The sequence below is a fragment of the Mastigoproctus giganteus genome, chromosome 5 (genome assembly GCF_048544385.1).
Source record: "Mastigoproctus giganteus isolate SK-2022 chromosome 5, ASM4854438v1, whole genome shotgun sequence".
Lineage (NCBI taxonomy): Eukaryota > Metazoa > Arthropoda > Arachnida > Uropygi > Thelyphonidae > Mastigoproctus > Mastigoproctus giganteus.
In genome coordinates, this window is record NC_143579.1 from 178,496,583 (window position 1) to 178,640,761 (window position 144,179).

The window sequence follows — 144,179 nt, forward strand, 5'->3', positions numbered from 1 at the left end:
TCTCCATCTGAATCATCTGTCTGACAAAGTTAGAAAATTTGTCTTTCAAACTGTTTGCATTTCCTGTCAGAACCATAAGATTTTGCATACACTATACAAAGCTGTTGTTTTACCAATTACCACATACTGCTGCTGCAGCTTGGTTTAGATGCACTAAATTGCTTGCAGTTCAATCCAAGACTTGGTTCGATCTAGTGCAGTTTCCTTCTTGTACTTGTTAGGGCATATAGAACTGTTTCTACCTTTGCCATATAAGTTCTATCCAGATGGAACTTATACATTCTATCCAGATAGAACTTATACGGCAGATTGTCTTACCAAGGGCCGCGTGTGTGCCGCAGTAATGTCAATCTGCATTTTGATTAGGACTCTTTGGTCACATCCTGTCAGCTTCAGAGGTTTTCAGGTCATTTTGTACACCAGTTCACTTCTATTTGCAAGTCACCACAAATTGTTGACCCAGAGGCCTTCAGTGCTGTAGAAATGTCACATACAGACAAACTGCTTACATAGCACCCTATTATCATTCTCTACTGGAATGTCTTAACTCCATGATCATGGTATTTTGCATTCAAAATCCTACTACTGTCTCTGCATAGGTCTATAATCTTATTTACAGTTGTGTCTAGCACATGGTGCTTGGGTAGATGTGACCAACTAACAACAGATGGATATCTGGATATTCATGTGTAGGGTAGTATTTATACATTAGGGACTTGTAATGCTGAATGAAATGATAAACAGTAACAGTACAGATGTTGGAAGAAGACAAAATATGGATGGAAGTAAGTAAGTATATTTTATTTCCCCCCACAGTAAAAAGAGTATAATATTTTAATCATTTAAAAGACTCAGATTAGTATAAGAATTTAATTTTATAAGAGTTTGCCAAGATGGTTGGGGGAAGTGTATCAGAGTTCATAAAAGAATTGAATTTGTACATACTTAGCAAAATAGAGAAATTTTATTATTAAAATAATAAGTCACATTCAAAATCTCCAAAAAATTTCTTAACTGAAATACACAATTGGCACATAATAGGTTTCAAGAAATGTTTCCCCAATAATTAAAATACTACATATTATTACATTTCTATTCAATTTTGATTCCTTGTGCAAGTGGAAGATTTTTTGCTGTAGTTAATAGTACAGAGGAACGCCTCATATACTGTTCCAAGAGTCACTTCCTGATCTCTGCCTCCACCAGTATGCTACAAATATGTTAAAACAATATAAAAGTTAATAGCTGCTTATGTATATAAGTACAAACAGTTAAATTTACAATGTATACAATCATTAAAATGTATATCGTAAATTAATATTTATATCAATATACTATTAATATATAGTAATATTACTCTAAATTGCAATTGAGTTATTTTTTTTTCATTTATTTATAAAGGGCAAATGGAACAAAAAGACTGAGGAACTTTAACTTGCAATTATTACACCTCTAATAGTTAAAAAACATAAGGTGAATATTTCACTGTTATAAATATACCGGAACTAGGAGGCCCATAAATTCAAAATACAGGGAAGAGGTTTAAACTAGATTCTAGAACTAGGTTTAAACTAGATGGTAGCAAGCTGTCTTCATAGATGGTTGAAGCTGATAGTTTAAAGAAATTCAAAGGACTGCTGGATAGATACCTATGTGAGAAAGGAAGCGCATAATGTTGTATTCTCTTCTTAATTTTTATTTTTTTTGGCCAGTGCAGTAAAAGCTATGCCTTTCTTGCATTATATGGCTAATACTGATACTAATACAGCTATTTGCATTAATCATAAGGTACTTATGTGAACTGTTGACTTGTGTTACTTTATTTACTTGTGTTAGCTGCCAAGCAAGATTAAGATCACGGATGAATAGATAGAGCTTTAAAACCATACATTTGGTTACAGCCTTGGTTGTATGATAATTAAATCTTTTTTTTTTTTATTTGTAAACTATTAACTACACAATTACATAAATTATGCTGTTATTTATGGAAAATATTAACCACAAACTGCTTCGGAGCTTTTCTTTTGTTTTCTCTTTGCTGTGGCCAAGTTTAAAAATAAAAGAAAGAAAGCCTTCACACATTTGCACTGATCTGAAAAATTGTTTTTTATTATTATTATTATTATTTATTTATTTTTTTTTTGTGTTATTTATTTTACTATACAGTTACATGTAATCTTTTCCTTTCACATGGCTTCCACGGTTAATCTTTTCAGTAAACAGCAACTCATTTATGCACACAAATGCATAAATGAGTTGCTGTTTACTGTAAAATGGGAGAGAAAAATGAACAGATTTAATTCCATAAGCATGGTAAAATTTTGCAATTGTAATTAAACATTTTTAAGCTATACTCAGACAATGGGCACATTTCTGTTTACCACTCACAGCTTCTCTGTAGTGAGAGCAAACTGATCACTGGCTTGCATAATAAGAGCCATTTACACTTAAGAAAAAGTTTACTGAAAGTGATAATTAGATTTTGGGTTTTATGCAATTGCATATTGTGGCCACTGTACTCATTAGTGCATATAAATGCACTAACACAAATATTACAAGCAATACTGCATATTCCTTAATTGATCTCAGAACTACGTAACAAGTTATTGTATTTCAATTAAATTACCAAGGGATAATATTTCGCTGAGCGTGGAAAATTTCTCAAATAGGCACAGGAAATATTCTGTAAGAACTAAACCTTGCATAAGTTTTAAGATCATTGCCACCACTAGGTGGCAGTGATCACAGTGTGCTGAAGTGGGATTTACTCAAAGAGCTACCATCAGGGGTAAAGGGAAGAGTTTTTGCTTTCGTAAAGGCGACTACGGTGGTCTGAGAGAGTATTTAAATTATATACGGTGGGACCAACTGATGATGTTACCAACAGAAAATTCAAAATGGGAGGCATTCAAAGAATTTATCTTGGAAGCTACTAGGCTTTACATACAGACTAAGAAATATTGTTCAAGGTTTAGACCTAAATGGATGTCAAATGAACTAATGAGACATATGGCAGAGAAGAAAAATGCATGGGATACATATAAATTAATGGGTGACATGGAAACCTATGATAGATATAAGTTGATCTGTAACCAAGTCACAAGGGAGATTAGGCAAAGGCAGATTATGAGAAATATTTGGCAAAGGATGCAAAGAAAAACAACAAAGAGTTCTTTACCTATGTAAAATCTAGAAGGAAAGGGATGAATCAGATTGGCACACTGGATATTGATGGTTCAACTGTTGATGATTCTGCTCAGGTGGCTAACAAACTAAATGAGTATTTTGCATCTACATTCACACATGAGGAGTTATTCAGGGAAGGGAATACCAGAGGTGAACTAAACTCTGGCAGTGAGCTAGACAATTTTGTAATAACTGAGAGTAAAGTGGAGGAGAAATTGTTGAAGAAAAACATAAGAAAGGCACCTGGGGTGGATGGGATCTATCCAGTTATATTAAAGGAGGCAGCAAAGGAAGTAAGCAAACCCTTAGCCATAATTATGAGAGCTTCTTTGGACACAGGGGAGGTACCCATGGACTGGAGATGTGCAATTGTGACCACAATTCACATAGGAGGATCAAAGGGTGAGAAGTAATTATAGACCTGTTAGTTTAACTTCTGTTCCGGGGAATTAATGGAGGCACTGCAGGATCATCTAGACAAGACTTCAATTATAGCTCGGAAACAGCATGGTTTTGTTAAGGGGAGGTCTTGTCTGATCAATTTGATTGGATACTATGATTTGGTCACAAAGCAACTGGATGCAGGGAATAACTTTGATATCATATATTTGGATCTTAGAAAGGCTTTTGATACTGTTGCACATGGAAGACTGCTGCACAAATTGGAGTAGTGCTGCATTGCAGGCAAATTGCTGCTATGAATAAAGGGATGATTGAGTGGGGGAAGACAGAGTGGTAATCAATGGACACTGCTCTTCGTGGATTAATGTTATTAGTGGAGTACCACAGGGTTCACTGTTGGTTCCATTGTTGTTTTCTGTATTTATAGGCGCCTCCGTAGTCAGGTGAGCAGGAGCAGCAGTACGTAGTACACGCTTCTTGATTAGACCGGGGTTCGAGCCCGTGACCACCAAATACGGAGGATGTGGAAAGGTCAGGGAATGACCACCGCATATCCCCGGAGCAATATGGCCTTAGTCACTAATGCTCCTAAAAAACCAAATAACAAACAAACAAACAATTGTATTTATAAATTATATTGACGATGGTATATCAGGCTTAATGTCCAAGTTTACAGACGATACAAAGGTTGGCAGGGTTGTTAATGACACTAATGACAGTTATTTGGGTTTTTTTTTTTTTTTTTTAGGAGCATTAGTAACTAAGGCCATATTGCTCCGGGAATATGTGGTGTTCATTCCCTTACCTTTTCACATCCTCCGTATTTGGTGGTCACGGGCTTGAACCCCGGTCTAATCAAGAAGCGTGTGCTACGCACTGCTGCTCCTACCCACCTGGCTACAGAGGCGCCACTAATGACAGTACACTGCTGCAACAGGATCTAGAAAAGGTGAGCAGATGGGCTGAGAGGTAGCAAATGAAGTTTAACATTGTCAAATGTAAAGTACTACATATGGGAAGCATTAACCCCAGAGTAACATTAACACTGTGGTACTACACTGACAGTGGTAGAGAATGAAAAGGACCAGGGGATAATTGTGCAGGCAGACATGGCTCCTCCGTAGCCAGGTGGGAAGGAGCAGCAGTGCATAGCATACACTTCTTTATTAGACCGGGGTTCGAGCCTGTGACCACCAAATACCTAAAGGTCAGGGAATGACCACCGCATATCCCCGGAGCAATATGGCCTTAGTTGCTAATGCTCCTAAAAAAAAAAAAAAAAACCCAATAACAATAAGCAGGCAGACATGAAGGTTTCTGAGCAGTGCAGACGGTCTGCAAGAGTACCTCATGGTGTCTTGTCAATGATATACAGGAATTTTTCTAGCAGGGATAAGGAGGTGATTATCCCCTTGTATAAGGCAATGGTAACCTTGAGTACTGTATACAGGTCTGGAGACATCATTTTAAGAAGGATGTAGAGCTGTTGGAATGAGTACAGAGAAGGGCAACAAGATTAGTGAATGGAACAAAGGGTTGCTCTTACGAAAAAAGGCTTAAGTTTTGCAGATTACAGTGTTATTATTATTAGCCATATGGTGCAAGGAAGCCTGAGGCTTATGCTGCACCAGCCAAAAAAATTCCCCGAGTTACCCTGTGTGAGAGAGAGAGAGAGAGAGAGAGAGAGAGAGAGAGAGAGAGAGAGAGAGAGAGAGAATTCAAATTGAGGAACGTTGTTGTTATTTTGGTTTTTAGGAGCATTAGCAACTAAGGCCATATTGCTCCGGGATATGCGGTGGTCATTCCCTGACCTTTCCGCATCCTCCGTATTTGGTGGTGATGGGCTTGAACTCTGGTCTAATCAAGAAGCGTGTGCTATGCACTGCTGCTCCTTCCCACCTGGCTATGGAGGCGCCCAATTGAGGAACGATAGTTGTTGGATAGATGGGGGGAAGTTTGCCTTTAGCCAGCGGGTAGTTGATTAGTGGAACAGACTTCCATCTTTTGTTGTGAAAGTTGATAGCCTAGATAAATTTAAGGCTGAGCCGGACAGGTATTTGGAACGAACAGAGGAGTGAAATTGGAGCGTTTTTTTTTTTTTTTTTTTTTGGCTGATGCTGCATAAGCTTGTTTTCTTGCATTGTAAGCCTTTATACCTCTGTGCTGCTAATGCTAACATTATTTGCAAAATTTGTGAAGATATTAGATAAAACTACAGTTGGATTTTCATTGATGGAATGACATGTATGTGACCACTATACCGAACATTTTAGCAGTCATATTTACATGATGCAAGAAAGCAAGCTCATACAGCATCAGCCAAAAAAAAAAAAAAAAAACAACACCCTTCCCATTTCACCCATCCATTCATTCCAACTGTTTGTCTAGTTCTGCCTTGAATTTATTTAAGTTATTAACTTGCATAACGAGAGATGGAAGTTTGTTCAACCACCTGCTGACTGAAGGCAAATTTCCTTCTTTATGTCCCCTCAAGTGAGTAATCTGAGCAAGAGGAAGAATCCTGTCAGCATTGAGTTTGCTGAAACCATTAAGTCCTTATACACCTCAATCAGATCACATTGCAGGTGCCTAGTCTCCAGACACTGCAATTTGCATAACTTAAGCTTTTCTTTCCCCTCACCAGTCTTGTTGCCCTTCTCTGTACTCGTTCTAACAATTCGACATCCTTCCTAAAATGAGGTCTCTAGACCTGTATGCAGTACTCAACGTTTGGCCTGACCCATTTACTTTATACAATGGGATAAAGCTCCTTGTCTCTACTAGCAAAATTCCTATATATATATATAATTGACAAAACTCCATGACCTGCTCTGGCAGCCCATCTGGGCTGCTCAGAGAACTTCATATCTGGCTGCACAATTACCCCCCAGTCATTTTCATTCTCCACTATCCTGAGTTTAGTACCACACAGTTTGTACTTTTCTCTTGGGTTACTGGTACCCATATACAGTACTTTGCATTTGTCAATGTTAAACTTTAGTTGCCACTTCTCAGCCCATGTGCTTAACTTTTCTAGATTTTGTTGCAGTAGCATACTGTCTATACTATCACTAAAAAACCCTGCCAACCTTTGTGTCCTCCGCAAACTTGGACATTAAGCCTGATATACCTTCATCGATATCATTGATAAATATACAAAACAACAATGGGCCCAGCACCGAACCCCAGAGACTCCACTAATAACATTAGTCCATGTAGAGCAGTGTCCATTTATTACCACTCTCTGCAGTGTCTCATTCAGGCATCCAGTTCCTTTGTGACCACATCATAGTTTGTTTGTTTGTTATTTGGTTTTTAGGAGCATTAGCAACTAAGGTCATATTGCTCCGGGATATGCGGTTGTCATTTCCTGACCTTTCTGCATCCTCCGTATTTGGTGGTGATGGGCTCGAACCCTGGTCTAATCAAGAAGCGTGTGCTACGTACTGCTGCTCCTTCCCACCTGGCTAGGGAGGCGCCACCACATCATAGTATCCAATCAAATTGGTCAGACAAGACTTCCCCTTAACAAACCCATGCTGTGTCTGAATTATTACTGCTGTCTTGTCTAGATGATCCTGAAATGCTTCTTTAACCAGTGACTCCATTATTTTTCCATGAGTAATTACAGAACTAACAGTTCTGTAATTACTCATGTCACCCTTTGTTCCCCCTTTGTGAATTGTAGATACATTTGCACACCTCCAATCCATGGGACTTCCCCCGAGTATAGGGATGCTCTCATAATTATGGCTAAGGGTTTGATTACTTCCTTTGCCTCCTCCTTTAATATCTCTGGATAACTCCCATCTAACCCCAGTTGCCTTTCTTATGTATAATATCAACAATTTCTCCTCCACTTTGCTCTCAGTTATTACAAAATCATTGAACACCCTGTTAGAGTTTGATAAACATTTGGCACTATTATCCTTGAATAGCTCCTCATCCGTCAATGTAGATGCAAAATACTCAGTTTGGCAGCTGTCTGAGAATGACCATCTATTTTACCATTGGCATAGGCATGTAAAAAAAAAAAAAAAAAAAAGAGAAACCATTTCACCCATCCACTCACTCCAAATGTTTCTCTAGTTCTGCCTTGAATCTATTTCAGCTATCAACTTCTACAACGACAGATGGAAGTTTGTTTCAGCAATCAACCACTTGCTGGCTAAAGGCAAACATCTGCACATCTATCTCAAAACTGTCAGCATTGAGCATGCCGAAACCATTCAAGGCCTTGCACTCCTCAAACAGATCACCTCTCAGGTGCCAAGTCTACAGAGACTGTAATTTGCAAAACTTAAGCCTTTCTTCATAAGAGCAACCCTTTAATTCCATTCACTACTTTTTTTGCTGCTCTTTGTACTTGTTCCAGCAGTTCGACATCCTTCTTAAAATGAGGCCTCCAGACCTGTATACAGTACTCAAGGTGTGGCCTGACCATTGGCTTACACAAGGGGAGTAAATTGATTACAGCACTCTGTCTTCTCCCACTCAACCATCCCTTTAACTATAGCAGCAATTTAGATCCAATGCCACACTGCTCCAACTTGTGCAGTCTTCCATGTGCAACAGTATCAAAAGCTTTTCTAAGATCAAAATATATGACATCTAAATTATTCTTGGAATCTAGTTCCTTTGTGACCACATTATAGTATCCAATAAAATTGGTCAGACAAGACTTCCTTTTAACAAACCCATGCTGTGTGTGTGAGCTATAACTGAAATCTTGTCTAGATGATCGTGCAATGCTTTTTTAACCAGTGCCTCCATTAATTTCCCTGGAACAGAAGTTAAACTAACAAGCCTGTAATTACTTGTGTTGACCTTTGATACTCCATTGTGAATTGGGGTCACATTTGCACATCTTCAATCCATGTGTACCTCCCCTGAGTCCAAGGAAGCTCTCATAATTATGGCTAAGATTTTGCTTACTTCCTTTGCTGCCTCCTTTAATAGAACTGGATAGATCCCATCCACCCCAGGTGCCGTTCTTATGTTTATCTTCAAAACATTTCTCCTCCACTTTGCTCTCTGTTATTACAAAATCATCTAGCTCACTCCAGAGTTTAATACACCACTGGCATTCCCCTCCCTGAATAACTCCTCATGTGCAAATGTAGAGGCAAAATACTCGTTTAGTTTGTTAGCTACCTGAGCAGGATCGTCAACAGTTGAAGCATCGATATTAAGTGGACCAATCTGATTAATCCCATTCCTTCTAGAGTTTACATAAGTAAAGAACCCTTTGCTGTTTTTCTTTGTCCTTTGCCAGCCTAACCTCCTTTGTGACTTGGTTACAGACCAGCCTATACCTATCATAGGTTTCTGTGTTACCTGTTAATTTATATGTATCTGATTCATATTTCTTCTCTGCCACATGTCTCATTAGTTCATCTGACTTCCATTTAGACCTAAACCTTGAAAAATATTTCTTAGTTGATATGAAAAGCTTAGTAGCGTCCAAGATTAATTCTTTGAATGCTTCCCATTTTGAATTTGCTCTTGGTAACATTATCAGTTGGTCCCACTGTGCAGAATTTAAAAAATGTCTCAGACCATTGTAGTCACCTTTACGAAGGTAAAAACGATTTCTTTTACCCCTGATGGTAGTTACCTCTGAGTAAATCCCACTTCAGCACGCTGTGATCACTGCCACCCAGTGGTTCCTGTATCTGCAGATACTTAATGCATGAAGATCAAGAGTATTACTCCCTATAGTTGCTTCCTAAACATGCTGCTGCTGTAGAAAACAATCATCCAATAAATCCACAAAAGCCTTGCTAGTGTGCGAGTGACCAACCCACAAATTCCAGTCAACATCTGGGAAATTAAAATCACCCCCCCCCATTATAAGACAATCTGATTTACTGGCCCACTGTATTTCTCCGTACAGTTGTTTATCATACTCAAAGTCATTAGGCCAATAACACACTCCTACTCTCAATTTTGCTTTCCCAGTGCTTATGTCACACCAAACACCTGACTCGACACTGCTGTCCACCCATATCAACTGGCTGTACTTCCTTGGATTTTGTGTTTCTTAATAGCATAACCCCTCCTCCCTTCCTATCCTTCCTGAACACATTGTACTCCCAAATTCCATTTCTGCATTCCTTATATCTGTGTGACAGCATATCTCTGATATCCCAACAATATTTGCCTGTGATGTTTTGACGAACACCTCAAATTTATCAAATTTATTTACCAAACTCCGACATGCACCTGTTTCTATTCTTCGCTACCCTAACACAGCCCATCTATTTACTTGTTCCTCAATGACTCCCAGCAGTCTCTGAAATCCTCTGCACCTTGTTTTCCAGGCTGTTGCTCATTCCAATAGAAGCAGTGCAAGAATCACTTTCACTTCGGCCAGTGGCTACTGTTAATCTATTATTTCATGTAGCCCCCCCAAAACTAGCATTTTTCCGACCCACTTAACACTGCCTCGATAGCATCAGCAAATATTCTTGCACCTTTTCTATTTATCCCATCCCTGTAGAGGCAGTCTCTCCTGTTAACAAACACAGACCAGGCTGAGAAAAATTCTAACCCTTGAGCCTTGCATAATCTCTCCAGGGCCAAATTGATCAATAAGGCTCTCATCATATACTCCCTTCTATTGTATTACTTTGAGTGTGAGAGAGAGAGAGAGAGAGAGAGAGAGAGAGAGAGAGAGAGAGAGAGAGAGAGAGAGAGAGAGAGAGAAGTAGAAGGAATCACTAAGAAAGCAAATTAGGACCCTGGGTTTGCCAAGCCCATACTCACCAGATGTGAGCACCTGGGGTAAGTAAAGAAGTCTTTGCATCCTTTGCCAGAGGTTTCTCAATCTGCCTTCACTTGCCTAACCTCCTTTGTGACTTGATTACGGACTAGCTTATATCTACCATAGGCTTCTGTGTCGCCTGATAATTTATATGAATCCCATGGATGTTTCTTCTTTGCCTCGAGCCTCATTAATTCATCTGATATCCACTTGGGCCTAAACCTAGAATATATTTCTTAGTTGGAACAAAAAGTCTAGTAGCTTCCAAGATTACTTCCTTGAATGCTTCCCATTTAGAATTTTCTGTTGGTATCATCATCAGTTGGCACCACTGTATAGAACTTAAATCTCTGACACCACTGTGGTCACCTTTGCAAAAGCAAAAACCCTTCCCTTTACCCCTGATGGTAGATACGTCTTTAAGTAAAACCCCAAAACAGTACACTGTGATCACTGCCACATAGTGGGTCCTTTATCTGTAAATTCTTAATGCATGAATAATCACTGCTGATAATCAGATCAAGAGTGTTACTCCTGGTTGCTTCTCTAACATGCTGCTATAGAAAACAATCATCCAGAAAATCGACAAAAGCCTTGCTAGTGTGTGTGTGAGTGACCAAACCACAAATTCCACAAGTTCCAGTCAATATTTGTGAAGTTAAAATCCCTCATTATGAGACTGTGATTTACTGGCCCACTATTTCTCTATATAATTGTTCATTGTACTCATCAGAGTCATTAGGCATATAACTAAACTTGTACCTTCATTTTTGCTTTCCCAATGCTTATGTCACACCAAACTGACTCAACATTGCACTGTCCATCTGTGTCAACTGGATGCACTTCCTTAGATTTTGTGTATTTCTTAACTAACATCATAACCTCTCCTCTCTTCCTATCCTGTTTATCCTTTCTGTACACATTGTATTCCCCAAATTCTGCATTCCTTATCACTCTGACACCACATCTGATATCCCAACAATATCTGCCTTTGATGTCTTGACCAGCACTTCAAATTTATTTACTGTACTCCTAGCATTGGTGTACATGCAAGTATACATGCACTTGTTCTTACTCTTGGTTGCTCTCACACAGCCCAACTTGTTTCATTACTCCCAGCAGTTCCTGAAATCCCATGTACCTTGTTTTCCAGGCTGCTGCTCATTCCAATAGAAGCAGTGCAAGAATCACCTTCACCTCTGTCAGTGGCTACTGTTAATCTATTAGTCTGTGAATTCCCCCAAGCTAGCAGTTTTCTGACCCACCTAACATTGCCTTGATAGCATCAGCAAATATTTTTGCACCCTTTATATTTAAGTGTACCCCATCCCTGTAGAAGCAATCTCACCTGTTAACAATCACATACCATGCTGAGAAAAATTCTACCCCATAAGTTACCATAAATTACGTTATAATAGCAAGATTTTATAATGATTCTTTTCAGTTATGGCCAGAATCAACCCATAGTGAAAGAGTGCATTTTTGTTAGTGAAGCTGCTTTGTATATGGTTAAAGCCACTTTTGGTTACAAGTTTTCTGTCCAAATCTGATTTGTGTTACTTGCTTAGCCCATGGCTTATATAGGTTGGCAGTGGCAATTTGGAAAAATTTTGGTGAAATCAACAAACTTATTTTGTCAAAAGCACCTTCGAGAATAGCAACTTATTTACTCCTCCTCTTCAACCTGATCCTGTTCTTACAAGGTGGGGAACATGGTTACAAGCAGCATCATTTTATGCTAAAAATTTTGATTCTATAAAAAAATCTGTTGATTCTTTGGATAGTATGCATTTGGTGGCTATTGGTAGTGCTAAGGCATTCTTTCTGATTCTTTGGCTAGAAAACATTTACTGTTCATCCAGACCTAGTTATATAACTGAACTTGAAACGTGGTGACTTTCTTTGAGCAGCACAATTGGAGAGAGATGGAAAAAGTTGAATTGCAAATTTTAACAATGCCTGGATGCAGAGAATAAGAAATAAGAAGGAAATACAATAATGTTTTAGAAAAGACCTCAGGATTTCACACTTTAAGGATAATAGATGAGAAAGGAAATGAACTTCTATTTCAAGTAGAAGCTTCAAAAGTTCAAATTTTTAAATATAGCCCAGTCACTTCTATAAAAGTAGAAAGTCATTCTCTGCATATAAAATGATCTTGGATGATAAATGCCACAAATTTACAATGTATCACTTTAAGAAATACATTATTGTGTATTGTAACAAAAATTATTCCAGATGAGAGTTTGAAAGAGAAAACTTTAAAGATGCTAAAACTTTTCATGAATGGTTTTATTATTTTAACGTGTTGAATTGTGGTTCAGTTAATTGTAATAAATGTAAAAATTGTAGTACATGTATTAGCTGTTATTTGGTTTTTAGGAGCATTGGCAACTAAGGCCATATTGCTCCGGAGATATGTGGTGGTCATTCCCTGACCTTTCCGCATCCTCCGTATTTGGTGGTCACAGGCTCGAACCCCGGTCTAATCAAGAAGCGTGTGCTATTTTGCACCAGAATGCTAATACATGTGGCGCCTCCGTAGCCAGATGGGCAGGAGCAGCAGTTTTTATTATATTTTAGCGCATATAATCCAATGTCTAGTGATAACCAAAAAAAGAGAAATGTCACTCTTTCTTTGCTTGGATTAAGAGTATTAAACAGCAGATAATATCCAAAAATATGGATATTATCTGCTGTTTTGATATACCCCCTTTATTAATTATAAATACAATGTCAAAATAATTTGTTCCTACTTTAAGTAATTTTTAAACAAGTATTAATAAGATGAAAAAAAGGAGTGCACCTACATTAGTGAGAAGGATGTAGCTGCATCTTGGAGCATAATTTCTCAAATTGTGGCTTGAATCCAGAAATGGCCATGCGAAGATGTTTTTCTATGTCCATCAGAGCATGATACTTTGTTTCTAGTGCTGCAACAGATGAAAATCCTTTCTCACATAAGTAAGATGTTGTAAAAGGTAAGAGAATTTATCACTTTCTTGCTGAGATCAGGTACTGTTTTTTCAACACTTATCCAGAAGTCTGCTACTGACTCCTTGCAAACTTTGCAAAGAAGTACCACAGATCATTTCGATATAACTTTCTTCCTCTTTGATATTAAACTGATTACATGGAGAGAAGCAACGTGAAAGGGGTCTCTTATTCAGCTGTATTTGTTGCTCCCAGTTTCTGGAAAGTACTTGGTGAACTGGATTGAAGATTATTTAAGTGTTGTTTCATACATTTTTAATTTCAGTGAAATCTGATTGTAGATCATTGTCCTCTACTATATTCTTTAAGTGGGGAAACATATCCAAACTGTTTTCTTCCAGTTCCTAAGCTACAGGCCAATCTTTCTGATGAAGGCATTGATCTTGTTATTCATTACTAGAACATTTGTGTTGTAGCTCTGCATACTTGCATTCAATGAACTGAACTTCTTTAAAATGCCACTTAAGTAGGCCAATTTCATTATGAAGCTTTCATTGCAGAAATATTCAGAATTTTCTTGATTTTCTTCTAAAAAGAGAGGCAATTCTTCTCATAAGAGGCAGACTCATGCCACAATATTCTCTTGACAGCTACCAAGAAATGCAGTAAAACATAAGTGACTTGTGTTGAGCTCCCACCTCTTCATAAAGCTGCACAAAAAGCCTGCTTTTAATCATAATGTTCAACACTTCATTTCAGTTATGGGCATAACTTTATAGCCAGTGATTCTCAATGTATCGTGCAGTGTGTCGAAACAGCTTCTGATGCCGGTTGTTTAATTAGCAACTGTACTCCTTCAGTATTTCCAGCCCTTAACTCGGACTCTGTCTGTGTACACTACAGTGCAGTCTGACCACTTTAAATGTTTTTCTTTCATGAAATCAACCGTTTTTAAGTTTTAATGCTGTTGCTCTAATTTTTATAGGCTTGTATAAAAGATCTTCTTTAATGTTTATATGTCAACATATCATCTATATGCTATTAAATGAGCTACACTGCTGCTGATACAGTTAGTCACTTCATCTAGCTGTACTGCAAAGGGTTTATTTCTCAGCTTTTTATTATTAGCCATATGGTGCAAGGAATGCCTGAGGCTTATACTACAACAGCCAATTACAGAGAGAGAGAGAGAGAGAGAGAGAGAGAGAGAGAGAGAGAGAGAGAGAGAGAGAGAGAGAGACACACACACACCCTGGATGTGCCAAGCCCATACATACTCACCTAGCTGATCCTCAAAATCTTCTGATATATCAGAAATCAACCACGAGACTCTTATTTGTGAGTGAGAGATATTACAAAGATGCTGAGTGCTATTGCCACCTAGCAATATTTGTACTATGTCAGCAGTCACTGCAGGAAGAATGAAACTTCCCCTGCTTGTGTGTGGTTTCTTATTTTGTGCTATCCTATATGCAACCTGATATGATGTCAAAAGAGCTTTGGATGAAGCAGTCACTTATGAAACATGTTTGCTACATGTGAACTTCACCTAGCTTTGTACAGAAATACTCCTTGGCTTGTTTTTCATTTCAGAATGTTTTGTTTCTAAGTGCTGTTTAAGTTTATTTGGCTTCAGACTGTCAGCTGCAAGGACACTGTGACACAAAACACACTGAGGTTGTTCTTTCCCATTTATCACAACACCTGTAAAACCAAATGATAACTATGATTCATCATATTTACAAGGTTTTAATCTGAATGCTGGAGTTTGACTGCTGCAAGGAATGGGTTCATCACTTAGTTTTCATTTTAAACCTGCCAAAAACCTCTCCATTATTTTATGGGTCTCAAACAGAATGCCTAATTCAAAACCAAACAATAACAAGGTTAACGAGATGCTGAATCACTATCAAAGGGGACACCAGACTTTGTCTGCATATCTACATGTTTACAATAATAATGTACATTGGAGGCTTTGATTATGTAGCTGAGCCATTATCTGTTTGGTATTGTCCTGCTAATTGATGTCTCTGTACTCAATGTGTCAGTAATGGAAGTGAATTTTGTTGTTATAAACTGACAATCTGTAAGAACTAACTGTTTTTGTCTGGTCAAAAAGATGAATAGATTCATCTGTTTTAATTAAAAGGTTTATCAAACAATGTGTATTTGTCAGAAATATATAGATAATAAATATATTTATCGCATAAATATTTTTTTAAGATATAATACAAATACTACAAATATTTTTTAAGATATAATACAAATACTAAATATATTGGTATTAATGGAATTATATGATAGTTCTGAAAATAAATGTCATAATGTTTCATATTGATAAGAAGAGAACTCATATAACAAAGAATTTTTTATTCCCATTGTACTTCCAGTGAAATACATTATTTTATATTCACATAAATTTTTACATTGGAAATTTTTAGAATAATAAGAATATTCCAGTCAGAGTCTCTATAAAAGCCTTCATTCACATGGTTTATATTTACAATAGAAGCATAAAAAAAAAAAAAAAAAAAACCCACATTTCACTTGCTGTTATCAATTTTCACTCTAGCTCGTGAGTAACTGTGTTAAAATAGCTTACTAGGTTAGTTAAACATTATTTTCACATAACTAAAATCATGTGCATCCTTTCAAAATGCAACTTCCATTTAAATTTCTGTGGACTGCAATCTTATTCATTGCCTCCAAGATTTTCCCTACCACTGAAGAAGTGAAGTCAGTATCTAACTGGTCTGTAGTTACTGGCTTTGCTTTTAGAACTACTTATGTACTGGTGATATGTTCGCACTTCTCCAATCCAAAGGAATCTCACCCAAGTCCAATGATGTACTTATAACTAACCTCAATAATTCAATGCACTCTCTGGTCACTGCTCACAAAATTACTAGGAATATGATATCAACTCCAGGAGCCTTACTTGCCTTCAGGTTCGATAGTTTTTCTATTAAATAATCTGAAATTTCAATATTAATTTTGTGCTTTCCAGCTTCACTCACACAGCTTCTCCTCACCATGAAGGATCTCTCATCAGTAGAGATTGATGTGGAGGATTTATTCATCAGCGACATCACATCAACTGGGTTATTTAAGACTTTCCCACATCCAAGGATCCAATCCAATTGGTTTTTTTCTTCTTTGTATTCACACACACATGAAAAACACCTTTTCCCCATTCTTTGCTCTCTCAGCCAGAGCTTTCTCATACTCAGTCTTGGCCACCCTAACCTTTTCTGTGGTACTATTAAAGATCAACTTGTGGCCATTCTAGACTTCAGTACTTTTCATTGCTTTATAACTTTTCCATGCCATCTTTTTCTACTCTATCAGACTGGACAGCTCTGCACTCATGTCTCAGCACGTGCCTAGTGCTATATTTTCTCAATGGTATATATGTGTTCACAGCTTCTGTGAGTATTGCTTCAAAGGTATTTCACAATTCCAATGTATTTGCCCTCTCTTTTCATTCCACCCAATTAATAAGTGCCATGTAAAGCCTTAAACTGTCACAGTCCCCTCTTCTGAAATTAAAACCCCTATATTTACCTTTAACTACTGCAACATCGTCCTACTAACAACTGCATGATCACTATCTGCCAGTGGTTCCTGTACTATAAACTCTGTTATGTTATCTGATTTGTGAGTAACAATAAAGTCTAGAATATTCTTACCCCTAGTATTTTCTCTAACATGCTGGTACAAATAATCATCTATTTTATTTGAAAATTTTCCCCACAGTGAGTTTCCTTTCCACATATTCTAGTCAATTAGGAGCATATAGAAATCACCATAATAAGGCATTCACACTTACTCGCCCGTTCCATCTGCATGTAGAGACTTTTGTCATACTCTTCACAATCTTGTAGTCTGTAGATTACTCCCACAACACAGATTGTATGCTGGCAAGTGTAACTTCTGACTCAGCCAAAGCTGTTTTTGCACTTGGGCTACATTTGATAAGAAGCACGACCCCACCACCCCTTCTATCTTTATCCTTCCTAAATACATTGTACATACCACAGTGAAACTCGTCATCCCCAACTACCAGGTAATACCAATGTTTCTGTTACCCTATTATGTCAGCATTAGTTGACCTAATCAGGAATTTGAATTCACTCATTTTATTCACAACACTCCTGGCATTACTATAGACAATTAAAACTAAGTAGTCTTCTATAGTTTATGACTTGACACATCTCTTGAAGTTATTTAGACTTGTTTTCCTTAGCTTTATCTTCCCATATGTTTGAAACATTGCTGCCCTCTAAACATCCTTCCTACAGTGCTGCTGTCACAGGAACAAACAACAATCCTTGAAATGTGTGCCAATATTACTTTGACCCATATCATCAGATAAATGAGTGTCTATATTACTCTTCTATCCCCAACTAGCAATTTCCTTGAACCCTTAAGGTATCCTCGATGATACTGGCAAAAACCCTTGCACCATCTTTGTTCAAATGAATACTGTCTCTAAAAAACAGATTCCTTTTATCTACAAGTGAGTGCCAGACTGATAAAAATTTTTCACTGAAAACTTTGCAGCATCTCTCAAGTACCGAGTTAATTCACAAGGCTTTCAAGCATATAATCCCTCTTATCACGTCTGGGCAGAATTGTAGACACATACACATTCTGACCTATCTCGTGGCATTTTTTAAGCATGGTCTTACATTTATTCAACAAATAATCAGGTTGTGTTCTTTTAATATCATTACTCACCACATGAATAATAGTGCTCTCTTAACCCCCCACCCTTAAAATCTGACAATCTGCTGGTAACATCAATTTTTTCTCACAGCAAAACACACCTTGGTTGTAGTCCAAGGTGTGTTTGCTGATAGACTGGTATATTTCAGATGCCCGTGTAGTTTGAAAGATAACAGATTTTCTGTTTACAGTACAAGTAGAAATGAAGTGCTGTACGTGTACATCCTTAATACCTTAAAACTTTTCACAAGTAGGTTTATCAAATGTATTTGGACTTGCAATGTGTTTGCTTCTACAGTTGGCTAGCTCCGTGGAGTAAGTTTTTTCACACAATTTTGAGAGAATTGTAAAAATGAAGACTATATATAACTGCCTTTAAATATTAGTTTTTTCTTATTTTGACTCGATTACTGAACATTAAACTGAACCTACTGCCTAAAATAATATTAGAATAAATAAATAAAATAAAATAAAAAAAAACAATGCAACAATATCATTTACATACATTATAAGTATCACTTGATTCAATATCATGAATTTCCATATCTGAACTGCAGAGAATTTAGATTTTTTAAGCTCACATTTGGACAATTAAGGCCCAGTTTAATCTCTTGATTTTCAAAGAGCTGCCATTTTGTGCTGCCATCTATTATAAACTGTCTGCTACTACTTGGAAACACAGATAAGGCATGGCAGCACTTCATGGATAAGATAATTTGTATATAAATGGATGCATTATGTAAAGCATAGTTGAAACAACCTATGTAAATATACATAATTTTGAATGGGTTAAATCTTTGAAAATACCTTAATCTGTAAAAATGAATGCCATGATAATTTTCCTAAGTGTTTTCACTAATAACATACATTCAGTAATAATTGAAATATGAACACTACCTGAGGTATGGCTTGCAAGCTACTTGGAAGCCCTATAACCAGTCTCATAGCCAGTCATTTTTATTCCATGCCATAAATATTTGAATAGGTTTAGATGTGGGAAGCTGCCTCACACTGTTTGCTCAACAGCATGGTACATTACTTTGTTGAAAAATGTCACCACTGCAAAACAACAATAGCATCAATGGGTATACCTAATCAGTAACAATGTTCAGGTAGTCCACAGATGTGCATCTGTTATAAATTAGGATTTCCTTCAAATATCCTCCAGACCTCAACAACTTCTCTGGTGGCCTGAAGAATCTACTGATTCAAATCTATGTTGTTTTTAATACACATAGTATATTGTTTGGAAGGTGCAAAAAGAACAATGCTGTTAAGCTACTAAATATTTTGCAATCTTTACTGGTTTATTCACAATATTCTTTAAAAATTAACCTAAAAAAAAAAAAACCTGCTCTATAATATAACCCTTCTTTTTTTTTTACAATGCTTAAATATGGGTAGCAAATGGATTTGTTAAGGCCAATAAATGTGGACTGATAAGGCCATGGGGAAGGGGGAGTGCACATCCATTGTTATAGCCCAAAGGCACAGGCAGCACTATTTCCCCTGACATTGAGTCAGAGATCTGCTTTTATAGTCTCTTATACTTTCAACCGATTCTGCATGAGTGTGATCCACTGCACTGCTGGAAATGGGCATGAGCATTGCTGTACAACTACAATGCATTTGAATTGTGTAGCAAGTTCTTCACACTATCACTCTTGTTATTACTGTTCTACACCTTATGGCCTTCCATCATGGCCTTCTTGTTATCCAATTCCATTGGTAAGCTAAAGATCTGTCTTTAGCTTACCAATGGGCTTTAGCATTAGTGGACATGACAGCTGCCTGTTTTACTATTTACTTTCAATTACAGTCATCTACACGGCTCTGCAAGATCAGCCCACCAGTGCTATGATAGTAAGTGACATCCATTTTCCTGGCCAATAGAGATAGAGTGGCAAGTGCAAACTACAAGGAACAGGTATAGCCCAAACACAGCAGTAATATCCCTTTCCAATCATGCTAAATCAAGATGCTTATTCACAGTTACTGCCTTCACACAATATGTATCCATTTCTACCTACTACTGAATGCTGCCTGCATTTGATAGTGGTCTTTTATAGTCCCCAATCAAGTATTTTTAGTGTGACCAGAATGTTCATATTTCAAAGATAGACAGGTGGGTGTTCCATATTTCTCAACACCATCACAACATTCATTTGTAATTATATAAATGCTGACAAGTGTAGTTACATTTTAAAAAATAATATATGAATTTGTGATGAACATTATTAAGAAACTAATAACAATGCTTATTGTACCTTTTCCCCACCAAAGGCTCCTCCAATTTCTGCACCACTTGTAGGAATGTTAACATTTACAATGCCACAGTCAGATCCCTTGGGACCAATCCACTAAAAACCAGAAAACATGTTTTATTACATCAGAACTTTATCAAAGATACACATTTTTTCAAACAATGACAAACTTGCACATGTAATTCTTTTATTTAGTGTAATAAGAGCTATTATATGCTCAATATCTCCTATATTCTTTGTAACCATTAATATTCAATAATACAGGGATTACCTCTATTTTATCCAGATAAAATTCTGTGTTGAGTCCACTAATGCTAAGACCCATTGGTAAGCCAAATTATGACTTGCTTTTTATGAGATTAAAAGACCGCAAAATTAAGAAAGATACCAAATTATACTCTCTAGATGTAACATCTTTATACACTAATGTAAACGTTCCGTACGCACTAGACATTATTTGGGACCTACTTAATGACAGCAATATCAATAATATTAGGCTCTCCAAAGATAAGATTTTCGAACTTACCAAGTTATTAGTTTCCACCAATTATATTTTATTTCAAAATAAAATATACATAAAATATACGATGCGTATGTATTTAAAAGAAATTTAGTCCTCATCACGCAAGTCACAGACAGATCTTTAGCTTACCAATGGGCTTTAGCATTAGTGGACTCATCACAGAATTATATCTGGATAAAATAAAGAATATATATTTGAATCCATTTATATTAGAAATCTCATATTACGGCAGATATTTAGACAATGTTCTCATTATAACCAATCAGACTACCATAAATTCTTAAATAATATTCATACGAGACTAAAATTCACACTAGAAATTGAGAAGGAAGACACTAAATCTATCAACTTTCTTAATTTCACATTACAGAGAGTAGGGGAAAAACTAAATTTTAGTATTTATAGGAAACCCACTAAAATTGGTACGTTATTACACTAAAATAGCTATCACCCATATACATACAAAAAATCAGTCATGCTTTTTAAATGCTTTTAAATATTCCACCACACAGAGTGGGTTACAGGCAGAAATTAATGAACTAACCAGGAGATTCCTCAATAGAGGTTATCCAACCATCTCTATTAATAAAGTTAAATTGACTGCCCAGGAAAAGAGAACTAATAACAATCAGAAAACAAATATTGATAAAAAGCATTTTATTAGTTCCATATGTAGAAAACTACAGCCTATAACAAACTGAATGATTTGTGTAAGGGCACGAATATGAAAGTAATAGCTAGACCCCACTAATAAATTACATACATTATTAAGGAAGTGTTTGATTAATTCTTCCTTTCAACAAACACATGATCTTGTTTATAGCATTTCTTGTAAAGACTGTGACTCAGCTTACATTGGATCTACTTGTGGGGGGGGGGTTGGATTTTCACGTTAAACAACATGAGGCTTCAGTACGCACGGCGAGAGCAAATGCTTCGGAGTTAGCATTTCATGCTGTGAATGAGGTTCATTCATTTCTTTTTAATAAGGCTAAAATTATTAATATTCAGCATAATTATAGTAAGTTACTTATTGCAGAAACTCTTGAAATAAAACTGTAAAAACTCAATCAACATCCACAGACCTTTTTTAATATCAGATGATTGGTCCTATAAACGCATGCATGACGAGGACTAAATTTCTTTTAAATACGTATGAATCGGTGCATTTTTTAGTTTCATTCTGTCCTGTGAACACGAAGTACCGAAAAGTTTTCGTCTAACTTAAGGAGGAAGAAATCTGTCTTCACGTATTTCTTGTTCATTTTTAAACTATTTATAATTTTGACATAATGTTTTCCTATGCTGATAGTTGCATCATGGTTGAGATTTCTGGAGTCTGGTTGGGGTCTCAACAGCGATTCTGGGTTATTAAATCGCTGTCGGTATGGAACACATTAAAACAAAGTGTATCAATTTTATTGTATTTTTAATTTTTTTTACGTGATGGACTAGGAGAGTTGGGAAAAAAGCCTTCCTATAAAGAGACCAAGGTAATCCCTGTAATATTTAATATTAATAGTAATTTTTTTATATATAAAAACGTTAACATATAAGGTTTATACTTAACTGACTCATTTACTCTGGTGATTTCTATTATTATATATATTTTTTTAACTCCAATTGTGCCTTAATTTTTAACACCCTTAAGTTAAAAATGCTTTATTATTTTTGTGTCCCTATACAGTAACTGCTATTAATCCAAATAGATTTTCCCATAATCTTGTAACCAATATCACAGAATCCTGTATAAGAATTGCTAGTTAATTCCCAAAAGTTAAAGTATTTTTATTTTAGAACTACTTACCTACTTTAACAGATGCCTTTCCAAAAGGGTCCCCCTCCAATATGGCTTAACTATTTAGTTTTTCCTATGTTGAAAACTAAAATACCAAAATTCAAGGACTGGAGGCCCATTGCTGTGTTGTTGGCATAATTGAAACTTCTACAAAAATCAAGTCTTCCAATTCTAACAGCTGAAATCTTACCAAATTCTGCCAGCACATTAATTATGAGAGAAAAGTTGTATCAACAACTTTGAACAAGAGAGAAGCTACATTTCTAGTGCTGACAATAATAATCAATTAGATCTAATTTATTTACCTTTCAATCTGTTTTCAACACTGACAAAACTTTTGTGCTTTTTCTTCTTCAGACATTCTACTCAATTAGTGGTGATTTGCTCCGCTTCTTTAAAGCATCCAGTCTAAAATTTTTTTTTTACCATAATAATTATGTTTCACAGGAGTTTCATTAATTTTACATTACAGCATACCCCAAAAGGGTGTGTTTTCAATACATAATTCCCCTACTTTGCTTGCTATGTGTTACTTGAAACTGTGGACACATTTTCATCACTCAATTTGATGCTATCAATAACAGCATTCACTAGAAAAAAGATTATTTTTCCGTTGTTGTTAAATATTTTATTCAGTTGGTCTAAAAATTAACTCGGCTAAGTCTAGACCAGGGTTTCTCAACCGGGGTTCGTGACTGAATAAAAAAGTAAACATTGTTTTTTGAACTTTGCATGCTAGTGCTTGCAGTGATGGACAGTGACAGAGCAGCCCTGCTAGCAATTTCGTTAGAGGTCTTTCAGCCTCGTATGGTAGTGCACAGTAGAACCGTGTTTATTGGCCGAGTCCATTCTCGGTTTTTGATGCGAGATAGAGGACAGTAGGCCGATGATGTCACCTCTCCCTCTCGAATTACACCCCTAACTGCTGTTATTGTAAATGTTGCAAAACATGAATTGTGTAGGTTAGAAGTGAAACTGAGAAAGAGAGAGAGAGAGAGAGAGAGAGAGAGAGAGAGAGAGAGAGAGAGAGAGAGAGAAAACTTAGTTTTTTTTTTTCTCAGAATTTATTCAAAACCTCACCTTAAATATGTCACCTAATTTCTGAGTAAAGATGCTGCTGGAAAGCCCTTGCTTCACTTCATTGTTCCATGATATAGCTTCATCTATTGAAGTAGTTTTCAAAATATAAACAACTGGAGCAAAGGTCTCTTTTAGGATAATATCAGCATCATGAGCTAAACCAGATATTATTGTTGGTTCAACATAATTTCCTGGTCCATCAATTATCTGGTAATAAACAAATGGTGTGTATTAAACTTGAATAACTACATATTTTAATTAATAAATATCTAATAACTACATATTTTAATTAATAAATATCTTAATATACAGATCAAAGGGATCGAGAGATGTGAAAGATTTATATATAAAATAACGAAAATTCTATTTTGACTATTTTTCAAAATAAAATTTTCATGAAGTTGAATATCATTCATCATTAAAAAACAATAAATATATAATTTAAAAGAGAAACTCCATTTTCTCTAGTCCAGTATTTCCCAACTGCCAGTCATTAGCAAAGTTTTGCTGGTGCAGCAGTTGAGAAATACCACTATAGGTTCAACTAAGTACCAGTACCTTCAAGACTCCAGGCTGTCTATTCTCTACGAATGCTCAGCATTTCAGCCCACTCAATCACAATACATTTTGGGTTAAGAATCACTGCTCTAGTGCATTACATGTCAAAAAGAAATCATAAAAATTTAACTGCTGAGTTTACTGTGATAATTCTCCAGTAAACACATTTAAGTGCTATCTATAGTCAAGTTTGCTTTCCAGCAGCAGCATTATAAGTAAATTGATTAAGATATACGTCATTATATTACTCAGGCCTCCGTAGCCGAGTGGTCACGAGCGGGAGTGCAGTAGCACACGCTCTTTGAGTAGACTGGGGTTCAAGCCCCTGACTGCTGAATACGGTCGATCTGCCAACCCGCACTGGACCAGTGTGGCAGATTATGGTCCATTTCCCTCATCATGAATTGTTGAGGGGGCTTCCATCCTGCAGTGGGTTGATAATGGCAGCACTTTACCTTTTTTTTTACCATTATATTACTCAAGGGTTAAATTTTTTTAGGGACCCTTTGAACACAAAGTGACTATAAGTTATATTTACCTCTTTAGAAATAACATTTACACTATATTGCAATAGCAAGGTGCTTTCTAGGGATAAATGAAGGCATGTTCTCAGTGTACTGCATGGAAAAGTTGAATTGAATATCATGTTCCTTTGTGCTTTTTTCAACTTTAAAAAAATTCTGTAAATGTCAATATTTTCTTAGATTGTTATTCAGAAAGCTGTATACCAGTATTATGTATTTAAATATTGGACAGAGCAGTATTCTATTGGGACTTAGCAGCGTCTTCTTCAGTAGTGGCATGTGATGCAAGCAATCAAGTGTATGAGCTTATGCAGCATCAGCAAAAAAAAAAAAAAAAAAAAATCACACCATTCCCTCCAAATGCCTGTCCAGTTCCTCCTTAAATTTATTCAACCTATCAACTTCCATAACGACAGATGGAAGTTTGTTCCAGCAATTAACCACCCGCTGGCTAAAGGCAAATTTCCGCACATCTATTCTACATCTGTCTTTTCTTAATTTGAATTTATGCCCCCTTAGGTTCATAATCTGAACAAGTGGAAGGATCCCATCAGAATTCAGCATGCTCAACCCATTCAAGGCCTTATACACCTCAATCAGATCACCGTGCAGGTGCCTAGTCTCCAGCCACTGCAATTTGCAGAACTTAAGCCTCTCTTGGTAAGAGGATCTCTTCATTCCCCTCACCAATCTTGTTGTCCTTCTCTGTACACGCTCAAGCAAATCGACATCCTTCCTAAAATGAGGCCCCCAGACCTGTACGCAGTACTCAAGGCATGGCCTGACCATTGCCTTATACAGAGGGACAATCACCTCCTTTTCCCTGCTAGCAAAATTCCTATATATCATTGACAAAACCCCATGACCTGCCCTGGCAGCCTGTCTGCATTGCTCAGAAAACTTCATATCTGACTGCACAATTACTCCCAGGTCTTTTTCGTTTTCTACCACTTTAAGTGTAGTACCACACAGTTGGTACGTTTCTCTGGGGTTACTTCTACCCATATGCAGTACTTTGCATTTGTCAAGGTTAAACTTCAGTTGCCACTTCTTAGCCCATCTGCTGAAATTATCTAGATCCTGTTGCAGTAGCACACTGCCATTACTGTCATTAACAACCCTGCCAACCTTTGTATCATCTGCAAACTTCGACACTAAGCCTGATATACCTTCATCAATATCATTGATAAATATACAAAACAGTATTTTACGTATAAATAGGCTTTGGGCCACATGATTGATTCAGTGCCCAGTTTTAGAAAAATATCACACAAACAATGAAGTCTAGAAGTATTATAGGATTGCAGGGGATAATTCAACACTATCAAATTTGAAATCAAATAAATTTGGGATGTATTACTATGTTAGATATTTGATCACAGGAAATGAATCTGTGTGTTTTTAAAAAAAAATTAGTGTTTTTCTTTTGAATGAATCTGTTCATTCAAAAGAAAAACACTAAGTATTTAGCATTTTGGCTTGGTCTTGTCCAAGTTAGACAGGATAATGGTATTTTCCTCTAAGTTATTAACTTTTCACATGAACAGGTGAATCAGATATATATATTTAAAAATCTGAGACACTGCCAAGACAATTGTTTCAAGGCTTACTGGCTTCTCATGAACCAGTCATGACCTTCTTTAGTAAACATAAGCTGAACTGTGTGACTGATGTATTTTGTTTAAGTAAACAGCCAAGTGGTATTTGGAAGAAAAATTGATTTAAAACAAATGTTATGTGAATTTTTTCTCACAACTCAGCTGCATTAACTTTATGAAGTTATACGGTTGCAGGGAGACAATTCAATGAGGAAGTGCACCAAGTACTTACATTAATCTTTTGCAAGAGCAGAATGTTTTCCATGCTTGAATACTCAGGGGCGGGCCGTCCCGAGGATGCAAGGGGTGCACTGCACACGGGTGCCTGAAACTTACATACACATCGAAGAAATTTTAAAGGGGGGCACCAGATTTCAATTGGCACCCGGGCACCACTTACCCTAAGAACACCCCTGTGAATACCTAATCTAGTAATGTGTCCCGAGTTTATTTAATTTCAACTTGTGTATTGAATTATCTTGCTGAAATCCCAGAACTGCAGCCCAGTGTTCTGTAATATATTCTATATATATATATATATATATATTTAAATAATAGCTTAAAGTTTAACATAAAAATAAGAAAATAAATAAATATTAAGCGGTCATTAGAGGCAGCAAAATGCACTTCCTCCACATGAAGCCCAGTTATATCTGATAATTCAAAATAAAAAACATAAGCCAGTAGTAGTATGGCAAAAATGTAGAGCGAAAATTAACATAAAAATAACGTAAAATAAAATAAACCAAACAGGAAAGGGAAAGTAAAGGTAATAAGACATAAACGGTAGCCGATTGTCCCCTATATAATTTAGCACTTTAAATCCAATTAATAAAACCACCATGCAAATCCTCTGCATTGGTGGATCGATCGGAGGAGGAATGGGTGGTTGGGTTCTTCGATCTTTTCGCCTTTACGACGATTTGTATGGCGATTGAAATGCAGCGATTCCATGACCATTATTGGCCTCGTGGTCCTCTGTTGAGGTGGTAGATGACTTTCATCAACCGGTGAAATACCACCACTTTGCTTATTGGAGGCTTGAAATGGTGAAAGCCATGTTTAATCTCTAGAGCAAAGTTTCCGGCATCTCCCTCTCCCCATACTTTTCCTTCAACCCATGCACGGTACTAAGTACTATAGGTTTTGATACCTTTCGTGTTTGGGGTTCTCATAAAAAAAAAAAAAAAAAAATATGGGGCATAATGGTCAGTCTATTATTTTGATATTTTGTTTTGCTTTTAGTAGTTCTTTTAACCCCTTTTTTGGTGATATTTCACGTTTTTCGGAACTGGTACCTTCGAGGGGGTACCTCTAAATCATATTATAACTGGCATTATTTTAAATTTGACATTTCTTTTATTAATTGGATTTAAAGTGCTAAATTATATAGGGGACAATCGGCTACCGTTTATGTCTTATTACCTTTACTTTCCCTTTCCTGTTTGGTTTATTTTATTTTACGTTATTTTTATGTTAATTTTCGCTCTACATTTTTGCCATACTACTGGCTTTGTTTTTTATTTTGAATTATCGGATATATATATATATATATATATATATATATATCGTATGTAGAAAGTGTGAAGAAGAAAATTTTTTGTTTAAGCCTATTGAAACTACGGCATACACCAGAAGTGAACTCGACTAAATGGATGAAGAATGTAGCGATATATGGTAGGTTGAGGCGACCATGTAAGATATGAAAAAGAAAGAGACAGATAGTTGTTGGCAAGAAATTAAAATAAAAATAAGAAATGAAAAGGTGACCAAAATAAGATTACATTGCAGTGTCTTCATCAGAGGCCATCCATCGAAATTATGAGAAAGACGGCAATGTTCTTCTTCTGTTTCCAACATGTTTTGTATGCTATGGTACACGTGTGCAGTAGACACATGTTGAGAACGAAATTTTAAAAATTTTGAAATTTTACGGCAAGAATAAGGTCTAATAAATTGTGCAGGTAAATGTAATAATATTACGTAGGGCATACAGATCATGGATGACCTTACAGAAGCAATTAAAAAGAATTGAAAAAAACTAAAGTAATGATATCGGAATGTAGGAATAGTCAAGAAGAAAGGGACTTACTGTTACCTTGTAAGACTTTCAGTCTTACAAGGTAACGGTAAGTCCATTTCTTCAGTATTTTACATATAAATAGGCTTTGGTCCACATGATTGATTCAGTGCCCAGTTTTAGAAAAATATCACACAAACAATGAAGTCTAGAAGTATTATAGGATTGCAGGGGATAATTCAACACCATCAAATTTGAAATCAAATAAATTTGGGATGTATTACTATGTTAGGTATTTGATAACAGGGAATGTTCTGCTCACTCAAAAGATCAACACTAAGTATTTAGCATTTTGGCTTGGTCTTGTCCAAGTTAGGTCTTACTTGGTCTTACAGGGTAACTTACTGTTACCTTGTAAGACTGGAAAAGGTACTTACCGTTACCTTGTAAGACTGAAAGTCTTACAAGATAACCTGGTCGCCTCATCCTACCATATATTGCTACATTCCTTATCCATTTTGTCGAGTTCATTTCTTGTGTATACTGTAGATTCAATAGGTTTAAACAAAAAATTTTCTTCTTCACACTTTCTACATATGATACACACACACACACACACACACACACACACACACACACACACACACACACACACACACACACACACACACACACTATGGCTGTAGGGTACATTCTGCTCTGGGACACTGCTGATCCATAATCAACATTATCTTTCTTTTCGTACTGTTACACTCTACCCTCCATGATTACTTAGTTTCCTAATACTATTATTCTTTTATATATATATAGTAAGACCCCTGTATCCACGGGGCATATGTTTGAAGATCTACTGTGGATGGCTGAAACTGCGGATATAAGCGAACACGTGCTGACCCCATATATAACGTGATTTTCTTGTACAAACATACGTATAATAAAGTTTAATTGATAAATTAAACACACAGTAAGACATTACCAACATTAAATACGGTAATAATAAGTACAGCAGACTCTCGATTTACCAGAACACTTCAAGACTCCAAATTAAAAAAAATAAATAAAAATAATAAAAAATCAACCAGAAATCATAAAATTCAAGTAATAACTAGAATAGGTATAAACAGATATTTTGCAAGTCGTTAATAAGCGATAAGAACCAGCGTTATAAGTTGTCATTGGGAGATTAGTGTGCCTATTATCTTGCAACCCCCGCTGTATTCGCACCTATCGCTCAAAACAAGAAAAAAAAAAAGGAGAGACCAAATGTTTAGTTTGATTTAGTGTGTCGTGTCAATTGTTGTGTTCCGTCGCACTGCAAAAGGACAAATTTTGTTTCGATATTTATGTCAGGGATGTCGGAATTTTTTTAATAGTAACTATTATTTTTTTTTTTTTTCCTTCTTTTTTCTTTATAAATCACGAAAATGGGTAAACGCAAGAGTTGTGCTTTCAAATTAAACAAAAACTTGAAATTATTCAAAAGTTTGACACTGGTGCATCCATTAAATCTCTAAAGAGCTATTATAATGTTGGTGACCAAAACCATACACAACATTGTAAAAAATAAAGGGAAGCATTGTATTTGACAAACAGGTAGTACGTGTTAAGTTGTTTTTTTTTTCGTGGTTAACCACGGGTAACTGAATCAGCAGATATGGGGGCACAACTGTTTTTTTTTTTTTTTTTTTTTTTTTTTTGGTAGTTGTTGGTGCATCGGCTTCTGTGGCCATAATGCACCTCCCAAGGTTTTTGTAGTACTTTGATCCAAGCCCAAGGCTGGATTTAGGGGAGGTAGGTAACATCTAAAGGAATGTGAATCGCATAGGAACCCATAACCGGAAACGTCACGGGAAAGTAGTAGCAGAGGCACAAGAAGCAGAAACGACACGAGACAGTAATTAGTGGCAAACATTTATTTGACATAATATTAACAATGGAGTACGAGATGGATGCATTTCATGATGTTACAACAGATGCTCAACGGTTCCACCACGAGATGCGATGCAAGCGTGACACTGACCCAGCATGGATTGGCGGAAACAGTCAAACACACCTGGAGTTTCTTTGACAGTAGCAGCAGAGCAGACAAGTCTCGCCACGAGATCCATTTCCATCTCCACAGGCGATTCATACACGATAGATTTGAGGGCCCCCCACAGAAAGAAATCAAGGCTCGATATATCAGGTGAGCGTGGGGGCCAGGCAACGGGTCCACCACGGCCAAAACGCCTGTTCAAATGGTCACGAACACACCTTCCATAATGGGTAGGCGTCCCGTCATGTTGAAACCAAATGTTGCGTCTCACATTTGCTGGAACATCGTCAAGTAACCCTGGTAGAACTTGTTCAAGAAAGATCCGATATTTAGCGAAGTTCATGTGGGATGGTAACAGGTATGGGCCTACCAAGCAGTCACCGACCATACCTGCCCCCACATTTACTGCGAAGCGATGTATCGCATGGGGGCGCACACCGTGTGGGTTGTCGTGAGCCCACACATGAGCATTGTGCTGATTGAATAAGCCTTCCCGAGTGAAATAAGCCTCATCCATGAACAAAACATAGGCTGGAAAATCAAGTCTTGAACACTTTCTTGGAGAAACCACTGCGCAAAAGCCACACGTGCAGGATGACCTTGGGAGAGCAGTAACTGAACCCTTTGGAGATGAAAGGGATGTAAGGAATCGTCGTGCCAGACACGCTGTACACTGCAATGAGACACTCCTAAGGCAGAGGCAACGGAACATGTACTGGTAGTAGGATTATTCTGGACAGCATTCAACACACTTTCTTCCATGGCAGACGGGAGTTCGCGTCGAATGTGGTCTGCCCACATTACTCCTGTTACCTCTAAATGACCCATAATCGCACAAATTTTGATGCACACACACAAAGAAATGGTGGTCCAGCACATGTCTGTCTGTCTGGGAAGAGTTCTCCATAAATTCGTTGAGCGGCTCGTCTATTGCCCTCTGCTAATCCATACACTAAGTGCATGTCTGCCAACTCACAGTTCATATATCGATGCATGCTCTTTGTGCGACGACTACCGACATCTACCGACTTACGGTGACATTTCCGGTTATGGGTTCCTATGCGAATCACATTCCTTTAGATGTTACCTACCTCCCCTAAACGGTTTTACCAATATTTTTGAGACACCCTGTATATATATATATTTATTTTTTATTTTGCCCGAAGTTTCAAATTTGATTTTTTTTATAACCAATGAAAAGGTTTTATTTTATAATGGTGTAAGGTACTATCATTATTTTGATAAATAGATTAAACTTTAATTATATTATTAAAAGTAAGTGGTATATTTATTTCTTGCTCAACTGTAACTCAAATGAAATCATTAATTTATTTGTGAATTACTTTAGAGCAGTGGTTCTCAAAGTGGGTGCCGCTTACTCTTTAGCATCAGTTTACATCATGGCTGTCGCTACAAAATGTTGTTGATTTTCACGCAACTGTGTAAATTAGAAGTTGCCATGAAATAATTGTTGACCACATTGCAATGTTTATGTACATACACCTACATATACGGAACAGCCCAGCTGTCTGTCACGTACGCTGTATTTGAAATAGCACAGCGCCACTGCGAACACTCATACTTGCTTAGCAGATCTTAGCCCTTAGCTTGCATTCCTCCTTTGCCGTATCAGTGTGCCTAGTTGTGCATATAGTCAAGCATGTTTTGCACATTAAAGTTTTAGTTAATATTTCTATTTCAAATACTTTAAAACAGTGTCCATGGAAAACTTTATTATTAAAAAGAGAAAAAAATCAAGATAGTAATGAACATTTGAATCAAGAAATAGTGGCATACAACGAAGATACTTCACAGAGCAGCAGAAAAACTGAAGTATGTACAAGTTCAACTATAAAAAAAAACCTCTTATATATCAAGACAGTTACTTAGAAATGGGGTTTACATGGTGTGGTGATAGTTTTGCACCTAATCCTATGTGTATTGTTTGTGGAGTAATATCAGCAAATGACACTATGAATTCAAGCAAATTATAGCGACATTTCACTATGAAACATAGTAACATTTCTAACCAGACACCAGATTACTTCAAAAGATTATTCAAATCGCAAGAAAAACAAAGTGCTAGTTTTATAAAAAAAATTTAAAGTTGCTGAGCGAGCACAAGAAGCCAGTTATTTAGTGGCAGAAATAATAGCCAAAGAAATTAAACCACATACTATTGCAGAGAAACTAATTCTTCCTGCCTGTGCATTGTTTAATTCTTCTTCTAACCCCAACAATGTTGTTGGGGTTAGAAGAAGAATTAAAGAAAATTCCTTTGTCTGATGATACGATTTGTAGATGTATTTGCGATATGTCAGATAATATTGAAAAAATTGTTTCTTCTAAAATTAAAGTCTCCTATATTTGCATTACAAGTAGATGAATCTACAGATATTGGAGGTAAAGCTGAACTACTAGCATTTGTTCATATTATTGAAAATGATAAAATAATAGAACAATTTTTATGTTGCAAAGAATTAGAACAAACCACGATAGAACAATTTTTATGTTGCAAAGAATTAGAACAAACCACGACAGGTAAAGATGTTTTTAACATTTTGAATGAATATTTAAAATCTATAGATGTATCATGGGAATCATGTGTGGGAATATGCAACACAGATGGGGGCACCATCCTTGGTTGGGTCATTAAAGGATTTTTTTCTATCACTAGCCAAACTAGAAAATAAGAATATCATATCTACTCATTGTTTTTTATATTGACAAGCTTAAATCGCAAAAACATTAGGAGAGGAATTACTAACTGTCCTGAATGAAATAATTAAGATGGTTAATTATATTAAGAGCAGGCCTCTCAAATCATGGTTGTTTGCAAAACTGTGTGAAGAACTCGGATCTGCGCATTTGAACCTTCTTCATACTGATGTCAGATGGCTGTCCAAAGGACGAGTATTGAGTCGTGTTTACGAATTAGAACTACTCACTTTTTTTGAACATGAATTTTGTCAATTGTTGAAAAATGATTTTTGGTGTACAAAATTCGTTTATATAACAGATATATTTGAACAACTGAATAATGTAAATTTCAGTATGCAAAGAAGCAGAAAAGCCAACATGGAAATGTTTTCAAAGCCAACTGCAACAAAAAATAAAAATATAAAGAAGTTAATTTCTGAACACTTAACATCATTGTTTTCCTGATATATCTATCGAAAGTTTTGACCGGATAAGAAGTCCGTTTGTTGAATTTACATCTAATAAAATTAAGCCTTAAAGAAGAAGAGCAATTAGTACAAAATTCGCAATGACCGTACGTTGCGATTAAAATACTCTGAAATTTCACTCAAATCCTATTAATTAAGAAGGAATATCCCAACATAGGAGCCAGAGCACTTCAAGTTTTGGTACAATTTTCTACCTCGTATTTGTGCGAACTCGGGTTTTCTACGCTCGTTAATATCAAAACTAAAAAGAGGGAAGGACTGAAGTCGGTTGAAAATGAAATGCATGTTTTGTCTACAATATGGCCAAATATAAACGAACTATAAATCGCATCAAGCAAATGATTCACATTAATTGTTTTATATTAAGAACAGAACATTACCACTCCCTACACACTTTTTAAATCTCTGACCTCCACAAAGTTCTGTATCACTCACAAAGAATACAACACAAAGATGGGGGAAACCCTGGTGCCATCAGACAACTAGCACACTTTACACGTTAATTGTTTTATATTTTGTTCTCTTTTTAAGAATATATTTTTATTGTAATAAGCACTTTTTCCTAAAATTAATAAAATTTCAATATAATTTTTTTTTTTTTTTTTTTTTTTTTAGTTTCTGGATATAAATTAGAAAATGCACATATTGTTCTAAAAACATTAAAATAAGTATGAAAAAACAATCAAATATTATTTCTTTAATTTAGATTTTTTTCATACAATTTATTATTCTTAGAGATATAGAAATTGTGCAAAACATGTGACATGAGGCCAATTTTTAAATTAAAAAATTTTAGTTTAAAAATCCTGTAACAAAAGCAAAATGTTTTTTTCATGCATTTTTCAAAAAAAAAAATTCCCCTCACTGCCTTTCCACATGCACCACTTTACAAAATATTCTGCCAGCAGTCATGCACCCGATGCTTGGGGTGCCGGGAATTTCTCATAATGGATTCAGGATGTCTTCACATTAAAAAGTTTGAGAACCACTATTGTAGAGAGTCATGGTATGGCAAAGCGGGAATCTCTGACTCAGACAAAGTATATTATTTACAGTCTGACATATATGCTAATAGAGGCCACCTGCTGGCCTCTATTAGTAAATGAGAAACAGCTGCTTGGTTGCATCTCAAATTGTTAAACGTTTAGCAGATAGCAGAAAAAGATAAGAGCAATGTTGGTAGAATCATGGACAATGGATGTAAGACCAAGCCTTACCATCAAGTACCTGGTGTCAATTTTTGGAGGGAACAGAATGTTCTCTGTGATCAAATACCTGATACAGTAACACATCTCACATTTATTTGAGCTTTAGAGGAACCTTGAATTAAAATTTGAAGTACTGATGAAAAAGATACAATGGTATTATTACTTTCACTAGGATGCAATTAACAAGTAGGAAGAAAATGGAAGCTGAAACTGTCTGCTTGCTACATTCCATTGCATGGCTTGAAATTAGAGTTAAGATACCCTACAAGCAACCATTATGGCATGTTACTAATTGAACAGGAAATATATAATTTAGCACATTTGCATTTCTTATTATACGTAAAACTGGGAGAAATTCTATGCTATTCTGCTGGCACCAAGGTAAACCCTCAAGTTTACAGATCTCAATTTCCTCAATTTTTAATGGATGAAAAAAAAAAAAAAAAAAAATTTGAGTGCACTCATGAGTCACAGCAGCTGACAGCAAGTATCCCAAGTCACTATCATATCGTTAAGTGCTCACCTGTACTCTGTTTATTACAACGTTTCTTGAGGATAATCTTACTTACAGTGTATCATCATGGGCCATAAGAAAACTGGTGAAAAAATCAAACTGGTGAGTATGGCAGAAATGAAAGCTGTTAGAAAAATTAGACTTTGGTGTGTCTGTTTCTTGCATCTGTGAAGCATATGACATTGAAAATAAAAAACTGTCAGATATTGTAAAAACCAATGCTAAGCTCAAAGATTAAGGAGCTTAAGAAATCTGACTCTGAAGATTTAGCATTGTTTCAACTTTAGCTTCTGTGTTCATTCTGAAGAGATTTTTTCCAGGCACAACTGGATGGTCATAGTAAGTTACCTTCTACTAACTGTTTACTACATATCAACTGGTAAAGTCAAAATAAATAAAAGTTTTTTTTTTTTTTTTTTTTTTAATTGTTTGACTTTCTGAGTTTATAATAAATACATATACAGAGTAACTGTTTAAGTTTTCATTTATATGAGGTGCAAATGGTTTCAAATTTTTATTTATTTATTTTTATTTAGTGAACATTCAGCAATAACGGACACACCTTTTCCCCTGTTAGTCCACAAGATTAAGGTTTACTGTACTGGTTAAAATGAATGATCCAAAAATGCATCAAGCTACAAATATGTATTCATTAAGATATACACAGTTAAAGAAAGAATAAAATTTTAAAAGTACTTATCTGCTTGTAAAACACACACTACTTCAAAGCAATGATTCTTTAAAATACAAAAACATTCTTCTTATTAAACATTTGCTACTTTTCTTACCTTTCCACCACACTCAACTTTTCCTCCTTGATTTACAGCATCTTCAATAGCTCTCTTGTACTGTTCTACACCTTCTTTGCTATGCATTGGACCATAAAGTGTGCCAGATTCTAGAGGATCTCCAATACAAACTTGACCATATGCTTTTTTTAGTCTCTTCAGTACTTCATCATATATCTGAAAGTTAAAGTCATATGTATTTTTAATATAGTAAAGTCATGTACAGGTAATCCTCGTATAACACTGTAGTTGGGTTCCTATAAAATGTTGTGTTGTAGGAAACCGTGTTACACGGGACTAAGAAAAAAGTACAAAAAGGGGGTTTCCGTTCCAAAAGCCAACAAAAATACACTATTTCGTTAACAAAACTAACAAAAATACATTCATGTATCTTTTGCTATCTTTAAAAAAATCAGTAATCTGGTTTGTTTGATAAATCTTTGTGAATTTTATTGTATGGAACTAAGCAGTTTTGAAGCTCCCTTTTGAACTTTGGGCTCCTTTCATTCAAGAATCTGCATTCAAAAAATAAGATTCTAATTGCTCGGCTAACTTTATGGCTTCCCGTATGCTTTTTAGTGTAAAATTTAGAATTTTCATCTGCTCTATCATCCTCTGAATTGATTTGGTTTGACCTCCAATGCCATTTCCACCCAAATCCGCTTTGCATGCCGCTTTTTCTACCAATAATTTTTGATCGTCTTCACTAATCATATCTTTTTTTAAAATTTTTTTTTGGAGCATCGGCGACTAAGGCCATGTTACTGTGTATATTTTCTATAAATTGCATGTGTTCTGAAGTCAATTTTCTGTTTTGCTGAACGAATAACCCCAGTTTCTAGGAGGAAAAAACCATGCTGCACGAGCCTGACTAAGCCACGTTGTGAAAAAGATCCATAAAAATTCTTCCCGTCATTGACGGGATTCGAACTCAGATCTTTTCCACCGGTGTGGGGAAGAGGGTGATTCTATCAACTGTGCTACCCACGAGAGCTTCAGTAGTCATATCATCAAAACTGCCCCCTCCTACTGATGTAGCAAGTTCTACTATTGCACTGATTCCGTTTTCTGCTGGTTCGACCATATTTCCTGAATGAACTGACTCCGGCCATAGATTTTTCCACATGCATTTAATGTTAATGGTTTTACTTCTTTCAGCAATAAAGGTACGATTCTGATACAGTCCACAATTAGGAGCTTGAGAAATGTTTCCATGCCTCCATTACTTCAATAGATTCGGAATCAATTTTTTCCATTGTAACGATTTTCTGATGTAATGAGTTTTAAAGGTGGATATAATGCCTTGATCTAATGGCTGAATGAAGGAAGTTTTATTAACACAGTAAAACTGTGGTGGTAGGAACATAACTTCAACGGTTGGATGACTTGAATCTTGCAAGCTTATGTGCAAACCCCTCTGGGGTTTGCACATAAGCTTGCATATAAAAAGAGTAGTACAAGGGGCGATTGTAACTTGCAATCAATTCAATAAATAAATGGGAAGGAAATAAATAAGGTGTTCACACCAAAAGAGGGATTTGTGGTTGTTGTTCGGAGAGGTTGCAGACTTCCAGTGGGAGTGTCCAGTTATACAGTAAGGGTTCCGCCACTGGGCATGTTCCTGTGCTAGAAGTTAATCCGGAAGTTGAGTAACAAGCCAGTCAGATAGTGCCCTGGCTTCTACTACTGCTGTGGTAATTTCCTTCAGTATTAACAGAGAACTGTTCTCGAAATAAGACAGTACTGGAAGAGCTATACAGCAGAGATGCAGAGTTCGAGAGAGACATCACTGCACACTACGGAAGGAACCCGCACAAAGGAATCCCACCGTGAAAGGTAAGTCGTTTTGGAAATGGTACCTAGATAAAGTGGGAGATTATTTTGAGTAAGGCTAAAGTTGAAGAAACATGAGAAATAAGGAAATATTTAGCATTGAGTTGGTTTATTGGTTGAAGTTGCAATGAAAATTGATATTGCTAAATTAATAGATTACATGTAATTGTTAGCATTAAGTTAGCAACTTATGGATTGCTGTTGTGAAGAGAATTGATATTGGTGATTAAGATTGAATTAGTTTAGTATTTGAAGCTGTAGAGAGAGTTGAGATTGTTAATTGAGAGAAATTTTATGGAAATGATAGCATGTATTACCAGATTAAATGAGAAAAATGAATAGATTAGATATAAATGAACACCAGTTATGTATTGTAAGTAATTTGTATGATAAATGACTTTTGTTTTATATTTGTGTCATTGCTCTTGAGAAACTGACAACTCACATATAATATGTATATAATATAATATATATACTCTTGTGTGTGGGAGGAGAATATCCCTCAGCTCCTGGAAATTCTCATTTTTTAACGCAGTCAGGTAGCTTGTGGGGCTTAGTGCTTGAGGGTAGCTGCTGTACGAAAATCATAACAATGGCCACTGATGGCAATACTAAGGTACAGGGAAATAAAAAATAAATAACCCCCCCCCCCCACAACTTAGATTTGATTTCCTCACAAAGCTTAACCATCAGACTCTTTCTTTCGTTAATACGGATATAGTGTCATAAAAAGTCAAAAAGGAAATATTTTTTATTTTTGATAAAAAGGAAATAAGATTTTTTGAAGATGAGAGAATAAGTGGAGGGGGGATTAAACTGCAACTTGTCTACAACTATCTCAGTACAAAGCACCAACCAGCACAGAATCCAAAAGGACATTTTCTGCCGCTAATTAAATATGTACCAAAATTAGATCCAGTTTAAATGATAACACTATTGAGTTTAAGAGCTAACTTTATTCAGGCAGGTAGTGCGGATGCTTATTTTTTTGTTTTTAGAATAACTATGTTTAATAATTTTTGCTATAATATTTATTATTGTAATAAAATTTTGATTTAAAATACGAATTCAAGTAATTACTTGTTTTTTCCTTGCTTGATTGCACCTAATTGTCATCAATTTGTGAAAAATGTTTTTTTTTTTGAATACTGTATTAAGATTTTGACCGGTATTGTGAGCCCTACATCATAACACACGAACAAAGCTCCGTAACATATACAATATAATGCCTATCATGAAATCTTCAAATGTTTATTTATTTTAAATGTGTTGAGAGAAGGATATTGTAGTTGTTCATAATGCCTTAATGCATAATTAAACTATGTTAATATAAGCAAAAAAAACCCCATACACCTCATTTGTATGGTCCCCCTCTAACAATTTTTCTAATTAATCCTTTCTTACATTTTATTCAGACTACCCACTTACACAATACTGGACAGAATTTTTCAACAATCTATTAATCTGGGAAAGCAAATTTTCACACATTTATTTTGCAACCATCCATTTTTCAATTTAAATATGTTCCTTTAAGTGAATTGTCTGAGAAAGAATAAAGATGCTATCAACATTTAGTCTGCTTGATTCATTTAAAGCCTTAAAATTCAATCCAGTCTCCTTTGCAGGTACCAGGTTTCAAGATGCTCCAATTTGCAGAACTTAAGTCTTTCTTTGTAAGGGTGCTCTTGTGTCCCAGGCTAGTTTTGTCCCTCCACTCTGCACCCATTCCAACAAATCCACAACCTTCCTAAAATAGGGTCTCTGGACCGGTATGTAGTACTCAAGATGTGGCCTAACCAATGCCTTATACAATAGAATAACCACCTTATCCCCGCTGCCAAAATTCATGCATATTATTGACAGAACCGTAGAGCTGTTCAAAGAGCAAGTCTGCAATTACTCAGAGTGTCATGCTAGACTTCACAATTACCAATATTTTTTTTTTCCCCCACCACACTGAGTGCGGTATCACCCAACTGGTATGTTATTCTGAGATTACTGCCCTCTATATGCAGTACCTTGCATTTATCAATATTAAATCTCAATTATCATTTCTCAGTATCGCGAATCTATAGCTACTTGCATGGTCTGAAATGCGGTATTTATGAATGTTTCACATTCATTTTTTGCAATTAATGTTCATATTTTTGATTTTGTTGATACTTGATGAAAAAAAAAAAAAAAAAACCCGGGAACTCTTAAAACAAGAACTGCCTGTATATGATATCAGAATTATTTTTTGCATCCAGTTCCTTTGTAACCACATCATAATATCCAATCAAATTTGTCAGACAAGGCTTTCCCTTTACAAACCCATGCTGTGTCTGAATTATTGCTGCAGTCTTGTCTAGATGATCCCGCAATGCATCTTTAACCAGTGACCCGGAAGAGAAGTTAAACTAACTGGTCTGTAATTACTTGTCACCCTTTGATCCCCCTTTATGAATTGGCGATACATTTGCACATCTCCAGTCCGTGGGGAGTCCCCAAGTCCAAGGATGCTCTCATAATTATGGCTAAGGGTTTGCTTAGTTCCTTTGCCGCCTCCTGGATAGATCCCATCCACCCCAGGTGCCTTTCATATGTTTAACTTCAGCAATTTCTCCTCCACTTTGCTCTCAGTTATTACAAAATCATTAAGCACCCTGCTACAATTTGAAAACCTTCAGGCATTTTCAATCCTTAATTACTCCTCATGTGTGAATGTAGATGCAAAATACTCATTCAGTTTGTTTGCTATCTGAGTAGGATCATCAACAGTCGAACCATCAATATCAAGTGGACCAATCAGATTCATCCCCTTCCTTTTAGAGTTTATACAAGTAAAGAAATCCTTGCTGTTTTTCTTAGCATCTTTTGCCACAGATTTCTCGTAATCTGCCTTTGCCTGACTAACCTCCTTTGTGACCTGATTACAGACTAGCTTATATCTGCCATAGGCTTCTGAGTCGCTTGATAATTCATATGCATCCCATGTATTTTTCTTCCTGTCACGAGTCTCATTAGTTCATTTGATAACCATTTAGGCCTAAACCTTGAACAATATTTCTTAATAGGTATGAAACGTTTAGTAGCATCCATGATTAATTCCTTGAATGCTTCCCACTTAGAATTTACTGTTGGTAACAACGTCAGTTGATCCCATTGTACAGAATTTAAAAACTGTCTGAGACCACTGTACTCTCCTTTATGGAAGCAAAAAACCTTTCCTTTACCCCTGATGGTAATTATATCTTTAAGTAAATCCCACATCAGTACACTGTCATCACTGCCACCTAGTGGTTTCTTTATCTGTAAATTCTTAATACACGAATGATCACTACTGATAACCAAATCAAGAGTATTACCCTCTCTGGTTGCCTCTCGAACATGCTGCTGCAGAAAACAATAATCCAATAAATCCACAGTCTTACTAGTGTGCAAATGACCAACCCACAAATTTCAGTCAATATCTGGGAATTTAAAATCCCACATTATAAAACATTCTGATTTACTAGCCCACTATTTCTCTATACAATTGTTCATTGTACTCATTTGAGTCATTAGGTCTATAAAAACTCTTACTCTTATTTTTGCTTTTACAGTGCTTATGTCACACCAAACTGACTCAACAATGTTCATCTATATCGACTGGATGCACTTCTTTTGATTTTATGTTTTTCTTAATTAACAGCATAATCCCTCCTCCCTTCTTATACTGTCAATCCTTTCTGAACACACTGTACTCCCCAAATTCCAATTCTGCATTCCTAATATCTGTGTGACACCACATCTCTGATATCCCAACAATATCTGCCTTTGATGTCTTGACCAACACTTCAAATTCATCAAATTTATTTACTATACTTCTAGCATCGGTATACATGCAAGTATACCTGCACTTATTCTTAGTTACCTAACAACATCCCATATACCCACCTGTTTCAGGATAACTGCGATCAGTCCCTGAAACTCACAAATTCCAGATTGACTGGAATTTGTGGTTTGGTCACTCACACACACTAGCAAGGCTTTTGCGGATTTATTGGATGATTGTTTTCTACATCAGCATGTTTGGGAGGCAACTAGAGGGAGTAATACTCTTGATCTGATTATCAGTAGTGATTCTACATGCATTAAGAAGCTGCAGATAAAGGACCCACTAGGTGGCAGTGATCACACTGTGCTGATGTGGGATTTACTCAAAGATGCAACTACCATCAGGGGTTAAGGGTAGGGTTTTTGCTTTCGCAAAGGTGACTACGGAAATTTGACAGTTTTTAAATTCTATACTGTGGGACTGATTATGTTACCGACAGCAAATTCTAAATAGGAATCATTCAAAGAATTAATCTTGGAAGCTACTAGGCTTTTCATGCCAACTAAGAATATTGTTTGAGGTATAGGCCTAAATGAATGTCAGATGAACTAATGAGTCACGTGGCAGAAAGAGAAAAATGCACGGGATACATATAAATTATCAGGTGACATAGATGTCTATGGTAGATGTAAGCTGGTATGTAATCAGGTCACAAAGGAGGTTAGGCAGGCAAAGGCAGAATACGAGAAATGAAATGAAAGGGACCTGGGGTGGTTGTGCAGGCAGATATGAAGTTTTCTGAGCAGTGCAGACGGGCTGCAAGAGTAGCTCATGGTGTATTGTCGATGATATATAGGAATTTTTCTAGCAGGGATAAGGAGGTGATTATTCCCTTGTATAAGGCAATGGTCAGGCCACACCTAGAGTACTGTATACAGGTCTGGAGGCCTCATTTCAAGAAGGATGTAGAGATGCTGGAACGAGTACAGAGAAGGGCAACAAGATTAGTGAATGGAACAAAGGGGTGCTCTTACGAAGAAAGGCTTAAGTTTTGCAAATTACAGTGTCTGGGGACTAGGCACCAGCGAGGTGATCTGATAGAGGTGTATAAAGCATTGAATGGTTTGAGCATGCTCAATGCTGATGGGATTCTTCTTCTTGCTCAGAATAATCACCTGAGAGGGCATAAATTCAAATTGAGAAAAGACAGATGTAGGATAGATGTGAGGAAATTTGCCTTTAGCCAGCGGGTGGTTGGTTGGTGGAATAGACTTCCATCCCTTGTCGTGGAAGTTGATAGCCTAAATAAGTTTAAGGCTCAGCTGGACAGGTATTTCGAACGAACAGAGGGGTGAAGTGGAAGTGGTTATTTTTTATTTATTTATTTATTATTATTTTTTTATTTTTATTTTTTTTTTGGCTGATGCTGCATAAGCTTGCTTTCTTGCATCAAATGCCTCTACTAATGCTAATGCTAAAATCTTTCACTAAGGATGCAAAGAAAAACAGCAAAGAGTTCATTACCTATGTAAAATCCAGAAGGAAGGGGATGAATCTGATTGGTCCACTTGATATCAATGGTTCAACTATTGATGATATTGCTCAGGTAGCTGACAAACTAAATGAGTATTTTGCATCTACATCCACACATAAGGAGTTATTCAGGGAGGAGAATGCCAGAGGTTCATTAAACTCTAGCAGTGAATTAAATGATTTTGTAATAACAGAGAGCAAAGTGGATTAGAAATTTTTGAAGTTAAATATAAAAAAGGCATCTGGGGCGGATGGAATCTATCCAGTTATATTGAAGAACTAATGAGTTTTTGCTAACTTCCCTTGCTGCCTCAGCGAGAGAAGTTAGCAAACCCTTAGCCATAATTATGAGAGCATCCTTGGACTCTGTGGAAGTCCCCATGGACTGGAGATGTGCAAATGTATCTCCAATTCACAAAGGGGGATCAAAGGGTGACACAAGTAATTACAGACCTGTTAGTCTAACTTCTGTTCCGGGGAAATTAATGGAGGCATTGGATTAAAGAAGCACTGCAGGATCACCTAAACAAGACTTCAGTTGTAGTTCGCACACAGCATGGATTTGTTAAGGAGAAGTCTTGCCTGACCAATCTGATTGGATACTATGTGGCCACAAAGGAACTGGATGCAAAAAAATTTTTTTTTGATATCATATAATTGTATCTTATGAAAGCTTTTGATACTGTTGCACATAGAAGACTACTGTACAAATTGGAGCAGTATAACATAAATTGCTGCTATAGATAAAGCGATGGTTGAGTGGGAGAAGAGGGAGAGTGGTAATCAATGGACATTGCTCTTCGTGGACTAATGTTATTATTGGTGTCCCTTGGGGTTCAGTGTTGGTTTTTTTTTTTTTTTTTTTTTTTTGTATTTATTAATGATATTGATGAAGGTATATAAAGCTTAATGTCTAAGTTTGCAGATAATACGTAGGTTGGCAGGGTTGTTAATGATAGTACACAACAGGATCAAGAAAAGTTCAGCAGATGGGCTGACAGATGGCAACTTAAAATTAACATTGACAAATGTTAAGTACTGCATATGGGTAGCAGTAACCCCAGAGTAATGTATCAACTGTGTGGTACAACACTCAGGGTGGTAGAGAATGAAAAGGACCTGGGGGTAATTATGCAGTCAGATATGAAGTTTTCTGAGCAGTGCAGACAGTCTGCAAGAGCAGTTCAGTTCATGGTGTCTTGTCAATGATACACAGGAATTTTTCTAGCAGGGATAAGGAGGTGATCATCCCCTTGTATAAGGCAGTGGTCAGGCCACACCTTGAGTACTACAAATGTTAAGTACTGCATATGGGTAGCAATAACCCCAGAGTAATGTATCAACTTGCGTAATGTATCAGGATGTAAAGCTGCTGGAATGAGTACAGAGAAGGGCAACAAGATTAGTGAATGGAACAAAGGATTGCTCTTATGAAGAAAGGCTTAAATTCTGAAAATTAGTGTCTGAAGACTAAGCACTTGTGAGGTGATCTGATTGAGGTGTACAAGGCCTTTAATGGTTCGAGCAAGCTCAATACTGATAGGATTCTTCCTCTTGCCGAAATTAATCACCTGAGGGGGACATAAATTTAAATTGAGGAAAGACAGTTGTAGGATAGATGTGTGGAAATTTGCCTTTAGCCAGCGGGTGGTTTATTATTGTAACACACTTCCATCTGTCACTGAAGAAGCTGACAGCTTAAATAAATTCAAGGCAGAACTAGACAAACAACTGGAGTAAACAGCGAATAGATAGGTGAAATGGGAAGGTTTTTTTTTTTTTTTTGCTGATGCTGTATAAGCTTGCTTTTTTGCATCATATGCCTCTACTACTGATAATGCATGAACACGAGTGACTGAATCACTGTTTTTGAAGTTGAAAGGCAGCCAGAGCCAGGTTAATCTTTGCAGACAAGCAGTCCTCTTTAAACTTTGTAAACCACTAAAAAGTCTTCACACAACACATGGCACTTGTCCTAAGCAGTTTCTAACATTTCATGGGTTTGTGTTGCACTTTTCTCGTAATTCAAAAAAAAAAAAAAAAAAATTGATTCAATTTCTCTGCTTAGTAAAAATCACTCATAAAATGCAATGAAGCACACAGAACACCTTTTGTTCAGTATCTACTAATTCAGATGACTAAAAATAAACAGGTAATTCATGCATTTCCCTGTCTAGACAAATCTCAACTCGCTATGATGCAGAAACTTCAAAATACAAAGTCGGTCCCTGAACTTTCTGATCACTACTCACATTAACACCAAGTATATGACAGATTCGTGGCATTGAGATAGGAAGGTTGGATATTAATCTGCAAAGAATATTTCAAACAAATTTAGCATAATAAGTTTACATAAATTTTTTAAATAATTTACCTTTTCTTAACAAAATGTTATATTTTAATGCTCAGTGGTTGGTTTATTTAATCTGTAAGTTTATTCTAATGATAAGTCCATATATATAATATATACACAAATATATATGTACATATATATACATAAGTCCATATATACACATAGGCAAATTAGTCCATTTATATCCATATTATCTCAAAATAGAAAAAAAAAACCTCACACAGTTGGATTTATTCTCATTTATCAATAAACAACACATATATGCATTGAGCTCATTCATTAATACAATGAATTTGTTATGCAGTTCAAAATATTGTGATATACCGCTAAACATTATAATACTTAAGTAGCAGAGAGCAACACTTTTATAAGTCAGCCGAAAGTGATCACTCATCTCAATCTAAGATTATAATTAAAATTAAATTTAATTCTTGTTAATATGAAACTTAATTCTGTCAAGACCATTTGATTGTAGATACAAAACTCGAGGATAGGACCATGGACAAGCACATATTCAAGAATGTGCCTTGATATTTAAAATAGATTATTATAAGGCATCATATAATAATCTGCTAAATAAGATAGTTTTAATAATTCAAAACCTTTACCTAAATCTTCTTACCTTTTCATGAATGATTAACCTCCTTGTTGTAGTACATCTTTGACCAGCTGTTCCCACACAGGCAAATAAAGCAGATCTGACCACAATATCTACATCTGCATCATCAGCAACAATAATTGCATTATTGCCACCTAATTCCAATATTTTTTTACCAAAACGATTCTGAACTGCCATTGCTACTTTATGACCAGCTGGTGTGCTTCCAGTAAATGACACCAAAGCAATTTTCTTATCATTTGCAATTGCTTCTCCGATATCACTGCCTCCACATATAAGGGCACATATAGCACCTGGTAATTTATTTTCCTGAAATGAGATATTCTACATGAAGATATTTTTGGCAATATCAAAAAAACATGCACTCTTTAATAACACAATTCTAGCAAACAATAATATATGTGAAAAGTATAATAATTGTAACAGATAAAAATATCTGAATATTTTAAATTTAACATTCCAGGGTTGTCTCTATAATTGTAAAAACAAGTAAGAACTTAAAAATAATCCAAAAATTTCAATACTGTATTATTATTTAAAATAAGTATATAACTACCTTACAAAGCAAGGTTTTGGATATTTAATTTAATAATGCAACTAATGTCATAACTTAAAAAATACATTATCAATTACCAAGTACCTCAAAAGAAACCAGTCCAATCAATCTTTATAATTACTAAATAAATCAAAATGGATTGAAATCACTACTTATTATTCAGTGATACAAATCGATTAATCCATAATGAAATTATTAACCAGCAAATAATTTCTCATATTATATCCTGTCTTATATATTGCATACAATATACAGTAAAACCTTATTAATGTGAAGTTGAAGGGACCAAAATACTTCTGTTTTTCGTTTAAATGAGCTATACATACAAGTCTGGAACATGTCGGTATTAACTAATCAAGAGAAATTTATAGTCACTCTTCTTCTTAATGCTGTCCATAATTTTCATAATTCTCATTAAAAACAGACATTTGTGAACTTATGGTTAATGACTTAATTTAGTCAACTTGAGAAATATAACAATTGTGCCATGCAAAAATTCAGTAATGATGTGATAACAAGATTGCTATGTTTTATTTTTGCCATCATCATGCATGCAGTATGATGTATACCATTTTGTTCATTATGTAGAATTGTACATGAGAGAGAGAGAGAGACCATATTTTTGGATATTATCTGCTGTTTAATGCTTGTATTTCAATCGAAGAAAGAGTGATTTTTCTTTTTTGCATTATTGTTTTTGGTAAACTGTTAAGAATGAATTGGCCTTATTATACAAGCCAGTGATCAGTTCTCACTTTAGAATAACAGAGTGTAATAGGTAGGAAAAATCACAGTAACTGTGTAGAGCTGAAAAGTGTGTTTAATTAAAATTGTGAAATTTTACCTTGGTTGTGTTGTTATTTGGTTTTTAGGAGCATTAGCAACTAAGGCCATATTTCTCTGGGGATATGCGGTGGTCATTACCTGACCTTTCCGCATCCTCCGTATTTGGTGGTCACGGGCTCAAACCCCGGTCTAATCAAGAAGCGTGTGCTACGTACTGCTGCTCCTGCCCACCTGGTGCCCCTTGGTTGTGGAATTAAATCTTTTTTTTTTCCCTTCCATTGTGCACATCAACTAAGTTGGTATTTATTGAAAAGATTAATTGCATGTGAAAGTATAATATTGCACACAGCTATATGTTAAAACAAATAACACATGAAAAAAAATATATATTTTTTTTTTCAGGATGTTAGAATGATTCAATTTGAACATAGAAATTTTTATATCTTTTGCCTTTTAACTTGGCTCAGCAAAGTAGTATTGAAAATGGGAGAAAAGATAATCTCTTCCATAAATAGCAGCTTAATTCTCACACACAAAATAATTTAACACAACCAGGGCAGTAATCAAATGTATATTTTTAAAGCTCTACATATCCACAATGGTTTCTCACTCTTGCTTGGGAGCTCTAAAGTAAGATCACACTAGGCAATCGTTTGTGCAAGCACCCCCATGACAACTGCACATAGCTGTAATTAGTAAGAGCAAATGAACACTATATTATGAGGTTTACTGAATGAGTGGCAGTGCTAGAAAAGAGGTGTCACCTTTTTTTTTTGTACAGACAAGTATTAAACAGCAAATAATATCCCAAAATATGGATACTCTTTTGAAGTATGTGAAAATATACTTAATACACAACACAGTGCTTGTGTTAATATACAGCTCATATACATAGAGCTTCATGACTATTATAGCTTAAAAAAATGAAACTCAGTAATCTTTGTTATTTTTTTTTTATATTTTAATCCTCCAGGGGGGAAAACTTGTTTGGATGAAATAAAATTTTCAAACTTAGCTTTTAGACTGCTGAAGGTCGCAAATAATTTTATGGAGATATACAATTTCTTAATTTCGTTCACAATTTTGTTACATTAGAAAAATTTGCCTTTCACAAATGGGTTGATGGGAGCCATGTTCCTCAGTCATTTATATTCTCCCTTTATTTTGTGTGAAGAACTTTGAATCATCGCCAAGTCCCATGCTTGTATTTTCTGTACACTATTAGTTGAAAGCTCAAAAAGCTGCTTTATTTCTTCTGAAATTGCTTCTTGCTTGCTTAATAGCATTCTAACGTGCAGTTTTAAACATCAAAAATTATTTAAAACTGTTAAAACTTAATTCTTTACGTGATGTTTGTAATAGCTATTTGTTAACTAATTCAAGACTAAACCTTAACCAATAAGAAATATGTAATCAATTTAACATGTAATAATGTGTAATCAAATTAATGGGTAATAATTTATATTAAAAATTAACAACTTTAGGTAAGTCATAGCATCTTATTTTATCAGTTCTGCTGTCTTTACAGTTATTCAAGAAGTGATACAGGAAATAATATGAAACATGTGAGAATAATCTATAATTCTTTAAGAAATTAAAGGCAGATTACATTCCACATAGGTTTAAGTGCTCATTATTTCACCAATTCCTAGATATACCTACAAAGCCTAAATACTCTATAAAAATCAATTGCACTATAATCTTTTTTTCTTTTTCTAAAAAAAAAAAAAAAAAATTCTGTTTGCTGCATATATTAATAACAGTTCAAAAAGTCTCAAATAATAATAGTGAATATAAAATTTTTTACAGCTGCCTTTTTGTCAGCAATAATTATTAAATACCAATGAGAAACTAGTGGAGAGACCGGTCACAAATCATAGTTATTTTGTTGTTATTTTGGTTTTTTTAGGAGCATTAGCAACTAAGGCCATATTGCTCCGGGGATATGCGGTAGTCATTCCCTGACCTTTCTGCATCCTCCTTATTTGGTGGTCACAGACTTGAACCCGGGTCTAATCAAGAAGCGTGTGCTATGCGCTACTGCTCCTGCCCACGGAGGCACCCACAAATCATAGAGGTTGATAAACGATGGAAGTAATCATACTGCAACACTTGCGACACTCTTTAAAGTATTTATATGTACAGTGGACCCCTGCTTTACAATTGGTTCATACAATCAAGTCACTTTACGATGGACTCTCCATAATAAAATATCGTTCACTATACGATATATAGTAAGTAAAGATCATTGTGATCATTTTTGGAAATTGAATTTTAATTATATTAAACAATGATTCTAATAAGTGAAAATAGAAAGAATATTATCCACAGGCTATAAAAGTAAAGATGTGAACTACAAATTTACACTTTATTACCTTACCAATTTACAAAATTAAATTATGTGAAAGTCGGAAGAATATTCTCCATGGGTTAGCAAAATAAAAATAAATTTAAGCTTATGTACATAGCTTAATTAATACACACTGTAATATGAACATACTAACTAATTGATATTTCTGTTCACTGACTTTTTTTGGTTGTAAAATTTAAAACAGTAAAAAAGATAAGCAATCAATAACACAGCACACACAAATTGCAGCTAACATGATATGCACAAGTGAGATAAGAAGTATAAAGTATATGAAGCTTAAAAAATAGGAATGAAGAGAAGATTCTGAAAATTTATTTGATTTATTTATGTTTTTTATATGATTGAAGATTTCATGGAAGGGGAAACTAATTTCACCATAATAATGTAAAAAAAACCACAGAATTCCAGCTATCAGTATTATCGTAAATGCAATAAGATCGAGTTTATCACACATTTATAATAGATTGCACTAACAGAAAAGCCCAATAAACCGAAAAGTGCAAATCATTTTTATTGTTTTATGGTAGTGACCTCCAAAATTTGCTTTAGAAAAATATCACAAAGGGGTTCAAAATCAATTCTTATAACCGAACATGTGATTCTAATAAACAGTGAAATTTTAGTGCATTTTAATAATTTGAATTGGTTTTTTGAGATTTGATTCTATAAACGGCTGATTCTACTAACCAGTGATTATGTTAACTTATTTATTTCACTTTACAAGGGGCTTACGATTGTCTCCAAGTGGACCACAAGGTCCCTTCCTCTCAGACAATAACAGCTTTGTAAATATGTTGGCTGCGTGTTTTGTTTTTGCATCTTTTAGTTGAAGTGATTTTTTGTGTTGTGCTTATTTGACATAAATCTACTGTATGTATTGAATTTGTGCACCTACATTATGTAAACTGATAAATCACCTTTTAGAGAGATAAACAGCTTAAGTTATATAGTGAAATTTTCAACTTCCAAGATCTTGGAACAAATTATCAAAAAAAAAAAAAAAAAAAAAAGTGTTATTGGGTTCAAAATTACTATATTTTCACGATATGATGGTGTTTCTGGAATGGATTAACATCATAAAGCAGGGGTCCACTGTATGCTAGAGTATGGCTGTATTTGGAAAGAGAGAGAGATAGAGAGAGAACAAAGTTGACCATTAAAAAATAAATATTTAGATAGAAATGGAATTCTTAAGGATATGCAGCATGGTTTTTTAAAAGGGAAATTCACGTTCAACAAGTCTGGTTAGTTATTTTGATAGGGTCACAGTGAACTAGATGTAGGGAATAATTTGGACACTGTTTACTTAGATTTCAACAAAGCATTTGACTTAGTCCCACATCAGCGGTTACTTTATAAGCTGGGACAGGTTGGAATCACAAGGAAAATTCTTAGATGGATAACAGGATGGCTTCAGGGCAGCAGGCAGAGGTTTGTTATAAACGGCTATTCGTCAGATTGGGTTAATGTAAGATGTGTGGTTCCCCAAGGATCAGTATTGGGACCACTGTTGTTTTTGATTTTCTTAAACGACATCAATGAAGGGATAGAGGGCGTGATGTCTAAATCTGAAGATGATGCAAAGATTGGTAGAGCAGTTAATGATTACCGCCAAGCAGAGCTTTTTCAGTGTGATCCAGATAAACTGCAGAGATGGTCAGAAAAGTGGCAGCTATGCTTTAATCCAGCAGAGTGCAAGGTATTACACCTTGACAACAGCAACCCCAAAATAACTCCGTGGAGTTGAACTGAAGTCAGTAGTGGAATAAAGGGATTTGGGAGTTATGATACAGTCAGACAAAGTTCTTCGTGCACTGTAGATAGGTTGCAAGGAATGCCCATGGCGTCCTACCAATGATTTATCAAACATCAACAGACTTAGGGTGGTAGAAAATGAAAGAGATCTGGGAGTAATTGTGCAGTCAGATATGAAGTTTTCTGAGCAATGCAGACAGGCTGCCAGAGCAGGTCATGGGGTATTGTTAAGGATACACAGGAATTTTTCTAGTAGGGAAAAAGGAAGTGATTATCCCTTTGTATAAGGCGATGGTCAGGCCATGCTTTGAATACTGCATACAGGTCCGGAGGCCTCTTTTAGGAAGGATGTAGAGTTGCTTCCGCAAGTACAGAGAAGAGCAACAAGATTGATGAGGGGAACAAAGGGGTCCTCTTACCAAGAAAGGCTTAAGTTCTGCAAATTGCAGCATCTGGAGACTAGGCACCTGCGAGGTGAATCTGATTGAGGTGTACGAGGCCTTGAATGAGTTGAGTAAGCTCTATTCTGATGGGATTCTTCTGCTCATTCAGATTATGAACCTGAGGGGGCATAAATTCAAATTGAAGAAAGACAATTGTAGAATAGATGTGCAGAAATTTGCCTTTAGCCAGCATGTCGTTAATTTGCTGGAACAAACTTCCATCTGTCGCTGTAGAAGTTGATAGCTTAAATAAATTCAAGTAGGAACTGGACAAACTTTTAGAGGGAATGGATGTATAAAATTTGTTTTTTTTTTTTTTTTTTTTTTTTGGCTGATGCTACATAAGCTCTTGCTTTCTTGCATCACATGCCTCCATTACTACTACATTTGCTAGTAGACATAAGGAAGTCATAATCCCACTTTATACGGCTATTGTTAGACCAAACAAGGAATACTGTGTTCAAGTGTGGAGACTGCACCTAAAAAAAGACTGAGTTTCTTGAAAGGGTCCAAAGACGGGTAACTCGCCTGGTGAGATTGGCAAAAGGGCATCTATGTGAGGAAAGACTGAATATGTAGGTTACACAGCTTGGAAACTAAGCACCTTAGAGGAGACTTGACTGAGGTGTTTAAGGCTCCGAGAAGCAAAAGTAAAGTGAATGAGGAGGCAATTTTCACAGTTATAAATGATTCTAGAACTATGGGCCATAAATTCAAGTTACAGGGGAGATGTTTAGACTGGTTGCAGGAAGTTCTGTTTTAGCCAGAAAGCTATAAATTACTAGAATAAGTTACCCACATGGGTGGTAGAGGCAGACAGTTTGGGGAAACTGGATAAAAAAAGGTCAGCTGGATAGTTACTTATGGGAGAAGGGAAATGCATAGGTTGGCTATTTCCTTTTCTTTTATTATTTATTTTATTATTAACAACTCTTTTTTTTTTTTTTTTGGCTGGTGCAGCATAAGCCTTAGGCTTCCTTGCACCATATGGCCATTACTAATACAGGTCGATCACTAATCTGGCCACCGGTAATCCGGTTACACTGCTAATTCAGACATAATTTCCGCAAACGTAATTTCAAATTTCCCCGGTCAGCGCACCGACCTGCCGTTACTGTTTTGGTGGCGTTGGTTGCATCAGTGGTTGGCGCGAACTCGTAAACACTGGCAAGCCATTCCCACTTGCTTTTCTGCATTTATTATTATAACCTGCTCACATTTAGCCCCAGCCACAGAGTAATAACATATTTCTCTGTGGACCCAGTCATGGTTCCAACGCATAGAGGAAGTGCCTCTGATAGTGTAAAGCGCAAACACCGTACATTGTCCATAACAGATAAAGTTGAACTTCTGAAAAAACTCGACAGCGGGGTGTCTGTGAGAAGTTTAACTCATCTTAATTGTAAATTCCAGCAATTTCTCTCAGTTCCTCTTATTTTAGTAATTTTCTTTTAGCCATTCTTTTTCAGATTTTTTTTTTTTTTTTTTTTTTTTACAACACTTGTACAAACTTGCGGAAAAACACAACACAATATGATGGATATATATATAGCGCGCTGAAGAACTTGTTTTCACAAAATCTCTAACAATACTGACAAACTTATTGCGACATTTCAGAGTTTATTTTATCGCAATTAGTTTTATTGCAGCACTCTCTGCGCATGCAATAAACTAATCACAAACGACCTTCATATGTATGCTGTAATAGCGTCACACGTATGTGGCCGAAACAGCTTCTCAAGATTTAACCTACTGGGCCACGTCAGCCACATATGCTACATAAAAAAAAAAAAACACTTTTTTTTTTTTTTTTTGATATTTTAAGCGAAAAAATGACAACACCAACATTACAATATTTATTTTAGAATTACTAATCAAATTATTTGCTAAATTTTTTTGGCCCCTGGGGAATTTTTTTCTAGCTTGGCAGTCAACATGTTAAAGATAGGAGTAGGATGAGGTGGTTAGCTGTTGGGTAAATTGTATGTGCTAAAATAACCACTGGTGATCCGGCAAACTCACTAATCCGGCACCCCACAGGTCCCAATGTTGCCGGATTAGTGATGGTTGACCTGTACTAATTACTGCAATCCGTTATGAAAATAAGAAATACTGGTGTATCACAAGCAGAATTAAAAAAAAAAAACTAAAAATATTTTACATAAATAAAAAACAAAGTTGGGCCCCTCTCAGGTTTCACATTACTGTGATTGTTACAAACACAGGTGCAACTACTTCTGGGTTAAGAATTCGTCCAATCTCCAATTGGGTTCACACCCAGGCCTTTTCAAAAAATTGACTTGTGGCAAAACAATTATACTGTCATAGAGGGTGGGGCAGATACCTATGGAACAATTGATCTTGATTCATGAATAACTGATTTACTAACTACTTATCAGGAATGTGCTATCCAAAAGTTTGGAGATTACTGCATTTAAAATTTTATTAAATAAGCCAATAACCTTACCTCAAGTACTGAAGCTACAATTTTAATAACAGCCACACTAGTCAAAGGTGTAGTAGGAGCCCCTTTCCAAATCATTGTATTTCCACAAACCATTGCAATAGCATTGTTCCACCCATACACTGCAACAGGGAAATTAAAAGCTGTAATGATACCAACTGTTCCAAGAGGATTCCACATTTCTATTAGTGCATGACCTGGTCTTTCAGATGGGAACATTTTGCCTTCTAGCATACGTGATAAGCCTACTGCATAATCACAAACATCAATATACTCTTGAACCTAATAAAAACGTTTAAACAGTTAATAATAACAACATGAAATAAAATACAAACTTTTTCAATGAAATGTTGAACATTTTTGATAGCTCAAAATATCCTTTAAAAACAATTTAGCATATGAAAATATTAAAAATTTTCCAAATTCTGTTTATGCGACTGAAAAAGACTAAAAAGAATCTCAAATTTCAAGATCAAGTTTTATGGTGGGGAGATAGAGGGGAGTCTCATATGGGGCAGAGGAAGTAGGTCATACAGGTCCCAGCTTACAACAATATATTATTGGGATGGATTTTCTGGGGAAGGGGGAATAATAAATACGGCCACTCCCCGATTAATGTAAGGGTTGAGTTCCGCGGAATGTTACGCAAGTCGAATTTTACTTAAGTCAGAATTTCCCTAAATAAACATTTAGGGAAATTCCGCACTCGCAAAAAAATAAATGTTCGACAAACATGTAAATTGAATTATACAATTTTTTTTTTTTTTTTATCTCATGCGCAGGAAAAATTACAAAAGTGTACAAAAATTTCCAAATTATAAAAATTACAAAAAGAGAGAGAGCGAGAGAGAGAGGAGACAGGCATAACATCAGAAAGTTTTACCTTTTGAATGTCGTTGCCAGAATTAACTCTCCAGCTGATAAGCACGCACTGCGGAAGTTGAGGGCTCTAGAGATTTAGAAGGGTTTTTTTTCCAACACATCACAAAATTTCTCTGCAGCTGCAGAATCGGTACTAGCGATTTCACCACCTACTTTAATGTTTTGGAAACCAGCGTGATGCTTGAACCTATTAAACCACCTGTTGCTTGTCACAAATTTGGTTTGGGGTTTGCCGTACTTTCATGCAAGAAGTATTTACCTTCATAAATACTTCTTGCTTGAATTAGATTCAGGGGCACTTGCTTCTGAATCTGATTTTCCATCTTCCATATAGCACCTGAATGCTGTTTTGTGATCACTGTTGGGGCAGACTGGCCCCGGTGTGAAATACACTGATCCTTGTAACATGTTCTTTTATACGCACACTGTCCCTTAAAATAGTATTCACAGTTGAAGCAGTGAGACCTAATTCCATGCAATAGATGACAAACTTTGTCCTGCTTCATACTTCTTAATCATCTTCATTTCTAAATCAATTTGTGTCATTTCCTAGCACTGCCAGCACTTGTACTTTCCGTTGTTCGCTTTCCCTTCACCATTGTAATAAGTAAATAGGAATGAAGAGAAGATTCTGAAAATTTATGTTTTTTATATGATTGAACATTTCATTGAAGGGTAACACATTTCACCATAATAACGTGAAAACCCACATAATTCCAGTTATTGGGATTATTGCAAATGCAATAAGATCGAGTTTACTACCGTTTATAAATGCACTAACATTAAATGCACTAACAGAAAGTGTCCAGTAAACAGGATAGTGCAAATTGTTTTTATTGTTTTATGTTAGTGACCTCCAGAAATGTGTTTTAGAAAAATATCACAAAGGCGTTCAAAATTGATTCTTATAATGGGACATATGATAATGATGAAAGTTTAGCGCAATTTCCATTATAAAAATGACCCTTTAGAGAGATAAACAGATTAGTTATATAGGGAAAATTTCAACTTCCGAGGTCTTGGAACGAATTACCAAAAAGAAAACAAAAAAAAACCCAATGTGTTATTGGGTTCACATTACACGACATTTTCACGATACCTCCATTTTTTCCTACGGGATGCAAAATACATTACCATGATTTTTTTAAGTTTGCACCGGCAGGCAAAAACTTACGCAAAGTCAAATTTCCGTAAGTAGAGTATTATGTAAGTCGGGGAGTGGCTTACATAATACTCTACTATAACACTCTACTATAATATTACTAACAATAAAAACAGTGTCAGAAAATTAAAACCTATATTAATAAGAATTTTTTGAAATATGTTGCCTGGCGACTTCATTAAGACAAAGAGAAAAGTGTTTAGACCATCGTTGGTCCAAACTAATGCTTCACAACATGACATGGCAGCACAGAATCAGCAAAGTGTTCAAAAGTGATATGAATATTAAACCATTTGTGTAGCAAAACTGTCTGTAATTCCTGGAGTGACATGCACAAATTTTGCTGATGAACAAGCCTTTCCACAATGATTATTGGATAATTGGGCTAGCCAGGGTAGATGCTTGAAAAAATGGGTTGGGCAGATGCTCAAACCACTCTTTCACAAATTTGGCATGTTAGATGGTTCCACAGTCATTTCAAAATCACCCTTGTCCATAGGAATAAACAAATAACTTTACTGGGTGTTTCCCATTTGCAACAATGTTTAGATATATATTGCCATTCATAGCATCCTGCTATGGGATAAGGGGATTAACTGTATGCCACAAAAGCATGCCTGACAACACTGTTGGTATATAATTCACGTCAAATGTAAAATGTTACGAAAACAAAAATACCCAATCTTGACAATTTTATGCAAAAATCACATTAAAATTTGTTGATTGGCTCTTGCTTTTGAATTTAGTTAGGGTCGCATATCAGTGAGTTACTCTACATCTCCAAATCTCTATCAGGCAGTTTTTAAATTCTATACAGTGGCACCAACTGATGATGTTACCAACAGCAAATTCTAAATGGGAAGCATTCACGGAATTAATTGTGAAAGCTACTAGGCTTTTCGTACTGATTATGAAATACTGTGCAAAAATGGATGAACTAATGAGTGACAGATGACATTGGATGAAAAATGAATGTCAGATGAACTAAAGAGATTGTGGCAGAGAAGAAAAATTCGTGGGATGCATACAAATTATCGGGCAACACAGAAGCCTATGGCAGATATACTGTATTTCCCCATGTGTAAGACACACCTTAATTTTGGGGCCCGAAATTTGAAAAAAAAAAAAAAAAAAAAAAAAAAATGTATTATATAAAGTTATTGAACTCAAGTTTTATTCATCATAAAATTCATACAACTCCTCATCACTGTCAAAACTCCCATCCATTAGCTTGTCCTCATCTATGTCTGATGACTAATCACTGTCTTCATATATTGCCTCGTCCTCAGTTCCATCTATAGCATTTGAAATGCCTTGACTTGACAAGGATCTCAATCTTGATATTATATTATCCCAGGATCTTTTCATCCAGGTACAAACTTCTCCTGTAGTTGGTTTCTTCACTCTTCCTGCTGGTGTCAAATTGTCCCCAGAAGACTTCATCCATTGGTTCCATTCGTCTCTCATGGCAGCTTTGAAGGGTTTGTTAATGCTGACATCAAGTGGTTGGAGCTGGGATGTCAAGCCTCCAAGGTTTGACGGCAAGTTTTGTTTTTTGCTCTGCAGCAATCTTCGTGTTTTTTGTTATGTGTGCCCTGAATGATCAAGCACCAATAGGACAGGTTTGCGTAAGAGCCCACCTGGTCTCCTGCTCCAAACTTTCTCAAACCAGATGTTCATCCCATCCTGATCCATCCAACCCTTGTCATGAACATGGACAATCACTTCTCGAGGAATGTCTTCTTTTGGCATTGTTTTGCGTTTGAAAATCAGCATAGGAGGCAGCTTGGTTCCGTCGGCACAACAAGCTGGAACAATTGTATAATGCCTCTTTTCATGTCCACTTGTCTTCACAGTTACAGTTTTCACCCCCTTCTTATCAACAGTTCTGTTACTTGGGACATCAAATTGAAGGGAGATTTCGTCCATATTTGCAATCTGTGTCTCAAACAACTCAAACTGATGTGTCTTCAGACATTGAATGACAAAACGATGAAATTCAAGGACCTTCTGCTCACAGCTTTCAGGCATCTTTTGGGCAAGTCTGGTGCGTGTACGCACGCATGCTTAGTCCATTCCGTTTCATGAGCCTGAAGCACTAATTGTGTCCTCCTTTGAAATCAGTAACTTCTTTTTCATCAGCAATTCTTCTTGCCTCATGCTGAACCATCTTTGCGGACACAGGAATTCCAATTGCCCTTCAATCCATATCTTCAATTCCCTCTCTAAATCAGGCCATTTTGCTGACTTGCCTCTCATGGCCTTCTTCTGCCGTGGCGTTTTCAGTAGGGTTTCTTCTTCTCAGATTGTTTTCTCAGTTGAAGGAGGACCAAACTTACATTCAGCAGCACAATTTCCATTCAATTTTGCAAACTGGATCACTTGTAACTTGAATTCAGCACTGTACGAAAATCTTTTCTGAGCCATTTCTGAGCAGAACGTGGCAAAACGTAATCTAATATACCGGTAACAAGTGCAAAACAATGAGCACAAAGACAACAAGTGCGAAAAAGTGGGAAATGCAAGTAAAAAAATCTACAACCACTGTATAAGACGCACCCAGTTTTTATACCCCAAATTTTTCGAAAATGGGTGCGTCTTATACATGGGGAAATACGGTAATCAAGTCACAAAGGAGGTTAGGCAGATTATGAAAAATCATTGGCAAAGGATGCAAAGAAAAACAGCAAAGACTTCTTTACTTATATAAACTCTAGAAGAAATGGGATGAATCAGATTAGTCCACTTGATATTGAATGGTTCCACTGTTGACGATCCTGCTCAAATAGCTGACAAACAATGATTATTTTGCATCTACATTCACACATGAGGAATTCTGTAGGGAAGTGGAAGATAAGAAGTTTATTAAACTCTAACAGGAGCTTAATAATTTTATAATAACTGAGAGTGAAGTGGAGGAGAAATTGTTGAAGTTAAAGATAAGGCACCTTGGGTGGATGGGATCTATCCAGTTATATTAAAGGAGGTGGCAAAGGAAGTAAGAAAACCCTTAGCCATAATTATGATAGCATTCTTGGACTCAGGGGAAGTCCCCATGGACTGAAGATGTGCAAATGTATCCCCAATCCACAAAGGGAGATCAAAGGGTGACACGAGTTATTACAGACCTGTCAGTAGTACATTACACCTTCATGGGGCCCAAGGAAAAACTTCAATTTCATTTTAATGTGAAAACAAAATAAACAAATTATATGACATAAGAACTAAATATAAAATTTCATCAAAATTGGTAAAACCATTTTTGAAAGGGAAAAAAAAAAAAAAAAAAAAACGTAATTTTCAAATTAATCTTCAAGTTCATTGACCTTTGCAGGTAGAAAGTTCAGTTTCTGATAAAAAAAAAAAAATCACTTAATAAATATTAGTAAAAAACAGCAATGAGTTTTGGAAAAAGTGATTTTGGGGCCCCCAGGCAGATGTCTTTTTTTCCTATTGAATAATGAGCCACTGAGAACCGTTAGTTTAACTTCTGTTCAGGGAAATAATAATGGAGTCATCACTGGTTAAAGAAGCATTGCAGAATCATCTAGACCAGTGGTTCTCAACCTTTTTTTGCTTGTGGCCCACTTCTGAGTTTCATTCACCTCTGTGGACCCACCCCTCATATTGTTTAATTATAATAAATGTAACATTTATAATAAATATGTGCTTTATCAACTACACTTTTTATTTATAACATTTATTATTTGTTTATAATTTAAGGAATATTAATAATAAAAGGAGGTTTATTAACTACAATCTTTATTTATAACAGAATTTTTACTCGTATAATATTGTTTATTCACAATATACAATTATACTCCTAACAAAAAATATCACAATAATATTATTGTCCCTTACTTTAGTGAGATCCTTGGATAATTTAATTTTTATTTTATTTTAGAAGTGAACTGTTAAGGAGTAAAATTTCCATGGCCCCCAATTTAATGACTTTTACCTGTGGCCCCTCACAAATATGGCGTGGCCCCATTGAGAACCACTGATCTAGACAAGACCAGTAATAATTCAGACAGCATGGGTTTGTTAATGGAAAGACTTGTCTGACAAATTTGATTGGATATTATGTGGTTACAAAGGAACTGGATGCAAAAAATAAATTGTTTTGTATATTTATCAATGATGTTCATGAAGTATATTAGGCTTAATGTCCAAGTATGCAGATGATACAAAGGTTGGCAGAGTTAATGACAGTAATGGCAGTGTGCTACTCCAAAGGATCTAGAAAAGTTGGGCAAATGGTTTGAGAATTGGCAACTGAAGATTAACAGTGACAAATGCAAAGTACTGCATATTAGTAGAAGTAATCCCAGAGAAATGTACCAACTATGTGGTACTACACTTAGGGTGGTAGAAAATGAAAAAAGACCTGGGAGTAATTGTGAAGTCAGATATGAAGTTTTCTGAGCAGTGAAGACAGGCAATGGTCAGGCCATGCCTTGAGTACTGCATACAGGTCTGGAGGTCTCATTTTAGGATGTAGATTTGCTTAAGCATGTACAGAGAAGGGCAACAAGATTGGTGAGGGGAATGAAGGGATACTCTTACCAAAAGAGGCTTAAGTTCTGCAAATTGCAGTGGCTAGAGACTAGGCACATGCAAGGTGATCTGACTGAGGTGTATAAGGGCTTGAATGGGTTGAGTATCAGCGTGCTCAAGGGTTGAGCATTTTTCTGTACACTCTGATGAAGGTGAAGACACCGATAAACATCAACTTCATATATAAACAAAGAAGTACAGCCAGCATCTATGTCAAGGAATCCCCCATTTTGTCCAAACTTTTATCCTTCTGAACCACTTTCTGTGATCATATGATAGACCACTTTCTGTGATTTGTCATAATATCACAGAAAGTGAGCTTAATGACAGTTTTTGGCAATGAATTCTTTGGCAGTTTGAGACCCCTCATCAGGGATCTCAAACTGCCAAAGAATAATGCAGAGCTTTTGGATTCGAAGCTACAATAGGGGAATCTTCTAGATGATTCTGTGAAAATGACAACATTTCATACTCTAAGTAAAGGCTATGATAAATTCTATCAAACAGAAGGTGAACTCACTGTTTGTAAGGATGTTGATGGTCTAATGGCAGCCATGAACACGAGGTACGTTCCTGAAGAATGGAGACTATTTATAGACGCTTCTAAGGTTAGCCGTCTTAAGGTTGTGTTATTACACAATGGAAATATGCTACCTTCAATAACTCTTGCATATGCATCCACAAAAAAGAAACATATGCAAACACGGAGAACATCTCTTAGGTGTACACTATCAGAAGTACGAGTGGCAGATATGTGATGATTTAAAGGTAATAGTCATTTTTTTAGGACTACAAAAAGGTTACACTAAGTATTGCTTTCTCTGCAGGTGGGATAGTCTTGAAAAGGATATGCACTACGAGAAAAGGAGTTTGCCTCAACAAAAATCATTAACACCTGGAATAAAGAATGTAGCATTTGAACCTTAGGTAGATCCAAATAAAGTTTTGCTTCCACCACTCCACATCAAACTGGGGCTCATGAAAATTTCTGTGAAGGCTTTGGAAGTGAACAGTCCTGCAATCACATATTTGAAAGAGAAATTCCCAAGATTTAGTACAGAGAAAATTAAAGCAGATATTTTCATTGGTCCACAAATAAGGCAAATTTTCAAAGATGAAAAGTTTGAATGTGTCCTTAGTGATAGTGAGTGAGAAAAGAGCGTGGAAAGCCTTTCGAAATGTTTTAACTGGTTTTCTAGGAAATGTTAAAGCCGGCAACTACAGGCAGCTTGTGGAAGATCTCATTATTTCTTATGAGAAACTGGGGTGCAACATGTATTGAAGATACATTTGTTGCACTCACACCTGGATTTCCTCCCGCCAAACTGTGGTACCGTCAGTCCATTGCTGCAATGTATTAATGGAAGACATAACAACAATGGAACAAACATACAAAAGCAAATGGAGTGCCGGCATGTTAGCTGATTATTGTTGGATGGCGAAAAGGTATGCTTCCGAAGCTGAATACAAGCAAAAGGCGAAAATGTCCCACGTTTGATACATGTATGTTTGTAGGAAATGATAATGAAGATCATCATCATCATCAGCCATTTTCAATCCACAGCAGAATGAAGGCCTCTCCAGCTACTTTCCAGTTCCTTCTGTTTTGTGCAATGGCCATCCATTTACTACCCACAAACTCATGAATTTCATCTAACCACCGTTGTCTTCCAACTCCTCTTGGGTATCATTCTGTTATTTTCTTAGTCCATCTGTCATCATGTCTTCGAGCTATGTGTCCTACCCAAGACCATTTTAGTTCTTTAGTTTAGATAACAATGTCCTTTACTTGAGTTTGCCTAATCCATGTGTTTCTCTTCTTATCTAACAGTGATTCCCAAAATAATTCATTCCATTCTTCTCTGTCTAGTTCTCAGCTTCTCTTCCATTCTTTTGGTGTTCCATAAGTCATTTGATTTTGATTTGATTTGGTAGTTGTTGGCGCATCGGCTGCTGTGGCCATATTGCACCTCCCAAGGTTTTTGCAGTACTTTGATCCAAGCCCGAGGCGGGAATCGAACCCGCGACCTTTGGGTTGCCGGGCAGGTACTTTACCCACTCGGCTAGCCCGGTCGGCCCATAAGTCATGGTGGGGAGTATACATTGGTTCATTATTTTACGTTTCAGAAAAAAACTGGGATATTGCTCCTCAATATGTGACTATATTTCAGAAATGCTATCCATGCAAAATTTATTCTTCTCTTGACTTCCAGCCATTTATTATTATTACAGCTAATGACCTGTCCCAGATAAGTATATGACTCCACCTTTTCAATTACTGATACTTCAATCATTATGTCCCTTTCTGTGGCATACTTGTTCATCATTACTTTTGTTTTAGCCATATTAATCTTTAGTCCAAAATCCTTACTGTGCATAACTGATTAAGATTTTCCTCTAATTCTTTGGGATAGTGGCTTATGACCACAATGTCATCTGCAAATCGTAAATGGTTTAGGTACTCCCCTTCGCATTGACTCCTTTCTATGACCAGGCTAATCTTCTGAAAGCTTCCTCAAGGGTAGCAGTAAACAGCTCAGAGATATTGTCTCCTTGTTGAACTCCTGTCTCGATTTTAAATTTGCCACTGTCTTTGTCTAGTCTAATAAAGGAGGTAGCGTTCTCATATATTTTCAAAACATGCCTTATGCTGTATGGAGTCAAATGCCTTTTCATAATCCACAAATGCCAAGCATAATGGTTTTTGATATTCATTTGCTTTCTCCATTAGCTGTGATATTACGTAAAGGTGATCCATAGTTGAGAATCCTGTCCTAAAGCCGGCTTGCTCTTTCGGTTGATTCTCATCTGTTAGTAATGACCCTTGTGAACAACTTGTAGATGTGGGATAACAAGCTAATTGGTCTATAATTTCCAATTTCTGATTTATCTCCTTTCTTATGCAGCAAAACTATGGTTGCATTATTCCACTCCTCAGGCATCACACCTTTTCTAATTCATTTTGTGAAGAGCCTTGCCAGTTTGTGTTATGTCCCTTCCTCCCAATTTTAACAACTCTACAGTAACTTTATCTTTCCCTGGGGCTTTCTGATTCTTCATTTTCTTCAACGCATGTTCTACCTCATCAGTAAGAATATCGGGTATGTTGTATGTGTTACTAATTTGTGATCCATCTTCCCCACTGCTGGCATCATTCCCTCGCTCCTTGTATAATTCTCCTACATCTTACTGCCATATAAATAAAAAATACCTTGTATAAATATAAAAAACTGCTTTTTTTTGAAAAAAAGAGCCAACCTGTCATTTTAAACACTATTTTCGTGTTAAGCATTCCAAAATCTATAAAGTAAACTTACTTTCATGCTCATAACAAGATATGACCCAAAATTTGTTGTTCAGTGTATAATAGTTCCAGTGTCTCATATATATGGTATCCTTTGTAAGTGCACTCTTCCATTGTTACTGAAGAGTGTAAATCTGGACTAATCAGATCTTATGAATTAGCTCCAGGTCTCCTGCACTCATCCTTTGTGTACGTAGTGTCTGAGATTAGTAGCTTCCATAAAGATTATCTACCACTGTAATATGTTATTTGTATTAGAGTAGTAGTGGATTCTCTTGAACAGTGCAGGTACTGATGTTTTGAGCCATCCCCTGTGTTATATGCATATGTTAATTATTCCATCATTTCATGACATTTACAATCAATAATCAGGTCCAGACAGTAATCTTGTTCCATCACATTCCATTTGTAGCATGTATTACATCTGTTGATAAATGTTTTCCAGGCATTTTTCCATTCATTAAAGACTCTAATGACACTTTGAATATTGAAGAAGTGCAGCGATCCTCTGCTGTAGCACCTGCTAAATATACACTAACAATTGTATCTCTTTAGAGGCCTGCAAGATCCTCTTGCAGGCCTCTAATTTGGGCACTATTCAGATTTCATGGCTTCAGAGTGCTTTGCTGCAGAATTCACACACACAGCCGACCGGGCTAACCAGGTGGGTAAAGTACATGCCTGGCAACCCAAAGGTCACGGGTTCGAATCCCACCTTGGGCTTGGATCACAGTAAAAATGCAAAATCTTTGGGAGGTGCATTATGGCCACAGAAGTTGATGCGCCAACAACTAACAAAAAAAAAAAAAAAAAACCTCGCACACCATTTGCCATCTTCAATTTACATATTTTTGCATAGACTGTAGCACATTAGGCAATACATACAATTCACATTTATAGCAATACGATGTTGACTTTGTTGAAAATATGTTAATTTCTTTTGTCCATAGTGTTACTATGTTAACATGAAATTGCTTCCAGAAAACAAAAATGCTGTCACTGGTGAATATGCTTGGCAGCAGAGAGATGAGTTATACATATTCTTCTACTTGGCTCTGTTCTGTAGAGGTCTGGGTTCAGATCCTGTAATTGGAAGAATATACATATTCTTCTACTTGGCTCTGTTCTGTAGAGGTCTGGGTTCAGATCCTGTAATTGGAAGAATTCTTGAAGGCCTTTTCAGTTGGAGTTACTCAATCTCTGAGTGAAAGGTAAGGTTTTCCAGACTACAAAAACACACAATTCAGTCTATACACACACTTATACAGACAACATACAATAACCCATATGAAGTTGTACACAGGTAAAAGTAGATGACATTGGGGGGTGAGCTAGTTAATGTACACAGTGCATTACATTTCAGGTTCATTAGTAAATAGTAATAATTCATGATCATATTAAAAAAAAAAAAGCAAAACAATTTTTGTGTATGCATCAAGAAAATTGTTTCTGCACATCTGCCATATTGCCCATTTATTTTTCTAACCAGCACACTGCAACAAATAATATCCAATGTTTCAGCTACAATATACAATAACATACAATACAATAAACTATGTGATACATATAAAAGACATTTATAGCATTTATCTTTTTAAAAGACCCAATAATTCCAGATTTCTATTGGTCCCATTTTAATGAAATTTGGAATGGCTCAACAAATTGCTCTAAAAGAGCAAAATATACAATTTCACAAAAATCCATCAACTGGGAGTAGAGTTGTTACATATGGACAAACAGACAATGAAATAATAATTGTCAGATTACTATTTGTCCAATTTTAATGAAAATTTGGGATGTTTTGAAAAACTGTTTTATAAAACCCATATATAAAGTTTCATGAAAATCCATCTACTGGGAGTTGAGTTATTACATGCAGATGGCAAGAAAACAAAAACAAACAAATAATAAATAACAGATTTCTTTTAGTCTGATTTTAATGAAATTTGCAAGGCTCAACAAATTGTTCTAACAGAGTGAAATATAAAATTTAATGAAAATCCATTCACCGTGAGTAATCGAGTTATTACATACAGATGGACAGACAAATAAATAATAATTCTCGGATTTATACTAGTCTGATTTCAATTAAACGGCCCAAATGTAAAATTTTATGAAAATCCATCCACTAGGAGTATAGTTATTACATAAAAAAAAAAATAAATAAATAAATAAAATAAAATAAAATAATAATAATTTCTGGATTTCCATTGATCTGAAATAAAAGTTTGGAATGGCTTAACAAGTCTTTTTAAAAGACCCAAATTTCATGAAAATCCATCCACTGGGAGTTGGGTTGTGACATGCAGATGTACAGATATGGTGAAGACAACAGGTGCATTATGCATATATGCTAATATGCTTAAAAAAAAAAAAAAAAAAAAACCCAACCACTTTCACATCTACTCCAAAAAAAAAAAAAAAAAAAAAGCCAGAACTACGCTTGTTATTTGTGCAAATAGATGGATAAGGATGGGCTCGATGTTCTCTGTATAAGTATTGGCATTACCTTGAGAACGCAAGCGGTGGTTTTTTTTTTTTTTAATTTATTAGCCAATTAAGAATTTTTCACATACAATCAAAAATGTTTGGAAGCAAATTAAATTCTTTGCATGGCTGGCATGTCCTTGTTAATCCAGTTAATGCTTTGGGAAAAAAAAAAAAAAAAAAAAAAAAAAAAAAAAAAAACACTGTATAGCAAAAAAAAACCACTGCTTGTGAGCATTCTCCAAGTACAGTAATGCAGATTTGGGAACATAACATAATAAAGTGGCCACTCAGTGTATAACTGATTTTAAAGCTGATATTTGAAATAAAATAAGCAGAAAGTTAAACATATATATTGAAAAGTACAGCAGAATTTGCTTCAACAATGAAAGAGCTGAAGGATGGAAATAAATGCAGAATGACTAATATGATAATAAACCATTACACTGTACTTGGATCATAATTTAATTAATTAATAACTATCCAATACTCCACATGTTTCAGAACATTATAGCCCTTTAAAATAAAATAATTAAAACTCTTTAACATCCTCCAGAGTTCACATCTAGCCAAAACATAAGGAGACTGCAAATGTTTGGCATTAGTATTAGAAAATGATCAAAAAAGCAAGATTATATAGCATCAGAGAAAAAAAAAACAAAACACTTCCCATCTCACCCATCCATTCCCTCCAACAGTTTTTCTAGTTCTTCCTTGAGTTTATTTAAGCTGTTAGCTTCCACAACAGATGAAGCTTTCAACATAATGTTCTGAAACATGGAATACTGAATGTATAATTTTAATTAATTAAATTATGATTCCACAATGCAATGTAGTATGTTTGATTATCAAATTACTTCAACATATAAATCTTTTGAAATAATTTTCAGCAATTTTTGTTATTTCAGTTCAACAAAATTATTCATGCACCCCAGGTAAGAAATTTGTTATAACAAGATTTCACTGTACAATAAATAAAAATCTTATAATTTACCATCTAGTGGATTTTTAATATTTTTAATTCTTGCATTAGTTATTCTAGCAACCAAAAATGAAGTTAAATTCATGTGAAAATTGGATTAAGTGTTATGGTTTAGATTTGAAGATTTCTAAATTTAAATTTTTCCTAACCCATCAGTTTAATTTAAAAATCTCATTAGTATGAAACAAATGCAAGGTGATTTTATTTGAAAGGGGGTAAACCCACAAAGAAACAACAGTCATATGGAATGTTTGTTTTTCTGTGCTCATGTTTAGCTGTACTTGGCATGTTTGCCGAATTAATAAAGAAGGTTTTTGTATGAAGGGTACAGATCATTGGATAGGGATACCTGCTTCCTTGTGGTGGGCAAGAGATGCCATCCCCCATGGCAAGGCTAAATGATCGTTCCTTTTGCTTGTCGTTTATTTGAGTTGATGTTGTGTTTTTGCATTGATTAATATACTTTAATTTAAGAAAAGGAGGAATTACTGCTATGATGTCTTGTAGAACACTTCTGTGCTGATACTCTCCAATGTTGAATCAATTATACAAATAATTTACATGTATTCCACACCCTCGTAGACAAAATCGATGATCCAATGCACCACGGAATCCGAGGCCTGCAGACCCCAAGCCTGATCCCAAAATACATCAAATCACCAGCCCTAATCTTTGAGTGAGAGAATACAATGTATCCGTATTTTAAAAACAATTTAAATGCTTTGAAACCAAATAAATGATGAATCCATACTTTTAACACTTTAAAAACAAATATTAAAACATAAAAAACATTAAGAAACTAAGAGAATTTTGTTACTTCCCTGAAGCAGACAAAGTTTATAGCAAGGAGATTAGTTGCAATCTTGGTGCATGTGTGTGAAGGACTATAAATCTGAGATGGGGTAGGGGGTGATGTACATTGACTGAATTTTGATGTAATTTGATTTCACGCAACTCTGAAATTAATAGTTTGGTGTAATCATGTTGGATGCTGAAAATTTTTGATTCGTTGAATAAAAAGGTGTAGCCTTCATTGATCGCATGGAATGAAAGTTCCAAAGCTGAGGAGTGGGATGAAAGGACGGACATTGAATGTTGCTTCATTCTCGTATTGAGTGTACAGAAAGTAGATCCCTGGTATAAAGAGTTGCAATCCTTGAAAGATTGCATCGTAGACTAAATCATTTAACTGGAACTTGGCAGAGGATTGGACTTCACGATTTTTAAGGGCAGCATGTAGTTTCACGATTCCTATCCCCCCCCATGTATGTATTTTTGAATCTGGACATCAATTATTTTTTTTTTTTTTTGTTTTTGCTTAAAAATTTGACAGTTCAGCAAAAAAAAGTTAACTACTTTTTTGAGAACCTACCTCTCCTTCTCCCTCTGGTAATATTTTGCCCATTTCTAAAGAAACTAATTTACCTAACTGAGTCTTCTTTTGCCTCAGCGCATCACCAATTTGCCTTACTACTTCACCTCTCTGTGGGGCAGGAAGGTCTGCCCACTCTTGCCATGCCTGATTTGATAGCTGTACAATTTTATTATAGTCATCAAGGTTTCCTTGGACTACTTCAGCAATAGGTTTATTATTTGAAGGGCAATAAGATGTGATAACCTATAAATAAGAATAACACTTTTATTATACAGAAATAATTTAAATAACATCACTAACATCTCACATTATGATTAAAAGTAAATCAGCAAAACAGCACTGTACCAAACATAGCAGTTAAAAAAAATGTTAAACTTTGGCAGAAGTTTTCGTAAAATTACAAAAACTAACAGCAACTTGTTCCCACTATGCTCCTCATTCTAAATCAGCCTATTAATTAATACATCTAAGGGGGTTCAACATTTCCAGTAGCAATACTGGCAACTATTCCAGTAATTGCTTTGGCAAAATCCAAGGGAAGGTAAAATATTAGCAGCATCAGTCAAACAGGTAACAATTTTACTGTGCATGTCCAATTTCACTCCACTGCAGGTTTCTGATTTCTCTATCTGTGTTTGCAAATTTCCCTTAACATAACCTAATGAGATACAACAGCCAGGTTAAGGAAATTGACTAAATCATTAAAGGAAGAGGGATGATACAAAAGTTCTTTATTTTTAATTTGCAATTTGAAGAAGACATTGCACTTGCCTTGCACCATAATATTCTATTAAAAAGCCAGGTGCCACTGATTATAGTTTTCTGTATTGTTCAGAAAAAAAAAAAAAAAGAATAAGGGAAAACCTCCATATGTTAAGAACTGCATTTGGTGATGCTGGTTTAAGTATGGCAATTGTCAGCACTCAGAACAGATGATGAAACAATGTTTCTGTTCATCATGAGCATCAGTAATGTCTCATATGTGCATTAACTGCCTCATACTCGTTATTTCATGTGAGAAGCATTCCATATGAAGGTAAGATCTGAGGTTAATTGTGTAGTCACACAAAGTTCTTTCAGTAGTGCAGAGAGGCTGCACTTTTGGTAAAAAAAAAAAATAATAATAATATTCCTGTAGTATCACATCCTCCTCATTATTAGTAACATAATGCAAAGGAAGCAAAGCTTAAATGAACTGTGCAGATGAAGAACTGAGTTCTTGGAAATGGATAAGTTTTTTTGGAAAATTTTGCATTTTTTAAAATTAATTATCATATTAAATTGTGTTCAGTAAATAGTTTAATAGTTATAGTAAAGTTCATTTCATTACGTTTAAATTTAGCTAGAGATTTTGTAAGTTATGACTTAATATTAGTAGAGCTTTAGTATCAGTGATTTGGCAAGGATATCATATCATGTAACTATTAGTGTAGTGCATAATAGTGGGATTGTAGGGTTTTAATTGTGGTAAATAAGTAGTTTGATGGTTTTAATCACATATGTTGTGCATATTTTTTTTCTTTTAGCTAAGAAATTTTATTTCTAGTATGGCTATAACTAATTTAAAAAAAAAAAAAAAAAAAAAACTCTACAATACTAATGTGGAATCTAATTAAAGACATACATAACTACTGTCAAGGATAAAGGGAAAGGCATTTGTTTTCAAAAGGACATCCACAGTGGTCTCAGACAATTTTTAATTTCAATGCAGTGGGACCAAATAATTATGTTATCAACAGCAAATTCTAAGCGGGAAGTAATCGCAGAAACTACTAGGCTTTTGATACCAACTAAGAAAGATCATTCTAAGCTTAGACCTAACTGAATGTCAAATGAACTGATGAGACTTGTGGCAGAGAAAAAAAAATGCATAGAAAGCATATAAATTATCAGGTGATACAGAAGCTTATGGTATATAATTTAGTTTGTAATCAAGACAAAAAGGAGGTTAGGCAAACTAAGGAAGACTGAGAAATCTCTGGCAAAGAACAGCAGCAAAGTCTTCTATGCTTTTATTAATAGGAGAAGAAAAAAGGTTGAATCACATTGGGCCACTTGATGTCAATGGATAAACTTTTGATGACCCTCCTCAGATTGCTGACAAATTGAATAATTTGTCAGCAACCTGATCTGTGTATTTTGCATCTACATTCACATATGAGGAATTCTTTAGGGAAGGAGATGCCAGATGTTTATCAAACTAATGGTGAGCTAAATGATTTTGTGATAACTGAGAGGAAAGTGGAAGAGAATTTAGCATTAACAGAGGCACGATGCAAGAAAGCAAGCTTATGCTGCATCAGCCAAAAAAATAAAAAAGAACACTTCCCATTTCATTCCAAAAGTTTTCCCACTTCTTCCTTGAATTTATTTAAGCTATCAACTTCCACGACAGACGGAATTTTGTTCCAGCAATCAACTACCTGCTGGCTACAAATTTCCGCACATCTATTCTGCAACTGTCTTCCCTCAATTTGAGTTTATGCCCCCTTGGGTTTGTAATCTGAGCAAGAGGAAGAATCCCATCAGCACTGATCCTGCTCAAGCCATTCAGGTCTTATAAACCTCAATCAGATCACCTCGCAGGTGCCCAATCTCCAGATGCTGCAATTTGCAGAACTTAAGACTTTCTTGGGAAGATCCCCTTCTGATCCCCTCACCAGTCTTGTTGCTCTTCCATGTACTGATTCTAGAAACTCTACATCCTTCCTAAAATGAGGCCTCCAGACCTGTATGCAGTAGTCAAGGTGTGGCCCTATACAAGGGGATAATCACCTCCTTATCCCCCCCCCCAGCAAAATTCCTGTATATCATTGACAAGACCCCATGAGCTACTCTGGCACCGGTCTGCACTGCTCAGAAAACTTTATATCTGACTACACAATTACTTCCAGGTCTTTTTAATTTTCTACCACACTAAGTGTAGTGCCACATAGTTGGTACATTTCTCTGGGGTTACTGATATCCATATGCAGTACTTTGCATTTATCAATGTTAAACTTCAGCATTACATTGAGTTAAACTTCACTTCTCAGCACATCTGCCCAACTTTACTAGATCCTGTTGCAGTAGCATACTATCATTAACAACCTTGCCAACCTTTGTATCATCTGCAAACTTCGACATTAAGCCTGATATATCTTCATCAATATCATTGATAGATATATGAAACAACAGTGGACCCAACACCGAACCCCGGGGAAGCTCCTCTAATAACATTAGTCCATCAAGAGCAGTGTCCATTGATTACCACTCTGTCTTCTCCCACTCAACCATCATTTTATCAATTGTAGCAACTTGCCCTTAATGCTATACTGCTCCAATTTGTATCAAAACAGTACAACAGTATGAAAGGCCTTCCTGAAATCCAAGTATATGATATCAAAATTATTTTTGCATCCAGTTCCTTTGTGACTACTTCATAGTATCCAACCAAATTGGTCAGACAAGACTTTGCCTCAACAAACACATGCCATGTCTGAATTATTACTGCAACCTTGTCTAGATGATCCAGCAATGCTTCTTTAACCAGTGACTCCATTATTTTCCCCGGAACAGAAGTTAAACTAACAGGTTGTAATTACTCTTGTAATCCTTTATGACATGGAGATATATTTTCACATTTCCAGTCCGTGAGAACCTCCCGAGTCCAATGATGCTCTCATAATTATGGCTATGGGGTTTGCATACTTCCTTTGCCACATCCTTTAAAATATAATTGGATAGATCCCATCCACCCCAGGTGCCTTTCTTATGTTTTACTTCAACTATTTCTCCTCCCCTTTGCTCTCAGTTATTACAAAATCATTTAACTCTCTGTTAGAGTTAATAAGCTTCTGTTTTCCACTTCCCTGCAGAATTCCTTATGTGCGAATGTAGATGCAAGATACTCATTCAGTTCATCAGCTATCTGAGCAGGATCATCTACAGTCAAACCATCGATATCAAATGGACCAATCTGATTCATCACCTTCCTTCTAGAGTTTATATAACTAAGGAAGTCTTTGCTGTTTTTCTTTACATCCTTTGCCAATGATTTGTTGTAATCTGCGCTCGCTTGGCTAACCTCCTTTGTGACTTGATTACAGACTAGCTTATATCTAACATAAGCTTCTGTGTCACCTGATAATTTATATGCATCCCATGCATTTTTCTTCTCTGCCATGAGTCTCATTAGTTTGTCTGACCTCTATTTGGGTCCAAATCTTGAACAGTATTTCTTAGTTGGTGTGAAAAGCCTAGTAGCTTCCAAGATTAATTCCTTGAATGCTTCCCATTTAGAATTTGCTGTTGATAACATCATCCTTTGGTCCAACTTTATGGAATTTAAAAAATCTCTGAGACCACTGTAGTCAACTTTAAGAAAGCAAAAACCCTTTCCTTTACCCCTGATGGTAGTTACATCTTTAAGTAAATCCCACATCGGTACACTGTGATCAATGCCACCTAGTAGTTCCTTTATCTGTAAACTGTTGTAGTTAAACATTTTTTTGGAAATAAATGTTGCTATAGCTCTATTCCTACACTTTTTTTTTTTTTTAAATGTATTTTACATATTACATACTGAATTGTTTTTTTTTTTTTTTTTTAAATTCAGGAAACCGCATTTCTCAGGTTACGCAACACTGTGGAATTGACTCAGACCCTCAAATAAGTTTTTAACCATTCCTTAAAACAACAGAGATGAGGGTTAATGACATTTTGCTGTCTTCTCAATAAGTAATGATTACAAGTCGAATTAGTATTAATGTGATGACTGATCTTTACTTATCTTCATTTGGACACCTATTATACTACCCACATGCATCTTATTAGAGAGTTTCCGTTTTGGAGAGGTCGTCCAACGTAATTTCTAATACTTCTGGCAGAGGCCCAAGCCTGAATATCCATAACAAGTAACCCTTTCAGAGAGCTGTCTATTAAAGGTTTTGCTATTTTTCATACAGTTCCCCCCCCCCCCCCCGAGCATCACATAGTGCTCTAAAGCAGTGTGTAATTACTTTTTTTCAGATATAGGCCACTTTATATTTGAGAAAGAAGCCACCATTGAGCATATCTGGTGAGTATGAGCTTGGCACACCCAGGGTCCTGAGCTGGATATCATCATTCTTCTCTTTCTTGGTGATTCCCTTTTACTTCTCTCTCTCAGTATAGCATAAGCCTCAGGCTTCCTTGTACTATATGGCTAATAATAATAATAATAATAATAATAATAAAAATAATAATAAAAAATTACACTATACATGAAATTATATTAATAACTTTTTTAAAATAGTTATTTAAAATTTTTTAATAAAATAATTTTTTAAATACAATGATAAGTACTTATATTTAACATATGTAGTATATGTTAGGATTTTCTAAGACATACCTGTATTTCCCATCCCTATTAATGGCATTGCTGCCTACCACAAAAAAAGCTGTGTATTATCGTCAAGTCCTGCAGACTACAAGTGGTCCATAAATTATAGGTTGGGAAAGAATGGTCTAAAGCAGGGCTTCTTAAGCTTTTTTTACCCACGACCCCTTTTTACAATGGAAAAATTTTAGCGAACACTGGTATTACATATGGTCCAAAACAAACTTCCGCCATTTTTCAATGAATGGTTTTTGAACCCAATCAAAATGATCAGCTTTAAAACCTGAAAGAAAATATTTACAAAACTGATTTTCCAAGCAAATCAAATGATCAAATATAATCTGCTTTATCAGATTAAAACTGAAATTACTTCCACTAATAAATTCGTCAATGCATGAAAATGTTTCAATTCAGTCATTTTCCATTTTGCTCTTCCATATATTTATTTTTTCATACATGCTTGGACTTCATCTTTCAGCAGGAAATTAGTGTTTTCTCTCTACAGAGACATTTTCAGTTCATCAAGTTTCTCAAATATATCTGATAAATATGATAAGTTGCAAAGCCAAATGATATAAAAAAAAGTTTTGCAAAATCCGAGTTATTTTCAGACAAAACGCTACTTAAATTTTTTACCTCTATTAGTCATCTCAAACCTCATCCCCTCGACAACCACCTTACTTCCGTATGCAACACAATTTATCGTAATCGGATCCCATATCCTTGCATAGATTTGCAAAAAAAGGTGGCTATTAAGTGCATGACATTTAATGAAGTTGATAACATTTGCTGTATCTTGTAGTACAGTACTGTATTTAGATCAGCAGAAATGTTCTTAGCCACAAGTGCTTCTCGAATAATACAAATGAGTAAAAGTAATGTGTTTATTATTAGTAGATTTAATTCTGGCTACAAATCCAGCATTCTTTTCTATCATTGCTCCAGCACAATCAGTACATACACCAATGCAGATATTCCATTCTAGACCTTCCTTGAAAAATTCATCCACTTTCTGAAAAATATCTTAACCCGTTGTATGTCCATGTAATGCCTGACAGAATAGTAAGTCTTCATGTACCTTGCCATCATAACAATATCTGACATATGTTAACAGTAGTGCTAAGCCTGAAATATCTGTTGGTTCATCCAGCTGAATACCAAATTTGGAACTTTCTTTAATTCTTACAATAAGTTGCTGGAACTGGTCATTGCTAATTTCTGAAATTCTTTTACTGACAAAAATTCCTTTGTCATTTGACAAAGGAATTATGTAATTAATCTACATATTTTTTCCATGAATCATTTCTGTTATTTGAACTGCAATAGGCAAAATAAGATCTTCACCAATTGTATGCGGCTGGCATTAGCGTTAGCAAAGGCACATGATGCAAGAAAGCAAGCTTATATAGCATCAGCCAAAAAAAAAAAAAATGCACACCTCATTTCACCCACTTCAAATGTTTGTCTAGTTCTACCTTGAATCTACTTAAGCTATCAACTTCTACAACAGATGGAAGTTTGTTCCAGCAATCAACCACCCGCTGGCTAAAGGCAAACTTCCACACATCTATCCTATCTATCCTACTCGTTTCACCTATCCACTCGCTCCTAATGCTTGTCTAGTTCTGCCTTAAATTTATTTAGGCTATCAACTTCCACAACTCGGGATAGAAGTCTGTTCCACCAACCAACTACCCGCTGGCTAAAGGCAAATTTCTACACATCTATCCTACATCTGTTTTTCCTCAATTTGAATTTATGCCCTCTCAGGCAATTATTCTGAGCAAGATTGATTGATTGATTTGGTAGTTGTTGGCGCATCGGCTTCTGTGGCCATATTGCACCTCCCAAGGTTTTTGCAATACTTTGATCCAAGCCCGAGGCGGGAATCGAACCCGCGACCTTTGGGTTGCCGGGCAGGTACTTTACCCACTCGGCTAGCCCGGTCGGCCTCTGAGCAAGAGGAAGCATCCTTCAGCATTGAGCATGCTCAAACCATTCAAGGCTTTATACACCTCAATCAGATCACCTCGCAGGTACCTAGTCTCCATACACTGTAATTTGCAAAACTTAAGCCTTTCTTTGTAAGAGCAACCCTTTGTTCCAATCACTAATCTCAGTTGGAGAGCTTGGAGTCAGACTGCATGTGGTACGAAAAACACACCCACGGACCATAACTATTCTTATGGTTAGGGTATTGCGTTTCCTGCAATTCTGTTGCACATAAGCATAAATGTAACCAGGATAAAAGCAAAAGGACAATTTAATTATAAATATTTCATTCAATAAATACTAATTAATTTATGAATGAAAACTGCCGCCAAACATCGACAATTGGAATCCAAAAGGGAAAATTTATGCACATGTGTATTTTCAATTTTTTTTTTTTTTAACCCTTAATTTCATTAATACCCTACATCAGTGCTTCTCAAAGTGAGCGATATCGCCCCCCCCCGGGGGGGATGCGTTTGAATTATCTATGGGGGAGTTAGGCACGAAAAGGGGGCAACAGAGGGCGGATGGGGCACCATCAATGATTGGCCGTTACAAGGGTTTTATGGCTTATTTAAAAAATGCTGTGCCAAATATTACTGTTCATTGTGTCATTCACCGTAGGCATTTAGTTGCGAAAAAACTTGGTGATCAACTGCACAATTCTCTACAAACTGTTATTGCTGCTATAAACAAAATTAAAGCACATTCTTTGAATGATCATATATTTCGAAAGCTTTGTGATCAAAACAGTGAAGATTTTGAACGTTTGCTACTTCACTCTGAGGTTCGGTGGCTGTCAAAAGGCAACTGTCTCAACAGATTTTATGAACTCTTTGATACTGTTGTCGAGTTTTTTGAAGATAGGAACAACGACCTTAGTAATGACCTCAAGAAAATGAAAACTGATATTGCTTATCTTGCAGATTTATTTACTAGATTCAACTCAATGAACTTACATTTACATTTACTTACATTTACTCTTATTAAGGCGAAAACTCAAATTTCAGCATTTATTTCAAAATTAAAGCTTTTTATGCGCAACGTAGGACGACGTGAATTGTATCAATTTCCAAATCTGTTGGAAATAGAGAAAAAAGAAAAAACTGCTGATGAAACTACTAACTTTTTGTAATTATCTAGAAATGTTGCACAGGGATATGCAGGAAAGGTTCGAAGATCTCCTTAATTTGAAAATTCCAGATTGGGTTATAAATCTGGAATTTTTTAAATAATGACGATGGTGAACGTTTTGTAGAAGAAGAATTGATTGAGTTACAAAATGAAGTTGAACTGAAGCCAAAATTTCAAAATTCATATCAGGAATTTTGGTTACAAAAGAAAATCCCTGACCATTATCCTGCATTGTGGGGTAAAAAAAAAAATAAGTAAAAGAAATAAGTAAAAAAGAAATAAGTAAAAAAAATTACTTATTTCTTTTCCAACATCGTATCTAGTCGAAACCGGTTTCAGTGCTGTATCTCAATTGCTGACAAAACAAAGAAATTGTCTGGATGTTGTTAAACGTGGCGATTCACGACTTCTACTTACAGATATTAAACCTAATATTGATAAGCTAATAAATCTCCACCAAGCTCATTCATCGCATTAAATATTAAAATATAATTAACTATTTCCATTAATATCATGACATTTATGTAATTAACTTTAATTTTTATGACTTAATTTAAGTGACAATAACTGTCTATTTATATAGTTGTAATTTTTTACGAAGAAGGAATAAAGTGCAGTAAATAGTTTTCTTTATAATTCATACACATACATGCAGGGCTGCATTTACGTTTTTGGAGGCAAACAGACAAATATTCATTTCAGTTATTTAGCTTCACTTTATATTGGTGGACTAAAAAAAAAGCCCTGGCGAGGGCTTTTTTTAGGGGGGGGCGGTGATCCAAAAAAGTTTGAGAAGCACTGCCCTACATGAATAAAATACTTCCATTTTCAATTTCACAAAACTCAGAGTAGAGTTAGTATAACGTCTGTCGGTGAAAGGGGCTGAAAACAGACTGTGGTAAGACATGTTTTCTAAAATATGCTCACTCACCTCACCATTCCCGGCCCACTTTCCATTATACACTCCAGGATTTCTTCTTTCTAGACCAAGTTCTTTTAAAAAACAATACCGAGGCTCATCAATTAAATAGCTAGTAGAAGCACTGGCCATTGTCCGTAACCTAAGTACACTTTTCCAAGACACAGCTCGGGATAACTTCACAAGTAAAAACAACATCACAACTTCCCTACAAGCACACTCTATCAGGCCATTTAACACTGTGGAACATTTCTACCACACACTTAACTTTTATTACCAGCATCATCTTACAGATATAAATGATAAGAAAAAAGCCAAAGCCTTTTCATTATCAAAGCAGTACGCGTAGGTATATAAATTTCCGAAAGATAAGTCTTATTGTATTTGAAGTTCGGCCCAGACATGAAACACGAATAATTATACAAGACGTGACAAAAATAAATAAATAAAATATCCACCACCAATATAGTTTATTAATAAAATTATCTAAATTTATAATTCGGAATGTACAGTATATCAATTTTTTTTACAATAGATGACGCTTTGTTCGCAAACGCACAAGGTCTGTTCATCTGCTGTTTAATCTAATATCTTAGCCAGAGTAGTAACATACTAATCTGTGGTTTAAGCAGCAATGAACGTTGTTTATTAATTTTTTTGATATTTTGAATAAAGATTAATAAAATTAAAAAAGATCAATAACAAAATCTATAATACAATATAAATTATATTATAGATATTATTCTGTTTACAAAATTTTATTCTAATTTTTATTTATGTTTATGCTTTCTCTTGTGGTTTACGTCAGAAATGAAGAAAATGTTGCTACTTTTCTTGCAATCCTGACCGTTGACACCTAAAGAGGTGCCAGTTTTGTAAGCTGTGTGGCAACATCCTTATTTTTTCAATTTTGTTATTATTTATTTCTTATTATGCATCTTTTATTTGTTATCTTCTATTTCCCTTCTATCCTCCTCCTCCTCTTCTCTTCTCTTCTCTCTCTCTATTTCCCTCACTTTCTTTACTTATTTCTATTATTCTTTTTCCCTTTATTGTCCATGCTCTGCTTAGGTTTAGCATTTGTTGTCTTTGACTGCACTAAGATTGCTTCCTCATTTCTCTATCTATTTATTTCCATTTTCTACATTCTTATTTACATTTTCTTGTTATTCTATTCAACATACATAAATAGATAAATCTATAGTCATTGTCAATCTCCACTGCCGGCAGTGCCGGATTAAGGCACGGGCTAGCAGGGCACTTGCACGGGGCACCAAATTTTAAAAATCATGGGAAAAAAAAAAAAAAAAAATATATATATATATATATATATCCTTAGTAAAGGGGAGAGCCGAAAACTCTTTCTGCCTGGGGCCCAAAAATACCTTGGTCTGGCACTGATTGCAGGATGAAGGCCTCCTCAACAAGTCACGTTGAAGGAATGGACCAGTTAGGGGCTTGAACCCTAGTCTACTCAAGGAGCTTGTCCTACACATCGAATGTTTCAATTAAAAAGGCACCGGGGGTGTATCTCACTTATTTTTAGGTTTAGGTTATTGGTCTTATTTTTACACTTAGCTGCTTTTTTCTTTTCTTTATTTTATTTTTTTTTTTTTTTGTCATATTTGAGCTGAAATTGATTACCGTTTAGATTTTACTATTTCTAAATTTAAATTTTGCGTAATCAGTTTACTTTTTCTGAATAGAAAGTCGTTCCCAGTGTTTGGTTTAGTCCAAAAACATCATCGGTGTACTTCTGAAAAGAACGTAAACATTTTATTTGGAAAAAAAAAAAAAGAAAAAAATACACAACGATTGTATGTGATCGTCGCTTTTCAATAGGCGCGTTTACCTGCGTCCAATAGTTGGTCATACAAGGAGCGTAATTGTGCAAATAATGACAAAAGAAATAACATTCAAAACAATTATTTAAAAATAATAAATTCAGGGGAGGAAAGCAGCTTCTAATTCAGAAAGTTGCTACAACTTTCTGAATTAGAAGATTTTGGGGAAAAATGCGCAGTATAAATTCAATCTCAGAAAATATACAGGGTGATTCAGAAGGAACAGTAAATATTTTAGAAGGCTATAGTATCGATTATTCTGAGTGAAAAAGCTCATATAAACGTGTACTGTGGGGGGGGGGGGGGTATTTTAGAAAATGTTATTTTATATATTTGGTTATATTTATTATTTCCCCTTTTAACAACTCCCCTTTATAATAACTCCCCACTTGCGCATCTGACTATACTTTACAGAAAATTTCCAAGTTCTAGGGGAAAATCTCCTTGATGAGTTTAATTCCCTTTGGATAGGCTTTTTCTCAGAATAACAAAGAGACACACAAATGTTGTATAATAAAAATACAGTTTATTGGACACTTTTACATAGATACATCAAACAAAAGAAATCTATTAAACTCATGACCAAATAGATTTAATTTCATCTTCTTATAACAGAATGTAAATGAGCAAAGTAATTTGCCTATTGAGCAAACTCAAGGAGGGCTATTTCCTTTACATAAATCATAAACAACTATCTCCTCTTTTAAACTAACAAAATGTTTCTATTTCCTTACTCCTGAGTTCAATTGACTTTCAAAGAATCTATTAACATTCTCCTTTCATTACAAAACAATTCCTACTCCAAATTGATAAAGCTCCGATACTCTTAATTTCAGTATAAATCATTACTCTGTTTTCTAACAGATTATAGCCTACAACCTTCTCTAATCTAGGTAATTATTACTATCAAATTTCTACAATTAACTACTTGCACATTCGGGGGTTACTGACATCCGTCTATCCCCTTCCAAAATTCATACTTAGTCATTCACTTATTTAACCAAATATTAACAAGTATCAATCACATCAAAAATTTTATATCTATTCCCTTCCAAAATTTATCTATATGTATATTGACTTGCCCTGGGTAATGTCCTTCAGTCCATAACATTCACTAACTTATTCATTACAATAAAGTACTACTTATACATATGTGTTCAATCAAAAGTTCTGATAAATTGGTTATCGAGTGCCTATAGTCGGTGTGATGTTGAGAGTACTTAAGCAAACTAATCACTTACTTACATAACTTGGCAGACTTCACAGTACATCCTTCTCTAAGCGAGTAGGGGATTCTTTCTATCTGGGTCGCATCTCACAATCACTGGGGGAGTTCGATATAAGATACTGGATTCCTTCCTGGGTACCTTTTTTATTTCTTTATGGACGCATTAATTTCATCTGATCAGAATGGCTGTACTCTTTTTGCCCGGCTTCGGATTTCATCAGCTCCAGCGTACTTGCTCTCAGAATATCAGGCAATCTCGTTCCTTCATAATGGAGTTGACTCCTTCTCATCTACTTTAAGGATCTTGAAAATTTTTCCCTCTTTTCTATGGCACGTGTTCATCTCTCACTTCAAAACTCAGTCTACTTTTGACTGACTGTCTGACCGACTTCTGCACCTCAACTTCATCTTTCCACTTACTCGACTGCCTCTCTCACTAACTTATTAGATTAACGACTTAACTGTTCACTTAAAGCTTATCTCCCCCTCATACTGACTACACATTAAAACTTAGCCACTTTTCTCCACCGGCTACTCTATCTAAAAGAACTCATTCCTTTCTTTTCTTCTCCAACTCTCATCTTACTGCCCCACTCACTGACACTGACCCACTGTCATCTTACTGCCCAACTCACTGACACTGACCCCCTCTCATCTTACTGCCGAACTCACTGACCCTCCCTCACTCTCTCTCTGTCCGTCTCCATCCACAAATTTTTCTTCTCAGTTTTCCACGCCTTCCTACAGTGGTTCTCCCAATCTCCTCCTTCCTATATTCATTTTTATCCTTTCATTTGTTGGCAGGTCAGCCAGCCCTGTGGCACGTGATTCACAATACCCCTCTCCCTTTTTTTTTCCTACCTGTTGACATCCGTTGAGCTCTTTCATGTAGGCCGAATGCATCAAAACAACTCCTTCTGGGTCATCACAGCTTGTCTCAAAAGCACTACAGACAAACCACAAATGTGTCACTGGAGACCATCGCGTCTATTTTTAGAGGCTTGTGTGTGCGTTTAGCCATATGCGTTTCCGGTGCGTGACCCCTCATAAACTTGTTGCGCCGTACCACCTGCTGGGCTTGCTATAGTATTTTCCGTCAGTTTTCTGTTTTGACGGATGCAAGGCTAATTTTTCTGTTTTTCGTTCTTCCTACCTTTTAAGTTTTACAATCCTTACTGGATAATTCTTGTTTATTGAACTGACGCTATTAACATTTCTCCCAACGGCAAGAATCCAAAAAGGAAAACTAACTTCAGAAGTCAAAAAAATATATTTTATTTTTGTAAGATTTTCAGATCTTACAATTGCCGCTCCTCTCCCAAAAAAAAAATTATACCTGTGTAAAATTTTTTTTTCCATTTTTTTTTTTTTTTTTTTTTTTTTTTCTATACTCCATCACCTTCCCTGGAATTTAACCACCTACATCTATTTACATCACTTTAATATACAACCACTTATTATACACTACCTTCTGATGCCAAATATTTACAATTATATACAAGTACATTAATTAAATGTATATTTTGGGCTTTACTAAAACTATTCCCATCCCATGTACTCATCAATTAATCCTCCCACTAAATATAATTGCTGGAGTCTGTTTGATTCTTTCAGTTTAATTGCCCTTTCTGCACTGTGATTCGCAAGTCCTTCTTTCCACTGTCCTGCTACTCCCGTTTGAGGTTTCCTATTTTTATTTTCTAGTCTCCCTTCCCTTTGAGATATTATTTGCCCTGAATTTTGCCTAACCTTCTCTGTTAATTCTACTAATTCCACATTCACTATTTTGTTTTCTGCTTGTTGCCTTGTTCCGTCATTTTCTCTAATTCTTCTCTTTCTCCTTAATCTTCTTAATTCTTCCTGCGCAATCAGAACTTTTGACTCGTTCTTTGCACTTGCCTCTCATTGCCTTTCCTTATGTTTCTTTTCGCTTCCACCACTGCAGTCGGTGTCTTACATTTATCATCATTTTCTCTCATCTGATAACCAACTTTGATCCTATGGGATCTACTTTCGTTTTCGCTTGGCCTGGATTTTAGGTTTGCTGGTCTCCATGGATAGAACCGACCTCTGTTCAGTTTCCATTCCTTTCTTGGGTCAACAGCTTTGTATTCATCTCTGTGATGTACTCTTCTTGCTGGGCAAAATCTAGCTATATGCCCAATTCTGTTACACCTATAACACTTGACTTGACTTGGATGATTCCATTTATGTCCTAGGGTGGCCACAACTATTGGTTCTCTATTTATAAACTCACTTCTATGTGTGTGTGGCTTCCTCCTTGTGCTGCCTGATTTATTGCTCCTTTTTTCACATGAATTATTTTTCCAGCATTTAAGATGCAGAGCATTCATGCTTATATGCTGCCTTTGATTTGTGCCCCTGTTGTGACAGTATTCATTTCTGCTCGCGTGATGCCTATCTCTGTACCAGCACTCCCTCGCCCAGTGATTGCTTCGCCCGCATATGTAGCATTTCTTTCCATATCTTTCTTGCCTAACTTCTTTGACTTCCTCTTTCTTTATTTGTTTCTTGGTATTAAATTCTTCTAATAACTTGTTTAATTTGGCTTCCACCCCTGCGATCTGTTTCTCTAAACCTTCTAACCTTCTCTCACCTCCCTTATCCCTACTATTTTCGGGTTTTGTTTCCCCTTCGGATACTAATATGTTAACGTCCTTTCTAGTGTTCCCCCTACCGTGAAAATCTAGTTTCTGCTCTTCGATGGCTAGTTCTGCCGCTTCTGCTAAGGATTTTGGCTTTCTCCTTAGTATCTCTCGCCTATATCTTTCTCTAATTCCCGATAAAAACTGGTCCATTAGAATTTTATCGAAGGCGCCATTTTCATTTTCGGAAACTTCGGTGTTTAGTTTAATTGTTCTAAACTTCTTATAGTATTCTTCCACGGTTTCGCGACTGGTTTGTGTTATGTTGCTTAGCCTATTGATTCCTTCCAGCAAGGTAATTTTCTCAGAGAATAGCTTTCTTAATATTTTCTCGAATTGTTCGAGAGTTTCAACTTCTGTGGACTGCTTAGTTTCTAAATATTTTCTCTGTGCTGCGCCTTCTAATTTAAACTCGGCCATAGTGACTATCTCTAATTCTGTTAGCCCCTCCTTTTCTTTTATCATTATCAGTTTACGCAGGAAATAGTCTACACTTTCCGATGGTTCGCCCCTAAAAACTTTTAAGAACTTACTTAATCTAAGGGATCCATTATTGTTACTCACTATGCTAGAACTTGTTTCCACTGATTCTTCCCTTCCATTATTTTCTGTTCTTTCCCTGTCCCTACTGCTATGTGCCCTTCTTGTAGCCATCTTTAATTTAATTGACAAATTAATTAACAGTAATATAATTGCCCTTTTTAAGTTTAATCTGTCCTAAATGCTTATCTCTTAGCCTAATAATGAATTCCTATACACTTAATTACTCCTAATGCTTCAATATTCCTTTCTTTATATTCACCTTTATCTACTCAATCCAAGTTCAATCTGTGATCAATTCACTAATACATAATTAAACGTGTTTCAATGTTTAACACTTTAAATCTATAAATTTCTTATCTTAGCAAATTTATCTGATGATCAATCCAATACCACATAAATAATCAAACTCAATACTTAACTTTTTATCTCCACCATTATTTACCTTAATATTTTTCAACCAATAATCAATTTTATATTAAACAACAATTCTAAATCGATATGATATGTATTCTGGCTCGCCAGCTGAATTTTTTTCTCAGTTTCAGCAACTGGGCTTAACTTATTTCCTTGCTATTCTGGTACACTGCCTTCCGTTTGGGAATTATATCCTGGCTGGCTCGCCAATTGTGGGGGGGGGGGGGTATTTTAGAAAATGTTATTTTATATATTTGGTTATATTTATTATTTCCCCTTTTAACAACTCCCCTTTATAATAACTCCCCACTTGCGCATCTGACTATACTTTACAGAAAATTTCCAAGTTCTAGGGGAAAATCTCCTTGATGAGTTTAATTCCCTTTGGATAGGCTTTTTCTCAGAATAACAAAGAGACACACAAATGTTGTATAATAAAAATACAGTTTATTGGACACTTTTACATAGATACATCAAACAAAAGAAATCTATTAAACTCATGACCAAATAGATTTAATTTCATCTTCTTATAACAGAATGTAAATGAGCAAAGTAATTTGCCTATTGAGCAAACTCAAGGAGGGCTATTTCCTTTACATAAATCATAAACAACTATCTCCTCTTTTAAACTAACAAAATGTTTCTATTTCCTTACTCCTGAGTTCAATTGACCTTCAAAGAATCTATTAACATTCTCCTTTCATTACAAAACAATTCCTACTCCAAATTGATAAAGCTCCGATACTCTTAATTTCAGTATAAATCATTACTCTGTTTTCTAACAGATTATAGCCTACAACCTTCTCTAATCTAGGTAATTATTACTATCAAATTTCTACAATTAACTACTTGCACATTCGGGGGTTACTGACATCCGTCTATCCCCTTCCAAAATTCATACTTAGTCATTCACTTATTTAACCAAATATTAACAAGTATCAATCACATCAAAAATTTTATATCTATTCCCTTCCAAAATTTATCTATATGTATATTGACTTGCCCTGGGTAATGTCCTTCAGTCCATAACATTCACTAACTTATTCATTACAATAAAGTACTACTTATACATATGTGTTCAATCAAAAGTTCTGATAAATTGGTTATCGAGTGCCTATAGTCGGTGTGATGTTGAGAGTACTTAAGCAAACTAATCACTTACTTACATAACTTGGCAGACTTCACAGTACATCCTTCTCTAAGCGAGTAGGGGATTCTTTCTATCTGGGTCGCATCTCACAATCACTGGGGGAGTTCGATATAAGATACTGGATTCCTTCCTGGGTACCTTTTTTATTTCTTTATGGACGCATTAATTTCATCTGATCAGAATGGCTGTACTCTTTTTGCCCGGCTTCGGATTTCATCAGCTCCAGCGTACTTGCTCTCAGAATATCAGGCAATCTCGTTCCTTCCTAATGGAGTTGACTCCTTCTCATCTACTTTAAGGATCTTGAAAATTTTTCCCTCTTTTCTATGGCACGTGTTCATCTCTCACTTCAAAACTCAGTCTACTTTTGACTGACTGTCTGACCGACTTCTGCACCTCAACTTCATCTTTCCACTTACTCGACTGCCTCTCTCACTAACTTATTAGATTAACGACTTAACTGTTCACTTAAAGCTTATCTCCCCCTCATACTGACTACACATTAAAACGTAGCCACTTTTCTCCACCGGCTACTCTATCTAAAAGAACTCATTCCTTTCTTTTCTTCTCCAACTCTCATCTTACTGCCCCACTCACTGACACTGACCCACTGTCATCTTACTGCCCAACTCACTGACACTGACCCCCTCTCATCTTACTGCCGAACTCACTGACCCTCCCTCACTCTCTCTCTGTCCGTCTCCATCCACAAATTTTTCTTCTCAGTTTTCCACGCCTTCCTACAGTGGTTCTCCCAATCTCCTCCTTCCTATATTCATTTTTATCCTTTCATTTGTTGGCAGGTCAGCCAGCCCTGTGGCACGTGATTCACAATACCCCTCTCCCTTTTTTTTTCCTACCTGTTGACATCCGTTGAGCTCTTTCATGTAGGCCGAATGCATCAAAACAACTCCTTCTGGGTCATCACAGCTTGTCTCAAAAGCACTACAGACAAACCACAAATGTGTCACTGGAGACCATCGCGTCTATTTTTAGAGGCTTGTGTGTGCGTTTAGCCATATGCGTTTCCGGTGCGTGACCCCTCATAAACTTGTTGCGCCGTACCACCTGCTGGGCTTGCTATAGTATTTTCCGTCAGTTTTCTGTTTTGACGGATGCAAGGCTAATTTTTCTGTTTTTCGTTCTTCCTACCTTTTAAGTTTTACAATCCTTACTGGATAATTCTTGTTTATTGAACTGACGCTATTAACATTTCTCCCAACGGCAAGAATCCAAAAAGGAAAACTAACTTCAGAAGTCAAAAAAATATATTTTATTTTTGTAAGATTTTCAGATCTTACAGTACAATTCTCAATGGATATGGAGATACTGTTTGAAACTGGCGCGCAGAAAGCCATTTATGAGAGGTATTAAAGAGCGAGAAATGACTTATTGTTTCTATTTATTAACTTTTTGAATGATACAAAACACAAATAATTGACAAATTTTTTACAGTTCACAATAAATTTTTGAAAATCCACCGCAGTCCACAATGCATTTTGCAACTCTTGTGGTAATATGACGTATTGCTCTTCTGAGATCGTCTTGGTGTTCCTTTATGAGGGCAGCAGTATCCAAATTGTAATGTTCACGTTATGTTCGCCATACTCTTTTTTGTGGAACACCGATAAGCGTAGAAATACTTCGTGTTCTAATTGTAGGACAATGTTCTATCGACTGAAGAATGTGTTCTATTTCATCCAGTTTTGTTCATTTGCACGTTCAGAAGAAATATAAGCACTGGGAACTGTACCAGTCTCACGCAGTTTGGTGTAAACGCTCTTGAACCCGGTATTCTGCAGTTAGGAAACCGTCGACGGTGTTCTATACAAACAGCAGTAGCACTTCCACCACAAAAAATGGTAGACAAACACCATATTCAGCGTCTGTGAAGATGTGCGGCATTCTTAACAAAAGATATCCTTAGTAAAGGAGAGAACCGAACAGAGTTAAGTTATAACAGAGTCAAGTTATGTGACCAAGAAGTGGTCACATCTGATTCAGGGAGCTGTGCGCCCCAGTTTCAAACAGTTGTATTTCCATATCCATTGAGAATTAGACAAATGTTTATATAAATTTTTTTACTCAGAATAGTCGATACTATAACCTCCCAAAATAGCATTAGCATTAGCATTAGTAGAGGCATATGATGCAAGAAAGCAAGCTTATGCAGCTATTTACTATTTACTGTTCCTCCTGAATCACCCTGTACAAAATATATAAAAAAAAAAATGATAAATGAAACGGGAATGGATGTTTGGGTGCTTAAATTTGCGATTTTAGCTATTTGTATCAAAGATAACTTATCATTTTCAGTGAATGCAAAATCGGATCGAAAATAACAATCCTTCACTTCTTTCTTATTTTGAACTTGTTTTGTATCTTATTTTGAACCAATCTAACTGTATAATTGCGATTAGCCGGTCAATGTGCATAAGCTCCGCTCTGCCACTGCCACCTTAAAACATGTTTTTAAGGTGGCGGTGGCCAACACGCTGCCAGGTTACACTTAAAAAACTCATTCATACCCAGAGGCGGATTTAACGGCGGGCGCACCGGGCGCGCGCCCTGGGCCCCGACTTCTGAAGGGCCCACGCAAAACTCCAACAAATTAGTTGAACTAATATGCTCAACTATTTGTTCAAAACTTTGTGATTATTATTATGCTATTATTAATTATATTATACATATATTATATTCAAATTTTATTGGAAATAAAACATTAATAGTACATAATATTTTTTATTTATTTAAAAAAATGGTTAACATGTATTTTTATTTTCCCTGTCTCTCTCTTTTTTTTTAAGGGACCCAATATCTTCTTCTGCGCCTGGGGCCTCAACCGATCTTAATCCGCTACTGTTCATACCGGTTTCTTCGTGATGAAGCTCGTGGCATATTTGTTGCCTGGACGTATATCTGCGCGGTAGCACAGTGGCATCGTCACCGTTCTCCCTACACTGGGTGGAAAAGGCCCGGGTTCAAATCCCGTAGATGACGCGAGTTACTTTTGTGGGCCTTTTTCACTCCGTGGCTGAGTGAGTTAGTCGGTCTCAGCCAGACCGACTAACTCCGGCTGATACCGCACAGTTAGTCGGTCTCAGCCGGAGAAAGCAAGGTTTTTTTCCCCAAGAAACTGGAGGTTTTCGTCTAGCAGAGCAGGCAAATGGACCAGAGAACATACGCAATTTACAGATATATTACACACGAGTATATGAATTAACTTTCCGGGTGACCTGTAATAGTTTAGTGAAAAAATGATGCAAAAAAGCAAGCATATACAGCAAAAAAAAAAAAAAAAAATTTCATTTTTACCTATCCATCCCTTCCAACAGTTTGTCATGTAGGCTTTCCTTGAATTTATCAAGCTATCCACTTCCACAACATTAGACGGAAGTTTGTTCCAGCAAACAGCCACTAGTTAGCTAGTGGCTGTTTGAATCCCATCTTGCTGATGGGATTGAAAGACTTATATACCTCAATCAGAATCGCCTGGCAGATGCCTAGTTTCCAGGCGCTGCAGTTTGCAGAACTGAAGCATTTCTTGGAGCGTACTCCCTTTTTCCCCTTCACCAATCACGTTTCCGCTCTCTGTACTCGCTCCAGAAGCTCTATAATCTTCTTAAAATGAGGCCTCCAGACTTGTATGTGGTTCTTAAGATGTGGCTTGCCTTATACATTGGAACAATCATCTCCTTGTCCCTGCTGAAAAGTAAGTTTCTGTACATCACAGACAAAACCTTATATGCTGTCCGCACTGCTCAGAGAATTTCATATCTGACTGCACAATTATCCTCAGTTCTTTTTCAATTTACACCTCCCTGCCGGGTGTAGTATCACACAGTTGGTACTTTAACCTGGGATTACTGCTACTCATATGCAGTATTTTGCAATTGTCAATGTCAAATCTTAGTACCATTTCTCAGCCCAACCGCCTAATTTTTCTAATCTTGTTGCAGTAACATATTCGCATTATAGCCACTAATCACCTGCAAACGTTTGTACCATCTGCAAACTTCGACATTAAACCTGGTATACTTTCATGGATATCATTTATAAATACAGAAAGCAATAATGGGCCCAACATCGAATCTTGGATGACTCCACTAATAACATTAGTACATAAAAGCAGTGCTCGTTGATAACAACTCTGCTCTGTCTTTTCTCCCACTCAACCATCCTTTTATCCATAGTAGTAACTTGTCCTTAATGCCACAATGCTCCAATTTGTACAGCAGTGTATTATGTCTAAAAGGCTGTAATGTTAATTGCATGTATTCTTTGATCTGTTTTTTGGGGACGAAAAACGCTACTTTTGTAAATAAAAAAACATGCAACTTCTCTGAGAATGACAAACTCAGCCACTTCGTGGAAAAAAAGCCCACAAAAATTCTTCCCGTTATTTGAACTTACGCGTTTGGAGGAAGACACTGATTATAACCACCGTGCTACTTGCGAGGTCACTATGGGTACAAATGACAAAATCTTTGTGATATTTATTATTTATTTATTATTATTATTATTAGCCATATGGTGCAAGGAAGCGTGAGCCTTATGCTACACTAGCCAAAAAAAATTTCTGAGTTACTCTGAGAAACCGATCTATCGTTGCAATGATGAAAGACAGACAGATCACTTATGATGCTCTCCTTTAGAACGCGATAGCGTTCTCAGTTCAGAAAGGTGAGTATGTATAGTCTCTCTTAACAGTATTACTACTGAAATCAGTCAAATATAGGGGAAATCTATGATAGGTTTTATTTTTTTCACACCAGACCTTTCTCCCTTGCAAAAATCAACCATTAGAGTGCTGATTTTTGTAATCTCGCTCTCAAACAAAATTGTGTTTACAAAATAGTTTTTAGAACTGATTTGGAGAGTAGAAAATAAATATCTGATTGGTTATAAATATTTTTGCGCTAAGTTTGTTTAGTTCTCACTTACACTTAATTAATTGATTTGGACTTTTGCTTAATTTTAGGTATGTTTCTGCCTAGTAATAAAGCTGGTGGTTTAAAATCCCATTGTAATGTTTCGTCTGCTGATTGTACTAATAATAGGGTAAGGTATCCATTTGAAGATACACAAACTAAATGTTTGTAAAGTACAAATATTTTAACTGCTAATCAAATTTTTTCATTTTTGAGGACCATTGTTATTTGTCATAAGGATACTAGGGGCAAAAATGGTGTGTAGGGGATAAAATTGACATGGATGATTGAGGCGGTGGAAATTATTTACATTTGTATAGTATAATTTCAGTTCGCTGTAAGGAGTGGGCAAATTCGTTATTTATTTACTGTAACTCGGGATTGCGAGTTGCAGTAAATATTTTTATGGCTTCATTATGTGGATAGTGAGGGGCATAATCGAGTGATTAGTATGCGAGAGCATTTAAAAATCAAAATATTCGAATGATTTTCCATAATCAAATTAATAGTCTGGTGTAAACATGTTGGATACTGAAATGCAGAATATATGTAAACTATTTGTATAGTTATTCAACAACGGAGAGTATCAGACTGGTGTGTTCTACAAGGCATAATAGAGGTAATTTCTCCATTTCTTAAATACATTGTAATGTATTATTTTCCCAAGTAAGAAGATTCCTGGGTAAAAGCTTCTCCCCATAAAATGTATGTGATAAAGAATACATACCATATTATTATAAGGACGTTTTCACATTTAATCCATTTTTTAAATATATAAATTCGTATTTTTATATTAAAAAATTTAAACGTTTTAATCAAACAAATTGGTGCATAGCATCATTTTAGTTTGTAGTAAATCACCAAAGTAGGCATAATTTTTGTTACATCTCATATTGTGCATTCAAATGATTTTGCTAGAACTAAATAATCGATTATGACCTCTAGAAAAATTACTAAAAAGGTAAAAGGGGAGTGGTCAAAATTATTAAAATCTTCAAAATTCATTAGTTTTTTCATTCATTAAAATCAAGGCAATAGATATGAAATGATTAAAATTTGTAAGAAGCATTGTGTTGAATTGTAATACACTTTCACACACGCTGGGCAGTTCCACAAGAAGCAAAGTTAGATTTAATGGTGTGCAGGTGTGTCAGAGCCTGAGGTGAGGGGGAGGGTAGCCGGACCAACGTAATTGCTGTAAAGTTGTTAATGTGCACCAGCTCCATTAATGTCCATTACCAAAATCTAGCATTGGCCAGGAGTAATAAATGATCTTGCCCACATGCCTCCCCAGTCCAAAGACTGCCCATTGTATGAGACCATTAGTTTTGGCACCTCTGCACAGATTTTCTATTTTGTGTCATTAGAGATTATTATTAACCATATGGTGCAAGGAAGCCTGAGGCTTTTGCTGTACACCAGCCAAAAAAAAAAATCTGAGTTACCCCGAGAGAGAGAGAGAGAGAAAAAAACAAGAGTCTGAAGTAGAAGGGAATCACCAAGAAAAAGAAGAATGATGATATCCAGCTCAGGACAGGACCTGGGTGTGCAGAGTCACATCTGGCAAGTGTAATTACTTGTGAGATGCGAGCCCCTGAGGTTGATGAGTGGATCTTGAGGAATTCTGGTTGCAAGTCAAAGGGAAATATCAGCCATACTTAATACTTTTTAAACCAAGTTATTTTAACCCCTCTGTTTAAATATAATTATCTGGTTTCAAGTACAAAGATGTGTTCTAAATTAAATTATTCATTTTCTGCATGATCAACTATTCTACTAGTATGGCAAATTAAAATATTTTTATACAAGTTGACCAGTGTAATTACAAGTTAAGATTTAAAGTATTGACTTGCATATTGTTTTATTTATTTATTTTTTAAGAATACAGAACTTATATCTGTGGAACTAACTCCTAACATTTACCACTAATATATTTTATTACCAAATTAAAGAACATAAAGATCAAAAATAAAAATTCCAGTTTAGTATGCAGTGGTTAGTTCATTTGAATTGAGGTTAGGGCTCTTTGGGTTCAGCATCAACTTTGGACTTTACTTCTTCAGTAGGTTGCGAGCTGTCAATTTGGGAATTTAATTCATGAAATATAACATGCATGAGTATTTTTCCCATGTGACAACCAATTATTATTATTCTAAAACCATCCCCCCTCTGAAACCAGGGTTTCAGAGGGGGGATGGTTTTGGAATAATAATAGGTTGTCACATGGGAAAGAGTTGACCCAGTTAGCTCTTTCTATCAGTTCAGTGTATACATTTGAAATGAATTATAGGCCAACTCCTGATCACCTTTATAGGTCAGATTATTTACAGTATAACTCAGATAAGAAATTCCTGCATAAGAAGTTAATCAATGATCCAATGCACCACGGAATCGGAGGCCTGCAGACCCCAACCCCGACCCCAAAATACATTGAATTACCAACCCTAATCTTTGAGTGAGAGAATACAATACATTTGTAATTTAAATGCTTTGAAACCAAATAAATAATGAATCCATACTTTTAACACCTTAAAAACAAATATTAAAACATAAAAAAACATTAAGAATCCTCTGAAACATTAAGAAACTAAAGAATTTTGTTACTTCCATGAAGTGGAAGGGGGCTTTTCGACCAGGGTCATGATCACAGGAAAGTGAAACCATGGGTATTGCAACAGAGTTTTATAGCATGGACATTAGTTGCAGTCTTGGCGCATGTGCACAAAGGACCACCATGAATCTGAGATGGGGTAGGGGTGTGATGCACATTGACTAAATTTTGATGTAATTTAATTTCAAGCATCTCTGAAATTAAGTTTGGTGTAAACATGTTGGACACTGAAATGTAGAATATATGTAAACTATTTGTATAGTTATTCAACAATGGAGAGTATCAGCACTGATGTGTTCTACAAGGCATCATAGAGGTAATTCCTCCATTTCTTAACTAATTAATATACATTGTAATGTATTATTTTCCCACGTAAGAAGTTTCCTGGGTAAAAGCTTCTCCCCATAAAATGTACGTGATAAATAATACATACCATATTGTTATAAGGAAGTTTCCATTTTTTAAATATAGAAATTTGTATTTTTATATTAAAAAATCTAACATTTTAATCAAACAAGTTGGTGCATAGCATCGTTTTAGTTTGTAGTAAATCACCAAAGTAGGTGAAATGGCATAATTTTTGTTACATCTCATTGTGAATGCCTTCAGAATGAGTTGCCGTGATATTGCACTACACTGAATACACAATGCTTTGCCAGTGAAGAAGAAAAGTGGAGGCAAAATTGTTGAAACTAAACTTAAAAAAAGCACCTCGGGTTGACGGGATCTATCTAGTTATGTTAAAGGAGGCAGCAAAGGAAGTAAGAAAACCCTTAGCCATAATTATGAGAGCTTCCTTGGACTCAGGGGAGGTCTCCATGGTGTGCATATGTATCACCAATTCACAAAGGGGGTTCAAAAGGTGACACAAGTAACTATAGACCTGTTAGTTTAACTTGTGTTCCGGGGAAAATAATTGAATGACTGGTTAAAGAAGCATTGCAGGATCATCTAGACAAGACTGCAGTAATAGTTGAGACACAGCATGTGTTTGTTAAAGGGAGGTGTTGTCTGACCAATTTGATTGGATACTATGATGTGGTCACAAAGGAACTGAATTCCAAAAATAATTTTGATATCGTATACTTGGATTTCAGGAAAGCTTTTGATACTGTTGCACGTGGAAGACTGCTGTACAAATTGGAGAAGTATGGCATCAAGGGCAAGTTGCTACAATGGATAGAGGTATGGTTTAGTGGGAGACAGCAGAGTGTGGCAATCAATGAACACTGCTCTTTGTGGACAAGTGTTATTAGTGGAGTTCCCCAAGGTTTGGTGTTGGGCCCATTGTTGTTTTGTATATTTATCCAATGATATTAGAGGTATATCAGGTTTAATGTTCAAGTTTGCAGATGATATGAAGATTGGCAGGGTTGTTAACGGCAGTAAAGACAGTATGCTACTCCAACTGGATCTAGATAAGTTGGGCAAATGGACTGAGAAGTGGAAACTGAAGTTTAACATTGACAAATGCAAAGTACTGCATATGGGTAGCAATAACCGAAGAAAATCATACCAACTGTGTGGTACTACACTCAGGGAAGTGGGAAGTGAAAAAGATCTGGGGGTAATTGTGCAGTAAAATATGAAGTTTGCTGAGCAATGCAGACGGGTTGCCAGGGCAGGTCATGGAGTCTTGTCAATGATATATAGGAATTTTGCTAGCAGGGACAGGGAGGTAATTATCCCGTTATATAAGGCAATGGTCAGGCTGCACCTAGAGTACAGTGTACAGGTCTGGAGGCCTCATTTTAGGAACGATGTAGAGTTGCTAGAAAGAGTACAAAGAAGGGCAACAAGATTGGTGAGGGGAACAAAGGGGTGCTCTTGCCAAGAAAGGCCTGAGTTCTGCAAATTGCAGTGCCTGAAGAGTAGGCACCTGCGAGGTGATCTGATTGAGATGTATAAGGCCTTGAATGGATTGCCTGGAGTGCATTGACATCCATATTTTAAAACAATTTAAATGCTTTGAAACCAAACAAATAATGAATCCATACTTTTAACACTTTAAAAACAAATATTAAAGCATAAAAATAAATAAGGATTCTCGAATAAGCAACGCTTATTCGAGAATCCTTATTTATTTTTATTCTAGAATCCACTGGCAAAGCGTTGCTTATTTGAGAATACACTGGCGAAGTGCTTATTCGAGATAGTGCAATATCAGGGTAACTCATTGTGAAGGCATTCACAATATGAGATGTAACAAAAATGATGCCATTTCACCTACTTTGATAATTTACTACGAACAAAAATGATGCTGTGCACTAACTTGTTTGATCTTTTTAGTATAAACATTTTGATATAATGGAAGTAACATTGCAATTGATTTCATCGATATCCATAATTGGATATCTTCGAGCACAGTGAAGCAGTTATAGCAAGGAAGGAACGAACTCCTTTGGAATTCATCCTTCCAACTTGGTAATCAGTTTAATGAACAGAATGTTAAATTAGAAATCCTCAGTTTAAAATGTTTCCCACAGGTAGAGTAAAATATTTTTAAATTCTGAAATAGTACTTAAAATCTTTAATAAATAAGATCTTTATCGTAAAGTTCACCGGTACATGCAGCTACCACAATTCTACAATATCTTTCATGGCACCATACCTGGGGTTAAAAAGCGGCAGAGATAAAGAGAAGTATAAAGTTGCATTATACAAACTAAAATAATACAAATTGTGATAACAAAAGATAGTTTCTGTGAGTCTGGTTTTCTGTGAGATTCTCGCCCAGCTGTAACTATCTGAAATCAGTTTGTAGTTGTGGAGACCACATGCAGATCTAGGATGAGCCATTTATGCTTTTTATCATCTATGATTTTAAACAAGTCAGCATCAGGATTGAACTAGATGGAGCTTCTGATAAGGGGAGGAACCTATCTTTAAAATATAGCCTTGAAGGAAGAGCAAGAAGCTTGGGAGTGGAGCGGAAAGCTGGTTGATGTATCTACCAGCACACGTTGTCCCAAATGTTGGGTGCTGATCTCGTGCATTAATGCTGAAAACCTGGTTAACTTCAGCGCTTTGGCCATCAGTGTTGTGTGCTGTGGTGGGAGATGACACTTCCAGGTTGTGTGGCTGCCTCTGTAGCCAGGTGGGCAGGAGCAGCAGTGCGTGGCACACGCTTCTTGATTAGATTCGGGGTTCGAGCCCGTGACACCCAAATACGGATGATGTGGAAAGGTCAGGGAATGACCACCGCATATCTCCAGAGCAATATGGCCTTAGTTGCTAATGCTCCTAAAAACCAAATAACAAAAAAAAAACAACATTCCAGGTTGCCCACTTCAATAGCCAGTATTCATTGCCTTTTAATGGTTTCATTGTGGTGTTTTCACCCAAGCCCCACAACTCTACTCCCTACAGTACACCTCTGGAAATCATCGTCCTGGTATACATTTTTATCAGGTTTGTGTTCTGAATGTTTAGCAAGTGCTGCTTGGCAACCCACTGTTTCCTGTTGAATTTAGCACAGAGTTCTATATGATAATTGAATCTTAATTTTCTGTCGAAGATCACACCCAGATCTCTCTCTCTGCTTTTTGATGCAGGGATCAGGACTCCGTCAATCGCAGGCTGAATTATGGTTGATATGGGTTTAAGTGAGAATACCATGATGGCAGATTTCTCAGTTAACCTGCAGGTCAAATTTCATGAGGTACTGCTGTACTTCGGATAAGGTCTTGTTGATGGTTACTGTGGTGTCCTTTGATTTAATGTCCTTAATGGTTAAGATCTTTAAATCATTCGCATACGATATCAAATCTGTTCTATTGTGCGTTAGCGGGTAAATTATAGCAGTGAAGAGAATTCCAGACAGGACTCCTCCTTGTGGCACACCTGATTGTATTTGTCTAGTATACCTTTGCTTTCCTATGGACATTTTGATGGTTCTGTTTTGAAGAAGAGATGTCAGAAACTTCAATACTTGGCCTGCTGTGTAATAGTAATTTCAAAGGAATTTAAGCAAGGCTGGGATGTGAACCCTATCGAATGCATCTTGTAGATCAAGGTATTATGTATGTGTATCTTTTCATTTTTATTTGTAGTTAATATTTCATACCATTAGGTCATTTTCCCTTGTAAGGAGTTCTAAACCTCCATTCCCTTGGAAAACTTCTTAATAGGGTTCTACTGTATTTTATAGTTACAAATTTCCTATACTCACATTGGCTATCATTTCTTCTGGTAGGATAGTGTAGTCAAATCCATACCTTGCATTATTAAAATGAATTGGTTGTATACAATATTTTTAGCAGAAGAATGTTGAATAGCTTCTTTTTGTAATTGGCTGTTAACAGTTTTTTTATGACCAGTATATTTTATTTTGTATTGATGTGATCCTGTATTTGTGTTGAAACTGTTAGAGAAAGGAATGGAATTTCATAAACACATACAGCATTTAGAGATTATGAGAGAGAATTTGGCGAAGCAAAAATTTGAGGAAGAATTTGGTGTTAATGAAAATACTACAATAAATAATGTATTAGAAGACGAAATGCACAAGGCATAATTTCTTATGTGTTTAGGTAATTAACTATATAATATCAGTGTAGATACACTATAGTTTACCCATAAATTCGAAATACGTATGTAGTGTAAAAGACATCGTTTTAATTGTATATCATATTGTGGATGCCTTCACAACGAGATAGCTGGTATTGCACTACTTCAAATAAATAATGCTTCTCTAGTAGAGAAGACTACTCATTTATTTTCAGTGGATACCACCACCCAGACGATCATTTCGAAGCTAGTTGTGAATTTAATGTAAAAAAATAAAACCATTGGATCAGATCTATTAAATCAAACAAATGAATTATAAAATTCAAACCTATATCATGGAAAATCTTAATTCAGACTTTGAACAGAACTGTTTTGATGAGAATATGAGAGCCTACGAGATCTAGATTTTTATCAAGAAAACTGAATCTTGTAATAAACGAAAAAAACCCATGTGCTTTTTTTTCTTTTTTTTTAATAACAAAACCAGTATTTTAGATGAACCTCATCTCCAACCAAACTGAACAGAAGAGGTAGCTCTCCCCACCTTTTCAGAAACTTATCAGACCCTAAACGCCATTTTTCCAACTGTAAAACCTTTGCATGGAAGTAGACAGTTTGTTTCAAATCCCAGAGACATCCCCTAAAGGTCCCAAACCTTTTCCATTTTCGAAGCTTCCACACACATGATATTTAGCCTCTGTAATTAAAAATATTGTGAAAATTTTTTTCTTGCCCAAGGGATGATCGAATTGCAAGTAAATTACCTCCTCCAGTGTGAACTGTCTTATTCTCAAAAACCTACAAATTCTCTTCCAAACTTCCTGCGCGAATTGACAGTAATAAAATAAATGGTACACTGTTTCAGTACAAAATTCGCATAATCTGTTACCTGTCTGACTAAATCTATACATGATATCGTTCACTTGTATATTTCTGTAACCAACCTTCCATGAAAAGTCAATATGTGATAGGTAGTTTCTGCCAATTTTTAGATTTTTAAAAAACAACTGCACATTATGGTTTCCTAAATTTTCCTTTTCTGGATATTCTAAGTTAAACAGTGTCCAGTAGAGTTTTTAAACCACCTTAAAGGGATCTATATCTTTCTCCCTTAACTTCATGCACATATCACGAATTTTTTTGTAATATATAGGAATATATAAGCAGAGTAATATATAGGAATATATATTACTCTGCTTTTGGCGCTAGATAATTGCTGCCTTTAATTAAGGCTGTATTAAATCCCATAAAATATTTTATCAGTACTGCTACTAAATGGTTAGATTGCACCATATTAGCCACGTCCAGCAGTCTCTTACTGCTACACCTAAAATTAATTTTGAGGTGTAGCTGTACCAAGGTAAAAATAAAAATTTCTGTGCTATCTCTTGCCGTTTTCCTCCCCATAAAACTGAAATGTTGGAACTTAAAATCATCGCATTGTCCTAGCTGTGATTCCCATTATAAACACCATGTATAAGATTATAGAAAGAATTACAGTTCTAACAATGATGGATTTGTTCTCAAAAGAAAATTGTCCCACTTCCCATTCTTTTAAACTTTCCCATATTTTAGTGGTGAGCCCTACAGGTAGCATGGGACTCTCTCTAAATGGAACTCCTAATATTTGAATCGATTTATCCGATTCCACTTCTCGTTGTGCCAAAGGCTGATGTACCCATTCTACTAACAATTTGATACTAGTTTTATCTTTGTTTATGTTTAACCCTGACTTCTTACCAAAAGATCTAACGAGTGACAAAAATTCTTCCACGGCATAACTTGTACTGAGAGTGGCAGTAACATCATCCATATACACTATACATTTGCACTGCTCTGCCAGCTTGGTAACTGTATCCCCTGAATGGGCTCAGTTCTGTCTATTCTTCCCAGTAGTGGTTCCAGTGCTAATGTAAATAACAAAGGACTAAGCGGACATCCTTGCTTTACTCCCTTATCAATTTTAATGTTTTTCAAAATTTCTCCATTTATCAAAAGTCTGCTACTAAGTGTATATAGATTTCTCAGGACTGTAAACAACTGAGATCCTATGTTCGTATTCAGTTGTGGTCGATTCTATCAAAAGCCTTTTCTAGGTCAATTGCTACTAACACTAAATTGTAACTCTTTCGTTTCTGATATTCTAATATATCCTTTAATAGCCAAAGGTTATATTCTATCAATGTTTCCAGTATTCTGTAGCACTGTGTACTTCTAACTACCTGGGTTACGTCGCGTTTTAACTTAGTTGTCAAAATCTTTGCAAATATTTTGTAGTCGCAATTAGCCAACATTATAGGTCTCCAGTTACCAATGTTCGTTAAATTCCGTCCGTGCTTCGGTAAATGTCTATTCTTTTTAAATGTGTATACAACTTCCGTCCGTGAAAGTAGTATAGACATTTAAAAAGCCTTCAGGTACAACCTCTTTCTGAAAAAATTTTCTAAAGATGGCTAGAAGAATAGGTGCTAAGAGCCCCAGTCCCCTCTCTCTCCAGAACTGCTGAGTTGAGCTTCCAGTAGCCTTTTCCCAGACTGACGTTCGTAAATAAATCTCCCTTCCACATTACTGCCATGTGATCTGAAACTTGTTGACCTCCCACAAATCTCACATGCCGTATCATTGTTATCTTATCCTTTAACTGTCTCATTGCATAAGTGCTATCTGTTCTAGTTCCTACATTATTAGCTATTCTGGTGGCAGCTCGTTTTCCCCGGATTTTTTTCCCCCTCCAGACTTCTGCCAAATTCCATTTAGTACAAACCTTGATTCATTTTAAAAAAATAACCGTATTGTGTTTTTATATTTAATATTTCAGCCAGCACCTTCCATTGCCTATTCAGTTGTGATTAGTGAAGCTTTGATGCTGTTAGCATTTGTACAGAGTGCTGAAATTCATAATTTAGGAAACCCATGGTCCTGAGCTGGATATTCTCTTTCTTGCTGATTCCTTTCTACTTCTCTCTCTCAGGGTAACTCAGGAATTTTTTTTTTTTGGCTGGTGCAGGATAAGTCTCAGGCTTTCTTGTACCATATGACTAATAATAATTCACTAATTCCTCCTGTACCATGATGCGGGTTACCCCCCAGAATTTTGTCCATGATGGGGTCAGGAATGCAGTTCCAGTCCCCTGCCATTACAACCCACTGCACCCCCTCAAATAGTTGCCTAATCCCTAAAACAGAGTTTTCCTTTCTAAAGTGGAATTATAGACACAGATTAGTCTAATTGTGCGCCCTCCATAACTCCAATCCATTGCCACAACCAGACCTTCAGTATCCCTACCCACCAGTCGTATAGTCCCTAAAATTGGAGGAAACACGATTGATTTGTACCAAAGCGCCAAAATCCTAACAACCAGTATCTGTTTTGAAACTCCAGCAAGTTTACTAAACTTGCGAAGTGGGTTTCTTGTAGAAACCAAATTTTCATCCCCATGTTTATCATAATTTGCCATATCATCCTTTGTTTGTTAACCACTCTCAGACCCTGTACATTAGCATTAGTAGAGGCATTTGATGCAAGAAAGCAAGCTTAGGCAGCATCAGCCAAAAAAAAAAAAGTAACATAAATAAATAAAAATAACCACTTCCACTTCACCCCTCTGTTCGTTCGAAATACCTGTCCAGCTGAGCCTTAAACTTATTTAGGCTATCAACTTCCACGACAAGGGATGGAAGTCTGTTCCACTTACCAACCACCTGCTGGCTAAAGGCAAATTTCCACACATCTATCCTACATCTGTCTTTCCTCAATTTGAATTTATGCCCTCTCAGGTGATTATTCTGAGCAAGAGGAAGAATCCCATCAGCATTGAGCATGCTCAAACCATTCAAGGCTTTGTACACCTCTATCAGATCACCTCGCTGGTGCCTAGTTTCCAGACACTGTAATTCGCAAAACTTAAGCCTTTCTTCGTAAGAGCACCCCTTTGTCCCATTCACCAATCTAGTTGCCCTTCTCTGTACTCGTTCCAGCAGCTCTACATCCTTCTTGAAATGAGGCCTCCAGGCCTGTATACAGTACTGTAGGTGTGGCCGGACCATTGCCTTATACAAGGGAATAATCACCTCCTTATCCCTGCTAGAAAAATTCCTATATATCATTGACAATACACCATGAGCTACTCTTGCTGCCCGTCTGCACTGCTCAGAGAACTTCATATCTGCCTGCACAACCACCCCCAGGTCCCTTTCATTCTCTACCACTGTCAGTGTAGTACCACAGAGTTGATACGTTGCTCTGGGGTTGCTGTTTCCCATATGTAGTACTTTACATTTGTCAATGTTAAACTTCATTTGCCACCTCGAAGCCCATCTGCTCAACCTTTCCAAATCCTGTTGCAGCAGCATAGTGTCAGTAGTGTCCTTGACAACCCTGCCAACCTTCGTATCGTCTGCAAACTTGGACATTAAGCCTGATATACCATCATCAATATCATTTATAAATACAGAAAACAATAAAGGACCCAATACGGAACCCTGAGAGACTCCACTAATAACATTAGTCCACGATGAGCAGTGTCCATTGATTACCACTCTCTGTCTTCTCCCCCTCAACCACCCCTTTATCCATAGCAGCAATTTGCCTCCAATGCCACACTGCTCCAATTTGTGCAGCAGTCTTCCATGTGCAACAGTATCAAAAGCCTTTCTAAGATCCAAGTATATAATATCAAAGTTATTCCCTGCATCCAGTTCTTTTGTGACTGCATCATAGTATCCAATCAAATTGGTCAGGCAAGACTTACCCATAACAAAACCATGCTGTGTCCTAGCTATAACTGAAGTCTTGTCTAGATGATCCTGCAGTGCTTCTTTAACCAGTGCCTCCATTAATTTTCCAGGAACAGAAGTTAAACTCACAGGTCTATAATTACTTGTGTCAGCCTTTGATCCCCCTTTGTGAATTGGGGTCACATTTGCACATCTCCTGTCCATGGGTACCTCCCCTGAGTCCAAGGAAGCTCTCATAATTATGGCTAAGGGTTTGCTTACTTCCTTTGCTGCCTCCTTTAATATAACTGGATAGATCCCATCCACCCCAGGTGCCTTTCTTGTGTTTATCTTCAATTTCTCCTCCACTTTGCTCTCAGTTATTACAAGATTCTCTAGCTTACTGCTAGAGTTGAATACACCCCTGGCATTCCCCTCCTGAATAACTCATGTGTGAATGTCGATGCAAAATATTCATTTAGTTTGTTAGCTACCTGAGCAGGGTCATCAACAGTTGACCCATCGATCTCAAGTGGACCAATCTGATTCATCCCCTTCCTTCTAGAGTTTACATAAGTAAAGAACTCTTTGCTGTTTTTCTTCACATCCCTTGCCAAGGATCTCTCGTAATCTGCCTTCGCCTGCCTAACCTCCTTTGTAACTTGGTTACAGATCAACTTGTATCTATCATAGGCGTCTGTGTCACATGTTAATTTGTATGTATCCCATGCATTTTTCTTTTCTGCCATATGCCTCATCAGTTCATCTGACATCCATTTAGGCCGAAACCTTGAACAATATTTCTTAGTTGGTATGTAAAGCCTAGTAGCTTCCAAGATAAGTTCTTTGAATGCTTCCCATTTTGAATTTGCTGTTGGCAATATCACAGTTGATCCCACTGTATAGAATTTAAATACTGTCTCAGTCCATTGTAGTCGCCTTTACGAAAGCAATACCCCTTCCCTTTAGCCCTAATGGTAGTTACCTCTTTGAGTAACTCCCACTTCAGCACACTGTGGTCACTGCCACCAAGTGGTTCATTTATCTGCAGATTCTTAATGCATGAAGAATCACTACTGATAATCAAATCAAGAGTATTACTCCCTCTAGTTGCCTCCCGAACATGCCGATGTAGAAAACAATCATCCAATAAATCCACAAAAGCCTTGCTACTGTGTGAGTGACCAGCCCCCAAATTCCAGTCAATATCTGGGAAATTAAAATCCCCCATTATAAGACTCTGATTTACTGCCCCACTCTATTTCTCCGAACAGTTTCTTATTATACTCATCAGAGTCATTAGGCCTATAGCACACTCCTACTCTCAATTTTGATCTCCCAATGCTTATGTCACACCAAACTGACTCGACCCTGCACTGTCCAGCGATGTCGATTGGCTTCACTTCCTTGGATTTTATGTGTTTTTTAACTAATAGCATAACCCCTCCTCCCTTCCTATCCTGTCTATCCTTTCTGTAGACATTGTACTCCCCAAATTCCAGTTCTGCATTCCTTATATCTGTGTGACACCACGTCTCTGAAATCCCCACAATATCTGCCTTTAATGTTTTGAGCAATACCTCAAATTCATCAAATTTATTTACTAAACTCCTAGCATTGGTGTACACACAAGTATACATGCACCTGTTCTTTTTCTTAGCTACCCTAACACAACCCATGTGTTTACTTGTACCCCAATGATTCCCAGCAGTCTCTGAAATATCCTGCATCTTATTTTCCAGGCTGCGGCTCATTCCAATAGAAGCAGTGCAAGAATCACTTTCACCTCTGCCAGTGGCTACTGTTAATCTATTAGTCCTTGTATCCCCCCAATCTAGCAGTTTTCTGACCCACCTAACACTGCCTCGATAGCATCAGCAAACATTCTTGCACCCTTTCTATTTAAGTGTATCCCATCCCTGTAGAAGCAGTCTCTCCTGTTAACAAGTACAGACCAGGCTGAAAAAAATTCTACCCCTTGAGCCCTGCACAATCTTTCCAGGGCCGAATTGATTGACAGGGCTCTCATCATATACTCCCTCCTATCGTGTCTGGGCAGAATTGCAGACACTTTCAATTTCAACCCTAATTCACGGCTTTTTTTCATCAGTGACCTGTACTTGTCAAGTAATTCCGCCGGTTTCCTACTCTTAATATCATTTTGCCAACGTGTACAACTGTATCACCTTTTGTGCCCTTAAAAGATGATATCCGCTCTACAACATCATCAACTTTTGCCCCTGGCAGACATACCCTGGTCCTGTTCCACCTATCCTTTTTACAAAGCATGTTTCCCGTTTCCCTGACAATAGAGTCACCAACAACTACTAGTTCCTTTGGGACCAGCGCATTCTGCCTTGGGGGTTGCCGCTGTGTTGCACGATGACCAAGTGCAAGCTCTGGCATTGGTGTGGGCAGCTGAGAGCTTGATGGGCCCCTCACTTGTAATCCTTCGAGGGCATCCACCCTGTCCTTCAAGCTCTCATATAGGCCCATAACAACGCTGAGTTGTCGCCTTATCTCCTTACACTCCTTGCATCGCACACATACAAAGACATCCCCCATGGCAGTATCATGTCCCATACTTGACTGCTCCGCAAACATCAAGCAAATAGTGCATCTTAAAAGGCTGTGATTCAGAGGACAACTGCCCCCCTCAGTTCTCCCCTGGGCCACAGCATTCCCATTAGCTTGAGCCCTTTGCTTTGCTGCTCTGGTTTGAGTCATTATTTAGATTTACTTTCAATAAAATTTCAATTTCTGTACAAATTCTGTACATTTAATGACATACATGTTATTCCGGACATTGAGCAGAACTTTACTAGAACTTCTGCTAAGATATTCCTATGTTCAGGATTTAATTTTAATTTGTTATTGGTGAGCAACACAGTGAGATCTCCAACCGACTTATTTCTAATATTGGAAATAACGAAATCTCCCCAAGCGAACTGTATATTTATTACTTCACATTACATCAGTAAGTGGGCAGGTACCCTGGTAATGCAACATGCCATCACAGTTGAAGTTATTTCCCCAATGTGAGAGATGCCAAATGGTGTATGAATAATAATGTATTAGAAGATGAAATGCCCAAGGCATAATTTTTTATGGGTTTAGGTAATTAACTATATAATATCAGTGTAGATACACCATACTTTACCCATAAATTTGAACTATGTATGTAGTGTAAAAGGCATCGTTTTAATTGTATTTCATATTGTGGGTGCCTTCACGAGATAGCTGGTATTGCACTACTTCAAATAAATAATGCTTCCCTAGTAGAGAAGACTACTGTTATTTATTTTCAGTGAATACCATCACCCAGATGATCGTTTCAAAGCTAGTTGGCTTCATCAGTGAGTGGGCAGATACCCTTCTGATTAATCTTCTCTACTAGAGAAGCTTTATTTATTTGAAGTAGTGCAATACCAGCATCTTGTTGTGAAGGCACACACAATAGATATCGGTATATAGACAATTAAAACTGTCTTTTACACTACATACGTAGTTCAAATTTATGGGTAAACTATGGTGTATATATACCGATATTATATACAATAAATAATATACTGAACAAGCCATTTAAATTGATTCAAAAAATCTACAATAATAACGAAATAGCAGTTAAATTAGATGAAATTATAAACTGGAAACTGGTTATAAGTGGAGTATGATGAGAGTGCAGTTTATCCCCAAGTCTTGCCATTTATATAAAAAAAATAGTTAAGGTATGGAAAGAAGAAATAAATATGCAAGTTAGGTACAAGTAAAGTTTTATATGGCAATAAAATATTAGAATGTGTAAACAATTTGAAGTATCTTGGTAGTGTTCTTTCACATGATGATGAGAAAAACATTGAAATCAAAACAAATATTATCAAGGGTACAGGAATGATGTAATCAACAAAAATATGTAATGTAAATCTAAAACCTTAATTATTTTTAATAGTGGTAGTAATATAATAGTGGCATATGATGCAAGAAAGCAAACTTATAAAGTATCAGCCAAAAAAAAAAAAAAAAAAAAAACCATCCCACATCACCTATCCAATCCCCACCAATAATTTGTCTAGTTCTTCCTTTAATTCATTCAAACTGCCTGCTTCCACAACACTGGTTGGAAGTTTGTTCCAACAATCAACTACCTGCTGGCTGAAGAACAAAACTGTGCACATCTATCCTGCAACCATCCTTTCTCAATTTGAATTTATGCCCCCTCATATAGATGGTCTCAGTGGAAGCAAATCTGCCATCAGCATTCAGCTTGCTCAATTCATTCAAAGTCAGATCACCTTGCAGGCACCTAGTCTCCAGATGCAGAAGTTTGTGGAACTGAAGCTCTTTCTTGTTAAGAGCACCCCCCTTTGTTCCCCTCGCCAATCTCGTTGTTCTCTGTACCTGTTCCAGCAGCTTTACATCCTAAAATGAGGCCTGTAGAGGTCTAGAGGCTGTACTCAAGATGTGGCTTGACCATTTCCTTATACATTGAGATTATCACCACCTTATCCCTGCTAGCAAAATTCCTGTATATCATTGGACAAACCCCATGGATAAGAGATCACTGTCTTTCTTTAGAGCTACAAAGTTTGTTGCTCTACCTATCAATTTGATGTAAATAGTGTATATATTTGGTAACTGACAATTATTACTGGAACATTCTGATAGAAACCTGCTTAATTGAGTCATTGGACTAATCTGTTTATAGTAATTACACCTGTAATGGTCAAGATTGTGGATAATTCTGATTGGGATCAGGTCAATAGATTGGCCTTGAGGTTATTGGTGGTCTTTGATTTTTGGTTGGACTGACTGATAGTGCTTGTTAATTATATAAATTCTTGAATGTGGTGTGATGCTTGTAAGTACTTATAGAATTGGTTGTCAGTGTTTAATTGTAATCTAGGTGATTGCTGTTTGGATAAATTACTGGATGTGTAATTATCCAAACCGAAATTATATATGCTTGGTTTAAATCTTGGTGTAGAGGTACTAATTGTTGATGATATACAAAGGCACTGATGTTGCATTAGCATTTATTCTCTGACTTAGTCCTTTAACATGCCTGGTAACTCCTTTAGGAGTTCATTATCTTATATCATTACTTGATGAATCACATAGTTGTATTAAACCTTAATTGTGGATATTGATGTGTGGTTAACTTTGGTTACTTCTATGCACATAAATTGTGTATATTCTAGCTTTTTCTTTTATTTAGAGTTATTTTATGAAAGTTAATGCAAGAACAAGCTTATTAATCTCTCTCTCTCTCTCTCTCTCTGTGCTGGATGAGGAGATTGAATTTTTTTTTTTAGTAAAATTCTGTAATGTAGGGTATTTTGTGAAGGGTTTTCATTGTTTTGCTGTCTGGTTGACAGCTGGTTTTGTGTTTCAAATATCTCAGTCAGGGTTTAGTAATATTTTGCATTGTCCAGATGACAGCTATACTTCATATTTTTCAATATCCATAAGTGCTGAATGCATAGATTTCTTATTATAATGTTTATGGATAGTCTACTAGCTGTCTTCTTATACTTTTCTATTCTTATTATTACTAGTTGTTCTTCCTTTTTCTGGGAGATGCCTTTTTCTTTCATCTCCCATCTTTTCTAATACTTTTCCATCCCACCTTCTTTCCTTACTTCTCCCACTATTACCCATTTTTTTTTTCATAATTTACCGTGGGGTTTCCAGGTAATCCCTGGAAGCCTCAGTATGAAACTTTTATTTTGGGGTCCCTATTTTGCCTCCATATGGCTTGAAATGGGAGTCAGGGGGCTGGGGACCAGGTGTCCTCTGCCCCCTGGCTGCAAAGATGCCAGGTTCTGGCACTCAACATTCAACAGAACAATACATACACTACGCACCCACATTGTCACACTTGCCATCTTTGACTCATGCCTTACAGATGCAACTGTGGCATATAGGGAGGAACCCTGGAAACCACCAAAAAAATACAAATTATACTTGATCAAACTCCATGAGCTGGCCTAGCAGCCTATCTTTGCTGCTCAAGGAATTTGTGTCTGACTACACAATTACCCCCAGATCTTTTTCATTTTCTATTACCCCGAGTGTAATACCACACAGTTGGTACATTACCTTGGGATTACTGCTACCCATATGCAGTACTTTGCATTTGTCAATGTTAAACTTCAACTGGCATTTTGCAGCCCATTGGCCTAATTTGTTTAAATAAACTACAGCAGTTCACCCTGATTACTGTAATTAACCACCTTTGCCAACTTTAGTCATCTGTAGACTTAGACATTAAGCCTGATATACCTTCATCAGTATCATTAATAAATACAGAAAACAACAATGATGCCAGCACTAAATCTTGGGGGACCCTACCAATAACATTAATCCACAAAGAGCAGTGTCTATTAATAACTACTGTCTTATTCCACTCAACCATCCCTTTATCCAGAGCAGTAGCTTGCCCTTAATGTCACACTGCCCCAATTTGGACAGCAGTCTTTTATGTACACCAGTGAAAAGCTTTCCTGAAATCTAAGTACATGTATATGATATCAAAATTACTTTTTGCATCCATTTCCTTTGTTACTGCATCATAATATCCATTCAGATTGGTCAGACAAGATTTCCCCATAACAGATCTGTGCTGTGACTGCAGTATAATTACATCCCTGTCTAGATGATCTTGCATTACTTCTTTAACCAGAGGTTTCAGCTACCAGTATACCATTAAACACCAAATCAATCAACCAACCAATAATCACCAGGTACTCCATTATTTTCCCTTCTATAATTACAAGACCTCCTCAACTTACGTAAGGGTTGCGGAATGCTACGTAAGTCAGAATTTCCCCATGCTTGTGCAGCACTTGCAACTGTGCTCACTTAAATTCAGTTATTCTGGATGCTCCATGTAGTGCCTTAGTTGAAGACCACATTTACCATGTAATGATTGTGGAAAAGTCACAACTTAGAGATAACTAACGGATTGAATGGCTGCTTTGCATTGATCTTTATAGAATATGAGCACTGTAAAATTGTTGATATGTAAAACCCTCAAGTAGACACATTGGTGAAAATCAACAAAAAACCAAAAGCAGAAAAATTTGGGCAAATTTTGAATAAAAGCGAGAATTTTAACTCTTCATTGCTAATATGGTATCTGACAGACACCACTTTTTAAAATTTTTCATTTTTTTTTTTTTTTTAATTTTAATTTGGAAATGAAATTAAATCTGTATACTTTTTCTTACTAGTATTCTCTAAATGATTGTGCAGTATTTTCTGTTTTCATTTCAGGAGACTGAATTACCAGAAAAAAATTTTGTTTGATGTTTTAACAGATGCCAGGTGACTAAAAATGTCTATCCCTCTTGTACTCAGATCTCATGCTCAAGCCATTGAATACTGTTGAATCTTGCCATAAAACTTTGGTTTTACTGGTGTCACAGAAACTGAGTGTAAACAGCTTACAGAAATACAGATGCTCGCATTGCATCTGCCAGATTTGAGATGCCATGTGAGCATGTGTTTTAATTTAGGGGATCATCATCACCCATTTTCAATCCACTGCAGGATGAAGGCCTCTCCAGCAACTTTCAAGTTCCTTCTGTTTTGTGCAATGATCATCCATTTACTACCCACAAACTCATGAATTTCATCCGTCCATCTCCGTTGTCTTCCAGGTTTTCTTTTAGCTCCTCTTGGGTACCATTCTCTTATTTTCTTAGTCCATCTGTCATCATGTCTTCGAGTTGTCCTGCCCAAGACCATTTCAGTTCTTTTAGTTTTGATAAAACTGTCCTTTATTTGTGTTTTCTGCCTAATCCATGTGTTTCTTTTCTTATCTAACAGTCTTGATTCCTAATATAATTTGTTCCATTCTTCACTATGTAGTCTTCAGCTACTCTTCCATTCTTTTGGTGAGGGCCGAAATTTTATTTTGCTACTCAACAAATTTGTCTGAAATTTACATTTCAGACAAATTGGGATATTGCTCCTCACCATGTGACTATATTTCCTGAATGCTATCCATCCAAAATTTATTCTTCTCTTGTCTTCCAGCCATTTATCATTATTACATCTAATGACTTGGCTCAGATAAGTATAGGAATCCACCTTTTCAATTACTTGCTCCTTCAAAAGTAATGATGAACAAGTATGTCACAGAAAGAGATAATTACTTTTATTTTAGCCATATTCATCTTTAGTCTGAAATCCCTACTAACTCTGCATAACTGATTAAGATTTTCCTCTAATTCTTTGGGATCGTGGCTTATGATCACAATGTCATTTGCAAATCGTAAATGGTTTTGGTACTCTCCATTCACATTGACTCCTTTTTGCGACCAGTCCAATCTTCTGAAAGCTTCTTCAAGGGCAGCAGTAAACAACTTTGGGGATATTGTCTCCTCTTGTCAAACTCCTTTCTCAATTTTAAATGTACTACTGTCTTTTTCTAGTCTAATAAAGTATGGAGATGAAATGTAAGAGGATGCACCTTATACCCAAAGAAAATTTGGAGGAGCACTACTAAACTTCAGTCACCATAAAACTTTTGCTGCTTTATTTCATGATGTTACTTATTGCAACTGTGTTTGTGTATCCATTAAAAAATTCTTTCCTTGTGAGTTAAAATTAGCATTGTGATATGTTTTATGAAATTTTAAAATTAATGTCAGTTTACTTGATGTTTGATTTTGTTGATCATAATAATGTTAAATATATAATATAATTCAGAAATTTTTTATTTTGACAGTTAACTGAAAAAAAGAGGAAAATTCTTCAGACTCTTCAGCCATCAGCTTTAAGCAGTCATATTTTAGTAGGCTCAACTAGTATTTGTAGACTAAGTAATAAGCAGGTAATTTAACTTGTGATATGCACCAGTGTAGTTTTATATTTCATATGAATACACACATTGGTAAATATTCATTCAGTTATTACAAGCCAGGTTCCTTGACTAAATTAACTTTTTAATATTTTTTTTTTATAAGAAAATGTACTTTAAATGCAGTGGTTCTTAACCAGTGTGCTGCAAAACTATTTTAAGTGTGCCATGAGATAAATTAAAAGGACAAATTTTAAAATTTATAAGAGAACTGTGCTCCTATGTGGTATCACTGGTTTCTCAGGATTTAGTGCCAGCCAAGTATAATAGGGAAGTTAAGTTATTATATGGAGACAATTCTTCTGTACGTGGTCCCAACATGAGTCCTTTGGTGGCACAGTTACGATTTGTTTATAACTTTCTAACTATTATCTTGCTTCAATTTGCTTTTTCATAATGCCTGAGCATTTCTAACCTCAAGAGAGGAAGTAGCGATTATGGCTGGAATTCCATAGAGAGAGAGAGAGAGAGTGGCATCCATGATGGGAACACACAAAATAAGTCTATGCAGCCGAGTGTTGTCTCCGTATGATTATTACAATGGGCATTACATTGTAATACTTTCTCTGTGGTGCCAACTATATGATTGCAAGCACTATTTAGGAACTTATGTCCATTGGCCAGTTCACCTAAGTGAAATAAAATTCTCAGACTGTTTTGCTCAGTGATTTGCAGATATATAATCAGTGTTGTTGAGTACATTTGTATAATTACATAAAGCATTTTAGCAGTCTCTTTTTTTATTGTTTAATTTAATCATTACTTTTTCATGCTTAAGTAGCCACCTGAAAAGTAAAATGGAAAATTTCATCAGAAGACATGGAGAATGCTGCAACAAGAATTATATTGGGAGGCCCACAAATATAAAAACCAGCTTGATTTGAGCAGGAACACACTCAGCCGAAGAGGTGCAAAGTTATCTGAAAGTATATGGACAGTTATTTAAGTTTCAGATTTTCTTTGTGTGAGAGAGGACTGTCCTCTACCTCTTTGTTTGAGGTGAAAAACTAACTATGCTCATGGTTCCTAGCAGATTGAAGAGACATTTAACCATTAACTGTGTGAATCTTGTGGATAAAGATTTGAAGTATTTCGAAAGATTACTTGAACAACAAAAAACAAGCAACAAACTATTTTGAGAAAAGAATAGAGATTTCTGAAAAGGCTCAGATTGCTTCTTATCAAGTATCAGTAATCATTGCATTGCAAATATAGTCATAGCCGAGTCCCTTGTTTTGTCAACTTTTAGAGTTTTGTTAGAACATTGTTTGGTGTTGAAGCCGAAAAGAAATTGCTAGAATGTTGGATGACCTCTATTGGATGACTTTAAAGAAGAATGTCTTCTAACATCAAGGAACAAGTATCTACAAGACTGAAAAAAATCAATTTTGCATTACAAGTGGATGAGTCTTCTATTGATGTTAGTGGCAAAACGCAACTACTAGCCTTTGTTTATTTTTTTCAGGGAACTGAAATTATAACTCAATTCTTATTCTTATACTTAAAGAATGCATCAGAGGTAAATGATATTTTTGATACTTTGACTGGCTACTTACAAAAATTAGAACATTTGTGGAAGTCATGCATGGGTATCTGTACTGATGATCCTCCATCAGTGAAAGGGTCCATCACAAGTTTGATTTCATTTGTAGAGAAAGATAACCTGAATGCAATGTTTACTCATTGCTTTCTGCACAGAGAGGCCCTTGTTGGAAGAGCACTAGCCAATGTTGGGTTGAAATCAGTGTTAGATCAGGCTGTATTAATGGTCATTTATACAAAGGGTACTAGGAAAGTTTTGCGATATGACGCAACAATGAATCACAGGAAGCTGCTTGTTGCTGCATGTTGAGACATGTTCATACGTGCATAGTAGCCGCCGCGCCAAGTCGATGGGCTCAGTTATTCATTAGTAGTGAGAGTGTAAAGTGCTTGCGATGGCATCGTGGTCACGAAATGAGATAAGGACAGTTTTGCGGTATAATTTCGTGCGTGGTTTAACCATAGACCAGTGCTTAGAAGAAATGACTCTTGCACTAGATGATAATTGTCCACATCGTACAACGATATTCAGGTGGTATAGAGAATTCCAAAGGGGAAATTTCACTCTGGAGGATTCTGAGAGGCCGGGAAGGCCACGAACGTCAGTTACGGAGGAAAATGTTACTGCTGTGAGGAAAATGCTTGACGAAAACAGGCGAGTGACCTACCAACAGATAGAGGATACTTTGGGCCTAAATGCACCAGCAATTCGTTCGATTCTGCAAGATCATTTGCACGTGAAGAAACTTTGTTCTCTCTGGGTGCCGCATCAACTGACTGAAGAGCAGATGACACGACGTGTGACTTGGTGCCGGGAGATGTTAAAAAAGTTTGATAAAGGACAATCTCGGTATGTGAACAACATCGTGACAGGTGACGAGACTTGGCTGTACTATTACGATCTGCCGACCAAGGCTCAAAACAAAGTTTGGGTCTTTGATGACGACACACCCGTAATTGTCAGAAAATCCCGATCTGTAAAGAAGAAAATGATAGCTGTATTTTTCAAATCGAGTGGAATTGTGGAACGTGTCGTTTTGGACACGCAGAAGACAGTCACAGCTAAGTGGTATACTGAACAATGCCTGCCTAAAGTCATTGGATCTATGAAGAACCTGCGGCCAAAGTCAAGAATGGACACCTGGTACCTCCATCACGATAATGCTGCAGCTCACCGCGCCAAAGCCTGCACCGAATATTTGACCACGACAGGACCGAAACTTCTCGAGCACCCTCCCTACAGTCCAGACCTTGCTCCCTTCGACTTTGCACTGTTCCCGTATGTGAAAATGAAGCTAAAAGGGAGGCGGTTTTCCAGTGATGAGGACCTTCTACGGGCTTGGGACAACGAGTGTGCTTTACTCCCTAGTGAAACTTGGCAGAACTGGTTTAAAGATTGGTTTCGGAGGATGGAGAGGTGTATTGAATGTAGAGGAAATTACTTTGAAAAAATTAAATAAACAAAGCTGTATTGCAAAACTTTCCTAGTACCCTTTGTATTAAATCAACACCACTAAAAACTCTCTAATCAGCTTTGTAGTTCCATGAATGTTTATTTTTGCATACAGAAGGAAGATGACTGTAAAGAGGAAAGGTATTGTTTCACATCTCTGAACTAAAAGGTAAATAAATATTTTCTTTCAATCAGAAGAAAAGAACAATTTTTATGAATACCTAAATAATGAACTATGGTGTGCAAAGCTAGCTTATCTAGTGGAAATATTCATCCATTTGAACAGCTTGAATTCATAACACTTCTACAGACAAGCTACTAGTGCATTTAAGAAAAAACTGTTGATATGGCTGAAAGAGAGCAATAAGGAGAAATCTTGATATGTTTCCATTAATACCTGAAGTCAGTAAAAAGGATATTGCTGCTCTTGTAACCGATCACTTAGAAGCATTGGAAAACAACATTGTAAAATACTTTCTATCGCTAAATATAGTTTCTTCTGGGTACGAAACCCTTTTATGTCCATCTCATCTGGTTGAGGGTTCACAATTGATTAAAGGGGAACAATTAGCAGCAGTTTTGCATGGTCAAAGTTTTAAAATGAAACACTGAAAAACCCTCTAGATGCGTTCTGGATTTCAGTCAAAGATGGGTATCCTGAAATTTCAAATCGTACCTTGAGAATTTCATTTCAGTTCTCCACCACTTATCGTTGTAATTTGGGATTCTCAACATTAAACATTAAATCCAAGAAAAGGGAAAAACTGATGTGTATTGAAGACAACATGAGAGTAATTTTATTTGTAATACACCCTAACATACAGGAAATTGCTCAAAAGCATTAAGCTCAGGTGTCTTCAAATATTTCAGCAAAAATTTACAATTTGCATATTTGGCAACTAAATAAAAAATATTTGGCTTGGGCTTTATTAAAATATATCAGTTTTTTCTTGATCAAATATATAGTGTTTTTTTTTTTTTTTTTTTTTATATATTTTTTTTATTTCTAACCACCACAATTATTTTTGATAAAGTGTAACATGAGCTCAAAACGATTGAAAACCACTACTTTAATATATTGAGTGAAAGGCAGATGTGGGAGTTAAATTAAATTTAAAATTAATTTAAACACTTGAACTCTACATTTAAAGCAATAATTTATTTGTTGACTCTAAATTTTGAGAGACCCTACATCCAGAACATTCAGTGTACTAAACTGATTGCTTATTTGCAGGCAGCATTTTTTAATCCAGTTTGGGATTCTTTTATCATGTAAAAGTAAAAATTCAAAGAGATGAAAGGAAAGTAAGTTTTCTTTCATCTCTGTCTGAAGATGCTTCATTTCATTCCATCCTATTCAATTTTGCTTTGACTTAATAACAGAATTCCAGAGTGGATTAAGAAGGTCTGTAAATATGCAATTAGTTGAGTATATTGAATGTTTTTGATGTAGTTTCTCAACATTTAAAGTCAGTCACAAAACTGTTGCTTTTTAAAATGTGTAATTAGTGTTTTTTAATTAAATTTAAATCTAATTTTAAATTATGCTTTACTGCATTCTGTTCAAAAATTTAGAATAAAAAATTAAAATAATTAACATTGCAGAATTAATACTACAATTACAGTAAACTTCTTGTTTGTTTATCTGGCTTTTATTTTCTGAATTTTTTTGAATAACTACACGTGTTTCATTCCAGTTAATAAAATTTGAATAGCTTTAATAATGGTAACTTAACAGAATAAGGTTTAATATTATTGCATATATTAAAATATATCATCTCAAAATTCATACTTGAACAGTGTTTAAGTAAAGTGTAAAGTGTGTTTAGGGTCAAGCGGCACCAGGGGTTTCCCCCATCTCCGCGTAGTTTACATTGTAGGTGAACCAGTTTACTGGAAAAGCCAGAGATTTAAAAGTGTATGGACTTTGTATATGTGTGATGCCCTGTACCGTTGTTCATCTGGTCATTTAGCCGCCAGACCCCTACTGAGGCCCGACATTGCCCCACTTTCGCCCCGTGGAGGCAGACCAGGTATCCACTAGAATATAGTTCACTCTGGCAGGTCCTGCCACCTAATTTCCTGAGATTTCAGTGGCTAGGACCTAAAAAAAAAAAAAAAATAAATAAATAAATAAAAAAAATAAAATAAAAAAAATAATAAAAATAAAATAAAATAAAAAAAAAAAATAAATAAAAATGTGATCACGTTGAGGAGGAAGTGCTAGGAGGTCAAAAGAAATGGTGGGCGAAATTGATTTTCACTTGTGGAATTTAGATTGTGTGGGGCGTTCACTAGCGTGCAGGTAGAGTGGGGAGGGAGACTGAAGACTGGGGGGGAGATAGATAGAAGTATGGAGCCGATAGGGAAGACAACTCCAGTTTACAGTGGGGCATGCCCATGCCCCACCAGAAGGAAAAGAAGGGGTGGCGAGAAGGGGAGGTGACAGCAGGGCCGTCCCCTCATCCCCCCGCCAGGGAAGGTTAGAAAGTAGGCCAGGCAAGGGAGCTGGCCTATTCGCCAACAGGGCATACATGTGGGGTGGCTTCAGTCGGGCGCCAAGGCGTCAGGGCTGCCCCATTTGGTATTCCCAGGAGTGGAGTGAAGATATCTCTGTCCAGGTTTTCAGTCCAGGTCTGTATGACATTTGTGCAAATCATGCTTGGTCTTTTATTAAGTAGTTACTCGTGGGATCCAGGTCCATCCACTGGTGGATATTCAGTAGGATAGGCTTCAGTCACAGTCAGGGTGGACTCCCGAAGGTCCGATTGTAGTCAATGCGTTTGGTTAACAGTTCTCAAATAGAATCGGTGTCCTCCATCGGTCAGTATTTGGGAGAGTGCAGTTCAGGCACAGTCCAGTTTTATCTTGGTTCATCATTTGTTGTGATTGTTGTTGTATTTATCCTAGTTGTCCTAGATTTTCTGGCAAAGGAAGAGTCTGGCGTCTTACAAAGAGGCACTGAGCAAAGTTGGTTAGGGCATTGTAGGTTCCCTCGTCCTCCAGTAGGTAGTGCTCCTGATTTTTGGGGTTGAACTGGACTCGTGTGATGAGGTGTCCACGCAGATCTTCGTACAGTTCACACTCGTGTAGCAGGTGGTTCCAGGTCTCGAGGGAACCACATGCGCAGGCTGGGTTATCTGTCAGTCCAAAGAGGTTTAGCTTGTGGCGGATAGCTCCATGTCCTGTGAGAAGGTAGGTGACGTGGAGACCAGGGCAGAGCCATGTCGGATATTTTGGGTACACCTTTTGCAAGTTCGGAAAGAACCTTCGCGTGATGTCTCCTTTGTCAGAAATCGTCCAGCGTTGTTGCCATATCGATGTCAAGTACGTTTGCAGCCTGTATTTCTCAACTTTACAGTTATTAGCTGGATCCGTAGTGTGGTCCTGGAAGGTTGTGACTTTGCCACGTCTGAGTTGCTGAAGCATGCCATTGCGAATCACCTCAAGATCAAGAGGGAGAGCGCCCGTGATCACTTGTAGTGCATGAGTAGAGACTGTCTTGCATGCTCGGGTGAGGGTCAATAGGATGGGTCTATGTATGATATCCAGTCGTCTGCGGTTTACCGCTGTTGAGGCTTTGTGGAACCAGACACCGGAGGCGTATGCGATTGCCGGGATAATGGCTGCTTTATAAAGGATCGTAAGTGTGCGCCTTTTCAGGCCCCATTCGCAACGTGTGACTCTGGCAAGCATGCCAGCGTATTTTTTCATCTTAGCCTGTATATATTTTAGGTGTGGGGTGAAAGACCGATTACGGTCCAGGATAACTCCCAGGTACTTTAGTTCTGTGACTAGCTTAATTGTCCTATTGTTGATTCTTATTTGCGGCGGTCTAGTTGGGGTTAGGTAGCCCTTAAGTAAGATGGATTTAGTCTTGGTGGCCGAAATGGTGAGCCGATGCCTTTCCGTCCATTCTTGCAGTGTGGTTACTGCTGCATTCGTGAGAGTTTCTAGTTGGGCTCTTGAATCTGCAGTAAGGGCTAGGGATAGGTCGTCTGCATAGGCCAATGCCTGTACACCCCCTAAGTCGAGGGAGAGGAACTCGTCCAGTACATAGTTCCACAGGAGGGGGCCTAATACTGAGCCCTGGGGGCATCCTCGGTGTATCTGTCGATCTACCTTGCAGTAAGGGGCCTGTACCAGGATCCGTCTGTTTGTTAGGTAGCTTCTTATGCAGCTGAATAGATTTGATGGCAGTTGGGCTGCCCTGAGTCTTGCGAGGACGCTCGGCCACCAGAGGGCGTCGAACGCCCCTAGTGTTTAAGTATGAATTACTGAATGGCATATGAAACATGCTACCTGTCTGTTTAATTTAAATTTTTTTTGATGTATTGGATATAGTACTAATATTAGCCATGTGGTACAAGGAAGCCCAAGTCTTTGCTGTGCCACCAAAATATAATAAATAATAAAATAATATATAAAGTAATAAAAACTAAATAAAACACCATTTATTATTTCTGGAATTCTCTATAAAAGTGAAAGTGAACCTTAATAAGGATGTGTGATCCTGTCTAGAAATCTGAGTGCCGTCAAAGATAGATAAGCAAAGGAGTAGAAGAATCCATTTTGCAAGATATAAGATAGGAGTGGTTTTAGGACTTAAATTAATTAAGTTATCTTTGCCACACTGGAGAATTACCTGGAGGTTAGCATTTAATGAATTGGCAGTGGATATTCAAAAAGTTGAACATTTTGTGGAGGGCAAGGTTTCTCAAACTGGGAGGTGGAATGCAATGTGCTATTATAAGGAAAACTGTGGATAGGATTGCTATAAATGGAAGAAGGTCATTAATATATTAATATGCAAAAGGAAAAGAGTGGGAGAAAGAAATGAACCTTGGGTATCACCAGCACTGGTGGAGAATTTAGAAGACAGAGAGCCAGCAACTCACAGTAAGCAGTCAGAGAGAAAACTGGATATCCAATTACAAAAAACAGTTGGCAAACCATAAGATGAAAGCTTATTTAGAAGACCTCTATGATAAACATGATAAATAGTCTTGAAATGCAAGACCCACTGTTTGAGTTTTGCCAAACTTTTTGTTGAATCTGTTCATAGATGAGTAACATAAGCCAGTATATTATCAGTGGATCAACACGGATGGAATCTGTACTGGTGATCATTGATAATATGGAAGGTTTCTAGATAGTTTAGGAGTCAGTGGTTAATAGATTTCTCCATTACTTTAGAAAGTGTAGAAGTGCATGCAGTGGGATGATAATTGTTTGGGGGAATTTTGTCATTTGGACAAGAAGCAGGTTTTTCTACTCTGGTCAAAATCTAGTTTACTCTGATTAATGTGCTTTAGAATTGCTGTGAGCTTTAGGCAGAAAATGAACCTGGAGATTTGGATGCAAGCCAATTGTGATATGCAACATTCTTATCTTGAACAGCCTTAGCATTTATTGGAAAATCAAGGTTTGGATAAAGAGCCTGTTTTAAGGTGGAGTGTGGAATAAAGGATTTCATCCCTTCAAGAATTTACTGACGTGATCTGAGCAAACATTGATATATCATTGTTTCATTTATTAGAAGATTTAAAACAGTAAACCAACCAAGAAAGAAGAATAGAAATTTTGCAGATCACCCCATTTGCATTCTTGTGATGCCAAACAACATGTGGTTGAGAATGTCCACAAGAGAAAAGCTCCTTTGGAGAAGAGACCATTACCAATTTGAGACCTGGGGTGCCTAGAGAATCACTCATCTTGACTGTGCACCTGGAAGGGTTATTCATCAAGATTTGCTTATTTTATTCAACCCATAAGGGGTGAATAAAGTAAAAGTACAATACAATATGCAAAAACTGTGGGTTGGCAAATTACCTTTCCTCCTCAAATCTACTTACTAAATCTCACTATTCATTTGCAGAAACTACATAATAATGTGCTCTTCAATGCTTATATTGTTATATTTTATTTATTTTTTCTCTACTTTGTGAATGATTCAATTAAGTGCTTTAATTGTATTATAGGACCGACCATATGTTTATTTCCTAATCTAGAATCGAAAATTTCTCCATTTTTCTTTGTGTAGCCTAGCTTGTTTAGGTGATAATTTCTTTGTAACCATTAAACTACTTTTATAAAACCCTGTAATGTACTTTAGCATTAAATTTCATTACAACAAATTTTTAGTTATTTAAATAAACTTCGTGCATAGCTGTAGAATCAATCATTGTTATTTTTAAAGGGAAAAAGAAAGATCAGTGATGAGTTCCCTTCAGATCCTGGACTTGACAACTGTGATCGTCAGGATGAGAAAAAGAAATGTAAGATGGAAATAGAAAACAAAATTCCTGTTAATTTATGTAAAGATACAATGAAAGATGACAGTGAAAATTCTAAATACTTACAAAAATCAGACGTGAAAAGAAAAAGCGATGTCTCTATTGAAGATAACAGAAAAAACATAAATGAGTCAATTTTCATTGATGATGAGGTTGAAATGCTTGTAAGTGGTAAGTTGGGTTTTTTTTTTTTTTTTTTTTTTTTGTTGAAGATATTAAGCACAATCCAATTTTAGTATTGGCCATACAGTGCAGGAAATCCGGAACATTTTTCTGCGCCCTATCCTATGTAGTAGTAGTGGCATGTGATGCAAGAAAGCAAGTGAATGAGCTTATGCAGCATCAGCCAAAAAAAAATCACACCATTCCCTCCAAATGCCTGTCCAGTTCCTCCTTAAATTTATTCAACCTATCAACTTCCACGACAGATGGAAGTTTGTTCCAGCAATTAACCACCCGCTGGCTAAAGGCAAATTTCCACACATCTATTCTACATCTGTCTTTTCTCAATTTGAATTTATGCCCCCTTAGGTTCGTAATCTGAACAAGTGGAAGGATCCCATCAGAATTCAGCATGCTCAATGTGCTCAATTGCACCTTCTCCTCTGACTACTATCCCCTCAGAGAGGGGAATAGTAATTGTATCCTTTGGAAACCTCAAGGTCCTGGAGTGCAGCCCAATATAGAGCTTCAGTGAACAGAGTAGATGACCTGCCTCCACATAACAGGGTCGAAGCTATACAGTGGATTTCCAGGTGAATTTATTCTGACTTGCTACTAATAATCCAATCACATAACACAACACTAAACATACAAATCCACACAATATATATGAAGGCCTATGAAGAGATGCTACAGACAACATCAGCAGATTATAGATAATCCCTGGGAGACACCTAGACACTAAATACGTGCCTCTATGTATCCTCTCTCAGAAGCAAGCGTGCTTTCAAAGAGCTGATGCCACAGAATAGCATGCAACACTCTAGCACTATGATTCTTTAAGGTACTACTCTCTGTTGTCTTACTTTCATCTGCTAAGTAGAAGCTGTCATACAGCATGTGATGCGATGCTGCCTACCTCTAATCCCATGTTTCCTCCATGGGTTGCGCCTTCTCCGTATCAACCCTAATCCAATTCCAGTTATAATTTCCCTCTCCTATCAACCCATCTTCTCTCTCTCTCTCTCTCTCTCTCTCTCTCTCTCTCTCTCTCTCTCTCTCTCTCTGAGGACAGCTTAATACAGAGTATCAGTGAGTTGTGCAATTGGCCTGCCTCCTTATCACAAGGGATGGGAACTAGTCAGTGAATTTCTAGGAGATACTCTGCTGGTTGGTTGCTGACTGGCCAATCATACAACAACAGAATGCTAAACACACAAACCTACACGATATGTGCAATGAGAGGTGCTACAACACAAATAACATTGGTGGATTGTAAGGTGATCCTAGGGAACTACCTAGACAGAAACACATACTTACATACACATATCCCCTCTCAGAACCTTATAAATCTTGATTGGATCCCCTTTAAGATACTCCAAGCTCTTAGCTCACATATTCAAAGCCTCTTCTGACATGGGTGCCCATTTTCTGCTTTCACGATTTGCATTGCCTGTTTTTGTAACTTTTTCAAAAGCTTAATGCCTTTTTTTAGGTATGGGCATAGTATTCTAAGTGTGACTGAACAGTTGCCTTACTGAGCAGAATTTTAATCTCTTTATCTCTACAGCTGATGCTCCTAAAACAACATTTTTATCTCTACAAGCAGTTGTTCAATAAATCAACAGGATACTATGGGCATTCCTTGTGTCTGCACTGCACAGAGAAACTTCATGTCTGCCTGTATTGTAATCTTCTTCCCCCTCCTAATAAAGGGATTTGGAAAGGCTTATGCTGGCAAAGCCTTGTGCCAAACCCCTTTCTTCCTTTACTTTTTAATTCAACCTCTCCCAGTGCAAAAGTTATTTTGAGTTAATTTCTCAAGTATAAAACCTTGCATTTTGCAGCATTAAAACAATCCCCAGTTATCCAACCATTTCTGGAAACCTGTCTAAATTGTTCCAAAGCAGCTCTGCTTGATGCTGGGCACAAACTACTCTTCTAATCTTCATTGGTTCAAATTTTGACATCATGCCCAACGTTCCATTTCAGTGTCATTTAAGAAATTCAGAAACAAGTGTGCTCCAAACACTGATCCCTGAAGAACCTAAACTTCTAATCCTAGGTTGTTTGTTCTGAATAATAACTGTTAATTACAGCTGTTTGGTTATTGTATAATTATTCAGTAATCCTTTTAAGGATCTTATCTGCAGTTCCAATATGTTCCAGCTTATGTGATCTTTTATATAGACAAGAGATCAAATACTTTGTTGGAATTCAAATAAACAGTATTAAAATTATTTTCTGCATCCAGCTTATGAGTGATACTGTCATAATAATTTATAAAGTTAATTAAACAAGTTGTTTCTTCTATGAAACCTGCTCTTTTCCTTTGAGAAAACCGTACCTGTCCGGATGATCTTATATTGCTTTCATAATGATTTTTTTTTTACTGCTGAATTTAGACATAGTTCCTCACTTTGTTGTTTGCACTACCTCTATGGATTTAGTGGCACTTCAACTGATGCATGTCTACTGACCCTCATAATTAACCTTTTGATAGTTTGATGAAGTGGTATATCCCATTTATTCAAGTGCCTGCTTATCTTCAGCTTAAATGTTTTTTTTTTTATAGTAAACAGTCTATGCTTTCCATATTGCTGATTTTACACTGACCAGGTTCATTAGTACATTGTATCTTGCTCTGGAGGGACTTTCATCTCCAAAGTCAATGCAACATATCCACTTGATTCATCAGCTGGGTTGCTAATGAATTTCTCACAACCATTATACAAGGGGCTATCAGGTTTGTTCTTTCCTTTATATTTTTGCGCCGACCGGGCTAGCCAGGTGGGTAAGGTGCCTGGCAACCCAAAGGTCGCGGGTTCGAATCCCACCTCGGGCTTGGATCAAAGTACTGCAAAAACCTTGGGAGGTGCACTATGGCCACAGAAGCCGATGCGCCAACAACTACCAAAAAAAAAAAAAAAATCCTTTATATTTTTGCATGTGTGGATCTCCTTGATCGTTTCTTTACTCGTTTAGTAAATGCTTCATACTTGGCCTTTTCTAGTTTAACCTCTCTGGTACTACTGTATACTAACCTAACTGTTCCATGCAATTTTTTTTACCATATCAAATTAGTCAGTTTGTTATTCATTTTCCTCATCATTCTTCTCTTGTTATATTTTCTTAAAATTATATATTTTAAAAAGCATAGAATCTAAGCTTATTTCATAAATTAAAATTATAGCACAAAAATAAAAGCACTTCCTGTTTTGCAGACAGTCATGCCTTTTTAGGTGGTAGATGACTTTTCAACCTGTGCAATACCACCACTTTGTTTATTGGAGGATTGAAGTGGTGGAACCCATGTTCAGTCTCTAAAGCAAAGCTCTGGCAACCCCCTCCATCTCTTCCATCATCAGTGTAATTGGTGTCTTTTGAGGTTATGATGGACGTCCTAGCGAGATCCAATCTTCCTTACAATTCGAGGGCACAGCTCTAAAATGGTGTTTGCAGGCCGGCCACTAGATGGTCCACCAGACTGAACCTATTTAACTCTCTAGGAGGCTTCTGGGTCAGCTAGCGTATAATGTACCCATCCTTGTACCCAGCTCCTTGAGCTGGGTACATCCTTGCCATGTGTATGCCATATCCAAAAATTTTATTACTTTGTGCAACATGTCCTCCACGTCTTTTCTTACTACTGAATACCTTGTGAATTGTCAAACTAATACAACAAACTTATCTGAACCTCCGAAACACTTCCTTGTTCATTTCGCAAATATACGTAGTCTCAGTTCCAATCTCATTGATGTCCATTTCCACATATAGTGAGCAAAACCCCATGTACTTTTTCTGAGAGAATCCCAGTTATTAGTTGATTCAACCACTGCCCATCTCAGTAGTCTGAATTATTCACTGTTCCATTTCTTTCACTTCAAAGGTGGTACTTGTGCATGTGTCTGTTCTGATATTCCCTGGCAGAGACTTACTAAGTACAGTCATCTCTTGATTTGCACGGGGGGAGGTTATGTTCTGGGAAAACACCATGCAGTCCAAATCTGCACAATACGAAACATAGTTTATATGACATAATGAGGATTCCATATAGTTTATATATGAGGATTCCATACCTGAACACACAAAAAAAAAAAAATGCAAAAAAAAAAAAAAAAAAAAAAATTAAATAGAAAAAATTCATTCGATAAGAAAAAAATTAAACCTGTCCATAAACCTCTAGATTTTTAATCTAAATTCATTGCTTCTTCATCGCTCTTTTCCTGTGATAAACTTGTAACAGTATCTGGCACTTTTTGAAAAAAATTAGTTAAAATTGTTTGCTTAGAAGCATGCTGTTTTTCTCTATAAATTTCTTCATAAGGAATTAAAGTTAATGATAAAGTTCTGCAAATATTTAAATTCGTCTCCAAATTAGGATCCATATCCAGAGCTTCTTGGCTAAGCTGATTTGCAAGTCCTTAACATCTCAGTTAGTCTCTTTGCAATCAAATTTTTGTGTGCATCTTCTTCATTTTTGTTATCTTCTTCATTTTTATCATTTTTGTTATCTTCTTCACATTGCGAAAAATATTGTTCATTGATAATTCTTCTCTATGAGATTCAAGGACTTCTGTGATATCTGCTGGTTCCAGTTCTTCAAATCCCTCTCTGCTAATCATTTTGCCAATTCTCAATCTCAACTACCTCTGGCATTTCGACCATGGCTTCTTTAGTGCAGCTTTGTGGCCACAGCTTTTTCCACACTGCATTCATTGTTGAGTTCTTAACTTCACCCCACACGAACTCAATATTTTTTACAGCATCAAGAATGTTATATTCCACCAATATTCTCGAATTGAAAGACTGCCTATTCCATCAGTAGCTTCTACCAATTGTGAAAAAGATCTTAGGTAATAAAGTTTTTAAAGGAAGCTATAACACCTTGGTCCATCGGCTGAAGTAATAAACTTGTATTTGTTTGAAGAAAGGTAACTTTCACATTTTGGTGCAGATCAGACAAATGGGCAGGATGACTGGGTGCATAATCAGGAATGAGCAAGATTTTGAATGCTATGTTCTTCTTCAGGCAATATCTTTTTGTTTCGACACAAAAGCAATTTAAAAACCAATCCTCAAAGATTTTACCTGTCATCCAGGCTTTTTTGCTCAATTTCCAATGAACTGATAAGGAGCTTTTTGATATTCCTTTAAAAGCACGAGGATTTTCTGATGTATAAATTAAAAGTGGTTTACACTTAAAGTCGCCCTCTGCATTGCCACATAACAAAAGTGTTAACCTATCTTTTGCAGCTTTGAAACCTCGGAGGGGGGACAGTTTCCTCTTCTTTTGAAATAAATGTTCGGTTTGGCATATGCTTCCAAAATAAGCTGGTCTCATCAGCATAAAACACTTGACTTGCTAGATAGCCCTCAGTTGCAATAACATCCTTTAAAGTTTTAAGGTACAAAGAAACAGCTTCTGTAAGACAAGAAATATTAAATCAGCAAAAGCAATGCTTACTGATTAAAACACTTTACAATGTGCAAACCAGAAAAAATTCTGTCTGAACAGCTAACATAGGATAACTGATGGAGGTTCCCGAATGAGGAAGTTGTTTGAAAAATAACTAGACAAATACACCACTGTTGATTGCTGTGTTTGGTTATAAGAATCAGTTTTGAATGCCTTTGTGATATTTTTCTAAAGCACATTTCTGGAGGTCACTACCATAAAACAATAAAAACAATTTGCACTTAGTTTATTGGGCTTTTCTGTTAGTGAAATCTATTATAAATCGGTAATAAACTTATTGCATTTGCGATAATACCGATAGCTGGAATTCTGTGGAATTTTACATTGTTATGGTGAAATGTGTTTCTATTTCAATGAAGTCTTCAATCATGTAAAAAACATAAATTTTCGAAATCTGCTCTTCATTCCTATTTTTGAAGCTTCATAAACAAAAATCATGCAAGTAGCGAAACTCTCCCAGCAATCAAATTTTGGTAGTAAATACCTGATCTCGCAATAGCAAAACTGCGCAATAAAAAAAACCACACAAATTGAGGGATGACTGTAATTTGAATCTCCTCTTTTTGATCTTCTCTGGCTTAAAATCTCTCCACCACATTCTGTCAAATTCATCTGTTTCCTTTATCATTCTCCCAACTCCACTAATTACTTGGAAATCTTTGACTTCCTCTCTTTGAAACTTAACTTTCTCCAGTCCAACTTTCTCAACAGTGAGGTAATTTTACTTGGCAATTTTAGTGTTCAAGACTCCAGCTGTCTTTTGTTTTCTGGTACACACAGACCCAGCTGGTTGAGATGATGATACTCTTGCAATTACTAATGACCTCACACAGATTGTTCATTTACTTACCAGAATACCAGACAATCCTAACCACACAGCGAACATGCTTGATTTTTTTCCCTCACAAACAGCCCTTCTAGGTACACAGTCAAGTTGAGTGGTTCCCTAGGTGCTTCAGATCACAGCTTGGTGATGGTCTCTTCTCCAATGGAGCCTTTCTCTTGTTGTTTGGCATTACAAGAATGCAAAATGGGATGATCTGCGAGATTTTTCTTCTTTTCCTTGGTCGGATTAGTGTTTCAAATATAATGTTAACATTTGCTTAGATTGTATTTTGGCCATGCTCAATAAAAACCAGACACAGTCCAGGCTTGGATTGTGTCAGTGAAATTATTCTTGTCAGATGAATCCTTTGTTTCATACTCCACCTTAAAATCTCATCTTTTATTTGAACCTTGGTTTTCCAATAAATGTGCTAAGGTACATAAGATAAGTTCAAGGTGTTGCATATTGCAATTGGTTTATATCCAAATCTCCAGATTCATTTTCTGCCTACACCAAAACTCGCAACAGTTAGTAAAGCAGTTATTAATCAGTCCAAACTAAATTTCGAACAGGCTAAGAGTAGAAAACTTGCTTCTTGTCCAAATGGTAATCGAGCATTCTGGTCTCTTGCCAAAGCTGCAAATATTGTCTATCTCTATTCCCACTTCTGTCAAAACCAGATGGTTCTATTTCCCCTTCAGCTAAAGATAAAGCTTACCTGCTAGCATTATACTTTTCTTCCAACTCATAGATTGATGATCTTGGAGCCACTTCTTACCATTCCCGGTACACTCCATTCAATGCCTCCTATGGTCTTCCGTCCAAGTGATGTCAGAATTTTGAACAGTCTTTATGCTGCGAAAGCATCCAAGTCCTGATGATATTTCTCCACTTGTTCTCAAAACCTGTGCTCCTTAGTTACTTCTGTTCTGTATTGCCTCTTTTACACTTTCTTATTCCACTGGTGTTGGAAATTTGCTCATATTCAGCCAGTTACTTAAAAGGCCAACAAATCCCTCCCATCCGATTATAATCCCATTGCACTTACTTTCTACTCTTTCTAAAGTCATGGAGAAATACATTAACTGCCACTTCTCAAACTTTTTAGAAACCTTCCATCTGATCAATGATCACCAGTTTGGATTCTGTCAGTGTTAATCCACTGATAATATACTGGCTTATATTACCTCCGTAGCCGAGTGGTCAGGAGCGGAAGTGCAGTAGCACACACTCTTTGAGTAGACTGGGGTTCAAGCCCCTGAATACGGTCGATCTGCCAACCGGCACTGGACCAGCGTGGCAGATTATGGTCCATTTCCCTCAGCATGAATTGTTGAGGAGGTTTCCATTCTGCAATGGGTTGATAATGGCTGCACTTTACTTTTTTTTTTTATTACCCATCTATGGATAAATTCAGTGTAAAAGTTAGGTGAAATTTAAGCAGTGGTTCTTGACATTTCAAAGGCTATTGATCATGTTTGTCATAAAGGTCTTCGAAATAAGTTTCCGTCTTATGGTTTGTGAACTGTGTTTTGTAATTGGGTATCCAGTTTTCTCTCTGATTGCTCACTGCCGGCTGATGGTAGATGGCTCTCTTCTCCACCAGTGCTGGTGTTCCCCAATGTTCAGTTTTTCTCCCACTCTTTTCCTCTTATATATTAATGACCTTCTTTCATGGACCTGAAATCCTATCCATAGTTTTGCTGATGGTAGCACATTACATTCCACCTTCCTGTTTGAAAAATCTTGCCCTGCACAAACAGTTTCAATTTCTTTATAAACCACTACCAGTTCCTTAAATTCCGATCTTTAGGTAATTCTTCAGTGGGGCTAAGATAACTTAGTTATTTCAGTCCTTCTAAAACTCAATCTTGTCTTATATCTCACAAAAAGGATTCTTCTGCTCCTATGCTTATCTTTGACGATACCTGGATATATTCAGAGACAAGATTACATATCTCTATTTGGGATTACCCTGACATCTAATCTCTCTCTCTCTCTCTTTCTCTCTTGGTATAAGCCATTACAAATATTATATCCTCTGCATCTAAAACATTAGGTTTTCTTGTTTGCTCTCAGCATTACTTTTCTTCTAAATTGCTATTCACTCTGAAATTTGAAAAAGTGAAATCTGAAATTCACTCTACTATGGAATATTGTTCCCATATTTTGGGTGGTGTCACCATAACCTTTCTAGGCTCTATTTAAAAGTTAATTTACGACCCATCTCTAACAGAGTCTCTCCACTCTCTGTCTGATAGACATTCTGTTTCTGCTACATGTGTTTTCTGTAGATACTTCCATGGGTGCTATTATTCTGAATTACCTTCTATAATTCCCCCTCCCTCTTCAGCTTCAACCAGTGAGCATCCTTTTACTGTCCAACCTCAAACCTGCATAACCAACTTTTCCTCTTCCTCGTTTCCATGGCCACCGTAGCCGAATGGTCAGGTGCGCGAGTGCATAAGTACACGTGACTGCTAAATACGGTGCTGTTTCTTATATTCTGTCTATTTTCTGAACTCCTCTGACCATTTGGTCGTCCCAGAGTATAAACAGAAAATTCAGTTATACCTTCAACTTTGGTTTCCTAGAACAACCTTCTCCCATTAGTATTTCCAGAAAATTACAATCTATAGAAATTCTATTTTATTGTCAACAAGTAACTTCTTTCAACCTATGCATGGTATTAAGTACTGTAGGTTCTAATACCTTTTATGTTTGGGATTTTCATTAGAAAAAAAATAAATAAAAAATAGAGCAGCTTCTATACTGTCACATATACCAAGTGTTTCTGGAAATTGAAAATACACATCAGAAACCACAAATCCACATGAATACATTGCTAACAGTATTTGACCATTGTTTTATAGATGTTACTATAAAAATGTTTTACTTTGTAGGATATCCTTTAAACCTTATTAGAGCTTGACAGCTCTCATTAATATATTAATATAAAAAACAAGAGCTTTGACAGCTCTCCTCTTCAAACAGGCCTCTGAGGTTGGGTATATTCATATTGTAGTTTTAAATGTTTTTCACCAACCTTATGTAAAAATAAAACACAACGAAAACAAAAACTGGAATCTTGATAACTATGTATTTATAATAAATTATATCTGCCTGTATTTACAATAAATTATATTTAACTTTACAACTAAAATATATGAAATATACATATAAAATATACTGGGATAAGAACAATAAAATACATTAAAATATACTAAATTAAAAGCGATAAAACCATAGCTTTCAAAGGCTTCTGCCTTCTTCTTCAGCGGTATTTTCTTTGTTCTGTGGTGCGTCTTTAAATACCAGAAGGTTCACGGTACTCATCACGTGTTTCATTCCCACGTGTTCAGTTCTCTTGTGTTATGGAATCGGAAGTGGCTCGAGAGTGGGTCATATGGAACCGTTCATCCCTTCTGAGGATAGTAGCCTCAAAGAGGGGATGGATCCGCGTTCCTCTATTTCTATTAATGTTCACTATGGAACAGATCCGCAAACTCTCGAGCCACTTGCGGTCCCAGAACTTATGCGTCCGATCGGTGATGATAGCATCGTCCGGGGAGATCTTGTGCTGCTTCTCTCAAAAATGCTCGGCCACGGCGGACTTACCGTACTCCGCATTACTTATTGCCTTAGTGTGCTCCCCCAGATGATCTTTGAGATGGCGTTTTGTTTCCCCTACATAACACTCCCCACAATCCAGGCATCTAATACTATATACAACCCCACTTGCATTCTCTTTTTGAATGGGGTCCTTTACTTGTGACACGATTGTGTGCAGCCTCCGCCCTGTAAGCTGCACACAACACGTCTGATAATTTCTTAGTATTCTAGTTATATGATTATAATCCCTACTATCCAGTTAGACACGGATAGTAGGGAATGTATGCAGTGGATACTGGCGTAAAAGATTTGCCTCTCCTCTGATTTTCTTTAATATATTTTTCTATAATCCTCTGGGGGTAGCCACATTTTGTAAGATCCGTCGTGACGCGTTCATACTCTACCTTCCTATCCTCGGAGGTACTGCAGTGCGATTTTGCCGTCAACTAATGTTCTAACCACACTGTTCCTATGATGGTTGGCCTGAGCTGAATTGTAGTGCGAATATTGACCTTTACACATCGATTTCAGACCTTAGTCTTTAGTTGTTGGTCTTCTCTACAGACCAACACATCAAAGAACGGCAAAACTCCTCCTTCTGCCTCTGAGGTAAATTGTATGAATGGGTAGAAGCCATTTAAAATATTCAACACCTGATCTTCACTCCCCTTTCGAATAATTGAAAACGTATCATCTACGTATCTTTTCCAGGGGCGCATAGGGAGAACACTAACATTAAATATTCTAGCATTGAGCTCCTCCATAGCTAAATTAGCTATAATTGCGCTAATGGGGGAGCCCATGGCTGTACCGTTAACCTGCTTATACATAGTATTATCAAACACCATAAAGGTGCTTGAGAGGCATAATTCTATACCTTTCTCAATATCCTCTAAATTTAATTGTGTTCTAGTATTTAGAGTGGTATCTCTTTGTAAAGCCATGTGTGCACAACGCACTCCATGGTCAATCGGAATACATGTAAATAGAGATTTCACGTCAAAAGATATCATAATTTCATTCTCTTCTATGCGTTTGGTTTCTAATAAAATGCACAATAAGAAATGCGGCGTCTTTAAATACCTGCTGGTATTTAAAGACACACTGCAGAACAAAGAAAATACCGCTGAAGAAGAAGGCAAGGAGCCTTCGAAAGCTATGGTTTTATCGTTTTTAATTTAGTATATTTTAATGTATTTTATTGTTCTTAACCCAGTATATTTTAATGTATATTTTATATGTATATTTCATATATTTTAGTTGTAAAGTTAAATATAATTTATTGTAAATACAGGCAGATATAATTTATTATAAATACATAGTTATCAAGATTCCAGTTTTTGTTTTCATTGTGTTTTATTTTTACATAAGGTTGGTGAAAAATCTTTAAAACTACAATATTTGACAGCTCTCGTTTTTTTTTTTTTTTTTGTCTTTTGTTTGAAACTTGCCTGTTCCAAAACAGATGTCTTAGTACCAGAGGTACTAAGACATCTGTTTTGAGACTTGTTATCTCACAAGACAATAAGTGACTTCTGTTAGCAACTTTACATTGACCAGTGAACAATGACCAGTTCACACCATGGCACATAAAATAGCTGGGTAGCTGACAGTTGTAGATTGCATGTCTGCTGAATTGGAGTTTTTATTTTATCATAGGTTTTATATCTTCCGTTCAGAAAATGTATTGTACACTTTTTTACACTAGCGTATGTTGGCATTTCTGTTTATGCTACAGCAGTATTTCTGGTGGTTACCTCAGCAATCAGTAATAAATGAACATACTCTGACTATGACTGTTTTTACTACTGTAGCACATTAATTTTAGTGAACACACAAATGCTTAACTTTGTGAAGCCACTTTTACTTTTGACTTATTTCGTTGGGTCTTAATGTGTTGCATGGAATTGACACTTCCACTTAAGCACATAGCAGCTAAGCTCTTCGTAATATAAGTTATTTAAGTTATTTCAATGTCCACATTGAAATAATTTGAAAACTATGCATTTTTGTGTAACTATTATTGATGCCTGCATTGAAATATAGTTTTCTAAGCTTTATTTCTTTGCTGCTTGGGGCAAACAGCTCATTATTAGAAGTTTTTTCAATATGCCCACTTAGGCTTGATACATTATTCACTGGTCTGCAGGTATTAGATAATTTAGCTTCAGCTATATTGATTACCAATTCATCTTTTTTTTTTTTTTTTTTTTTTTCCCCCTCCATTTCCTGTCTTATCGTAAATGTATGTGTTATTGGAATACGTTGGTTAACAAAACATAAGGAAACTGAGGCTTTGGCTTGCTGGGTTCAAGGGGTTGTCAAAATGTAAATTCTTTCTTTGCTTGTTTGTAGCTTCCTTCTGAAGAGAGGGGTCTCTGGTAGTTGAATTTCTTATTCTGTTTCTTGTTATTTCTATTTCCATTTTTTGTATATGATGCACTACTTTAATTGCTTTACTAGACAGACTTTATTTCTTTCTTTAAATTTATTTACCATTTCAATTTGTATTAACTTTCAGTTGGTAAAGGAGATATCTTCTCAATAGGTTCCTGTACCTTTTTTCACTCTTCTGAAATTTCTTCCCATCTTTTATATACAGTTAGTCCCTGAGTTATGTAATTCAGACTTATCTAAATTTTTTTGATAAAATTGTAAAGACACTTTCTGTATAATTTTTAAGAGTGAAGTCGAATGAAGGAACAATAAGTATAAGTTTTTATTTTCATTCCCATACAAACTATGTTGGATAATAACCTGTGGCGTAACTAGAATCTAGGTAAATAACTAGAGTTAGCATTTCATTTTCTGTTTTAAAAATTCTGAAGAAAGATTTGCCAACATGTGTTTGAGACAGGTGAACTATGTCGAAGCACTTCAGAGAAACTCCCACAACGTTCAAGCCACATGGACTGTGCCCCATCAACTATTTCTTCAGAGAATTAGTCTAGCCCTTAGTCTCTACATCCTTTCCTTCCTTTCTTTCTGGATTTGTAGAGTCAGTTTGGTTTTGTTTGAGTGCAAAGTGGGAGCTTTTGTTTGCATTTTGTATGTAATATTTGTTACACATGTCGGATTGTTGTGGTGAAATTGAAATTCACATTGTCCCACCATTTTCCACCGACTTTGTGTCAAACTATCATTGCATAGTGCGCACTTCATTCGCATGTTGTAAGGTTTGACAGCATCTCTTGTAACTTTGTCCTGTGAAGTTCTTTACAGAAAATTTCATTTTTATCATTATCACGGTACTGCCTAAGAAAATATTGAGAGTGGTACTAGTAAATCTACCAAGAAAGGGAAAGCATTTGATTTGGATCGGAAAATTAAAATAATAAAGGTGTATGAAAATTGTCAAACATTAACAAGTATTGTGCAGAATTTAGATTTTTCAGTGTCAACAGTGAACACAATAAAGGACAAAGACAATACATGAAGCGGTGATGGGATTGGCACCAATGAAGTCAACTATAATAACCAAGGCTAGAATGGGACTAATAAGCAAGATGAGAAAGTTACTTATTGTGTAGATGGAAGACCAGATCGAAAAACACATCCCCTTAAATCTCCACCTCATCAAAGCAAAGGTTCATGCCATTTTTGAGGATCTTAAGAAGAAGAGCGATGATACTGAAACCACCTTTGTTGCTAGTCATGGTTGGTTTGTTTGACTCTGAAAGAGAAGTGGATATCATAACATTCCCATAAGTTTTTTTTTTTTTTTGTAGTTATTGGCGCATCGGCTTTCTGTGGCCATAGTGCACCTCCCAAGGTTTTTTGCAGTACTTTGATCCAAGCCCGAGGTGGGATTCGAACCCGCGACCTTTGGGTTGCCAGGCAGACGCTTTACCCATCCAGCTAGCCCGGTCGGCATTCCCATAAGTGGTGAAGCAGCAAGCATAGATGGTGAGGCTGCCAAAAAGTTCAAGGACAAATAGGATGAGATAAGAAGTGGTGGTTATTTGCCGCAACAAATATTTAATGTGGATGAGACTAGCCTTTCTTGGAAAAAATGCTTAGTAGGACTTATTTATATTGAAGAAAAGTTGATATCTGGGTTTAAAGCTACCAAAGATAGGGTAATGCTCTTAGGTGGAAACTTAAACCTTTAGTAGTTTATCACTTAAACCAATGGGCTCTTCAGGGCATTGACAAGAAATCACTTCCTGAACACTTCAGGGCTAACTCAAAGGCCTGGGTGACAATAACCATGTTTAAAGAATGGTTTCTAAATGTGTTTGTCCCTGAAGTTGAAAAATATTGCTTACAAATGTCAGTGTCTTTTAAGATATTAATGCTCCTTGACAACACTGCTGGTCATCCAAAATATCTAGATGATCTTCACGACAGTGTCAAGGTGGTATACTTTCCTCCAAATACAGCAACTTCGATTCAACCAATGGACCAGGGAGAGACAATGATCCAGGCATTCAAAGCTTATTACATACGGACAACATTTTCTGAGGCTGTAAATGCAACAGAGCAGGGGAAGATAGATCTACAGCAATTTCGGAATATATTTAACATCCATGGTGGAATATGCATCATTTCAAGAGCCTGGAATGATGTGACAACTTGTATGAGCAGTTTAGAAAAAAATAAAACATTCTGAGTTTAACAACAAAGACTTCAACAAAGATGAGCTGATGTCTTCTGTTAACCAAATAAATTGTAAACTTAGCCCAGGAATTGCTGCTGGTCCTGGAGGACGAAGATGTAGATGAGCTTGTGGATGAAAAAGGTAAAGATTTAACAACAGAAGACCTAGTCCAGTTGAACATGCAAAGAGTTGAGGAGCAAGGGAGAGAGTTGAATCCGTTGAGGAAACGGAGCAACCCAAGAAGCAGTTAAAGGAAATGTTAGAAGCGATTCATAAAATTCAGGAGAGTCTCTCAATGTTTGATGAAATGGATGAAAACACTGAACTTTTCTTGAAAATAGAAAGAAAAGTTTAAGATTGCTTATCAGCTTATCGTGAAATTTATGAAGGAAAAAAAAGCATATGAAATAGATGAACATCAATGAGTTCATATCGTGTACTACCTCCCTGACCTCTAATCAGCCTACGACACCCTGTGATTAATGTCTTCTTAATGCTTCAGATTCGTTTTAAGTTACCTTCAGTTCATCATCTGAAGTGTATAGACTTTGATTCATTGTGTGGTTTAGATCAATTTTCTTAAATATGTACACTTTGATTTTGATTCCTTTAGTAGCTTTTATAAAGCCTACACGGCATATGAAATACATATCAGTTTTTACAATACAATAGCATGCATTTTTTCTTCCTTTTATGTTTTCTTTTCTTATGTGCCACTCCGGCTACTTTACTGTTGTCCCCAGATAAAGCTTTTAATTGTTATGGTATATAACTATTTTTTTTTTTTTTTTTTTTTCATTCTTCTGGGGATATTATGTGGTTTTTGGAATATCAGGGATTTTATGGTAATATTTTATTGGTCATTCCTGAGTTATATAAAAATTGACTTGTGTAAGAAGTCCTGGAACATATCTCTTCCGTATGTCTGGGACAGTCTGTACTTCCGAACTTTATACATACTCAGATTTTTATTTCCTTAAAATTTGCATTACTCCTGTCAGACTTTGAACTGACAATAGAGATACAGTCTTGGTTGACTTTTCAAGATTAATTCCCCATTTGGTATTTGTTGTCAAGAATTTTGTACATACCTTACTCCCAACCCCCCCAAAGAGGGCCTTCTTTGTGTTTTAATTTTTAAGTGTTTAATAGTAGTAGTAATAGTGGCATGTGATGCAAGAAAGCAAGTGTATGAGCTTATGCAGCATCAGCCAAAAAAAAAAACACCATTCCCTTTAAATGTCTGTCCAGTTCCTCCTTAAATTTATTTAGCCTATCAACTTCCACAATAACAGATGGAAGTTTGTTCCAGCAATTAACCAGCCGCTGGCTAAAGGCAAATTTCCGCACATCTATTCTACATCTGTCTTTTCTTAATTTGAATTTATGACCCCTTGGGTTTGTAATCTGAACAAGTGGAAGGATCCCATCAGAATTCAGCGTGCTCGACCCATTCAAGGCCTTATACACCTCAATCAGATCACCACGCAGGTGCCTAGTCTCCAGCCACTGCAATTTGCAGAACTTAAGCCTCTCTTGGTAAGAGGATCCCTTCATTCCCCTCACCAATCTTGTTGCCCTTCTCTGTACACGCTCAAGCAAATCTACATCCTTCCTAAAATGAGGCCTCCAGACCTGTACGCAGTACTTAAGGCGTGGCCTGACCATTGCCTTATACAGAGGGACAATCACCTCCTTTTCCCTGCTAGCAATATTCCTATATATTATTGACAAAACCCCATGACCTGCCCTGGCCGCCTGTCTGCATTGTTCAGAAAACTTCATATCTGACTGCACAATTACTCCCAGGTCTTTTTCATTTTCTACCACTTTAAGTGTAGTACCACACAGTTGGTACGTTTCTCTGGGGGTTACTTCTACCCATATACAGTACTTTGCATTTGTCAAGGTTAAACTTCAGTTGCCACTTCTTAGCCCATCTGCCCAAATTATCTAGATCCTGTTGCAGTAGAACACTGCCATTACTGTCATTAACAACCCTGCCAACCTTTGTATCATCTGCAAACTTTGACACTAAGCCTGATATACCTTCATCAATATCATTGATAAATATACAAAACCACAGAGGACCCAACACCGAACCCTGTGGACTCCACGAAGAGCAGCACCCATTAATTACCACCCTCTGTCTTCTCCCACTCAACCATCCTTTTATCCATTGTAGCAACTTACCCTTAATACCATTCTGCTCAAGTTTGTACAATAGTCTTCCATGTGCAACAGTGTCAAAAGCTTTCCTGAAATCGAAATATATGATATCAAAATTATTTTTTGCATCCAGTTCCTTTGTAACCACATCATAATATCCTATCAAATTTGTCAGACAAGACTTTCCCTTAACAAACCCATGCTGTGTCTGAATTATTGCTGCAGTCTTGTCTAGATGATCCTGCAATGCATCTTTAACCAGTGACTCCATTATTTTACCTGGAACAGAAGTTAAACTAACTGGTCTGTAATTACTCGTGTCACCCTTTGATCCCCCTTTGCGAATTGGGGATACATTCGCACATCTCCAATCCGTGGGGACCTCCCCCGAGTCTTGGTATGATTTGGAAAGAATCCTAAAACATAGCTGGAGTTGAATTTAATATTTATATGCTTGTTAGTGAAATGTATCATTAGCTTTAGTTCTGCAGTAAGCTAGTTTTTCAAGAAACTGATACACAGAGTTGGTGTCTTCTCGTGCATTTAGCATAACATCATTTCCAGATCATTAAAAAAAAAAAAAAAAAAAACACCATAGTTAGCAACACTAATTGTACAGAAACAAAACACACATACACACAAAAAACTGCACATTATAGTATTGTGTATTTCTTTAGAATATATGTAACGTACATAAATGTCAAAATGAATCCAGCTTTGTACATTTGGTTTTAAAAAGGTGCAACCTTGTGGAGTTGCTGAAATTTGGTAATACAGCAATACCCCGCATAGCACTGATAATTGGTACCGAAACTGTTCTGTGTTATGTGAAGCCTTGCTGATTGAGGTATAATTATAATGGGTTTTAATTGAATGTGTCCCAGAGAAACGGTCTCTAAACAAATTATAATAAATCTATAAACAATTTGCGCTTGATACCAATTAAAAGGATTTGAAATAAAAAATATTGGAAAAATTTTATTAACAAAATGTAACATAATGAGAGATGAGAAAAAAGCTTTAATGTTTATTTAGGTATTTCAATAATGAAGTCTGGTGAAGTTCTTCTTTTTTTCAGCATACAAGTCTTTGTAGCATCGAATCCCATCTTGTAAAATTTGCCATATCTTGATGCTACGTTCAACGTTCAGATCTCCATTCATAATTGCCTCGCAAGCCATGTCAACCCTCCCCTGCAAAGCTTACTCCAATTCTTCTGTTGAAAGTTCTTTTGTTGCAGGTGCCTCTATAGCCAGGTGGGCAGGAGCAGCAGTGCGTAGTACATGCTTCTTGATTAGACCGGGTTCGAGCCTGTGACCACCACATATCCCTGGAGCAATATGGCCTTAGTAGCTAATGCTCCTTAAAAAAAAAAAAAACCAACCAAATCTTTTGTTGCAACTTCAGTGTCATCCACTTGTTTTCCTCATTATCATATACAGTTTGCTCATCAATTTCACTGAGAGTTTCATCATCTAAGTCATTTGCATGTGAGTCAGTGCAATCATCACATTGGTAGTGTCGAAAGTTTTGAACCCGAAGTCTTTTCTGATCTTCATAATGTCTTTGGTAGTTGTCTGAACTTGCAGTTCAAAACCGGTGAAACCAAACAAAAACCAGCCAAACGGGGCAAAATATGCTGCCAAACAGAACGTATGTTGTGTTGGTAGTGATTTCTAGCCAAGATGCAGATGTATTTTCAATCGCATTCCTGATGTTATAATTTTTCCAAAATGTTTGTAAAGATGATGATCCCACTCCTGTTGAAGCTTCAGTTGCTTGGGAAAAAGTTTGCTGCAGATAATATGCCTTGAATGTGGCAATTATGCCTTGATCCATGGGTTGTAAGAGAGACATTGTGTTAGGTGAAGAAAGCATATATTTATATTGAGATCAGAAATTTCAGGTGGATGGCCTGGTGCATTGTCTAAAAGCATCAAAATTTTGAACTCCATCCCTTCATCTTTGTAGTAACGTTCAACCGTTGGACAAAAATAATTTGTGAACCATTCTGTAAACAATTCTCTTGAAAATTTGTTCGTCCTTGTAGCCACCTTCTTCAATGATGTCTTTCAATTCACCGGGAAATCTTGCAGCAGCACTTTGTTTGCACTTTCACCTGAGATAGGAACATTGTGAAGCCCAACGCGTTTTTAAATCAGAAAAACCAGCCACAACTGGCTGTAAATATTTCTTTAGTCTCCTCTTCATTTTCTTCTTTTCCTTGAGTGTATTAAAAAGGCTCATGGCTTTCGCTTGAATGATGTTTTGACTCAAAGGAATTCTCTTTTTATTACAATCTTCTCTCCATATTAATAAAAGATGTTCCATATTACTCAATAGTGAACTTCTTTGCTTAGTTATCACTTTCATCATGTAAAATGTTGTAGAAATTCCCTGCTCTTTAACCTGATCCTTCTTTCAAATAATCGTTCACACTGATGCTTCATTCATTCCATTTTCCTGCACTATTTTAGCATACCATGCACCACTTTCGTGGCACTTGATGATATCAATATATTTTTTTTCCTCTGGTGTAAGCCATTTACGTTTAGTAGCTCCACCGCTTTCATCACTTTTCCTTTTTTGACTCATTGGTTCATATTTAAAGGGGTAAAAAATAAGTTGTGAAATAAAGTTTGAAAAGCTATCACCTTGTCTCGTCAGGATGGAACACTGAACACTTGCACATTGCTGCTGACTGCCTGAGGAGAGCTATTGGCACATGCGCATGCGAGAGAATAGAGTTGTCCCCGCAGCATATATGTACGCTTACCTAGGCTATGACAATGCAGCATATAATTATATAGTGTACGTGTCTAGGCTATTAGTGTAAATTTTCGACTTAAATTTAGTCAAAAATTTATTGCTTCCTCTGAAAACTAATAAATTTATTATAAGTTAAGATACAAACACATAAACAAACAGGAGCTTTTGGGGCGATGGAACATTATATTCATACAGCAATAAATTTTATGATTATTATGGAACCTGATACCAAAGGCCTTTTCACAGACTTAAACTTAATTGAAAACAGTGTTATAGTGAAGCCAGTGTATTTGAAGCTGTGCTAAGCGAGGTATTGCTGTAATTTGGAAGATTACTTATTGGTGTCAACAAACATTCAAGAACCAAAGTTTGGCATCCGCATCCCACAGAGAAATTGTTGAGTGTCTGTGGTACTAAGCAATGCTAGGTGGTAATGATTATCACCCATTACAATACTGCCACTTTGCTTAATGGGGGCCTGAAGTGACCAGAGGCATTTCCAAGTTTCAGAGTAAAGTTATAACTTTTTCCAGTCCTTGTGATTAGAACATTGTTTTTTTTTCACAGGGTGTTGTAAAGACTGCATTTCACTTCCCATGAGGAAGAGAGAAACTTTTATTGCCATTTTTCACATTGTGGCAAATTTAGTCAATGTTAGACATATTACACAGTTTTTTCTACTAGAAACCCTGGTTTTTTAATCTGAAACACAAGAAAACTTGCCATAAAATGTGTAGTTTACAGGCAGTATGTTGACTCCTTGTGGCCCTTAGCATATAGTATGAAAAATTATCTTTTGAGGTTATGATGGACAACAGTATGCTGATTCTCTCTAATCCAACATCCTTTCTGATCCAACTTCTGTAGTGGATACTAAAACTGAATTCTATAAATACTGTATATGTATTAACAATAACATATTTATTTTATGCACAAATAGTTATTTTTATTTTGTAGAAGACATTCCACCTGAATACTGGAAAGAAGTAGCAGAACAGAGGAGAATGGCTTTAGAAGAGGCATTGAATGAAAATGAGTTTGTAAGTTAATTTTCAAATTATTCAGTTATACATGAACTATCTCAGAATAACCAATAGATTTACTCACTCTTTTACAAGTAGTGTGAATTGAAGTAATATGTCAGTAGTTAATGATATAGTGGCCTAGAAGGCAACCACATGTAAGTAAGTATTTTTATCTTTATTTCTTGTGAAATACTTAGCATGTTCCCACGTCTGACAACAATTTTGTGGATTATATTTTTTCAGATTTTCTTGATGTCTCTTTCTGTTGTCCTTGCAACTTTTTAATTTTTCTGTTAAAGATTATATCAATATTAGGATATTATGAAAACATCTGATCTTGTAATTGATTCAGATTTTGTGAATGCTGTTGTTGTGTTTTCACTTTGCATTCAAGATAGTCCCATATATTGTCTATAGGATTTAAATCTGATGTCTTGGTTGGCCAATTTAAATTCCCTTAGATTCCTTCATGTGCCTAACGCTAGTTTAAAACAGAGGCCTGTGAGCCACAGGGATATCAGAACCTTGAGAATGCCTCAAATGTTCAGTAGAAGGCACAACTTGATCATCCAGAATATTTGTATAGCCAGCCTGATTCATCCTGATTGGTATTTCAAGTAGGGGACTCACTTTGTAATAGCTAAAATATCCTCAAAGCATCACTGACCTACCACCAGCTTATACAATTCCTTGCAATGGTCTGAATGAAATTTCCTCATTGCTTCTCCCGTGAACCCAGTGCCTGGCATCATTAGAGTATAAGTAAAATTTGGATTCATAGACCACATCACAGCTTTTCAGTCATTAACAGTCCAGATTTTATGCCTAGGAATAAATATACGCCGACCATTAAATAAAATTTTTACTGTAACTGAAGTTTATACAAATAATATCAAAAAACAAATTATTTACACTAAACTGATGGTTGTATATTAGGAATGCTAAAAGCTAAAATAAAATCAAATCATTTACTATAAAATATGCTAAAATATAAAAGTTAAAAGTGCTAAAAAACCTGAAGCTTTTGAGAGCATCAGCTCCCTTCCTCAACAGTAATAAGACTTCTTGCAACATCTCTTTATATAGCAGGCTTACGGAACGTCCACACGTGGTATTTCTCCACGTGGTTCTATTGGCACATGGGCAGAACCGGAAATGGCTCGGGTACGTGGCAAACAAAATCGTTCATCCGACCTTAATACAATTGCTTCGAAAATAGGATGAATATGCATACCTCTGTCTCTATTCATAATATTCTTACTGGATGAGCCGATCCGTAAATCCCCGAGCCATTTACGCTCCCAGTATCCATGTGCACAATCCATAATGATAGCATCCTCTGGGGAGATTTGATGCTGCTTTTCCCAAAAATGTTCGGCCACAGCATTATAGTCAGCGGTTCTTATAGTATTTAAATGTTCCCCCAGATGATCCCTGAGCCATCATTTTGTTTCCCCCACAATCCGCGCATTCTATTCTGTAAACAACTCCACTACTGAGATCTTTCGGTATACAGTCTTTAACCTGGGACACCGCTGTGCACAGCCTCCGCCCAGGAAGCTGCATACAGCATGTCTTATAATCCCGTAAAATTCTCGCTAGATACTCAGTAAGGCCTGGATAGTAGGGGATATATTGCGGTGGCTACCGGGACGAATGGCTCCCTACATTCAGACACTCCTCTGCTATATCTATCCAGGATCCTCTGGGGGTATCTGCACTTTCTAAGTTCTGCTGTGACACAATTAATTTCTTTTTCTTTATCCTCAGAAGTAGTACAGTGTGATCCTGCTCTGTCAAATAAAGCTTTTACTATACTATTCTTGTATTTTCCAGCTTGTGCTGAATTGTAGTGGGTGTATTGGCCTCTACACATGGGTTTTTTAAAAAACTTACGTCTTAAGTCTAGAACCCACCCTAGAGACCAATACATCCAAAAATGACAGGGTACTGTCCGTTTCCACCTCTGAGGTAAATTGAATAAACTGG

General features: G+C 36.4%; 2 protein-coding genes across 2 annotated transcripts in view; one reads left to right on the plus strand and one right to left on the minus strand.

The window, feature by feature from the left end:
• Positions 1–988: 988 nt before the first annotated feature.
• On the minus strand, positions 989–79,172 carry Aldh7A1 (aldehyde dehydrogenase 7 family member A1). Its single transcript, XM_090374278.1, has 8 exons — positions 78,792–79,172; positions 69,373–69,618; positions 54,630–54,908; positions 46,255–46,560; positions 36,115–36,291; positions 23,682–23,888; positions 20,284–20,376; positions 989–1,210 (listed from the first exon to the last, which is right to left on the minus strand). The coding sequence occupies exons 1-8, from the start codon at positions 78,975–78,977 to the stop codon at positions 1,097–1,099; spliced, it is 1,608 nt and encodes a 535-aa protein (XP_090230404.1). The 5' UTR covers positions 78,978–79,172; the 3' UTR covers positions 989–1,096.
• Positions 79,173–91,531: 12,359 nt separating this feature from the next.
• geminin (geminin DNA replication inhibitor) overlaps positions 91,532–144,179 on the plus strand; it is a 72,330-nt gene continuing 19,682 nt past the window's right edge. Inside the window, exons 1-4 of the mRNA XM_090373550.1 lie at positions 91,532–91,685; positions 112,126–112,230; positions 121,452–121,719; positions 142,123–142,205. Coding sequence (XP_090229676.1) covers positions 91,608–91,685; positions 112,126–112,230; positions 121,452–121,719; positions 142,123–142,205 — 534 coding nt within the window. The 5' untranslated portion in view covers positions 91,532–91,607. The remainder of the gene's footprint in view (positions 91,686–112,125; positions 112,231–121,451; positions 121,720–142,122; positions 142,206–144,179) is intronic.

Bases quoted from the DNA above. Each gene is read 5' to 3' on its own strand.
- Aldh7A1 (XM_090374278.1), bottom strand. From the start codon at position 78,977: ATGTTGTTTTTACTTGTGAAGTTATCCCGAGCTGTGTCTTGGAAAAGT. The intron at 46,561-54,629 runs GTAAGGTTATTG...ATCTCATTTCAG, and splicing joins TTGTAGCTTCAGTACTTGAG to GAAAATAAATTACCAGGTGC. The intron at 36,292-46,254 runs GTAAGAAGATTT...TTTAACTTTCAG, and splicing joins GGTTAATCATTCATGAAAAG to ATATATGATGAAGTACTGAA.